Below are 104,806 nucleotides of genomic sequence, written 5' to 3' on the forward strand. Positions count from 1 at the left end.
TATGAACTGCCTACTATATTTGTCTGTTTGTCTTCATGAGAAATTCAGTTCTTCTGCCTTTTTTTTTTTTTTTAGGTAAAGGTACAAAGAGCTTAAAAAAAAAGGTATAGCGTGGAACAAATACTTATAATTGACTCTATTCTGTGTGTCTTTCACCTGGTTAAATTTCCTTAGCATTGGCTAATACGCATTATTCTGCCCACTTTCCTCTAAAATTTAAATAAATTGAGTGAGTGCTTATTACTCCTTGGTTCATTATCACCCAGGCTCAGCATGATCAAGTCACAAGAGATGGGCAGGATAGGCTAGAAAAGAAGATACACACAAAAAAAGAAATTACAATGTTTCCATAAATGCCTTAAAAATGCTCTTTGGAACACATAGAAATAAATTGTGTTACAAAGAATATTTTGCTTCCCAACCTGTGGATATTGCATTAAGCTCCTACTTTGTTTCCAAGTCTATTTATAGTTCCTAGATTATGTGAAATCCTTATGAAATTGTTTAGTACCCATGGTTACCAAACACATTTCATAAAGTAACACAATTCTAATGCTGTGATATATCAGCAAGTTTTTTCCTCTTTTCCTAGCAGTAGGTTTCTGGTACAAATTCTCAGAAGTATAGATAATAAAATCCAAAAATATTTCCTGCATTTGCAGTAAGCTGTGTTTAACATTACCATTTCTGCATGGCTTTACTCTCAGCATGGTATTGAGGCACTTCAGAAGCATAAATGGTCTTGGCCTGCCTTGTGTTCCAATGAAATTTGTCAGTCTTTAGGACATGCCATTTCTGAAGAGAAGACAGCTGAAAAGCCTTCAATCCTAAATCTAAACAGCACCTAAGCCACATAAAACTCCCTTTTTACTGTCCTTTTCTGTTGCAAATGTAAACGGACAGCAGCAAGTGTTGCAGCTGTAGTAGTTGTAGTGTTAGAGGTCCTGTGATATTTTCTTACTGTGGTAGGATTCACACGTTTTTTAATGTTTTGTTCTTTTCATCTGATGATTCAGGAAACGTGTGAAATTGAGGCATGGATGCTGTGTCTTACAGGTTCTCTGTGATACAAATACAGGACTATTCACCAGAGACTTTCACAGCTATGCATGATACCCTGTGAAGGGAAGAAAACTGGCATAATTGACACAATACAGTGAAACTAAGGCTATTTCTCACTCCTGCTATTTTTTTTCTCCTTTTTAATGCATTAAGCCATTCTTTGCTCTTAGTTTTGTCCCTTTCCCATTTTGCCACCTCTGATATGTATCTCACATACAAGAATTGTGTGATGCCAATGAGCTATAACAGGAAAAAAATTGTATTTATAAACTGTCTTATTTACTCCTTTGCTGGTTTCTTCTAATGATCCCCTCATAGCCCTATGTATATATGTAACTAAATCAAGTAGCAAAAGCCAATATGACACCCATATGTGCCAGTAATTAGCAGGTACAGGCTGATTGCCATCAGAAGCGAGTAATGTTTTGGCACTAATGGGCCATTACAGTGAGAGGGCACGATAATCTCAGCACTTCTTTTCCACAGTAATGTCATCCTGGGCATTTTCTGCTCTTCTCACTGATGTCAGCTTGAAATACAATCGCAGCTAAGTCAGGTAATCCGCCTGATTGAAATCTGCTCACTAAGGAAAAACTGTTGGGAAAAGAAAGCATTTGGAGTAGTTTTAGTATTTCAGAAGTATGTTCAAATCATTTAAGGCTTGTATAGTTTTTCACTCCAGTCATGCTACTTGTTTGTTAAATAAAAGCTTACAGGGATCCATTCAATTCACAGGAGAGCTACAAAACTCTGATGTGTGAATCCATTCCTGTGAACCATTTATTATATTGTTGCAATTCATCTCCCCCTTCAGATCTGTGTGTTAGCTGATCAACACAATAATCGAAAACATATGTGAAATGCCGATTGCTCAAAATAGATTTTGGAAGGGGGGGAGGTAAATAGTTCTCATGGAGCTTTATTTCTAGAACATAGATTCCAGTTGCATTTTCTCATTTTCATAAGCAGTACACAGGGATTGGTAGGTGCTGTGTTTTTATTTTTCAGTGGATAAAAAAATTCTGTTCAGTTCTGTGCTGCCATTATTAGGGACTGGGAGGCTGAAGTTAAGTAGAGAGAGGATCATTGCTACTTCTGGCCCTGGCCTGGCTGTTTTCACAGCCTGTTAGATGCTGAGCCTCACCTGCAGCAGCAGCAGCTCCTCCTCCACCTTGCAGCCTGGAGTTTGGACCCAGGAGAGTTATTTTGTAAGGGCTTGTGCAGTGTGCCTTCCCATCAGGGGTGACTAAACAAACACCCACGATGGGAGTTGCTTAGGAAGGCAGAGACTATTTGTTCATGTCCTGCAAAATACATTATACCTGGGTTAAAGAGAATTTTCCCTACATTTTTTAGCCTGCCCCTGAAGCTTAAACAAACTTGGCATAGCTACAGCATGGAAAGTCTGCCTGTGGGAGGAAGATATCAGATATCTTGAGATACAGGATGCCAACAGCTGTGAACCTCACTCTTCATTTTATATCTGCCTTGGGAGCAGGCCGTGCAAGAAGACCAAAGCTGGCAGTGTGGAATGACTAAGCAGAAAGCAGGCAGCTGCTCAGAAAGTCAAAGTGGGGATGTCCAAATCACTGTGTGGTTGCACTGCATTCCTCACCCAGCCATGGAGCAGCTCTAATGTGAGAAACCTACAGCTGTGTTTGAGGAATTAGCACCCACTAAGCCGGGCAAAGGAGCTGTGGCCAGGGTGTGGTGGGCTGGTGGAGGCAGGAGGGGCTGGCTCCCTCCCCTCTTCCCCAGCTGCAATTGCTCTTTGCTACCTCCTCATTAAGACCTATTTCCTCATGAACTCCAAGTTATCCAAAACTGGAATGTGTTTGTGCAAATGCTTAGGATCTGTAAACCCAGGGCTGTGCTAAGGTGACAGCATTTGTGATCTGAGCCTCACAATTCTGTAGACAATCTGATCTCAGCATCTGCTGTGTGAGATAATTGGTGTGTCTTGGCTGTGTGTCTGGTGTTAGGCTGAGCAGAAAGATGAACACACTGTGCAGGTTAAGGTTAAGCCAAGAACAACATTTCCGTGAATATCGCTGGAAGTGAGTTTGTTCACAGCATGATCTTGCAAATGGGAAGCCTCCCCATGAATCATTTGCTCTCTTTCTTCCAGCTATTCTAAAGTTCCATGTAGCTTTGTTTCTTTTGTGATTGATGAGGAAAAAATGTCTATCACTGTGTTTACAGTCTCTATACACTATTCTAAATGTCACCGTCATCTGAGCCATGTGAGATCCCCCCCATTGTGCACCTACATGGCCAGACTCTCTCAACAAGCATTATTGCATCTGTTTGCCTCAAATGTGGCACTACAGCAAGTGTGACTAAACCTATGCCTACAATCACAGAGCAGCAGAAGAAACAGCGGGACAAACAGATCCTGAAGAAAACAGATCATTCATTGGAAGAGAAGTGAATGATGCCCACTTTGAACATGAGATATTTTATTTATAGTGATTTATGATTTAAAATCCATGTGCTTTCAGCATTACTTGCAAGTGAAAATAATAGTCATTGATATTAAAGACCTATCTGTGGACTCTCAGTTGTGCTATAATAACAGCAGGAGTGTCTATGTTCACGTGCAAAAGTGACCACGGGAAACCTTTCTTTAATTGTAGGAGCTTTTTAATGTCACTTCCTCTTTCGTGAATTGTGGCTGACCATGTCCAGATACTCATGGAGGCCAGTGCACTTTCAAGTAATCTTCCAGAATTTTGAAGCCAAACATATTGGAGTCTCAGTTGACTTCCTTTTGCCTTGGCACGAACACTGAGATAACTGTCATTGGAACTGAACATTTTAGTTTCAGATTTCCCTGTTCTACGAAAGGAAGAACACCTGTCTTACTGTGATCCTAGCAATTCTTAAAATCATTCTAGAGACACTTGTGCTTGGATGCAATTTCTACTATGATAACTGAGGTTTCATGAATTACTTGCAAACCTCTCTGAAGCTGTTGAATCTCTTTATTTTCTGTAGTGATTATTCTTCCTCCCTCTTTCTCTTCTCTTTCTCTTTTTTTTTTTCCCTGCCAAAGGGAAGTTCATTTTAAAGTCACATTTTCCAGCCATTTGTTGGGGAGGATGAATCCTAAAATACTAACTAGTTTAAACTCCTTTTTACAGGGCTCACTGCAAAGCCCATGTACAGCAAAGGATACTTGGCATCAGCTCTAACAGATTTCCGCTTGAGAAAACATTGTATTTTCCAGTAAAATGCTGTATCTCTGTCCTCTTTTTTTTCCCCCTCACTCTTCAGTCTCTCAATTTATTTTATTTTTTTAATTTTTTTTTTAATCTGGATGCTCTTTGGTTCACTTTTCTCCCTATTTTATTTTCTTCTTCGTGGGATTTGATCCCAGTAGAGCTGGGGTTCAAGCTGATATTTTAGGAGCAGAATATGACTGAAGTTCTCATTAACTAAAGTAAGTATATTCATCTCTTATTAAATATTCCCATACTCAAAGCGAAAATCTTAGTTTCACTTTAGATGTTGTTTACACTTATGTAACTTAATTGTTAAAGAAGAAGACAAAGACCTAGAAACTTGCTTTTTTCATACTTCACAGTATGAACAGCAGTTTCACACTGCAAATCATACTGCATAATACTACTGTTTCACACTATAAATCTGTAAACCATAAATTATAAATAGAGCCTATAGCTACATGTCTTGAGTGCCATGATCACATTTTTTAAAGTTTTTCCTATAGCAGTTTAAGACTTCTTCTAGAGTTTCTCCTACTGGTACTGCAGTAGGAGAAACTGTGGTGACACAGGTAGGTAGATGACTCCCTTCCTTCTGATGTGAAGCAGTGAGGTGCCACAGCTCAGTGGCCGAAAGCAGAGCTGTACAAGTGGGCCGTGCTCACAGGAGGTGTAACAATTGTCTGTGGGTGCTGATTTTGGCCTGGCCCACTGGCCTTTCAGGGCTCACTCAGTTATTTAATTTCTGCCTTCTGCAGGATTTTCAGTTAAAGGACTGTGCAGGCCATTCCACTACAAGGGTAAAGTGCTGACCACTTCAATGAAGCCTTGCAGCCTCTATGTGTGGCAGAGCATGATCTCTTCAGTATCATCAGCAAACTATGTGAGCTGCTCCCAGAGCAGATTTCATTTGCTTTCCAGCCATGAAAATGAAAGGTTGGTGGTAGTACACGAGAACTATGAAAAAGTACCAACAATGTAGGTGCATTGCAACAAAACCTGACCAAACAGACAGGGTTTTATCTCAAGTCTGATGGCACTGTTAATTTCTTCTTATCTGGCAGAATACACTCAGGATGCGTCTTGTTATATCTCTTACTAATTTTTAACCACTTCTAATTAAGGTTAGATTGGATTGTCATTGATATAAATAAATCAAACTCACTGTCCCAGGGAATATAGCGAAGATGCCAAAATTTCTTTGGACTAGAATTCATACTGGGACAGTTGCACAAAGTAATGGTAATGGATTATGACTAAGAGCAATTTACAGAAAGTTGCCTATATCATGTATGTCTTATATGAAATCGCTAGGTGAAATTAAGCTTACTTTGAAATAAGGAGCAGGTTTTCTTTTGGCTTTAATGGCAGAGCATTTCACCCATTATATTCTACAGCTTTTGAAATCAAAAGGGAAGACAAAGAATACAAAGCGGTTCTTATTTTTTTTTTAAACTGTCCCTCAGAAATCATTGACAAGCAGATTTCTCTTGGAAGGATGGCGGATGCAGGTGCACCACAGGTTTGTGCTTCAGTCTTTAGTGCTCTCTGGGAATACTGGTTTCATTTTCCTTTTCTCTGAGTTAATTTCTTTTTCTGTAAATGTCTTCTTTTCTTTTCAAAGCTTGTTGCAGTAAGGCTTCACTTTAATTATAGTGATCTATGATATAGCTTCTAATGAGTCTGAATGGCAGCAACTTCCCAAACACAGACGCTGCCTGCAAAAAGCCAGGCAAGTGTAAAACAGGTCCCTCTTTAAGACTTCAGGAGATTATATGCTGTTTTAGAAGCCCACTGTGCAATTACTTCACTTTCATCGTCACAGATGGCCACTGAAATCATTCTGTCTGATAGTGTTTGATGAAGCATTTAACATTTTGAATCACAGTGGACTAATACAATTCAGAATGAATCTTGAATATTTTAACTGGATTAAATGTCTGAGAATATTTTTGTCTCAATGTGCCATGCTTTTCTACTTCAAGAAAATCTCAAGCACTTTAAAGCCATAGTATTGAAAATGCTATTTGCTGCTGAAGATGCTATAGAATTATGAAAAGAATCCCACCTTTCCTTGGTGACTCTGGCTGTTCCTTTCTCATCATAAAGTATGTATTAGCTCTTTCAGGCAGCTGAACAGTCCCGTTGTCCTGGGCACAGAAAAGCATAAAATCACTGGCAATCACTTTGCCATTGTGTTTGGAGATTAAAGGACAGGACCTGACAAATGAGGCAGACCTTGAATCAGAAGAAGTAGCATCAGATAATGCAGCTAAACAGTATGTCTAGCACAGATTAGCTCGCAATGAATTCTTGGCCAGTCATTCCTCTGGCAACCTATTTGCCAAAGAAAGGTCTTGATTTATCTTTCAGATAGTATTGATTTTTATTTCTAATTCTGGATATTATTTTGTATTCAGTTTTAATTAAGATTTGTGATGGTCTTGTAAGCTCCCAGGAATGCTCAAAGAGCATATACAGTGCTCATAATCCAGAAAATTACCTGTGTGCTTATTCCTGTGGTTGTTCTTCTTACTCCAATCCTGCTACCTGAATAACCTCATCCTGGCAGCACATATTTGTATCAGTATCAGTTTTCTAATGTTAAAAGCAGTGCACAAAGATTTATGGGAAGGTCTTGGGATGACTCAACTCTTGGCTGCTGTCTCTGTAGCAGAAGGCTGTGGTTTCCATTTCCACCTCATGTACTAGGCTCATACCCAATGCTTGGCACTGCCTTTTGGTGATAGGGGGTGTTTCACGGAGGAAGATGTCATCCTGAACATGACATGATGAACTCAGAGCTATTGTTTCTCCATCTGGAAATGAAACCCCCAAGGAATACTTCAGACAGCTTACCTTAGGACACAGCCAAACGTTCCCAAAATCATTGCTGTGGCAATGCGTATGTGAGATGTTCAGCACATGACAACCACGTTTCTGCCTGAAGAGTTTTTGTCTGTATTGTTTTCATCAGTGTACAGCATCTGTTGTGGGATTTGTAAAAAACACAGATTTCTCTTAGCAGAGCAGACATTTTTCTTCTGTGCAAGCGGCAGGAGCTGTAGCAAGTCAGCTTTGCTGCTGCCTCTTCTTCCCACCTCTGGAGAGGTATATCCTTCCTGTTGCTGCAAGGGAGAAAATCAGTTGTAGAAGTCAGTGTGTGGCACCACTGGAGCATTTAAATGCGTCTGCCAAGGGAAATACTGCAGCTGATTCCATATTTTTCAGTGATAGGGAGACAGAAATTCTTTAATTATGGTGCATGATAGAGGTTGTTACAAGGGGCCAATATTGACAGCTTATAGTAAAGGAGCATGATGTACCTAGGGAAAACAGAAGACTTTTGGCTCATTATGATATTCTGCTTTTAATCTGAATTTAAAAAAAAAAAATCTCTTTCTGTTATCTGTGTCTGTCCATCTAACTCCATTACCCCAGCCTTTCTGCACTTCTCTGTAATCTTGTTACAGATTTCTGCTCGTTTCCTTCCTCCCCTTGTCAGAGAAGGAAAGAAGAAAAGGAAGAAGGAAAGAAATAAACCTTTCAAGTACTTTCTCCTTTTTCCTTTGGTTTGAAAAACATGGAAAATGCTTGTATGAGAACAGCCAAGGACCAGACTTCAGCCCTGTGTTTTCATTCTTTTCCGGGGAACACGGTGATGGTTATGAACTGATCTAGTCGCAGCCCATTAACAATCTTGTTCTCATACAGAGAGCTGATAGCAGATTTCAGACAGATTTGGGGTTAGATATACACAAAGAAAATGCTTTTGTTTGTTCTATTCTCTTTAGGCTGCATGCCACACTCTGAAGCACCAGCCTTGCCGATATCAGTGGTGAATTTGCCTCCCTTCACCACAAGTCTAATCTTAAAGACCAATTAAAAATGCAGTCTTGATGCTGATCATGCCATAATCAAACCTCTCCTGATGGGAGAGAGTTTTTAAAGTCCTTGCCAGGAGTTCCAGAGACAAACGGGACTCTCAGCCTTCGCTGCTTCTAGATAGTTGTTTATTAAGTCTTATCAGAGAAACAGAGTCACTAGTGTGATCCAGACATAGCACAGAGCAGGGAATGCAGGAGAAAGCAGAATTATCAAGATTACATGACCTTCTTAAAGGTAAATCAACCAGTGGTTAATAAAAATGTACATTATTTTTACTTTTCTACCAATTATTTAGTAACACAGCCAGGAACTGAGGAATTCTTTGTCCAGTCATCCCAAACTACTTTTACCGCAGAATATAGAGTAGTAGTAGAAGAAGAAGAAGAAGAAGAAGAAGGTTTGGAGAACACCAACAATCCTCCATTTTGATGGGTTTTGTTTTTATCTATTTACTACATTAACAAACCCAAAACCTCTACATTTTTCACCCTGTGACAATCTTACATAGTAGTCTATCACCTAATTTGCACCAGTGTCGTTTCTAGTTCTTCTCTAAGAGTAGGCAGTTTTTTCCACAGACAGAGGTCAAAAGCTGTGTTGTTCAGGGGGGTAAAAACCCTTCAAAACAGGCAGAGAAATATTCTCTGCACTCTGGGTTCCCACACAGTCTGAATGTATATAATGATGTCCTATTATCCCTAGGCAGGGGTTGCCAGGATCCTACCAAGGATACCATCATGTTCTAAAGCCCTGATACTCATCACTCACCTTGGAGAGCTGAATATTCCTCTCTGTCTGAGCTCAGAAATGACTCTTGATGTAATTTGGTGGAAAAACAGTTCTGAAAAGTATTTACAAGTAAGAATAAATATATTGCTTCGTACCATGACAAATATCTTGCATCTTTACAGGTGGTATGGATGTGAAAGTAAATTGGTTTGAAATCCTCATGACACAAAACTAAGTTGAGAACACTAAATTAAATTTTTCTTCCAGTCCACAGAAATAAGAGAGCATGCAACAGAGTCTGATATGTGAACAAAGTTGCCTATAAAATAGACTCCTCTCAGGGAATTTAAGTAGTTTTCTTCTTTAAGAAAAATATGGCAGTTAGATGCTCTGCCAAACTTTTAGTGGCTGAAAACTCCAAGATCTTTACAGAAATCTGGAAAGGAGCCATTTTGGAACATGACTTTTATCAATAGGGATTAGATAGAATGATCAAAACAAATTTAAAGTTTTAATAAACAAACAAGTTTCCATCTTCATTGCTTAGATTCCTATTTCCCTCTTACATAGGTAGTACTAAATTGCAGGTAGCAGGTGGGATTCTTGTTCTTCATTGGACTTTAATATCACTTCACATATATTTAAAATTTATAACAGGTCTCATGAATTCAAATGAGATGCCACAGTCCACAGATAAAACTGCAATAACAGTTATGCAGATTTTAGAAAATAGCCAACTCCAGGTGTTGGCTCATGAATATTTATACACATCAGTCATCAAGGAAGCAAAATACAATTTGGACCTGATCCTGTTCCCAATAAAATGGATAAAAACCACCCAATACTAGAAACAATCCTTTAAAAGAAATCTGACAAAAAAAACAATTTTTCCCCATCTCCATGTGTATCCCCAAAAATGGGGTGGGGTCAAGGGATCAGAAAAAGAAAAACATGTTTTTGCTTTTTTTATTTATTGAGATGGTACTTATTTTTCCTCAGTTTGGAATATATTCTTATCTAAATGCATGTAAGCAAAGCTATTTTTCACATACAAATTTTTTAAATTGTGTCACAATGTTTGAACTTAAGCATATATTCTTTGCATGATGGATTTCACGAATAAAAGTAATCTCTGTGACACCTATGAAAGGAAATACATAAAAACAATTTAAAGTCAGTAAAGATTTTATTTTAGTTTTATATAGCTGGAATACAGCCAAATGGATTTTTCTCACTTAAAAAAACCCCATTAATTCAAACTGGGAAAGTTTCTATTCCAAAAAATGGTATTTGGAGTGTTGAAGGGAAGCGGAAAAAAAGTCTCTAACTGAAATGAGATAGATACAAATACCTGGTAAAGTATGAGCTCTAGGTCAGATTCTGACTTTATTTGCACCTTTGTACATACTAGGATATTTCCATTCAGTTACATTGTTAAAGATTTATTTCATGGCACTGAGACCAGGATCATTCACATGAATGCCTGACAAAGCTGAAGAGACAGTTTGACAGACCAGGAAAATAGGACCAAACCCAGGCTTTATACAGAACTTACATTTTCACTCTTTCCTCAGTTCTACATTTGTGTCCTGAAAACAAAATTCCATGAACAAGGAAGACAGTCAAAAGGGAACAGAAAATGCTTGTGGCAATATAAATAATGTAAACAAAGGTTCAGGAAACATGATCAATTGTTTAGAAAGACTCAAATCTGTTCTTTTTTTTTCTAGTGACCATGGATGACAGGGGAAGTCGTGTGTTCTATTTCTTTTCCCAGTAGTCTGTCATTGTCCTGCATTGGCAGGTAAGGTTTTACCTCATGATAATCAGTCTGGGAGGTCTTCTCTGCGTTCCAAGCTAAAGACTGGTACTGACTTGCAAGATACTGTAAACAAGTGCAGTAGCCAGCAAAATCAAAAAATAGTAGCTTCTCATCTGTTTGTTTCAACATGACAGTTCTCTGGCAGTGGAGAACAAAAAAAAATTGATTACATGAGGTGAGAGGACCGGAGCTATGCACTCAGAATTTTGTATGTGTTCAGTAGCCTTTAGCATTCTAACTTGTGTCAACTTCCAAAACTGGCTACAGTTCCAGGAGCAATATTACTTGAATAAAACACATAAATATAGGAAAATTTTTTTGCAAATATGGCAGAAGTGATACCTCAGTTCACAGTGGCTTGTTTTGAGCACTTACTATATGAGAGTTTTTTAGTAGCCTTTATGTATTTGTGATGAAGACTTTGAATCCCAGAAGATTTACGGAAAACACTTAAGGATGTTATTCCATTAGTGTTCCATTTAAAATATTTCACACTTAATTAGGCAAGAGAAACAATATATGACTTTAGAGTTTAAATTTTAAGCTGGGTATAGTCACGGTGAAAAACTAATGCTTTGATGGAAAAAGAATTATCTTGGGAATTATTTGTAATATGCAATAGGGCCAAAAAATAATTGTTAAAGTTCTGGTTTAAAGGAAATACAAGAGGACATAAATAAAAATTCTTTCATATGGAGGATTGAACAAGAATGATAAGTAGGCTGCCCATCTGGATATCTTGTAGGCAATTCTGCATTCTCTTTCATTTATTTTCATTAGATATATTTTTAGCACAGAATGCAGTTCTTTTGCTGAGCATAGTGTTGCACGGGTAGGGGGAAATGTCCAGGTGACACATGACAATGTCATTACTTTATTCTGGGCAACTGTGTAAGGAAGGGCAGCCAGTTTTCCTCACATGGTGTCCAGACTGAAAATCAGGTACAGGCAACTTGACATCGATCCCACACTTGAGAAGGGATTGATATCAGCTGGAACAAGTGGCATAGAGGAGTAGAAGATGGCTGCTTGCAACTGCTTGCAACTTAAGAGCATGACGGGGGCCTCGTCTGTCTTTGGATATCAAGGTAAAACCAGGCAGTGTCAAACACCATGGGGTGTCTTTACATCACCAGGGAATGTGCTTTGTATCTGCTTAGTCACTGTAACTGCTAACACGAGTTTGCAATATCTAGGGAAACAGCTCAGTGCATATTAATTTCTTGGAATCACCCAAATTAAAGCAGAAAGTACAATCAGCTTTCTATGGACTCAAGCAATTAAGACAAATTTAAATAGATTAAATACGTCTGTCTGTGCTTAAGCAGAACAGGGATTAGGACTTAAATGTAACAGCATAACCCTTGTTCAGCTGTATGTCAGGCACAGCTTGGAGCTCTGTGCTGCATAAAGATTAAAATTCATGCAGAAGTATTGCTAAGAGAGGAAAGACATTTTAATTCTTATCGTCTAATTAATTAACAACTAAATATGACATAAAGACAGCATAAGAGAAGGAAAGGGTGTGAGCCATTTGATACCCCCGCACTTTGCTGCTATAACAGCGTCATCTTCATTTACAGTTTCATGACTCTGCACTGCTTGAGTTTAAAATTCACAGTGCACAAGGCTTGTAATGGAACCTAGTGAAATTCGGTTCCCAAAATGAAGTGGGGATGACAGAATGTGTGCCACGTTCAGATTAGAGACTCAGACGTAAAACAGTCCTTCAGAGAGACCACAATGTTCTGTGTGAAAATCTATTTGAAAGGTACCAGCAGTACATTTCATCAAAACAGTGGTGCTGGAGACTGCTCTGTGCTCCAGACACAGGACACAGGTGTACTAATGAAGACAAGCTTTGTACTGTCCCCAGCAATGTGCTTTAACTCTGACACGGAACTGTCACAAGTGGATCTGCAATAAATTTCTTTGCAGCAGCAGCATAATTGTGTTTGAGGGAACATCGGTCAGGGCAGGACGGCAGTGTGGGTGTTTCATGAGTTTAATCTGTATTGTTGAGGTTAGAAAGCACTGCATAATTTGGAGCCAAGAAATCTAAGTATTAGTAAGCTGAGGGAGAAATCCCAATTTTTTCTGACTGTTACTAAAACCTGGCAGCGTCTAAGTTGCCAGCAGGAATGATATTATATATAACATATATATAACCACTCATGGCAGGGAAGCAGGTCGCACACAGACAATTAATCCCTTCTCAACCCCGTTGCTGCTGGCCCAGACTGGTGTGCACCGCTGGTTTCTCCCTCCGGTTTCTCCCGCTGCTCGGCACAGCGGCTCTTCCAGCCGGGAACGGCTCCAGCATCGCTCCCGCAGGGCAGCGGCATCGCCTAGCCTCCCAAAGAACAGCCTGCGGGAACCATCGGGGCGCAGTTTCCTGCTCCGGGAGCTGCCTGCGGTGGCCGAGGCGATGGGCGGCAGGAGCCGGGTGCGGAACCGCGGGGCTGCCGCTCCCCCTCGCGGCCGCAGCCCCGCCTGCTCCGCTGCCCTGCGGGAGCCGCTCCCCGGGGACGCCCAGCGCTCGGGCTCCGGCCGCCTCCTTCTCCGCAGTGACCAGCACGGGTGTTTTCAGCTTCTCTCCCAGCCCGCTTTTCCCCGGTCCTGCCTGATGGCAGCAGCAGGAGGCCCGGAGAAAATCAAGCCGGTGTTTTGCAGACCCGAATGCAGGAATTCGCCCTTGCGTGCTGAATAAACACTCTGAAGAGCTTAATTACCGCCCGGTCACGTTCAAGGGATGCTTCAGCCCAGATCAACTGTACTTCCCTTTCCTCCTCATCTTCCACCACTGCAGACTCGTCTGCTGAGTGTTTTGATGGCATTGATCTGTTTTGCTCACACCTGTGTTAATCTGTTCCTCCAGCACCTTAGCAGGCATACAGAAGCGATTTCAGACCATTACCATGTTGGATTGTGGAAGCATAAAAACTGCAGCGAATCCAAGAGCATTGTGAGAAGTGTGGTAGAGAAGTTTGTTGTCAAAATTTTAATCTGATAAAGGAGATGTTACTTTGTACATTGTTTAAATATGTATTTAAATTCAAAGGGCAACTAGATATTCTTGGGAAAAACAAACCAAAAACAGTTCATAAACTAGCATATCAGAAATTCATGTTAATTTAGTAGGCATTCCTGTCTGTACTTCTGGTTCTCAAGGGGAAACTATGACATAATTTGATTGAAAGGGGGAAAAGTGACAGATACAGAACTTTTTTGTTTTATATTAAAGGCCGGGCATTAAAAGCATCCCAGGAAAGCATGGCATCCTGCAAAAGCCTATGGGAAGGCAAAGGGGGGAAAGTTACAGAAAAATATGGGCAATACCCCAAGAGAATGTATATGAAGAAATAGCAGAATATAAGGGAAAGTCAAACAAAAACACACACAAAAAAATTTAGGTGTTTTAAATTACTGTCAGCAACTGGTCTTTAGGATACTCCATATGTAGAAATTTTAAGTTTTCCATATTTATCTGACTATTTATCCAGTTTCAACATGAACCTTAGTTACTACTTGCAAAATGACTTTTCTATCAATATAATAACTTACATTTGTTTTATGGATTTAATTTTCTCCTTTTCTTTCCACAGTGACTTGAAGCTAGTGCTCTAAATATCCTTGGCTCCAAAGTACAGAGAGCTATCTTGATATTTCTTCTGCCTATGATCATCTCTGCATACTAGTTAGAAGCACTGTAAAGACAAGTTTTATAGGAAAATCTTATATTAGATGAGGAAGAAGCCACAAAACCTCTGCCAGGCTGTGAATGTCTCCTTCTAGAGGTGATCAGGAGTTCTGATGAAGTTGATGGAGGTGATTCTAGGTGAGCAGATGAGAGATTCCTCCTGAGCCAAAACAGATCCTCTCTCACTTTCACCACTCTGGTTTTCTGTCTACAGCACATGAATGTATGCTTGAACACATATGTTGTACTGAACACAAATGAAGGGAGAAATATTTTCCATAGAATTCTGGTAATTGTCTATAGAAGCAAGAAAATGAAGGGATTTTGGATGAATGTCGTACTGTACTACTACTCCGTTGTTTTTACTGGAATATTTTTATTCCTTGGTTGTGCTTGAAACTTTACAGAGTGTTCATGGTGAAAAATCAAGAATGATTAAGAGAACAGATCAAAGCAAGCATATTTTTTCAGGAGTGAAGTCATCCACAGTCCTTTGATAGAGTTTGTTAGTACATGTGTATGTGCAATTTTGGATGCCATGGCATTCAGATATTCTTCCCTTCAGTTTTATGAGTTTTCAGCTTATGAGTTTTTCGGTTTAATTAATGGCTTTTATTAAATACAATACACTAAGTAATAGATTACGTCTTTGTTCTCTAGATGGCTAGAATAATGCCTAAAATTTAGCAGCAGTATAATTTCCTTCCCTACCTATCTCAAGTTCAATTCAAATTCTATTTTTGAGATATGTAACAATTTATGGTAATTGCATTATAGTAATTTAAACTGTAATTGCTTTAATCTCATGTGATCTAGATGCATCTAAGAAAGATAGTTTGAGTTACAAATTTTGGTTTTTGATATTGAAAATAATGGAAACTAAACTGTAAAAGTTTTTTTCATACTACTTTTATGGCTAGCTAATGCTCTCTGTTAGATTGGTATTATTTGAACTGTGCTTAGAATTTTATAAACTACCACTTAATATATAATTAACACAGGTATTTTTCTGAGTCCTCATAGTCATAGAAACTTGTGTTTAGGTTTTTATTTTGTCTGATAATAAAAAAAAGGGAGGGAAATATTGGGCTAAAGCCTGTATTTGTGATGAGAGATAGCTAATGTTTTCATCAACTTTATTTTCTGCTCCATAATTTCAGGTAAAAGACACATCTAGAAACTCCTGATAACCTCACAAATTTGTGGCTTTAGAAATGCTCAAGAACCAGGGAAAGTTACATGCTTTTATTGTGGAGACTACAGCTTCCTAACAGCTATCTCATTCCAAACCAAGACTGGGAGGAGAACATAGAAAACAAAGAACCAGTTAAAAACTGAACATGTTATTTTTGTGTTAAAACAAACACAGAGTATTGAAAAATGATTAAGGGAATTGCAATGAGAAGGGTGAGTATTTTAGCCTTTTTGGCTTCTGCTAACTTGCATGGTCCCCTGGTAGGACTTGACACAGAGTATGAGAAATACATGAGAGGTCTCCACAAACAGTTCAGTCTCCAGCATGTATCTCAGTATGGACACTGGCTGCATTTTAGTGAGCATAATTATTTTTCAGCCAGAAAATTCTGCATAGCAATAGCGTCATAGCAGATCTGTTGGGTTTGGGTTTCACTGAATGAATAAAAAGAATTGTTTTCTGTAATTGGTTTCCCTATCCAGCAGGTTGGTTGGTTTGTGTCGGTTTTTAACAAACGTCATTCTGATCCATTTGTGTCTCCTTACATTCGAGCAGCTGGAGCACTGATGTAGGGATACATCAGGCACATTTTGGGTTCTCTCTGTAGCACTCATGCAGTTGTTACTGCTGGGTGGTCACTGGTCTTCCTCGGGGCATTTGGAGGCTGCAGCAGAGCTGTGAAGAGAGTCAGGACTCCAGCCAGGAGCTTTCTGCTGTGCTCAGGGAGGAGTGAGGGTGTTGGTATCCCATATTCCATTAGTATTAAGATGAAGTGAGCAGGCAGCATTGCTTTAAACACAAAATGTGCTCTCTTGCCTGCCCTGGCTGCCTTTCTGAATTCCCCCTGATGTTTGACCAAATTATTTGGATCCATTCACCCTCCTACACTGATATGTTCCCCTAAGATTTCTACTGTTTCATGAAGCATGTAACTATGACAGTTGAACTTCAGAGCAGTATGGGAGTTTATAGAAAATTAATCAAAGGAGTATTTTTGTTTTGTGTTTAGAAAATTGTTAAAATTTTTAAAATAATACCATGAGCTTCTGGCCATAAGTCACCATTTTTTTAGTGCCTAAGAGGGAAAATAATGAATTGATTTGTATACATAAAGGAAATATTAGTGTGTTGAAGTATATCCTGCATGATGTACGTAGCTAGATATATGGCCAATGAGCTACTTATTTTAGATAAGTATTGCATATATTTTATGCTAATTATTTGCACAGAGATTAATTCTATCAGAGGCTAATTAACTAATATCTTCAAATAACTTGGGCTCAGCATTCCTAATATCACTATATTTGGTTTCATGTCAAGAGATTGATTGTTATGCTTTTTTATGAAGAAAAAATACCAGAAAAACAAATCCTACATAATGTAGTCACAGATGCTGAGGTCAAACACCTGCAGTATGACAGACAAAGGAAGAGATCTGATATCTTTCTAATAAAGAGATAACTGTCTTGTTTCCTTCCAAGGTAGATCATTTATTCATGACACAAAATTTAGGGAGTCCAGTAGTGATTGTTTCTTTTCTTAGTCAGTCAAGAACAAAATCAGTGGGTTTAACCATATTATTTTTTTATGCAAAATGGCAACAGATATTGTAACAAATATTCCAGCATTGCATAGTTTTGTACCAAAGCCCAAACAATTTTGAACTGTTTTACAGATTAGTTTGTAATATGTTCTTTCTTTCACTGGAGGGGTCAGAGGGCTCAGGATGACCAAGTGTCATCTGGGGCAGCTCATTGAAAAATGAAAGAAAATGATGAGATTTTAACTTAATAGTCTCAAATAATTGTGGTGTCCACCACAATAAGGCAGTTCCTGCCTTCTGATTCTATTGAAAAGAAGAACTGTACTTGAGAAGGTTTGTAATACCTCATGGCTCCCCTGCTGAGGATGACCCCAGCTGATGCATAGCATGCAGTTTTAGGAGAGAGCTGACTGCGAAACGTTCGAGTAGCCTTGTACAGACAGCTGCCACAGCTTTGCCTGTGCAAAGGGACAAAAGAATAAAGGTTCCTTCATTCATATGCCTTATAATCTTGGTGTATAAATATAGCTGTAGCATATGTGTGTCTTTTCATTATCACCACTCACTTATGCCATTGCTACCTATTATGTGGTGAGGTTTTTATCCTCTATAAGCCTTCTATTCTCTCTGTGACTTTGCAAATGTACTTCACAATGCTTTGAAGATTAATCCTATAATTAAAGGACATAGTTAAATAATGAAATTCTGGCTTGCTTATACATGTACGATCTTCAACCATTAAATTGCATCTAAAATCATATTTGAATTAAAGAGACAAAGTGCCAGCAAGTATTTTCAAAAGAAGGATTTACAGCTGCTGATTCAGGTAAACATGAATGTCGTATATTATGCTTTGTCTGGAATACACTTCATTTAAGGCGTAATGTTTAATTCATCTCTACTATTTTTGTATGGCAATAGAAACACCTCTCCTCATTATTAAACAGAAAAGGCTTCATTTTCCCAGTACATCAGGGTAAGAAACCACCATTGATTGAAGAGGCAGTGATATGTGCTGAATCAAAATCTAAATATCCTACAGCAAAAATTACTCCAATCCCTATTTGATGCATTGTCTATAGACAAGCCAGTCATAAGATCATTCAGGTCCTGTTTCTTCAGTTCCCAATTTGCTCTGATACCTGCCTTTATTTGAGGAAGCTGTCCCACATCTCCTGCCATAACAAAGTCATCCTGCTGGCTGAGCAATAATAGACTAAACAATCCAGCCTGCTGCCAGAATTCAGCAAGGCACAGATGGAAGTTACAGTCATCAGATGTTTGAGCAGCAGAATACCCTGCTTGTCCTCATTTGTATTGAAGTGTTTCACCTGGGGGATTACTTTATCCACTTGATCTTTCAGTTTTGGCTTGAAATGGAACCCTGGTGATGACTTTTTATAGTTAATGGTCCATCTAGGTTTGCTAGGACTTTCCTTAATTTGCAGCCATGGGAAAAAGAAATGATGTGTTAAGCTCAAAATATTAATTCTGTCCTTTTTTTTTTTTAAGATAAAAGGATTTATCTGATAGAGTTCTATAGGAGTACTGAGTGAAATAGTGTCTATCTTGTGAGTAAAACCCTGAGGGTAGAATGGACTGAATCACAACAAATGTTTCACTGACTACCAAAATACCTGCAGGAAGCATGACCTTGTTGAGTAACTGAGCAGTACATGTACTTTTGATTAAAGTCAGCAATATCACATGCATTACTTAGAAATGGTTGAAAAAAAGTACTGTAATGTACCAACTCTGCACAAGTTGTATAGGGTAAGGAGGAATTTTGGGCAAATGCAGGGGAGGGAAAAGAAACAGTGGAAAGAGTTTGACGGAAAGGGTTCTACTGAGTCTGAGGCCTTGATTGGAGAGGAGGGGATCAAGAGAGAGTTTATAAGCTGTGGCAGGTAAAGCTGGTCAATGACCCAAGGAATATGGGCCCTGCCCAAAAGGTCTTGGCCTCAATACAGCTCAGAGAGCCAACATTGCTGAGCTATTTCAGTCATATAAACTGTCCTGCACAGATCTCTCTCTCTTTCTTTCTCATTCTCTGCCTGGAAGAAGAAGCACTATTTTAGTTGCCCTATGTGATCTTTTGCTTTTGTCAATCGCTGCTGTAAGGTAGAATAAAGAATTGAGAAGCAGTGTCCTTTCTATGGAACAGAAAGCAACAATCTTGTAATCTCCATTTGATATCTGTTGGTAACTGGAAATAGAAATTGGGTGGTCTTTCTCTTCGAGTTTAGGGAAAGGTGCTGGACTGCCAAGATTTACTCTTGGTACTAGAGTTTGTTCTCCTGGGTTTCTTCTGAAAAATTCCTGTTACTGTAAACTCAGCTTTCCCACTTCCTAATTACTACACTTAGTAAGGTCAGGTTGTAGCCTGGTTTGTTACATGGAAAGCTATATATTTAAGATTTCTTAAAGGCTGTCAGAGGCTGAGAAGTATAGAAACAGTTCCAGTGGAAAACATTTGACAAGAACAGTGTTAAAGTCTGTTCTTAAGGGTCAGCCGTTGTGATAACCTAGGGTAATGAGATTTTGTCAAAGCATAAGCCTTCTAGCAACTTACTTATTGTCTACATGCATTTATGTGTATTAATATACATGCATATATATCCATAATTTTTCTTTTTTTAATCTTTGTGCATCTTTAGAACAGGGTGTGAAAGGAAGGAGGGGGGACAGGCAGGGGATCGCCCTCTTCAATCCCAGTGTAGTCCATGTTTTATTCAGAAAGGGTATTAACAAAAGAGCTAATTTAAATGAGAGTAGCAAACCCACACCAATTGAAGTACATTGTACTGAGGACAATTTTTAGGAGAATCTGTGACCTTTGTAAATAATTGTTCTTCATTGCTGAAAAGCCAGATGACATACAGAACAACCTGCCGCACATGAAGCAGCAATCAATGCAGGGTGCTTTTTCCTTCTTTCCTGGGTCAACACTAAACTTTCCATTATTTTTGGTCTCTTTTGTGGTCATAACTTCAAGTATAGCAGGTACCATTCCTGCCTACTGTAACCTGGCACAGCTAAGACACCGAAGCTCCTGTTAATTCACCCATAGTGTACGTGTACACATGCCTGTGTATCAATGAAGAGCCTGATTCTAAGGCAAGGGGTTATTTTGAGGATCTTTCAATACAAAATTTGAAAATTACTTGTCTTTTATCTCTCAATTAAGTTTTTTAAAGATGAAGCAGTACATAACTTGCCCAAGTCTTGTTTCTTAAAACATTTGCATTTTAGATATGAGCCATGGAGCTCTTTTTATGCAGCCATTGCAGTATGTGCTCATACCTTGTTTTGAACACTAGCACTGGTTTTTAATTCTTCTCCTTTCCCATATTTGTGCTATTAAAACAGAAAACTTGAGGCATAAATGACTGTTAGAGCTGGTACAAAATTATTTATGGGATAAGTATGCATTTGTGACTGCCAAGCATAAATATTGCAGAAATCTTGGTTTTAAAGCATGTGCATGAGGCTACAAACACAGCAATTCATTTTCTTAAAAATAACTGCCTACCTAAAGATTGTGGTTGTACAAATAGCTCTGTACCATGGAAATGACAGGACAGGAGTAGGATGTTCCAGTGTTTAAAATGTGCCCTACATATTATAAATTATTTAGGGGGCAAATTCAACAAAGTGGCTCTTTGTACAGACATGAAACAACAAAGTTCAAATCTGAGGAAGTGTTCAAACATTTAGAATTTAACAGGACCTGTCTGAAAGACCAAAGGAATAAAAGCCGTATGAGTGCTGGAAATTCTGTTTGTATGTGTGCAAATAATTCCTGGTGTAGATGTTCAGCTTCCCCTTAGGCGTTTTGAAACATGTATGTGCCTTATGTTGCATCAGGACACCCTGGTTGCAAGCAGCAGCTGAATGATACTGCTGCCACCAGTTTCACATCCTCCTGTCCTCATGCAGTCCCTAAAGGATAACTGCCAGCCCTAATCCTGCTCAGACTTTCAGCCAGCCCAGTGTTTGTGTATTAATGAAGACGTGGGATGGGTCGCTTTAAAGGAGAAATGATATATTTGAATATGCAATTATTTATTTTATATTTATTCATGGCTCTAACTTCTTAAGTTGATCCCAAGGATTGCTATTTAAATTATGTAGTGCTATAAACCTGTTTAAATATTTTGCTCAAGAATACATAAATAGTAAAATACATTGCTGGCATATTCTGATTTCATCATCATAAACACTCTTCTTGGTGTCAGGAAATTATTAGTAGATTTTTATTTGAGAACTGTTTCTGGCTAATGTAAAGCTGGCTGCCTGAGTTTTAATGTCTTGTAACCTGCTAAAAAACTCAAGTAAGCACTAGACTTCAACCATGTCATCATGGTGGTGTTGTAGCTGCTTAGAGGCCAAAGTACGTTTCTTTAAACTAGAGTCTCCTCAGTGTTTCTTTAATGTCAGTGACTTCACACATGGCATAACAGAGGTCGTAAATCTAGAGCCACTTTTATTAGACTGTTAGCCTACTCTTGCAAGGTCTTCGAACAGGTTAAAGCAGAACTAGAAACTCTCCAGGTTTCCCTGAAAATACTATCCCTGATGAGAAGATGATTTTAAACCTAAATCAGATATGAGAGTAATATAAGGAAAAAATAGGAGGTTAAGATCTAATCTACACCTAGTTCTAACAAACGTGTTAAAAATAAATTCAGGCTTGTCATTTCTGTCAGATTTTAGAAGGTAGAAACTATTGTGTTTAGAATCTCTGTAACCAGATATATGAAGGCAACCTGTAAAGCACTATCTCCCCTGAGGCCACAGGAATGACTTGGGGTCAATATTCTACTCTGATAAACATGTAGGAGAAGACCTGATTTTTAGGTGCCTGAGTAGTTCTGGCTTCATATACTGCCAAGATTTTTATTCCTTTTAAACTGGGTTAAGAAAAATCAGCTTCTCTGTCATTTTTCAAAACCTTTATGTTAGGCCTCATAGTTACTGAAACTGAGTTAGTAACTTGGCACACCCTGCTTTTATTAATCAGGGCTCAAGGACTAAATCATTGCAATTTAGACATATGTGGAAATAGTCAGAAGACACACCTGAAATCCTCTAATGAGTAGTTGTCGTAGACAGCCTTATAAAGCCCTAATAATATTTTGATTATTCAGCTCTGATGTTTCTGAGTACTGGGCTATCAATTAGTGAAATCATAAAACCTGATATTTTGATCAGGGAAAAATCGTGTATGAAACTGAAAAGAAGCATCATCAGTTCCTTCACTACTCTGCTGTAGGTAGTGATATCTCTGTTGAATGTCTTCCACAGAAGCCCATAATTAAATATTTGCTTTATACAAAGATGATAAAATGACAACGGAGAGTGGGTAAAAAATGCTGGGAATTCCAGAAGGGATCTGAAGACCATGAACTTGAGGAGAATATATTGCAGAAGAAAAATCTTTTCTGTTTGCATTTCAGATTTTGTATTTAGTGCTAAGTACAGCATCACTCAAATTGACTCTGACAGAGGCATGAGCCAGAGTTCCTCTATTCCATAGAAATATTTTCCTTGCTTTCATTATACTTTTGATTCCCCCCAAATGTAGAATGTCTGTGGGCAGAACTTTCAGAAGCGTTGTTGCTGGTATTATCTAATACTCTGGAAGCCTGATTATGACATACATTTGGTCTCTGTTACACCATGAATTAGGCATATCAGTTAATTAGTTATCAGCTGCTGTTTTTGCTTTGGACAATGTGTTTATTTACCATGAAAAAAAAATTAGATTATTTGTTTAGAATAATTAGTTAAATGTACCTAGAATAAAGTGGCATGTGGGAGGAATTTGAGATCATTCTACTAACTGCTTAGTGGCTAATGGGAGGTTGAACTCCAAAATTATTTCTGCTTGACACTTCTGCAAAGCAACAAAAATCATGGAGTAAATAACTGACTGCACTCTCTGCCTCTGATTTTCGTTTTGTCTTTTTTCAATGGAGCTGCATTCAAAAAAAGGTTTGGTTTTTCTTAAATTCAGAATCTGTATTTATATAGATAAAATTCTGATGATGTATCTAGTGTAATAATGTTAAATTTGACGTAATAGGTGGCACCCATTAAGTGTATCTGAAATAACCCATATTTCTGGTCTCCTGATTTACAGAGGATATGTTAATGTTCACCATCTTATTATTGAGAGTTTAAAATTCTTTTCTTGACATACATTGGAGTCATTCACACAAAACAGCTTACCTGTGCATGTCTACCTCTTTTCACAGTCAGGAAAATGGATTTGTATTTGAGAGATCCAGTCTGTATGGTTTTTGGCTGCTAATTACAAAATCAGAAGCTTTGAAATTGGATTTTAGTGCAGTTCTGTTTGAACAAACTTGCTGAATCCAGAGCAACTGTGAGCTCAGATGCAACTGGGCATTACCTATAGCTAACAAGTAAAACAGCAAAAAGGGCTATCGAGACAGGATTATAAGGGCTGAATTTTGCTTTCACTGGAGCTTTAATGGCTTAGCAGAAACACCCCCAAAATTATCAGTTAAAGCCCTCATCAGAAGCTCATCACTCAATGAATAAAGGCTTCCAAGCATGTTGGACATCTGCCCCATCTCTGAAGTTCTCCTATTTTCAGGGGACTTCACAGACCCTTAGCTCTGAGCAAGGGGAAAAGCACCTGGGAGTACTTTCAGGCCAAGGCTCTCAGTGTCATGTGCTGGAGCCTTAGTTTACCACTGTGGGTTCCTGCATTTTAGTCAATTTTTACAATTAAAGTTTGTTTTAATGGCCTCTTTCTTAAGGGGTTTATTTAAGAGCTGCCCAGGAGCATTCATTTTATGTATTAAAAAGCAGGCATTCAAAATAAGAAGTGATGATCAACCCCCTTTGATTTAATATAGTTACCTTATGGAGCATGAGCAGCTAAAGAGAGCCATCAGCTCTTACAGTAATTAGGTCATTAACCCCGTGCAGGCCAGACTGAGCAGTGCTGCTGCACCCAGTGCTGAGCACTTCAGTCCCAGGAACCAGTGACAGCCTCAGCACTGCAAACACGTACCAGGCTGTGTTCCTGCTCAGAATGCAGAGCCAGGCTAAGACAGCAGAAAAACAAAGGAAATGGGCGTCAAAATGGATACAGGTACAATAAAGAGGCTTTCCTACAATTTGTCTCACTGGCAGCTGCATTCAACTATTCTTCATGGAAATTATGTTTAGTACAGTCCTCACCCTTCCAAACATGCATAGAAGGTTTGTGAGCACAGCCAATCTGAAGGTTTATAAAATCTTCTGATTTCATCCGATTCTGTGGTAAAAGACTAGATGAACATGAAGTCAGCATGTAAAATGAGAATGGAATATTCCACAGGTAATTATTATTCTATGGTTCTTTCAGTTCTAGGTTACCATGTTTAAGCATGCTCTGGTCCGGTAGAGAATTAAATCTGTTGCTAGTGTTGTTGTTTCAGAAAGTTTTTCATGAGTCCTTCATACCTTTTTCTAAGGCAAACATGGTGCTGTCTGATATATACCCCAGTTCAATATTTTACACTGAAGTGGGAAGTGTCTATAAGCATGTAAATTCTTTTTTTTTCCTAAAATATAAGCCAGAAGGAAGTGAAAGGCATGAAAGGCCAAAATAAGGGAAATTCTATAGACTTAAGAACGGTTTTCAGTATAAATTGTAATTAACAATGAGGAGTTCATTGGCTATCTGGGCATGCTCAGCCAACACCCTTACCAAGCATGCTCAATATGACCTGCAGTTAAAGGATTTCTGCTCATGATTAAGGCAATTAAAAATGCTTGTGTCAAAACTAAAAGAAGCTAATCAGTCAATCTAAATCTTTCTGGGCCCATAAATAACATTATTCTGACTCCTGTTAAATTCTGCAGAAATCTGATATTTCTAGAGGGCTAGAAGAAAGAAATTTAACTTCAGAGAAGATCTGAAAATTTCCCACTACCAAGTTGAGCAAAAAGTAGAACTCTAATGCAAATGTATGTGTCATAAGAGATTGAGTACTCGTGAAATGAAGCTGCTTGTAAGAAAGTACTATTAAGGCATTAAACCAGTGGAAAAAAGTGTAGGAGAGGGTTACTAAGGGCTGTGAAAAGTCACATAATCCATCTCTCTGCCTGAAGAAAGGCTAGAAGAATAGTGCCTTTAAAGCAAACCTTGAGGCACTGTGCTTTACAGCTCCACTGAAGCTAGTTAGGCAGAAAAATTTAAACCCTTCTGATTCAAGCAAGCAAGACTTGCCACCCCTTCCTCAGCTTTTTGACATGGATGGGGGCACATCTGTTCCTCCATGCTGGCAGGCAGCTGAAGAGGGCCAGGGAAAGATGAGGGAGACACAATATCTGGTCACAGACAAGTAGCCTCGTGCATCACCACTGTAGCTTCAGTGGGAGAAGAGGAGGCAAATTTGCCCTTCTACCTCGCAAATCAGTCACTGCATTAGCCCCTTACAAAAGTCTTTCATAATTATATATCCTACCTCTGTTTATCTATGGCTTTGTATTAGTACTTGTGGTTTCCTTGTAAGCCTGGGGAGGATGGAAAAAATGCCTCTCAAATATGCCATATTTGCACCCAATTCTTAATCCTCTCAAGAGAGGTATTTGAGTAATACGTTTTTTTGTCTTTCTTTCCCTATTTTCCTCTTTAGAAAAGTCACTGCCAAAAATATCTAGTGCCATGGTATGAAAAGAAAAGGGAAAAGGTGCAAATGTTTGCACTTTGCAGAATTCCTGAGAACAGCAGAGATGGTAAGGAGGATAAAAAAGGCAGACCAAGATGAAATGGCAGCTATTTTCCAGTCAGAGGAGCCTCCAAGCTTAGCTAGTAATAGAGACTAAAGTCAAGACAGGCTTCTAATAAGGCTGGTATTAACTCACCTTAATTATACCTTACTGAAATGCTACTTCATCATGCTGGCACAGCTATAAATAGAATATCATCACGTCACATTTTCCAATATACTCAATGGATTCTGAAATAAGGTAGTAAAATCTGTGATTCCAAACAATGACAGATAGCAGCTGCTATTTGCCACAGAAACCCCTCTTAATAAATGCAGTATTAGGGGTTGATTTTATTTCAGAAGAGAGACTTAATTTTCTTCTGAAATGATAATTTATATATTTCCAGCATATGTAGGTCAGTGCAGTTGTTTGGTGCATGTGGAAAATTGACTTCTGTGTACATTATCCTGTGATGAAAGAAGAAATTGACTTCATAGCACTGAAGTCTTTTTACTATTTTACCTCCTTCCATCAGGCAACTTTCCAAAATCTGCCTGGGCAAACTGCACAGAAAGCAATGCCTTGTTTGTGCTTAAATAATTTTACTGAGGCCAAAAGAAAGGCTTAAAGGGCCACTCAGCAATCATAGGAATTTATTCAAGCAGGATCTAAATGCAAATGTCTGAACTTCTTGAATATATTCAGTTCTGGAACTCCAGTTAAGATCCATAGGTATCAAATATTATACTTTGCATTTGTAGTAAAAGACCAGGGTTTCCTTTTACTAGTTACAATCTGTGTCTAGGGGTTTTAAGAGGAAGCTGCAAATGTTTGCAAAGTTTTCAGACTAATTATTTGCTTCATTTGCACTGTTTCTCTTCAGCTTCTCTGATTCAACGCATTGGGTCATGAAGTGTTGAGGTTCTTCTTAGAAAACATGGACTGTGTGGAGCAAAACTGACAGCAGTCAAAAGCATTAGAAGAGCTGGGTGGCAGGGTTCAACCTTTTCTTAAAGAAAGCAAAAGGCCCATAAAAAGAGTAGACAGACAAGGGAAATTAAACAAATATGTTATACAAGCAGGGAAGAAAGGCCCACTTTTTCCTTCCGGATTGAGATAAGGTCCTTGTTTAGACAGGAGGAACTGGTGTAGCATAGGTAGAGCAGCTTCTGTTAGATGCTTCCCTCATGCAGTTACCTTTTGAAAGCTGAATCAGATTGACCTTGGGTTTGCAGGTGATTTGGACAGTTTTTATTTTGCCCTTAGCTGAGGGATACAGCCAAGTTGTTGCATGCCTGGTGGTGACTGCTGATGGCATAAACAACAAAAAATTAATGTGTACAAGAAATGCAATATTTCTCCAAGAACAAAATAACATTTCCCAGAGTTACTGCACTTTTCTCAGAGATCTGACAGAAGTAATTCTTCAGGGTCTTAGTACCACCAGTGCTGAGGCAAAGGCCATCTCTTGGGGTATCTGGTTCTAGGACCCATTTGATCCTGAACCTCCTAGATCTTTCAGAGAGCTACAGAGCTGGAAACCCATTTATAAACCCTTCATTTGGAATAGCAGTACTCAGCTGCACTGATATCAAAGTAAATTGGCAAATTAGCCATGCGTTTGTATGCCGTGTTCTCACACATGGGTCACTTAGGGAAATAAGGTGGCCTTGCTCAGCAGGCTCCCAGAAGGTGCCACTCTGCTCTGCTGCACTGAAAGTAATTTAAATGTATTGTGATTCTGGGTCCTCCTCATTCCCCTGTTCCCAAAAGGCAGGAGTGCTAGTGGAAAATTATTAAAACCTGATATGTTTGAAGGTGACTTGAGATATCAAAAGCACTTTGTTGCCAAGCTGCTGGGCTGCTTGCTTCTCCAAGGAAGACAGCAGAGAGTAGTGCTATAGAATAAATAGCAGCTGAGCATAACCATCACCTGAAATAGATTATATACAGGCAGGAAAAATGCTGAAGCATAGAGGTCATAAAATCCTAACATGCAAATTGAGATCAATAGAAATAGATAGAGCGGTAAAGAGAGAACAGTGGACAAAGGTGTAAGTGAAAACACGGACACTGTTAGTAATTTCTGACTCTAATCTACCTGTCCCTGGGTTGTCACTGGTATAAATGTGCACACTGTTTCATTTATTGTCAATATATCATGGGTAACATTTTCTATTATATTGCATAAACGATGTCCTCATTATGGCTGCACTGCATCTCAGTAACGAATTCACTACTTTAGCATTCCTGCTTGGGTTTCACATTGATGTTTGTCAGCTACATGAGTCTCCCTTCATTCACTTTGTCATCAGTGAAAATTAACTTTCCTGTGTGCTACTCTTACCACTTTTAGACAAACAGAAACTGTGTTTGGTGACTCACTAAAAGGAAAGGAACATTCCTTCTTACTGTAAGGTGATATTAGTGACAATAAATCCTCCCATGACCTCAGTTAGCTGTCATTTGCTAAGCAATTGCCATATGTCTGAAGAGCTGTGATGTAGCCTATGGTTATCTAAAATAAGCTTAGAAAAGTTTGTATGAAAATGATCACTGTTTTTTAGGTCTTCTCTTGTGTGTGTGAAAGCTGTTGGGGATTTATTCCATATTTTTCAGAATACTATTTAAGCTAAAAAAACAAGGTTTCATAAAAAAAAAGTGGTAGGCTTTCAAAAATTCTGAAAACTCACAGCTTTCATTGATGTAATTGAAAACTTTGGGGCACCAAACTTTACAAAAATATGAGAACTGTGTTTGAGTTGTAGCACTAAGGTGCTGCAGAAACTTAGTTATTGCCCAGCTACTGGAGCAATTCCTGACAGAAGCAGTCTGTGCCAGAAGATCCTGTTCTGTTATACACTTCAGCTGGTGTTGTAGATTGTATTTAAACCAGTGGTCGTTTAAAAATTATTCAGACTGTCCAAAAGAAGTGATTCACAGAGTCACAGTCATTCTTAGTGCACTGGAACTGCAAAGACCCTGTCAGATGGGATGTGACTGAGAGGTATTGGACACTCCCAGAGTGCTGTCAGGACACATTAACAAACCCATTTTTGCATTTCTGTCATCATATCAAGATATCTTTGGCTCGCTCTCTTTGGAAAGATCTAGTGTTTCAAAATCCTGGGTCTGGAAAATCCTCATGACTTTCAAATTTTTGACAGCTACCTTTTAAGAGCAGCTAGGATTCGTTCCCTAAATATTTTTCAGATATCAAGACACATTTTGTGGAAAGTTACTGTAGAAATACAATGGCTTTGATTTCTGAGAAGCAGTGCTATCAAGGTAAATGACAACAGCTAGCTGTTTGCTTCCATAAATTAGCCAAACTAGTGGGCAGGGGGTTAAAACCAAACAAATTTTCAAAGATTTTGGTTTAGTCCATAATGTGAGGAAATTGTGTATTAGTTATAAAAGGCAAAACTTCATCTCTGTTGTCCTTGTGTTCCAGAGGAGGCACTGGGGAGAAACAGCTTATTGTTGTCCATCCACTGTGTAACAGCCTATACATTGCAAGGAGGCAACAAAGGCTTGGAGCATTTCTCTAAGAGAGGTCAGTCTGCTCAGCACCCTCTGCCCCATGACTAAGCTGGGAAACTACTCCAAAACTATTCAGAACATTAAAAGTGGTTTTGAAATAAAGAGGATGAGTAAGTGAAGACAGAATAGGAAGTTATTTGTACCACTCATGCTTTTGGCTGAAGTGAATACAAGAGGACTGATAGATATTAGTGGAAAGTAGGTGATAGGACCTACTCTGCTTGAGTAATTTTAAGTAATTAATTTGTTTGTAAATATTAGACGTTCAATTTTTTTTTTCTAGTTTAGTTCAGCATTATCCCTGATATATGTTGAATTCACAGTCTAAAAACTCAAAGGAAAGTTTTGCGGTGTCTCAACTCTTGGTCAAGCAGCCTGTGTACTTTTATCAAATTCAGATTTAAAAGACAACTATTTGCAGAAGCCAGACTAGTTCTTTCATCTATTTGGGTAATAATTTTGGAGGGTAATAATTGGAGAAGGTGTTAATTTGTAGACATTCCCCATTATCTCCAACTGTGCAAAAGCATCTGGTTTAATAAGGCTTCTATATAATATGAGAATTTACAGAATAATAATATCAGTATTGCTTTAGCATAATTCACTTGTTTAGTTCAGAGTTAGTACAGAGAAGTATGGAGTTACTGCAGATAATGTGAGTCAAGCCACCCCTCATAGTGTTCTGTAGCAAGCACTGGTACAGCAATTCAAACTGCAGATGTACCACACTGTACTGCAGTGCCTCTCAGCCTGAAATGTTCACTGATGAATTCAGTGTCCAAAGGAGTGCAGCAATAGACAGTGAGAGTGTATTAGCAGAGGTGAAAAGTTGCATGTCCCCTTCTCTTTATTTGTTTACCAAAAATTCAAAACTGTTGATCCCAGAGAAGAAACGTAGCTGTTTAGCATGAGCATTCAGTTGCCTCGTGTTGCTGTTGAACCCCAAATACTTTAAGAACACTTCAGAAGCAGTGGTTTCTCCTTTTGTTTACCTCACACCAGTCCTGCTTAGTAAGAGCTTGATCTGATCCAAGCTCTCTGTCTCCATCACAGCATTCCAAGCCTCAGCTCTTAATGGATATGCTCGTTAATGTATATGCTAAAGGAAGCATATGGCTTTGCAAATCAGGGAAGATTTTATTTAGTAATAGAGTTTTATTTAGATTGCTCATTAATTCTTTAAATCAGCTTTTGGTTACAAGTATTTGCTTAAGTTTATGCAACATAAACTGCATACAACTACAACTCAAATTATTTCTTATGAATAATGTATTTGAACAAATATAGGCCTTTAATGTGTTTGCAGATCATTTGTAGTCAGCTCATAATTTTTATGTCTGAGCTCATTTTTTCAAGTTATTTACTCGTTTAGGTTAGAAGTGGGATTTTATATGTCTCCAAGTGTTTACTATGTAATTTTCAAGGTGTATGATTTACTGCTTGAGGTGCTTTTTTCCATCTCCTTGAAAATCTCTGGGAGTCCACCTACCTAATAGCATCCTGAAACATTTATTGTGTTTGAGTTTACTGTGCAGGTAATGGAAAGAGAAGCATAAACTGATGAAAAACATTTCTCTGCTTCTTGTGCAATTATTGAATTCATGCAATGGTTGTGCTATCATCTAATAAACTCTTTTGCATTCCTCCTATATGAAAATGTATGTGTCCAAATATTCATAGCTAAATAGAATCATCGTATGCATGGATTAGCATAATTCAGATTAAAGCAGTAGAATAAACCTTGAGAAATATTTCAAGAGGAAATAATTTTGTTACCAAGTCATGTTTTCTGAAACAGAAATGTTTCTTTCAGATCAGTTTCTGAGCACCTGCTGGAAGTGCTGCTGTTTCTGGACCCCAGTGTCCTGGTGTAGCCCTGCTCAGCCTCCCACTGGCCCTTCAGAGCTGGCATGGATTCAGGTACTTCTCATTTCTTTTAACTGATCCATTCCAAATCGTGGTAGCTTAAGTTTCTGCTCACCACTCAACCCCTTGCTGGTCATTCAGTCACCCAGAGACTCCAGTCACACTTGTGCTTTGAAAGGGACAGCTCAGGGATGACAAGCCCATGAAAATGAAATGGCTTTTTTCTGTGTCATTGTTTTCCTGGGTGACAGGATTTCCACAGCAGCTCTGTGGCCAAAGGGCTGCTTGTCCTCCCTGAGAGGGAGATTTGCCATCCCTGCAGCCCTTTCCTAGCAGGAGAGCCCCTGGCTGTGCCCAAGTGAGGCTCACCCTCTTGAAGACTTCAGACACTTTCAGATGTTGCAGCAAACTGCTCAAGCCTCTCAGAGCTGGCAGTGTAAGGGAAGAGGGAACAGCATGCTCTGGCTGGGAAGTGACACTTACACCTGGTGTGTGTGTGTGTGCAAATGGTGCTGGGGCAGAGGCATTTCTACATTTGTCCATTTGAGTCCACGAGTGCCAGTCAAATACCTTAGAGCAGGAGCAGCAATGAGCAGAGCATGTGCTTTGTCCCAAAGGGAGGACAACTTGCAGTGAGAGCACTTTAGCAGAAAGAGCAATCATGGCATAACAGGCAGTCAGGGATTGCTGAACACAGGCACACTGTCTGAGGCCAAGGACAGCCCCTTGAGCTCCTGGTTATGAGCCTTGGGCTTCGTTTGGGGTCAGGTCTGGCCTGTGCACTAACAAGTGCAGCACAGTCTTTCTGCTAGCCCTGATAAGCACCTGTGCCACACTCCACATAAGATATAAAATCAGAAGCTATACAGGCCTTCAGATCTTTCACAGTCTTCTAAAAATCTACTTACACAAAAATGTCCTTTGTCATTTTTTATCTGTGCTCTGTTTAGTACTTTTATGACTGTGCTGATATATTCTGCTGTGATTTTTCCAGTGCAATTTTCCTCCCTGGTAGAGAGTTAAGACAGTTCCTAACATGACTAGCTAAAAAAAAAAAAGAAAAGAAAAAACAATGGTGTTTGGAAGGATGCTGTCTATTAATATGCCTTGTAATTAGTATGCCTTGTAATTAGTGTGTCCTGGATCTGTGTCCAAGAGGCAGAATTCCATAACCATTCAAATAACCTCTTTGACTGGTGAGAGTTTCCTGTCAAGGCAAGGGATGGGGGGAAACCAAATGCTGGGGGGTTTCCCATTCTATTCCTTAGCCACTCAGGTCTCTCAGAAAAAATGACTCACGGATCAGTTTCCTCAGATCAGTGACCATTGTCCTCTGCCAGGAGACTTAGTTGCCAGGACAACTGTTGCCAAGACATGCTGGTTTTCCTAGGGAACAATTTCAGCGTGTTATTTCTGTACAGCAAATCATCTCCCATGTCTATTGTTATACCCACGTGAGAAGCCATCAGAGTTCTAGCTCCATGTGGAAATTGGGAAATGGTATGAAGGGAAAACAAGTCCAGTTACCAAAGGGGAATTTGTAGTCCTAGAGGGATCTGCTCAAACTTTATGGTCTGTCAGACTGTCCATGTGCTCTGCAAACAGAGGTCCCAAAGCCCAGAGCTGGGAGCCTCTTCAAGCCATGAGATCAAAATGAATTCCCAAGTTTACAATACTTTAAAAAAATATTTCGTTGGAAATGGGATAAGGTCCTCGGGGATATTCTGCACTGTAATAAATAGCTATATAGGCTCTTATGATTGAGTACAGTGGCTGTGATCAGCCATTGCATGTGCTGGAAGCAACAGGTTCCACCACCTCACCCACCCTGGGAAATGTTTTTTGGAATGATTAACATGTCCTCAAAAGACAATTCTGTTCCCTTTGAAACTGCTTGTGAGTTTTATATCACCTGAAAGATTGCCTTAGCTTCACTTTTTTAGTGGTATAATGTTAATGGCATATACACAGCAATAAAGAATCTTCCTTGTTACAGATGCTTTTAAAGTTTATCATTCAAAACTTTACCACTCCTGTACTAGTTTCCAATTATTTTTTTTTTTGCATCAAATTCTTTTTGTTCAAGAGGAAAATGGTTTTGATTATTCTATTCTATTAGATGAAATTCAACTGAATGGCTGTAAGCTAGTTAAATGGATAAACTCCCCTCTTGAGAAATATAAGGAAATTTAACACTATTCTTGTCCACCAGAGGTCACTTACAGGCCACTTTATTTATTGGTGGCTGTGCTTCCACTTGCCTAGTTAGCCTCTGTTGTTTCCCCTATGGAGTACTTTTGGATCAGCTGTTGAAATGCAGGTCCTGAAGACCCTGCTAATGACTTTGAATCTTTTCTAGAATCATTAATTTCAAGAAGCAGAAAGGAAAACTCCTGCTGAAATAATAAAAATCATTAAGAACTATAGGGACTTTATTGATCCCATAACCTCGGTGGGTAATCTCAGTATCTACACCATGCTTCACAAGTTTTGCTGTGCACATTAAAGGATCTTGAGTGTGAGCCGACTCTACCCTCTATTACTAAATCTACAGGGGATTCTTATCTGGATTCTTATCTGCTCAGTCTTTACAAAGCCTTTCTCAATGTGCCCTTAAGCTGAGAAGCAAAATGTGTTTACAGCTTCTGATAGTTAAACTGTATGTGGATGTCAGCTCTTGCATGCTAGTGGAGGCTTCCGCTTCATAAATTTTTGCTGTAAAATGATGGAAACCTCTGAGAAATCTTTATGTGACAGATCAGTTGTCAAATGTGAACAACTCATCCAACTTCGGTAAAAGCTGCCATTCTGCATCTTTTGTTGCAGCTAGAGGGAAGAGCTGGAAATCAGAGATGGTGTTTCATGAGCCCTTAAGCATCAAGACAGCCTCATCATGGCCTCTGTTTGAAGAAGTCTCAACAGAAAAGAACACCCTTCCCCTTATATCTCATTTACAGTAGATGAAGGAGAAGCAAAGGAAAAGAGAGAGAATATTCCTGTTCGTCCAAGTTGAATGAAGGACAGAAATTCCCCAACAGTGTATAGACCCCTTTAGCCCAGTAATTAGATAACGTGCTCTGAGCTTTGTATGAATGGCATTTATTTTTGTTTTGCTACTGTTTGATGGCAAGACTTAACCACTTCTTGCCCAGAGCAATATAGTGCTGAACAGTTCAGCATCGTATACCTACATCAGCATCAACATATTTTTGTATGATTCAGTTGAGTAAATACCAAGGTGTAAACTCAGGTTTTATTATGGAGCACAGTAATTTATCTTTGTATGTGGGTGTAGTGGAGCAGACAAAAACCTGCAATATTCTGTCTCTCTAGCTCCCTAATTCTTTTGATACGGGGGTAAGATCATAGATATTCTCAAGTATAAAGATATGAATATGCAAAGATTTTACACTGTGCTTAGTTTTCTGGTTGCACTAAGCAATGCATTCTTTGCAGGAGTCAGCCAGAAAGCTGGGTGAAAAGTGGCCTGGTGCTGGATAAAACCTTTTATGGAGTGAGTGATGTCCCATACAGATACATTACAAATGTATAAGGTAAAATCCTTTAAAGCTCCATGAAGTCAAAGAGAGAAGTTGTTTGACTTTATAGTCAAACTTCTACAATGTAAGTAAAATAGAATAGCTGACTGGAAAAAGAACAGCATCTTGATGTTATTTATCTTCTTTCAGAATCTCATGCTTTTAAAGCTTGCATCTCTTTTGCCTCAGATAACAGAAAATTCAGTCAGCAAACTTTACGAAGAGGAGGAGTAGCTCAGTACAGGTGTTCTTAATAGTCAGTGTTCTGAGTGAGGAATCCTGTGTGAAACTTTGAATCTCAAACATAGCTTCCTCTGAATTAAGCAGGTTGTTTGGGGTTTTTGGTCTAGTCTGCTTCAGAACTGTCTCACTTTCTTAACAGCTTCTGTAAAGACTATGCTCAGCCTTGCAAACTGTGTTATTCCCGTGGCATTATTCCTAGTGAGTCCTACTACAGAAACTCCCTACTCTCTCACAAGCAGTTGATGCTTTTACCTTGCTCTTAATATACCAAGCAGTCACAGGACACTCAAAGATTTTATCATGAATGAGGGCTGACTATTTCTATAAGATAGAAAACAAAACAGAAAGCAAGTGTTCATGTGCACAGTCCCTTTGGGGGGCTGACAAGTCAAAAGAAATAGACAGAGAGCTTCAGCTCTGCTCCATCCTTCTTATTGTGCAGAAGCACAGATGCATGGTAGGATGCACAGGCAAGGGATAAATCTCTACTAATTCAGAAGAAAATGATCCTGCACGGGACAGCTTCCATTTTGTATTTTTCTAAGAGCTCTAATTATGCTCCCTGTATGAGCACCTATTAAGAATCGTGTTTCATAATGCTTGCTCTGAGTTTTTTCTGAAACAGGGTTATTCCTAGAGTTTTGTTCTTCAAAAGTCTTTAAACCTGTCTGTAATTGTCTCAATGAAAAGTCTGAAACACTTTGTGAACTCCTGGTTTCAGAATAAAAGCACTCTGATGGTCTGACATCAAAGTGAATCAGTGAGGTAGCTGTGCATTTCTATCCAGTGCTTTAGCCATATATTCTTTTGCAAGTGTCTAGAAGCTGTCACCCTGTTATGTTGTGATGAAAATAATTGGATATAGTTCCCACTTCTGTTATTCCCATATGATATTGCTGCTGGTGAAGAATACTCAAAACTGATGGCTCCAAAGGAGAGTCTGAAACTTCAAAAGCCAAGTTTTCTCCTGTGCTGAGCTGCTTCCATCTCCAAGGAAATCTGCAGAGTTTCACTATATATTAAAGAATATGCAGACACAAGGCCACTCCACCCAAGGAATGGTATGCAGAAAGAAGGTACATTCAAGGATCTAAATAGTGAGGAACTCTGTATGCAAACTTGGAATCAGAACCAAATAATTCTGGAGGAAGAGAAGGCTGCATAGAGATAAGCAGATAGAAAAAGAAATTACAAACCCAGTGAAGAAAAACATGTAAGTGTTTGTGAATACTAAGATATCTGCCCTTATGATTTATATTTGTCACTTAATGCAGAAATTTACAATAGTCCTGTCAGTTTTGTACATTATATAAACATGCTGGGTTTGACAGAGTTGAGTAAAATTTCTGCTGTGTGGAAGAACTATGTTTCAGCAAGATGGTGTCTTGACCTAATGAGAGCCTAGGGGTGGGGAAATTGCTGACAATCCTGTCTGCTTCATACTTCTGCTTTTGGAGGCAAGCAGCCTCCAGGGAAGTTCAAAAGTCGTACAACAAACCAGACATTTTTGTGGGTTACAAGGTTACAAGTTGGGTGCCGCGTGTTGACAGCACATGGATCTCACGTCTGCTTCCTGGCCAAAACAGCAAAGGTCAGCATGGAAATTTCAGCTTCTTATTAAAAAAATCCAACAGATCTCTAGTTCCAAATCTCTTTTTAATGATGTTGGCTCTACAATGTTTTTATCAAATCATGTCTGATAAGTAGCACTGCCCTGAGCTGATGTGTTCATTATATTTTTAAAGACACTAAATTTGTCCTAGCTCTTGAATAGGAAAGATACAAGGCAACCTGACAGCCTATAACTTCTCTCTCTGAAGCCACCAGAACAGAGAATAGTAGCCCCAGAAATGGGATCCTGGACAAAATCCCTCCTGACACTGCTGCAGGGATGGAGAACTTTGATTTTTAAAGCGGGAAACATCTAACAGACCTTACTCTTGGTAAGGAAATTTTGTGCAAGCAAAATTGCTGAAACATCTCTTCCTCAGGATTAAATTTTATGCTATTGATTTTGCAGAGCTACTTAGCACACACTGTTCTGGCTCCTGTACTTTCCATGTCCACACAATGGTAGCATGGCCAGCTGGACAGTGCCAACTCTGACACAGGAAAGGCACTCACTGCAGTTAAGCAAGCCTCAAACAGACTTCCCTCTCCTAGGTTATCAAAAAATGCATCCACTGACTGAATAAAGGGGAAAAACCTTACAGTCAAAACTCGGTGCCTGCAGTTGTGCTGATTCTTTAGTTGTTCATTTGTACTGTAACACAGCCAGCGTCTGCCCAAGGCTAGGCAAAGAGCAAAGCGCTCACTCCTGATTGTCGTATGCAGCCCCTGCAAATAGGGGTGGGAATACTGAGGTAGGCAATCATTAGGATTGTGCAAGATGGAGATAAGGCAGTGAGCAACCTCTTCCCAAAACAGAGCACAAAATAACAGCTTTTAGTAGAAATGTGGAGGATATACCTTTTTCTTTCGGCAGGCTTGTCCTCATGCTAAAAATTCAGCAGGATTCTGTTTCACTTCTTCTCTCCAGCATTCTGTCGTGCTGACTGCCAGGCTTGTAAAAGTGTTGGTAAATAATGAGTTCCTTTGCTGGGTAAGTGTTTGAGTGTACTGAGGCCATGCAGCCTTTGCAGGTTGATGCAGACATGATGGTTAGAAGGGACTTTTGTAGGCTGCCCCCAGCAAGCTGACGAGGGGGACTGTCAGGAGGAGATAATCCCACAGTCTAACAGCATTCTGTCCCTGCCTAGTTGGTGTGTAAACACAGGTTTCCTACTACTTAACTTCCACAGGGCTGTCAGGTTCTCAGCTTTTGGGCTGATGACCAAGAGCTGTGATCTCCAAGACTAGATCTGGAAAAAGGACTTCCTGCTGTCCCTTCCAGGTTCCCTTCTCTGCCATTACCTGAATTGGCTTAAAGCATATTTTAAAGAGAAAAAAATAATTACCTGAGACCTCTGTCTTCAAAAAGGAACTCCCAAACCAGTTACCTTCAAAATATACATTTCTGGGCATCTTTTAAAGCCCAATTCTGATCTCTGCTGAGATTATCTCTGTATAAGTCTTAGGACCTGAAGACTGTGATTAAATCCACACAATAGGATTCTCCACATGGAATTCTCTATCCTTCTATAAATATAAGCATGGATTCCAAAACCGGTTTTTTTCTTTTTCAGCTCCCTAAGATTTATTCAGTTTTTGTGAGAAATTTGGTGCGTTTTGCTTTTTTTTTTATCTAAACCATTGTTGGAGCTGATTGTCATTGATTGCTTTGGAAAATGATTTAATTGCTAGGAAACCCTGCCACCATTTTGCCAAAGCATAAACAGGCCCTTGGGCTCTTCTAGAATAAAAGGTTAGAGCAGTCATCCTGGAAAACTATGCAGGCAAATAGATTTTAGCTCTTGTCAGGCAAAACCAACAGAGATCTGTGTGAGGTCGAATCTCTGTAGGGAGTGGACTTATCTGAAGGCTTACATTTTGTTTTATTGCACCATTATTTTTAGCTTTCTCTTGTTACCTTCAAGGGAGACACCAGCAATGTCAACTTCCCCAGTGTTGGATAGTTCACATAGTATAGAAAATCAGCAGAAGGAAATCCTTACAGAGCAGTTAGGAACTGTCTGGAGCCCATGAAATTGGATAAGAAATATACACCAGGATTCAAGTTTGTTGTACAAGTTGGCTAAATACCTTCCTTATTTTATTTTAGTGTGTGCCATTTCTCCAGACTTTGATGAGAGCCTAATGGAGGAAGCACAAAGAAGTATATAGAAAAATGGTGCTCCTTAACCTCTGCTTTTTATCCTAATTATAATGTTCTTACAGTAATATTCTGGTGATTATACTCTATATTGTACTTTATCAGATGAAACCTGACAGGGGAAGCTGCTCTCTGTGGGAAATATTTTCTGAAGCTTAAAATAAAGAGAAATAATTGAAGTGAGTAGCAGAATTCATGCTGGATTTGATTTTTCTCTTGTTACCCAAATCTGTCAATGAAATGGTGCTTCCCTAGGCTTCTTTTTTTGACTGGTAGAACTGGGAGAAATTAAGATTACTTGACTTTAGTATGTGGCTTATTTACTATAAAAGTTTGCTAGCTCACGTTTGTGGTAGTTTAATTTGGGGTTTTTTTCAGTTAAACACAGAGTGCATGGGGTATGATTGCCTTACATTTGACCCTCATACTGAAAACAAGGGCAATCACTGTGGTGCAGCTTGTCAGAGCTTTACCTTATGATGTTACTATCTGCTACTGCTGTTCTGCTCAGAGAGGGCAGCAAAGGATTGTAGATCTTTTGGAATACAAAAGGAGTTCAGCTCTGAGATGTAATCCTGAGGAGAAATGTATCTTTTTAATATACAGGATCTGAAAGGAGAAATAGGAGAAGCATTCAGATCATTGCTGCTTAAACACACTTCACATTTTGTCCTTTTAGCTGTGGGTGTTTGCAGGTAGTGGAGATTCTAAGAAAAGCACTTAATCACTTTGAGCTTAGCAATTGCAGCAACCCTGATTGCTGTGAAAAGAAGAGTCCCAGCAGAAACACAAGGAGCTGTTGAGGATTCATCCTCAACTGGAATATTGTATGACTCATTTGGCATGAAGATAAATGCTGTAATTTTAGACATACAATGAACAAAACACTGTAATTAATTTGTAGCACAGTGAGATTAATGACTGTTGTGATACGAGATATTTTCATTAGACCTCAAGACTTTCAGACTCTTATAAGCTTGGTTGTTTCTTTTCAGGTTTCAATATGTACAGATACAATCAGGGGCTGTATGACACGGTTCCTACACTATCCCTTTTGCCTGAAGACAGGAGTGTATTTCCCAGGTAACCCCTCAAAATAGTGTAAATGGAGAAATTTATGAAATGGCTCTGTTTGATTTGTCACAGAACTGTAGATTTAACAATGATTCTTTTTCATCCTTTCAATGCCTGGGCTTTCACTGCTAACAGTAAGAATTTCAGGTAACACAGAAAAACCTGAAAAGAAAATTTTTTCCTGCCTGGAAGTTCAGTGCAGTGGTCCTGCAGTCAGTGTCCTACTAGCCAGAGATGGTCCCAAAGGTGCAAAGGGAGAACAGGTACAGAGCTATGAGCATTTAGCAATACTGTAATTTTGACACTCCTTACCATCCCTTTACTCTTGTTTCATGCCTCCTTCAATCTTTCATTTTGTCTTTTCACTCCTGTCCTTCTCTTCTGCCCCATTAGCCTTTTGTAGGCTCTGCACAATTTCAGGAAGCTGAAGATGCTTTCTGCATTTATTATGCTACTCTAGACACTTGGCTTTTAATAAATAAAAAAATAATATTGTACATTTTCACAGCAGCCCATAAAATAGAGATGTAACGAGATTTTAATCTGATTGCATCATTTGTACTCTGAATCACTTCCTATTATATCCTTCTAAATTATTACTGCCTTTTGTTTCCAGGGGCCAACTCTCAAAACCAGAAATCATGGTTGCTAGAGTTGCCTACTAATCTGATGGTTATAGCTTGATTGCTTCATACACTCTATGCCCCAACAGCAGAATTCCCCCAAGGTAGGATTTGTTAGGTAACTTTTTTCATGCACTGCTGCAAACAGCAAATAGACCCACAAATGCTTTCTGTCATGTGATAGAACCAAGTCACCTTCTCTCCTAAGTTGTTAAATCAGTTTCTGTCCAAATTCTTAATAAGTACACATGAAACTGTATATTTTCTTACCATATCCTGTCTGTATTATCATGTATATACCACCCACCCTGGAATTAGATACTTGCTTTTCAATCACAAAGAAAGTCTCAACATTATCACTTTAGATGAACTACAACATCAAATTTCAGTGCCATATATTGATATTCTGCATAGACATTTTCTGGTCCACATACTCCTCAGTGTGCCCTCTGCAATTCCATGGTTGAAATAAGTAAAGCCAGCAGTATCTTTCAACAAACTGCTTCAGAGAGGAATCCTCAATGTTGCAATTTAGCTCATTTTCCAAATCATATACTGTGATGAGTGATTGGAATACAGCTGAACCAGACTGGCTTTCTGGTTTGAGAGAATGTGTACCTCTGCAACAACATGAGGGCATTATTTCACTGGATTTTCAGTGCAATAAGTAGGTGTAGTAAAGGCTTTTCCATCAAAGTAATGCATTTCCAAGCAGATGAAGCTTTCTACAGGAATAATTCAATTTTCCTGAGATGTATTTATTTTCCTGAGGGTGGGCAGGGGGAAGAGGAAAGGGGAAGGAGTCAGCATTTGGTGCTCTCTTAAAGCACTAAGAAAACATAGTGGGAGAAAAAATTAGGAAACATTTGAACAATTTTAAGTTAAACCCTAGGTGAAGAATTGACAGGCCTATAAAGTTTTCCTGGAAAAGTTGGACCTTCAGAAATAAAAGGAATTTTAGAACCACAAGGAGAGAGAGGAATAAAAGTAGAATATAAAGTAAGAAAGTAAGAAATAAATTTCTCATGTTTCTATAATGTGATTTTCAACCTTTTAGCATATTCTCCAAAAAATATTTGTGTTAGTGACTAGTATTTCTATAGCATCATTTGAGGAAAGGTGTGATTTCCAGAAGCATGAGGAGCAGAAAAATAAACCATCTATTTTATAGGAGACGAGTTGCCCAGCAGAACTGAAGGAAGAAAGTGTCTGGAATGAGTCACTAGCTTGTTGTTTCCTGTGAGTGAAATACCAAGCTCTCTATCTTATGTTATAAACAGCATTTTTTATTTTTTGCCTGTTCACGTGGCTTTTGCTCCAACTTTAATTCATTTGAAAATGCTCACATGTGTGTTTTGCCTCTGAGAATTGGGCTTTTCCCTCTGACCGGAAGATGACTCTGGCAGCCCTGAGAATTCAAAGCCTATCAAAGTGTTCACTTGGGTCAGAGATAAGGCACTCCCAGTTGGACAAATTCCCTAAACAAATCTGCAGTGTGGCCTGTGATTTCTGCTCTGGAAACCAAATATCTCTTTCATGGGGCATCAGATTTCTGGAAAGCTGAGCATGTTGGAAACAGGTGTTGTGTGGTCGTTTTAATATAAATTATTAAATAACAGCCTTGACTTCCACTTATAGTAACTGATGACTTGCAGAGACAAGTAACTGCTTTGGAAACAAAAGCACAGGTTTTGGAGGCTGAATGAAATAGACCCAGAAAAGGTAAGGTCCAATCATTTGTATGTTTACTTTTTGGCCTGGTAAAATGATGGATGCGGTTGTGCTGGAGAAGGGGTGAAAAAGAGTAGGTTGAAACAAATATTGCGAATTTCTCTCCTGTTGCTAATGGATAATGGTCAATATTTAAATGATTTCTCACTGAATACAACCTTCCTGACCTGACCTGTCAAACTTAAAGGACTGCTTTGCCAACTTACAGGGCAGGGGATGTTACATGGACTGTAGGATCAGCCACTGTTCTCCAGGTACTTGTGCTTTAAGCATTGCATTGATATTTCCAGGTGTCTGTTTTGTTTGACTTCTACAGAATTCTGCCCTACTACTTCCAAAATGCCTGTTTATAGTTGGTATCAGCTGCTTCTGAAGTACAATAAATAACTAAAGCATAATCAATATCTTGTATAATACAATTAAAGTTCCCATTTGTTTCTAGCTTTGAATTTAAAGAACATCAGGAGTATTGCTAAAAACCATATTTGTCTCATCTGGAAAAGAAGGAAAATCCCTTTGGGCAAAACTGGAAGCACACTTGCCTTTCCTAGGAATGAGGCTGAGAACACAGCTTTACAAGGCTTTTTAACACCTTCAAAACAGGCTTCTGTGGGGATATCTGGAGAACAAACTGGAGGCACGTTCATGTATCTGAATGAAAGGACTGTAGTTTAGAAGAACTGAAATGATGGAGAACCAAATAATCTAAAAAATTAAGATTGTGCAGTAATACAAGACTCTGGGGAAATTTAATGTTATTAATTGTTTGTGAATTGTTGAGTCAATGAATCTAGGAAAACCCAAAGTTTTTGCTCCCAGTTATGTGGTCGATACAGCAGTTTGTTCCCTTAAAAGTGGCCTGGAATAACCAGAAACACGGTGTATTTATAATTGTTCTCTCTTTGACCTTCAGTTTTGAATCTCCTAGTAAAATACAGATTTCTTTTGTTCAATCATTATGAATTAAAATGTGTTTATTGTAGTGGTATCAGGGTAATAAGTTATGGCATGCTCAGCAGGTTGGTGATTCTTTCTGCCTGAGTTCCTCACAAATGCAGTGTGAGGGAAGCATTTTTTACTAATCTTGAAACTAATGAAAAATATTTCTCTATTCCCTCTTTGAGGTGAGCTGTAAACTTGGAGAGATTACTCTCCAAATGCTGTTTCAGATTCATTCTTTTATGATGTAAATAATGCACAGCGCATACAGTCCTGTGTTTCTTCAGTATTTAGTGATGCCTTTGCTCCTGGGGCACTTTTATTCTAGTTCTAAAATTGACAGATAATGATCACTTAGAGCCTAGAGTGGTATTTATCATCTGAATACAGAAGTCCACTGCAGTAGCTACTGGCATGGAAATAATTTCTTTTTTGAAGTTTCAGCTATTTTCATGCTGTTCTTCCCATGCGATGGGAAAATGAATTGTGCTGTAGCTACAAAGAGGAATAAAACAGTAAACCAGTCAGCCAAGTTGCTTTGTGTGCAGTAGAAAATCACAAGAGTACAAGGTGATGTTTTTTGGCAATCTGTAGGCATCAACTGAGGTACAGGAGATATAAATTAAGATTTAGATGCAGTGGAAAGCAGAAAATTTTTTGTCTTAAATTAAGTATAAAAGCCTGCCAGTGAAATGTTCTCCAAGTGGAATTTAGCTCATGCAGAAAAAAGCAAAAGGCCTTATTTATGTGATAGGTCCTTAATGCCAGAGAAGTGGTCCTACAGGCTTTTGTGATTTTCTTGATGGGAACTTCTTTCAACTCAAGTGAACTACAAAAACAGAATTACAGACTGTATTAACTAGGAATGGGTGAATATCATGACAACAAAGCCCAATACTACAAGTCTAGCAATTAAGAAAAATGTTTCCATTGAAGGCTTTAAGTGTTTAACTGTGGAGGAATAGATTTTCAATTTGTCTTCCACTTAGTTTAAGACTAAGCTAAGTGCCTCTACAGAGAGAAGGATTGTGTCTACACTGGCAAGTTATGGACCCATGGGAGCATAGGAATGTATCTGTACAGAGGAGTATTTGATGCCCCACTCTTCTGGTTTATAGCTGTTATTTTCACTGCCTAATTTTCTGTCTACCTTTATAAGTAATGACATTTCTTTTCTCTGCACTAGGTTATACAGGTACAGCAAAAAAGCAATTACTGGAATTGGTAAAGGATATGAATTTTCCAGATTATGATTTAGCTGCTGATCTGCTTCATGTCCTCCTTGTGATTACTGGCAAAGTATCTTTGCAGTTCTCAAGTGAACTGCATTCCTTTTCTGCATTAATTGGTGTCCTGAAGCTATGAAAGCATTTTAAAAATTTTGCCTGGAAGTTTTTAATCAATATTTACTATCTAAAAGCACAGGAAATGATGTAATATTTATAAGATGTATTTGAGTTTAGGGATCAGAGATAATTCAGTCTCCCATGCATTCATTTGGAATGATTATGTAAGTCTATTTTGAGACTGTACCCAGAAACCACTGTGAAATGTTTCGATACCATTTCATTTGGAGCTGGACTAGGAGCAGTGAAGTGTTTTGCCCCCAGTGCATTGGCCAGTAGGTTACAGTGACTAAACTACTGATTTGAAAAAAAAACCCTGGAGTAGTATTTTGGAGATATGAATGGTTGTTTTATTTCAACTGGTTTTTTTAGAAATACTATTCCTAATTGCCATATCAGTCACTTTCTCAAGAGTTCAGTTCTGAAGTGTAATTTAGACTGATTTTTACATTCTTTTTCCTGGCAAATCTCCAGTAGAGTTGAGAAATTTATGAAGCTTCTTGTACCCCTAAGTTAATGTTTATTTTCAGAGAGAACTGTGCTTCATTCAAATGGTATCCATACAAACCACAAAATGGTTTGCAGGTAAGTGCAAAAGTATTCTTATGCTAAACACCTTGGAAGTTCACAAAAGCAGAGTGGGAAAACATTCCTATTGTACGCTCAGTTTCAAACAGTCCAAAGTTATCAGATAATTAAATTTTTAACCAGGCTGTGTACAGGAAAGGTGTATTTGGCCCCAACAAGGATTGTGGCTATAGAAAACCTGAGGTGCACTTCTGGAATCTTCTTGAAATAAACTCCCATTCCTTAAGCCTTTAGGTTTCATTCTGGTGTCACTTCTCATTTCCAGTATTTCGTGTCATGTAGGTTTACCCTGGTGTAAACCATCTCAAGGGAAAAGCTCCCCTCAATGTGACACTTCCTGGGCAGAAGGGAAGCTGGCAGCTTCCCTTCCTTTTGAGAAAACCAAACTCTGCTCTTTATGACGCTGGTGGAAACCCATCTCTGCTGGAGTTGCCCTAGAAATGCAGCTGTGCAAGTGAAAGTGTAGCTCTGTTAGTCTGGGCTTACCTGGTAAACTGTCCTGTCCTGAACCAGTGCTCAGAGGAGCAGAGTACTGCTGCTGGAATCTGAGACCTTGGAAGGCCATTGTGTAGGAGCAGGCTGATCTCAGGCTGGACCAAAGTCCACAGGGTTGGAACCACACCTAGAAACAGAAAATGAGCTCTTACTAAGTCATATTACTTGAAACTTTTAAATTCAGCAAGGTGATATCATATGTACCCTAAGTTTTGACCTTTCTCAAAACCGATGTTAGGGACACCTTTTCTTTCTTGAGGGACACCTTTCTTCAGTAGGTGTTAAAGAGTCAGTTTGAAATTGTGTTCTGTTGTCTTCTAAGAGGCTTAAATCGGCATCCCTGACAACCACTTAATTTTGCATTAATTATAAACTAATCTGTACTAATCTGTACTTGCTGTTCTATCCCTGATTAGAGCCAACTCATATAGTACTCATATGACCTCCACAGAGCTTCTAAGTAATTCAGGATGAAAGCAGCATTTTTTAATCAGCTGCTGGGTTTATCTTTCTAAAACACAGTTTCAGGTTAAGTAGGCTCAGGAAGAGCTATCCTGTTGCATGTGAAAAAAACACAATCTCTGAAAAGCTCTTTTCCTTCTCTTTAGTTTTCAAGTGGCAATTTTTGGTGGAAACTACAAGGTGCAAACAGGAAGCCATTCAGTCAGTAGCAACTCGTACGTACTGCTTTATTTTTTACTTATAACACATAAATATGGGGAAATGGGTGGTTAACTTATGCTTAGAGCAGAGAATTGTGTTCTTTGCTGTGGCTCATTTCCTGTTGTGAGGGCATCAAACCCTTGGGTTAAACATGCAGAGGAGAAGCTTTATGCAGTGTGACTTCAGCACTACCGAATGGCTTCATTCTGTGGCTTAGCACCTGGGGGACATAAGGAGTGAAAAATCATTCCTGGGTCACAGTTTGGCCAAAAATGCTCAGGGGAATAAATAATGCAGGACTGCCTGGAAACCTAGGCACAGTCTTGTGTCTCTTTTAAGCTCTCTGCCAAACCTCTCAGCACTAGCAGCATGACTGGATACTCTGTGTTCTCTCTAGCAGGAATGACTTTTTCCTGAGGCACCTGCAGTTAAAATATCTTTTTATGGCCTGTGACTCTGGTGAAGATTCAGACATCAGTAGCTTGAGCTGTTTAGATCAGTGCTTCAGGGTAGACAATTGTAAGAGCTTTTTCCTGGCTTTCTGGTTTATGACTTCAGCTAGTGGAACAGTTTGTCCCTCAGAGCTGAGCTTGTGAATTAATGCTGCAAGAAGCTTCTGACAGCTTTGTAGTGGGAGGAAGACTCTACAGTGTCTAACTGGTTGGCATCCTCTTCCAGGGTGTTTAAATTCAGATCAAATTTCAAGTAGCTGGACTAAATACACAGAATGTGAGAGCAGCAGTTGACCCACGTTTAGGTGTCTGATTCCAGAGTCTGAGATTGCTACGTTGGGCGCCATGCAAACACACCTGCACCAGCTCAGCAATACAGCAGCCTGAATTTCAGTGTTTCATTGCATCTTTCCTTGTCAGGCTTTCTGGGCTTACTTGGGAGGGCCCTGAACAGAATATCTCCCCCTTCTTCCCACCTGCACTGTTCTGCTACAACACTTGGACACTTCTGCCTTGTGCTTCAGCTATGTACAAAAAAAGGTTCTATGCAAATTTCCATCCTGCTCCAAGAATTATACCCAAGCACATTTATGATTCAAAGTTTTCTTTTGATGTAAGAGAAGCTAAAACACACAAGCTGCTTTAGCTGAGGTGGACACAGCATTTGACCAAATTTAGTTGGACATCCTGAAACCTCTTAAGCAAAATCATAATGCATATATTAGTTACTATCTTGATTATCTCCTATCTTGCGCTTTATGTATCCAGTGACACCTCTGTAAAGGTGTCCCACTCTGAAGTGGTTTGATCAGTACCACATTGCCTATAGATCACACTGAAGTGGTTTGATCAGTACCACAATGCCTACTGATCACAGCCTTTTAACTTCTCTATCCCCTTACACCCTCTCCATCCTGCCTAAGCAACTACATGTATTAACAGAAGCAGGGTAAAGACAGGAGGAAGTGCTGTACTTTTTAAATCCTTTTACATCTTTACCTTTTTATTCTAGAGCTGAAGCTAAAATGAAAAAAAAGGGGGAATTTATGGAACTTCCTAAGCCTGCTAAGTAGATCTTTTATTTATGCATCAAAAACTAGTGGAGCAAATATTATCTTGAAGCCTCTGATTGTCCTGTATGGGCTGTTATTTTCTAGTACATGGTATTTTGCCTCAAGCTGCAATTGCCACCCTCTGGAGAATCTCATCTTTCATTTTCATGAGTGAAGTGCACTTCTAGCTTTTGTGACTAATGGTGAAAAAAGTTAAGAGCCTTTCAATTGAAAAGTTCTACAAGCAAAGTGAAAATGTTCGTTTCTTTATAACACCATGTTTTAAATTCTGTCTTAAAGCAGAACCTGTATTTTTAATAAGTGGGGATTAAGTGTTGGCAACAATATGGTAGGACTGGATGGCAAGAAAAGCAGTTATCTCATCACACAATAGCAGTTGCAAAAGCTATTCAAGAAATATTTCAAATGTGCTTAAATGTATTATATATCACTTCACTGGAAACTGTATATTACACTCTGTCTCAAGCTACTGAGAGCTCTCCAGTGGTTTCTAGTGCTGCAGTCCTGAGGTTTGCTTTTTGTCAAATACTCTCAGAATAGTTCTGGATTCAGTCTTTATTCTGGCCAGCTGTGGGAGTTGTTGAAAAGTATAATTGTTTACATCATTTATCTCTGTAACAGTCACAAAGCATGTTCCTCAGGAAGGGTAAAAAGATGTAAAAGATGGCAGTTATTAAACAGTTGGGTCCCATTTGTGTGGGAAAATAGATGCTAGAGAAATATAATGTACTACTGGCATGGTAGCACTGGTACCAAAACATTTCGCAGCACAGTTGTTCTCCAGGTTTTTAAATCTAAATTTTATAAGTTAATACTTAAATTCCACTTCAGCTTTAGAGGATTGTCCATGGGACCAATGGAAATGGCCTGACCTTATGGAAGAGGCACTCCATCGTACCAGTAGGCTGGGCTGTGCACAGGCCTGAACGCAGGCACAGCTGGGGAAAACCTGTGCTGCACGTATTTTCTAGCTTGGATCCCTGAGATGCTCTGGTAAGGCAGACAAACAATGAGACTACTTGAAAAATAAGCATATTTGAAGTGTTCTTGTGTAGACTCCCACTCCTGAGAAACAAGCCTATTCCAGTCTGCCTAGAATGATTCCTCAAATCCAAGCAGAGTGCCAAAACTAATTTATAAATAAATATAATAAATATTATTTCATTATACTACAAAAGATATATTTTATACTAGAATAGGTAGCTGAAATGATTATTAATAATTGCGTAGAGTTTCTCTTGTCTTACTAACAAAAATAGTGTTTAATCTTCAAAACTACATATAAAGCTACTATAAAGGGTGTAAGGGGTGACCCCCATGGAATAACAAAATGATATTTTATTAGTTAAGTAATTGACATTCATGGTTATTACATTTCTCAGAGTTATTAAACATTCTCTTTGATTTGTCATTCAAGTTAAGTCTGCTGTGTTTCAATAACCTACTAAAAAATTTCAGTTTGAATCATTTTGGCCTCAAGCAACATTCAAGATCTTCCCATCTCTTGAGAGAGAATCTGTGTGTGTAGAACTCTGCTCATTCCCATTTGTTTTATCTCTATTTCTTTCAGTCTTCATCTGTTCCTTGTTTTTATCTATTAGATGAACTTCAATGGGCTTTAAACAGAGCTTTTCTTGTTTACCCTTGCAGGAATCTTCCAAGAATATTTCTGCACTGAAGCCTCTGCAATGACTTCACCTTACGTGGTTTCAAGTCAGCTCAGATGTATCAATAAAAGGTAAGGAGATTAATCTGCTTCCTTGTGCACTTAGAGATTTTCCTTTGCATGTCAGCACTTCATCTCAGTATGGCTCAGTGCAGCACCACTGGCTTCTGTCTAAGCCCCCAGCCCTGAGGACTGAGCTACTCCTCTGGGGTTTCAGCACAGAACCACCACGTTGAATTGCAGGAGCTGGGTGGATGCAGTGCTGGGCCTCAACAACCCATCAGGTGCTCAGGATCTCTGCTTTTCAGGGCACTGAAATGATGAAGTGCTTTACTAGTGGTCTGCTATAAAGGGTTCCTCTGCTTTTGCACGAATTAAAATCTAAAAATGTGCCATTGCAAAAGAAGCAGACTCTGTATGTTAAGCTCTACGTGCTTCCAACAACACAATCAGCTAAAACATAGAGTATTTTGTGTTCAGTCTCCTGAAAAATTCTGTGGAAAATTGGAATTCTGTAATACCTGTTATCTTAACTTTCAGCTCATAATAGCAATAAAAACCATGATAGGTGTTGTTTCCTGGGAATTCATTAGCAGTTGTGTCCCTTCAGTAAAATACAAAGGAGCTTCATTTCACTGTGACCATCAGACCTAAACAGCAGCTTGATGAGTTTATTATTTTCTTCTGCTACTCTGTATTTTCTGCCATGTGTTTTCAACAACAAGTTTCTCCTAAGGACTTTGAATTTCAATTGCAAATAAAAGATTGACAATGCTTTTCGATACATATGTTCTAACACCTATCAATGAGACATTATGCAGCCATTTCCCAGCAATAACAACATAATAAGAGCTTGGCAGGATTTTTTTTCTATCAGCAGGCTAGATTATTTTAAATCGATAAAAAGAGCCAGGTGGCTATTTATAAGGGCAAGATATGAATTGCAAGCATACGTTTCCAAGGCGATGTTGGCCAGTGGCTGCTCAAGCATAAATTGCTTCCTATTATGACTTTGGATAGGAGGTACATGGTCCTGCTCATCTCTATGGGAACACAAAGTGGCAGGACACCTCCAGCACTGCTCTTTGCACTGTTTCCAGTAAAAGAAGGCAATACTTGCTCCACTGTGACACACCTAATTGACACTGCAGTGAGTAATTTCGTCATGTTGTTGAACAAGGATTAGGAATCATGTCCCATCCTGTTATTTAGTATTCCCCTAAAAGGGCTACTTGGGGCAGAAGATGCAAGGAGGAATTAGAGTTGGTAATGTGGCCTGCAGGATACAAAGGTGAATTGATCTGAGGAAAAAACCAGGACTCCTCAATGCTTCTAGGAATACCATCTCTCTAAACTTTAGTTATTCTAGCTCTGAAATGGGTAAGAAACAGACTTGAAGACATTACAAGGTTGTGAATTTAGAATGAAATATTTCTGGTTTCTGTTTGTTTATAAAAGGACAAGACAGAAGCTGATTATAGAGTGGCTTAATTTTTACTAAACCTGGATAAAGAATATGGGAGGGAAGAAGGGGAAGAGTGCTTTTCCTGCCCAAAGAAAGGAAGAAGGCTGAGTCTCAAAATCTGTTTTTGTCAAAGCAAGAAATGCTTGATGATGCCTTTGTTTTAATATGCTCTGGTTGATTTTCTTTTTTTTTTTTTTTTCTAGGCATAGAAATAATGGTTCAGTCAAAATGACTTGTCTAACAACTTGCCTACCATTTTCACAAAACCCAAGAGGCCACTTAGCTGATGTCTGTAGCTTAAATCAATTATTTCAAGTATAGGAGAAAGAAGGAATGGAATACAATCTAAAAGCAAAGGCCAAGTAGTTCTGTTAACATCAGTTTAAGTTGTAGGATTTTTGGTAGGAGAGAACCATGCCTGGTTTTTTAAAGAAAGCTCTGAAAATCTGGTCATCTCTTTTCTTCACAGCATGGTTTGAATTGCTTCTCCTAGAATAGAAAATAGATTGATAGATTAAAAGGGGTGTGGGGTCTGCTTGAAGCCTTTCTTTTTTTTCATAAGCTTATGCTTTCTGTACTTTGCAAGAACAAGACTATGCAAGGGCTGTTCAGTTCAGTCTGGTGAAGCCTGCTTTTCAAAATCCAATACTCCAAGCTCTGTTCCCCATCTCTGCTGTCTTCCTTTTGGAAACTCAGGATCTATATTCATTATTCCTCCTTTTTCTCCATCCATCTGTGTACACTTAAACCTAGAAATCTCCTCCCTGGGATCCACTTCCCAAAAGAACAGTGCATTATTAAGCTGACAGCATTTGTCTGATGCCATGTTTTCTCATAAATATCAATAAGTCTCATCAGCAATTGCATTCTTTCTGTAAGATGCTTATCCTCAAGTTAAAGTCTAGGACACACATGCAGAATTTTCTCTCAGTATTAGCAGCATGGTAAAGTGCCACACTCGCTACATTTTTTCCTCCCATTCCTGCATCCGTGCACTGTAAATAAGCATACAAACTATTTTATCAGTGTTTCTTTCTTCTTTTCCAAAGGTGGGGGACTGTTGAACTTGACATATTCTTGTTTGGTTTTTTGTCAATAATTAAATTGCAGGTGGGAAGGAAGTAGCACTTCACCTACTGGATTTTTTCATGACCTAAGAGGTGACATATGTTTAGTGCCCTGTATTTCTGATGAGATTTTAAGCTGATGCCAATGAGCACTCTTAAAACTAATTATAGACACTTAACTCTGTATGATTTAAATCTCAGGAAATAGATACAGTGGAAATACTAGACAAATATAAAAAATGACTGTTGTTTTGAAAGAGGTAAACATGGAGAATTGACCACACCCGCTTACCACACAGATGCTGTGCCAAGGACACACACAGAGAGTCTCTATCAGGAACTCGCAGCACAGTGACACATTTAAGATTATGGTCTCACAAATTGCTAAAATAAACTAGCAAGGCTGTGCAGCACCATTTTATGTGAAAAAGCACGGTGCAACTTTATGCAGATCAGGATATGGTAAGTTATCATAATCGGTTAGTTATCAGCTCCCCTCAAAACAGCAAAATGTGTTTGCCTTGTGTTCTGAAAATGAGAGGCTTGAAGGCTGTATAAAATTAGTTCTGGTTTTGAAACCCCCTTGCCAGTTAGTTTTTTGAAGGTAGCATGCAGAGCTGCTATATAAAGAAGCAGTCTTTTTGGGTACATGACATCTTGAAAATCAGAGTCCTTTTTTCCCCCCCAAGTTCTCCTTTGCTGATAGTTGAGCAGGCCATTGCAGGGTTTGGGTTTAATTCACTGGCAGCACAGCATATTTCATATTATTATGGCTCTTCTTAATGATAGAAAGAGGTATGCAGTACCTGGGGTCCACTGAAACCATTGAAGTTCCCTGGCTGAGTTTTGTGGGTGTTTCCCAGCTAAAGGCCTTCAGCCATTACCACACAGGTTTACCTGCAAAATTGTGGATTCCCATCCATGTAGCTATTCTACAGGGATGCTAGGTTGCAGAAAAAATATTTACTTTCTTTCTTCATTGTTTGAGTATGTTTGTTTTCTCTCATTCTCTACTGCGTAACTAAGGAAAGTATATCTAATGACTAAGTAATCTCTCACATTGGATTATGCTTTAGACTTCTTATCAGATTCCATTGTGTAAGTAAAATCTGGCTCATGGGAGAACAACTGTTGTCAAATGTATCTTTCTTCAAAAGTTTTGGTAAAATAATTGATAAGGTTTTCCTAGATCATAAGCCATGTTTTGCTCATGCCACACTTTCCTGAATGGACAGAAATAACAGCTGGTGGGGCTTTGCTGATCTCCATGTTTAATGTTTTCAATTCTTTATTTAGTTGTTTTATAATATAAACTGTCTTAGGTGGAAGAAACAGAACAAATCTTCAGAGACCTATCACGTTCATGTATTAAAGTTGCTTGTATATTCAGTGATGCAGCAGAAACCCTTACAACTGTTGCAGAGTTGCCTAGAAATTGGATTGCTATGAGGTTGTGTCCTGGTAACATGCCCAAAGACTTGGGCACCTAGTAGTTTAACATATTGCTTCTCAAAATATGGATCCATTAAGTTCCATCTTATCCTGGAACTGAAGAAATTTCCTATGTACCCCAGAGGTCTGCTGCCATCCAGAAACAGAATTACCCTTGTCTTTCAGTGTGCTGAACTGTCTGGTATCTGTGCTATTCTGCAACAGGAATTGGAACAAAATATTTTATCTGTTGAGTACTGTCTAATCCACATCTTATGCACTCAACACCATTTTTTTTTGCACCTACCTCATCTGGACTACAGGGAGAAATAGTTTCCATTGGTGGGGTGAGAGGTTTTGTAAAATGAGTCACCTGCATTCAAAGCTCTGGTAGAGGAAGGACTTGAAGCTAGATTGTCTATAATGTAAATTTGTGAGTGTTAATTGATCATTTGCTGAAAAGGATGCCTGATATGTCTCAGTTTGCTATTTGTGGGGTGTTTTGAGCTGATGAACAGGCCATGCTGGGCACTTTTAACTACAGGACAAGGCTCAGAGTTGTGAATGGAAGTGGATTTAAGTGCCTACACTACTTCTAAGGGGAATCCTAAGTGTATCTTCTCCTTTGCTATTTTATCTTAGCTAGGTCAGCCAGTTGATATTAAACATCTCCCTAACTACTGAACAGGGAGCCTAAAGATGTTAGCTTGAAGCTGTGAATCCTGCTGGAATTATTCAGAAAGAATAACACTATAGTTAGGGATTACGACAAAACAGTTTTTGTAAAATGCAAATGAAAAATAGAAAACATCCTATCCTTAAGAGACCCCAGTATAAATTGACAGAATGCAAAAAAGCTGTAAAGCTGAGGTATTTCTTCTATCTCTTAGTTAAGGAATTGATGTGTTGGCTTGCTGAGGTTTATAAAACAAACCCCATCTAGGATCAAACACTCTAGAAGGCATCTGAACCAGAAGTTAAAAGACCCCGATATTTATTTCTGGGAAACCAGAGGAGCAAAACCTCTGGTTGCTTTTTTTTTCTTGAAAATTATATCCATTTGAGAATTTTGTGCATGTATGCAGATTTTTTCCAAGATCCATCTCTGACCAAGAGAGGATCAGCTGTACCCTACATGCAAGAGAGACCAGAAGCTCCTGGAAACACTGAGTATCCTAGCACATAGCCAGAAAATTATATTAAGGTAAGGTGAGTACATCAGATACAGAGAGGGGAGGTAAATTTTAGAATTCTGATTACTGGTTCAGACTATCTGGAAGGTACCAAGCTTCCCTAAGGTTTACCATGAGAGTATCTTTCCTTTTACAAGAGCCTCTGGTGGTCATCTGCCATTTTTTTGCTTTTGTAAAACCAGCAATTTTTAAAAGTGGCCTAGAATTGCCGAAAGTTACTTTACATTTTTTTATATATTTTGTGTCTACAGATGTGGGGTTATCTGTTAGTTCTAGGTTGTATTTTCTACAACTTTGGCTTTCTGATGAGAAAAAGAAATTTCTCAACCCTTAAAACTGAACTCAGTATTTGCATAACAAGTATGTGAGCAAAACTAAAAAAGCTCATTCGTGGCCTCAGTATGCAGTCTCCACTTCAGCCATATCGTTTAACAAACATGACACTATATAAAGGGGATTTGTGTGAACTGGTTTTTCATTGCACTTTGAAGCAGAAGGGTAAGTTGAATTTCCTTTTAATAAATCACAAGGAATTTCAGCTAGAAGGCAAACCCGTTCCTTTTCATTTCTGTGGTCATATTTACATTCTAAAATTAAATTTCCCTTTATTAGTAATTTTTTTACTTTGCTTATACTAGCAATTTTAGTAGATAAGGAGATGCCTGAAGGACACTAGATAGTAATGACTGATGAAGGTCATTAAAACTGGATTAAAACTGAAGAGCTGTGTTTTTTCCATTTTGCTATATAACTGATCAAGAGTCTGACTCTGCATCATAATCCAATTATGAGCTGGATGCAGTAGTCCATTCAAATGTAATTCCCTGAATGATCATCACCAGGCAAAGGGTACATGTTGTAATTGCATTTCCTTATCTCAAGGATGTAAGTATTCCTAGCCACCTAAGATAGGTTTCTGTTAGGGTCTTTAATAATCTGCTCTCTCTGAGTCACTGGCCAGCATTTTCAGAGGCATCTGCTGACCTTCAATAGAGAAAAGGATAAACAACTGGAGACGCTTCAGATTCAACAAACAAAGCTCAGCAGCACCTTTAACGCTGCACATGTGTTCTCAGGTGGATTTGATTTTACACTCTTTAAAGTGGAAATTCTAGACCATGTGGAATAGATACTGCTATTAATTACACAGATTCCATATGCTGCAAATTTATGATGTAATTGAATATTCTTATATTCAAGGGTACGTCCCATTGGATTGACTTTGATGAGACATTCCCCTAGAAAAACAAGCTGGTGTTGATGCAGATAAAGAATCATCTCAAAAGTCTTCTAAAACAAAGTCAATCTGGAAGAAATAAACAATGTTTTTTTCTTTTAAAAGCTCACCCCATTTAATGAATGGCACTAAACTTGTATTTTGATTCTGAGTGGCATATATACTTTGCAACAAATACCTTGTTATAGCTGATGAACCTAGGTGTTAATAATCTTACAGCATTCAAGCCAACCAAGTTTTTATTTTAAATTTTAAGTGGAGTTAGATTTAGAAAATACTATGTATAAATGCTGATTTTTTTTTTTTTTAAAGATGGAAATTTTTTAAGAGAGAGCAGTCCAGGATCCTCTCTAATTTGTGCCAATAGAAAATTGAAGTAATGGATATTGAGTTATTTGTTCTGTATGAGTCAACACATGAGAAATGGATACCCATTCTGGCATCTTAAACCTTTCTTTATATCTCCTGTTCGTTTAACTGAAGGATGTCAATAACTGGGTGTCTCCATGCCATAGTATTTCATAGTCCTTCAGGTTTAACAGCTGCACAGCACACCCACTTGCTCTGCTGTAAACCCACGATGTGTAGTTTTAAAGTGCTTTTTAGTCTTGCTATCTCAGCACTAAGATTATAACCCTACTTATTGTTTTAGCTGTAAGGATAAAATAAGATGAATAAGCTTATTACCAACCAGCAAAATTGCATTTTCTACAAGATTAACTCCGACATTTTCAAGCTTGTGGAATTTTGTTCAAAACAGGATAGGAATGTCAATTGAGCTATAAAGTTTTTCCCACGTGTAAAACAGTATCAGTTTATGCCAAATAAATGTGCTTAGATAGTGTTGTGCTTTGACAAGCTCCAAAACATTACAACTACCACTATAACAGATTTGCCTTTCAGGTTAATATCATCTGCATCATTGAGTAATTATAGTCCTTGCAGGCAACTAATGCCTTAAGTGTGATCAGTTACAGTTGAGCCTATCATTTCTCAAGGATTAATCCAACAAACAGTCAGTGACAGTGAAAGGGATAATTTATCTTCACTACTCCCCAACGTGTGGCTATCATCCTGGAATAAGCATATCAAGTTTTATCAGTCAAGAAAGAGTTTTGTGTATAAATTACACAATGGTTGCAAAATAAATCTGGGAAATCTCTTACATCCAAACTCTAGACTTTATTTAAACAAGGAAATAATGTAAATTTCAAGAAGGCATGAAGTGGGGGAGAGCGTGCAACTGTATAAATAATGCCAACAATTTCTTACAGAATCACTGCCTGACAAATGTGTGGGTTTTTTTCAGCTGGCCTGAGAAATCATGTTGTCTTACTCATCCTACATACTCATAGCACTGGCTGCTTTGTTAGTGACCTGCCATGCATTGAGTAAATGTCCAGGAATGTCTGGGCTGCCTGGTATCCCTGGAAGAGACGGGCTGAAAGGTAAGCCAACTTGCCTTTTTTGCAACAGATCCTTGTTACAAAGGCTGCATGACTAGAAACAGACAGCACAGAAGGACACGTGCTCTCAAGGGAGCAGCTGTGTTAAGCAGAGGGAGGAAAACACAACGGCGGAAATGGACAGTTTAATTTTTTTTTCTAAAAAAACAGTCTCCTCTCTCTTTGGGGGGAAGAGGGGAATTGAACAGGTTATCAACACACTAACATGTAAATATTATATATTTATATAAGTATAATTGGGTCTTTGTAGTGCTTTTCCATTGACTTACCAAGGGAATAGCTTGGGAATACCAAGGGAATTGCTTCTGTCACAGCAGAAGTTTTTTCTTAAAGTATGAAGATAATGTTATTTCAATACAACGCTAAAGCACTATCAAAATTATTCCCAGACTCCCTTCATTAGGTCAAATATGGGTTTTTTTAATGGATTGTGAAGTGCAGTAAGTATTGCAGTGTTGTAGCTTGGGAATGCAGCAACATTCTGTGCTTCTACATTGCTGATTGTTTCAGCTGTGAATAGTGGATCGTGATCATGGGAGTACATTAGTGACTCTATTCTACATGTGGGACCTCTGGTACCTATGGAAAGTGGCATGAAAAAAGAATCTACCTTTAGAGTGGATGCCCATCTTTAGCAACCAGTGCTGCATGGACTCTCTTTCACACAGTCTATTCAGAAACCTCCCTCTACCACTGTTTATGGCTCCCATTAAAGTAAGATAAACATAAAGCATACACCCGGCACATTAAAAAGAAAATCGTATGGTGCCGTAGGAACTTTTTCCTCATCAAAGTATCCCTTGTGCCTGTTCACTACCAAGTAGTAGAATGAAACTAATTCTCTTTGGCAAAGCCAGTGTCACAGATATAAATAACAAAAGGCTTCAAACCTGTAAAGTTTCAGTCTCTTCTCTGCAGAGGAGAATTATCAGCATTTCAGAGGATTGGAGGTTTTTGGTAGTTTGCTTTAATATAGATTAACAACAATGTGAAAACATACTGGAAAAATTTTTATTTTACACTTGCTGATGTTAAAAATACATTTTCAAGTTAGTTCTGGAAAATGGTTTTGTCCAGGGGATTGTTCCTATCAGCAGAGCCTAGTTTTGCTTGATTGTATAACTTTTATTTTTATCTGCACAGGTCTACCTGATTCTCTGGACGCCGAACGCCCCAATGCTTCAGTAAATTTGAAACACCGACTTTTCCGACTTGAGGCTGGTAATTCTTCCCCTTGTTACTTTTTCAGCTCATAGTCAATTTTAAGTGCAATAGGCAAAGTTAGTTACAGAATCACAACTTGCAGGAAAGAAACTGCATTTGAAAATGATACTACATCCCCAAACCCCATTTTCTCATTCAAAGCAGGGGAAGGGCTCATGGGAACTCAGTTTTTACCACATTGCACTTTCATCTATCAGCAGTCAAATGTTAAAGGTGATGAATTGTTTTGTGCTGAAAAGGGATTTACATAACAATTTATCATTTCCCTGTTTCCCTTGCTCAAATCTGAAGCAAACTGATCTTCTTTAGAAAGTACACAAAGTATAACAGGGCTGATATTTAGCAGCTGTTGGTGGGACATCCTTGTCTTGGAGACAAGGACAGGGGGTCACAGGCAGCAAAATAATATATTTCGTGAACAACTAGTGTGTAAATAAACAACAATGGGTAAAATTAAAGCTCTTTACTCCTCTTCATCCTTTGCTCTCAATTTTTCCCTCTGTTCCTCTTAATAGTTTTAGTATTCTCTTGATTTCTCTCTTTGCTTTTACATCAGTAGGCTATAGAAAATTTACAAAGCTAACTCTTTTCATGTTTCAGTGCTTGCTTTGAATGGGAAAATAAGAAAAGTAGGAGAGAAAATGCTTGCCAGCAATGGGAAGAAAGTTGACTTTGCATCAGCACTACAGTCCTGTGAAGAGGTTGGAGGAACTCTTGCAGCTCCCAAGAATGAGGAGGAGAATATAGCTATTATGGACATTGTGAAACAGTATAACCAATATGCTTACTTGGGCATTAGGAAGGGGGAGACTTCAGGTCCATTTAAGTATATAAATGGCATGCCTCTGAATTATAGCAACTGGCACCAACATGAGCCTGATGGCAAAGGGAAAGAGAAATGTGTGGAGATGTACACTGATGGGACCTGGAATGACAAAAAATGCAACATGTATCGTCTCACAATCTGCGAATTTTAAAGAATGGCCTTTCAGCCACCTCAGAGCATGGAGATAATGAAATATTCTGTGCTTCAGGTTGATTAAATTTGCAATTTTTCTGTATTCTAAGATAGAAAATGAATCATGATTTTTTTTATCCTTAGGAAAATGCCAAATATGCTAGGTGATTAAAGTGATTACTGTGTGCCTGAACTGATGTGTTTGTCTCTTTTGGAGGGTTGGAAATACCCCAGAATTCTTTTTCCATGTCAGCCTGTCTCCATACTGTGTGAAGGTTAGAGGAAAATTCTGAGGTTTGACTTTGGATATTGAAAATGCTGAAGTTAAAATTTGCCCATGGCTTCATAGTTGGAAGCATTTTGAAGTACCTAATAGTTCCTGCCTTAAAAGAGATGCACAGATGTTGACTTCACTGGAGCAATTATGGTTTCATGTTTTGGACAGGGCTTTCAATTACAGAGCCTGTATTGTGTCACATTGAACTACCCACTGATTCATCAGCATCCACATTTAACTTTTGTTTTATAAAAATATTAATACTACCAATTACAGTTATTTTTTCTAGTTTCAGAAGCTACTCTCTATAAAACACAGCGAGAAATATTGCACTAGATTCCAGCAGACAGAGATGTGTATAAAATGCTAAAGATTGCATTTTGTTGCTAAAACAGCACCTTGCCTCAGAAAACCATGAGATTGCAGTGTTAGAAGGCCACCTGTCTTTTCCCAAAACACTAAGCAAAGCACATAATATTTTGGGAAGCCTGCTAAGAGTGGCACTTCAATCAATTCAAACACAAACGTGTCTGCTGAGGTTATACCAAGTAGCAGCACAGACAGACCTCAACTCAAATCCAGTAGGACCAAGAAGCACCTTTTCACAAAATATTTTCACTGCTTCTCCGTTCGGGCAGCTGGTGAGCAGGGGCAGCTGAGCAGAGTACCATGAGCAGCAAATTCCCACATTCTTACCTTGCAGTGAGGAAGTCCTGGGCTCATCCATTGTCATTTTCACACTATGTAAGGGAAAAAAAAAAAAAAAAAAAAGATAGCCTTAGCTTTAAAATACATGCATTAAACACATCCTCCTTCCCCACAGGAGCCCCTGGGAAGCTGGGCAGTGAAGTTCCCAAGCCTTCCCTGAGGAAAAGAGATGGGATCTATTCCCATTCAATTCAAGCCCTGCAAATAGGAAAGGTTCAGCCTCTTGCACACTTTTGGCAAGGGGTGATTCCCCTCCAGGTTGCATGCAGCAACCATCAGAGAGCAGACAGGGATTTGGAAATGGAAAAAGTACACCAGGACCACATTGGACAGATTTCAAAGTGTGAACCTGCTTTCCAAAGAGGCTTGTTTTGACTCCTATGACCATTACACCATTTTAGCTAAAAGTTTCAAATGGGAAGGGAATAGAGCCATGGATTCTGACTTGAAGGTTACACTGAGAAATAGTAAGGCTAAATTAATGCCTTTTTGTTTTCCCAGGCTTAGCTCTGACCAGCCACACTAAATCTGCTAGAAAGAGTTGAAAGTTTGCTTGAAACTACCTCTTAAATTTTAATTATTAGAATTTTAGTAAGTAAACTTCATTAGCAATTTTTTTAGTCTTTTAACCATGCAGATTCCTTATTAGAACAAAGGGACTACTCTTCACAAAGAGGCATCGTGTTACAGAAAAAGCCTCCCCCAAAAAAATCCCTACCAACATCCTCTTTTGCTCTCTAAATTGAAAAAGCACATTCATTTACACAGATCTCCAACTAGTTTTGGGGTATCCTATTCCTTTAGCTAATGAAAAATTTATTTCTACCACATTGGGATTTACAAAATGACTATAGACATCTCTCGTTAAGATCCTTCATGAGTAAATATTGCCAATGTTTTAACACAATATAGCATCTATATCTAAACAGATCTAGACTTCAAGACGCCCAGGTGCTTTTTATCCAGTTAAGAAAAATAAGGTTTTTGTTTTCCAATCACAAGCTAGTATTTATTACATCAAAAAGGAAAACATTTAGCCTTGGTCTGAGAGGCCAATTTCTTTCAGCTTTAGCCATTATTATAGAAAAAAAGGAGAAAAAACCAACTCAAACTCATACATGCTGCTGAAAAATAAAAGTTCCTCAGACCCAGTCAGAGAACTTCTAGGCAGTACTTTTCCCTTTGTGGTTCACACTTGATCTGTAGTGTTGCTTGATTATTCTTTGCAGTTCCACAAAGTATCCAGAAATTGTTATTTTTTATTTCTATACGGCTTTTTTTTGCGTTTTGGTGTTATACCCTCAAATACTATTAGAAACAACAGCATTTCAGTCAATTTTTTGGGAAATATCTGAATTCTCCATTTATATATTAATGAATTTTTTTAATGGACAGAGACACTGGGAACATGAAAAAACAAAATAAATTGTTTCTGTGTTCTGCTATGATACTATAAATAATTTTGATAAGATCTTTCCTTAAAAGTGCAAAGAGCAACACTAATTCCTGATGTATAACAACCAGACCAGGAAAAATCCAAGTTAGTCCTTTTTTTCTTAATTTAATGAATTATAATTTAATTAATAACAATTTGCTAAAGAAGTGCAACATAAAGGTAAGATCTTTAAATCAGAAAATTAGTCGCTCCCCCAATGCTGTAGAAGTTAAGAATTAGGATCCTAGTACAACTAAAAACATGGCAAAACTTCCAAGCCTTTTGAGGCAAATTGACCATGTCTCACATAAGAGAAATTGAATACAGTTATTACAGAATGTTTAACAGTAAGACTTTGGCCATAAAAATCATGGATATTTATTTCATAAAGAATTGTCTCTGGTATAGAGTGATATCTTCTTTTAAAATGGTATAATTTAATTAATTTTTGCAGTTTAGAATAGTATTATCAATTTTGAGCACTCAAAAACCTCACACCAGCCCCCAGCAATCCCTACCACACATGAAGAAATTGACCTTCAATTCCAGAAAATACAAATTTTTCTGTGGATTCCTGAATTTTGTAGAAATTTGATTTAAAAAACCACCAAGGCCCATGGTTCTCAATAAAACTGAGTTCAAATTCAACCTTTTGTGAACCTAAGTGGCAGGATGTGACACAGGCTGCCAGGGCTACCTTATCTTGTATAAATTGTGAGCTGTACCTCAGAGTATCAGATTGCAAGGGATTTTTCATTACCAGAAGTTGAAACATACTGTTGTAAAGTCCTATTAGCCCACAGTTACACAAACATACCTGATTTTAAAACACAGTAGATACGGGATTCTTGAAAATTAGAGTAGCACCTTCTTAAAAAATGGTAAGAGGACTAGGATTGTTTTTTTAAGCCCCTCCTAGGAAACCAGGGTTTGGCAGAATTTTCCTCCAGGGTGACAATCCAGGTTTGATGCCAGGTGAAATCTGGAATGAAGCTTTCACCCATCTCTGCCCTTGTGGCTCAGGAGCTGAACAGCACTGCAGAGCAAGGAGGCTTGAGGAGGCTAAATGTGGTAGTACTGGTTATGATGGTAAAGACTTCAGTGAATTTATCCTCCTTCTGCACATAATGGAGAACACCTGCAGACTATATGGAATAATAGTTCATCTGGGTCATAAAAAGAGATTTTGGGTTTTTTTTCCCTTGGAATACTGTTTTGCTGTTAACAATTATTGAAGAGATGAAATATTGTCTTGCTTTCTATTTTCTATACAGCTTCTGTGTTTTTTCTCAGCTGAGCTGACCAAGTGACAGAGATATCTAGAAATGTCCACCTGGATCCTTCACATGTAACTTATGTCGGTGGGGCAAGATGGCAGCAGCATTTATGTGCACAGATCACAGGTAAAATGAAGACTTCCTGCTCTAAAATGCTGCTCATAATTTAATTTAAAAAATGTGTATTGAAGTCTGCCATCCCAGGTGTCCACATCTCCCTGAATTGCTTCCTGTCTTTAATGCTCAGCAAAAATAGCCTCAGCCCTCCTCTGAGAAATGGGACCTCATGTCTCCCCATAATCTGTGCTCTTTCTGCTATTCCCAGGCACAATGGAGTTGCTGGAGACAGTCTGATAATTATTTGGAAGAGAAAAGGGAATGCAGAAAGCACAGGACAAGGTGGAAACAAGGTAGAGTGAAAAAAAAAGCAGAACAGAACAAAATCAATGTAAATAGAAAATATAGATGGGGTTGGGGGCATTTAAATACAAACAGAGAATAAGAAAACAATTTTTAAGGTTGTCTGAAGTGTAAATAGCACTATAGAAGGAAAAAACCTAACTTTCAGGAGATTAAGTATACCAAAGAAAGACTATCAAACAGGCTTATGGAAGGAGCACACCCCATTCAACTATTACACCACATCTGTACAGCTAAGAAAGCTAATGCAGCTAAGAAAGCAGCATTAACCAACCTTTGTCCTTAGCAGGTTTTGCATTTACCTATGTACACTGCACAACACAACCTACTCACAATATATTTAATTTGCTTCACTGCCACTGAAACTATGAAAGCTCTTGCTGATAGATGTGGAAACAGAAGAAAAGTTACCTCAATACTCAGAAATAGTTTGTTCTTTGTCAGATCAGTGCCCTTGAATCTTGCAAGACCTCTGTGATATGTGGTTCAAGGAAAGATCAGAAAATAGTTTACAAGCTATGGTAGTTATATAGAATATTCTATTAGGCAATCATAAACAAGCTTATTAGAATTGAAGATGTATTTAAATATCTATTTAACTTGCTCCATCTTATTAATATGCTGATGAAAATCAAGACAAGAAAGGTTTGCAGTTTATCAAATCTACATCAGTTTTTCCTAGGAGTCTATCACAAGAAAACTTCTGTCTCCCTCCTGGTTTCCCAGGCCCTGAGTCAGCATGTGAAACCCACAACTGCATGCCAAACCTCCTCCTCTTGTCACACTTGCCTAACTTGTGGTTTCTTCCAGGTGCAGTTAAATGCTAAAGTTGTTCTCACCATGGATGCAAAGGCCCAGGGTCTGCCCGTGACCTTTTCTAGGGCTCATCTAGAACCCAGGTAATGGCTTGTCTCATGTTCTCTGTTTGATTATGGTGGGGCTTTTTTTCCCAAAAATAACAACTAAAAATCCTCTGCCAGAAGAATGTTGAAAGCATTAAGTCAACCACTCAAAAGCTAGGAAACTTGAAATTTTACCAGAAACTTTAACCAAAGGTTACTATTGCAATTTTAAAACAGCCCTCTTCTGTCAAGGTGAATACAACTGGGTGCTGCCTATTTATTTTTCACAGGGCTGGTGCACTCAAGGGCACTCAAACAGTGCTGCAGATTAATCTGGCATCTGTGGGCACACCACCAAGGACAAAGGTGTTGAGGCATAGATCAGTTGTTGAGGTGAGTATGGAAGTGCAGGGCCCAGGTGCAGAGGGCCTGTGGAGGTGATCTAGGCTTGCTTAGGTCCTGTAGCATGTTAGACTAATATGGATACTGCTAACATTCTCCATCTCGTTTCAAAGCCTTGCTACAACATCAGGATGCTATCCTGACACCACAAGCATGATGCAGCCACATCTGACTTGTTTGAACTGGAACACAGACTCAAACACCTTTCCTCAAAGTCTTCACTGAATAGAGCCAGCTCTCAGCTGAGAACAGCTGTAAAATGCTTGGCAAGGCCATCTCCATTTCAGTGGTGCTCCTCATCTTGGGCCTCTGTACTTACAGGACTGGCATAAAGCAGCTTTTCCCTTCACTGAAAGATCATTGCTCTGTCAGAGAAAACTTTTATGATATGTAAACTTCCCCTGGAGTATTCTGTAAGTTATTTAAGCATGTGTCTCTCTAGCTGTCTCCTCTACATGTGCTGCAGATGTACCATTATCTTTTGGCCTTGCTGCTACAATTATCAGATTCTGTTTAATTATAAGACATTATCACTGGTAAGTCCTCAGTCTGTAACAAAAATGATGGCCGTGTTCCTGGCACATATTATATTTCAGGTGAACTTGTTTTGGCTTAACTTCTGTGACATTTGCACAGCCATTCTGTGGAAACCTTAGGTATTTCAAATATGAATTGAGAAACTTGTTCTGTTCCAGGTTGGTATTTTAAAACGTGTGAAAGTGTTCCTACAAATTAAAAAAGTACCTTCAAATATTTCCCTCATGTTTTAAGTATGTTTGCCTCTTGAAGAAAACAATCCCCCTATCATTCCAGTAAAAGTTCATTAAACTTCCATTCATATGCAAAATTCAAATCATATGACGTGTTCGTTGTGCTTTCATGGGTAAGGAGATGAATCTCAAGTTACATGCCCTATAAATTGGACCATTTAATGAGTCATTCTTAATTCACACTGGAGCTGCTAGGTAAGTTGACCATCTTTAGATAGGTTGTTGCTTAAACTATGTTAAATCTATTAAACGGTATCACAAAACTTTCCAATTTTGATGTGTGTGTATCAACACTTTTATTAACAATTTCACCTCTTTTTATAGACTGTATCACCTGAGGTGAAGAGATGCTAAAACATGGATGCTGCAATAGAAGAATAAGTTTTAGCAATTGTTTTGCTCTTAAACTGAATGACAAAGACAGCATGTCCCACTGTCTTAAACATTCTCTCGCTAAAGCAGCCATGTGACTACTGCTCTCCTGTAAAATTAAACTATAACTTTTTGCATGGGGAAAAATGGCATGTAATGGTATATGATGTGGAGAAGAGCTTTGAAGGGGATGGTTTGGGTTTTTGCTCTGTAGACTTTTGTAGGCTTAGCAGACTGTCTTTTGGAAAAACATTTTAATTGTTTGAAATAAGATAACTTTGGAACTACGTGGATTTGCACTGCAGACAAAGGTTACCATATATAAGACTTCACACCCAGAAAAATTCTAAAACATTCTTTCTTTTTTTAAATGCAGGACTCTACACTGGAGAGTAAACCAGTCTGGTTTACCTTTAAATGATGCTGTCTCCACAGCTGCACAAAATCTTAGCAGTAGCTTTTTTCCTGCTCCCATTCTGTGCTCAAGGTAAACCTGCAGGGCTTCTTTCACGGTTCCCTTTCAAGCCTTTTTTCGGAGGTGGGCTTGATGAAGGACAGATACCAGGTACATTAAGTTATCTCCATTTTTGCCTGTTGTGCTCTATTTTTATCCTTTGTAAACTCAGTGCTATCTACCATAATCTGATGCGTGATCTACTTGAAATAAAATAATCAGAACTTTATTAATTCTTTATATGAAGTAAGATGCTTAAATCTCTATTTAATGCTGCAGTGGTTCAATTCACAGAGAAAAGTTTAGATTTTTCCATAGAACAAGAAACTTGTGGCTGAGTGCTAGGTTGGAGCTGTAAGCAAGTGCTTGAACAGCCTCAAGGATTCTGTTGAGGATTTAGTCTCTGCACACAGTTAAAAATCAACTAAACCTACTGCATGAGTGCCAGTGTTTTGCCTGGACTGGTTCAGTCACTTAGAGAGAAAACTAACTGTTTGCCAGTTCCAGTTTTCCATAAACATCCCTGATCTGCAGGTGATACCCAGGAACTTATCCCCTATCCTTACAAAGATCAATGTGTGAAGACACCCCTGTTTAAAACACAGCAGTAAACTAAAACATGTCAAGCAAATATTTTTAAAGTTCCTATTAATTTCCTATGATGAGCTCTGCTTTATTTGGAAGCCAAGACTGGAACTGTAATGCAAAGTGCGTAATAGCTGGTTTTATTCACAGATTTCACACCTCCGGCTGCTACTGAAAACGGGGACATCATCCATCAGTTAGAATATCGGATTTCCAGACTGGAAGGAGGTATTTTATCTGCCTTTATTTTCTGCTGCAGCTGGGTTAGTGGGGATAGACTAGATGGGCAAAAATGGCTTCTTAGGGAAAAAAGGCAGAATTTTCTTCAGTCTTTGTTGCATTCCTTTTTATATCGTCTTCACTGGTATATCATTGAGTGAAAACTTTCAAATGGGGGAGGTGGGAATTAGATTTTCATAACTACCAGGAGACACCTGGGTAACAGCTCTGAGGTATGAGTGCAAGCAAGGCAGGAATGTATCAGGTTAAAGGCCCTGCTCCATGCACACCTTGTGCCCCAACAGACAAGCTGAGCATTAAAAACATACTATGACAATCAGATCAAATCTAAGATCCCACTCCCTCAAGAACACTGGTATACTGCAAACCACCTCAGGGTCTTACAGTCTCAAAGAAAATCACACACTTTTTCCAAATGTAGAATTCATCATTTCCTTCCCTCCTTCTCCAGCCTCTTTTGTGATTCTCCTGTTTCATTGTCTGTGTATTTATGTGTTTCTTCCCTTTTTCCCTCTCCCCTCATTTTCAAATTTCTTCTGGCTTTTGGAGGTTGTAGTTTTTCCTCCTTTTTTAAAATCTTTGATTTCAAGTTCTCCTTCCTTTACCTTTTTCTGGGTTTAAATTAAAGTTATGGAGCAAACTAGTGGGAGTTAGAATTGGCAGCAAAGTGAGCACAAAACAATGCACAAATGTTTAACAGCTTTTCCCTTGTCTTGCAGTCCTGCTCTTGAATAAGATGATAACAGAGTTTCGAGGAAAAATATTTGCTACCAATGGGAAAAGAGCTGATTTTGATGCTACAGTGGAAAAATGTAGAGAGGCTGGAGGCTCTATTGCCACTCCAAGGAACCCTGGCGAGAATGATGCCATTCTCTACTTCGTGAAATATTTTAACACCTACGCCTACCTGGGGATAAAACAATCTCTTATTCCAGGCAAATTCCAGCTCCTGAATGGTACTCCACTGAGCTATACTAACTGGTATTCAAATGAACCCTCTGGCCAAGGGGAGGAGGAATGTGTGGAGATGTACACCGATGGCACTTGGAATGACAAAAGGTGCAACAACAATCGTCTTATTGTCTGCCAGTTTTAGTGCTTCCCTTGCTGCTCTCTGGAATGTGCTTCCCTATCACTTGTCTCTTCACTTGTAGCTAGTGAACTTAGATAATGCAGCATGAAAAAATAAAATCCACTCTTCCCCAGTACGATTTTTCTTCTATCCAAATGCCAGCCATAAAGAGGAAACTGTATAATGAAAGCAGTGCCCATTTTGTCTGTTTTGTTACCCACTGAGTGTCTTAATACTACTGCCTATGGCAGTATTCCTACTGCTGATTTATCACAAGACCAAAAATTAGAGTTCTTGGCCGCATATCTAAAGTGATTTGCACCCACAAGGTCTTCCAGTACCCCCTTACCCACGAGCCTCTAAGTTGTATTTTGATCCCTTTCTGAAAGTTTCTCTCACCAAAACTCCCCATACAGACACTCTGCTGTTGCTCAGCCCATGTTGCTTTGGCCACCCTCACCCCCAACAGGTGTCCTGAAAGAAGACATGAGCAGTGCTGCTGGGATGACACAGAGCCACCTCCCTTACAGCTCCCACTGGAAAACTTCAGACTCAGCAGGTCTTTAACCTTCATGTGCCTCAAAAGTGGTGACCAGAAGCCACCTGTTAGCAATTCCTAATCCCTTTCCTGACTCCAAGAGGTAGCAGCACAGGAAGACCAAGGTCCCCTGTCACAGGGGATGTGTGTGGAAGAAAACACACAGGAGCCAACAGGAGTTACTGTGCCTCTGTGGTTTGGGGAAGATCAGCAGAGCCCTGACAAGGCCAATTTTTTTAAGCTATATCGTCATGAGATTCAGATACAACTAATTTTGGGCACCACAGAGGGGCTTGTCAGACCCTCACTGGGATTCCCACAGGGCTAAGCTTGGTAGATGCCAAGTGACTTGTACTCAGCACTCATTGCAGAAGCTGCTCAGTCTTCACTACCCAGCTTAAGATAAAGGATTAAGAGAAATCCTTCTCAACTTTCTTGCTTGAGTCTGTTCACCTACTGAAGGTGAGAATTCCCCAGGTTTGGATTCACAGTTGTGCAGTATAGCTGCACACTCAGAGATACCCGATCTGGTTTCTTCCTTTCTCTGGGTCAGTGGACTTCAATATAGCTTAGGTAATGAAGGCTCTTCATCAGCTCTGTGACATGGTGCAAAGGCAGGTTGAGCATCTGGGGATGCCTCCACAAAGTCAAATGTCTATCAGTCACACTCATTCACACTTTGTTAGTCCCAGCTTGGTCACAGAAACCTGAGCAAGGACACATCCAGCTCTAGAGCCGGATCAGCTCCTCACACCTTCTGTGCGACAGAGAGACAGAACAGACAAAGTATGAACTTAACTGGGGAAGGAAGGTGTGCTCATAGCTGGGGTGAACCCAGGGGCCAGCAAAGGGGCTGCTTGGAACCTTATAGCTGTGCAAATCTCTGTAATTCCAGAGCAGCAACTTGCCAGGCACAACATTCCTGCACTGGCTTAAATTCAGTTACAGGATTATTTTGAGACATGGTCTCACCAGCTGCTCTGTGACAAGGAATGGGTCCTCCTGGCCTCTTTTCAGCCCCCTGCTTGATGTCAGGGCCTGTGAATCATTATTGCTGTTTTTCTCTGAAAACTAAGCAGTCTGCCTTTTAGGTATTAGGAAAATTAATGCAACAGATCTAGTGTCAAACCAAGACACCTTTGCGCATGCAGGTGGTCTACCTCCACAGGTAGACTCGATTATTCACTCCAGCAATATTCAAATCCTTCATCACAACACATACTAAATAGGAAACCCTGTTTCTATACAGCCATCTCAACATATGTAAAGATAAAACTTTTGTGAGCAAAGTTTATCCATGTGTCTGTTTGGCACGTGAGGAAATCTACAAGCTGTTAAGTAACACCTTATTTCTGGACAGCACACCCCAAATATAAATTACTGAATCCCATATCTTGTAAGGTCTAGACAGACTGCTCTGTTAACCCAGTTGAAAAAGGTATGTAGAGGGGAAATGAGGACTCAGGAGTCCTTATGGCACTGTTTCACTTTCAAACTATTCTTACTCACATTTTGCAGCTCACCAGTATCTGCCTGCACCGATCAGCTCACCCGCTCAGTCTTCAGCCTTGCGTGACTCCTGTTGTGAAATTAACTCTGCCACGAGCACAAGGAAACAGGATCACAAGCATCATCTCATATAGTAGTTTTCCACTCGTTATATTCCAAGGAAGTTTAAGAAATTTACAATGATTAACATCAGCCTGAAAATGAAGTTGGACACACAACCCACCACCACCAAATATTTAAAGCCATGGTAAGCTTTTTATTTTATCCTGCTTAACTCCAGGGGGTTACAGAGTTATCTCAAAATTAAAGCTATTTACAGGTGTGTGAAAGAAAGCAGCTACTTTCAGTGTTAGTCTAATGAATATGTGAACTTATTTTAAAAGTGTCATCCACCCTACCCTAACTTTAAATACTAGTTGTACCTTTAAAATCTGCCACTATTTGCAATGTATTTACTAGTACTTGTGGATATTCTGGACCACCCAGCCTGCTGACAAGCCAAACTGTGTGATGTTCCGTTTTCAGTCAATGGTGTGCACTTCCCACACTCAGTTGTGGGAATAATTGTACCACCACCAAGATTAAGTTAAAATTGTATTAATCTGAAGAGTTAGTAAAAGAACAGGATAAACACGTTTCTTGGAAAGCGACTTAACGAGGAATTTGATTTTAGCCAGATGAAATATTAGTGTCAAATATCAAGAGAGATGGAAGTCACTTGTCAGGTTTTGGGGGAAAAAGTGTTATTGATTCTGCCTTGTATAGTGGAAAAAAATTATTCCACCCACTCACCAAGAATTGTTCAGAAAATTGTTTTTAATTCTATAAAAATATTCATCATGTGAAAAATTATTCTCAACAGCTGTTATTTTCTGTGAAAATACCCTAGTTCATATTTTCTCTGCTTTGTAAGAAACTGAAAAACCTATCAATGGTTGTGTGGCTTTGAGGTCTAAAGAGACATCCTTGCAATCTGAAGCTCTACACTCCTTTGGATGTATCCATTCCAGCACAGATTTCATTGCTCTCACAACTGGGTTTTTAAGGCAGGCTGCAGTTCAGCCTTCACATCTTCTCTTGTCAAGAGACAAGGACCAGATGCAGCAGTGTGTTCAGGCAGGATGGCCACTTCTCAGGGACTCTGCAATACCACCTCCACAGCAGCGTGGAGAGGAGCCAGAGCTGGCTTAGCAAAGCCTCTGAAGAGGTCTCCATGTGCTCTTTGTGTAACAGATACTGCAGCAGCCTAAGTGTAGCTGTGATTTTTCAAGTATTTAAATAAAGCTAAGCTGTTAAGTAGCACTGGGTTGTTGAATGTACATAGGTGGAAGCGAGCTGTGTGTATGAACCCCTTGGAGCTGCAATAAACTTAGGGCCATCAGCCTTCATACTCTGAAGGCTGCACGTGCTGCTCATAATAATCAGTCAGGATGAGTTAGTTAATCAGATTACTCGCTTCTGAGTAAATAAGATGATTTACAAGGAAAGCCCAAGTGGCTTTCTGGTGACAAACGGGCCCTCATTTTTCACTGTGCGTGGCTGTCTCCTAAAGCAGGCTGTGCATGTGCAGAGCCAGCTCTTGTTTTGCTGATCCCGAACAAACTGCAGTCAAGGTAGAGCAGCTCCTTCGGGAAGGCTTGTGCCGCTTTAAGAGCACCAGGTGGGAGGCGGTAGAGGCACCACTGCGCAAACAAGTGCCCGAGCACCCTGCTGCACTCACCTGAGCCTCACACAGCCCAGGGGACCCTGCCCTGTCCTCCCGCAGGTGGAGCGGCTGCTCTGGCACTCACTGCTGCTGCCTGGCAGCGCAGCATGGGCACCCAAACAAAGCTGCTCCAGCTCACGGGCAACACTTGCGAGATGCCTCAAGGACACTGAGGAGGTAAGAGTGGACAGAAAAGATCTGAATATCTACTTTCAGTTAGTCAGGTTGAGAAAGGTGAAAAAATTCAACACAAATTCAACTGCTTCCATGCTTTTCTACAGAAGTGAGGGGATAACTAAATTATTTCTAATTTGGGTGAAAGGTTGTCAGCGGGGAAGATATGAAGAATATAGGGCTCCTATTCATATAATTAATTTTAAGTGCAAAGTAGTTCGCTAAATGGTTAAAATTATGTCTGTAAGTGGACTGCATACACCTCCAGCTTGTGTAAGTGCATTCCAAAGTGTTTAAAGTCTAAATATTTCAGAACAGGAAATGTCTGTGACTCAGATAGAGGTACCTCCTCACTGCTACACATTCAAGAATCAGAAATCTAACAGACGTATGTCACAATGTGTTATCTATGAGAGCAAATAAAGCCATCTTATTAGACAAAATACAAAAAAAATCTGAATTTATACGTCCAGAAAAGGGAGATTTGTGCATACTTTTAATAGCAGCTGGGAAACTCCTCTTGCATTTTTAACTTTTATTGTAATCACCTGATCCCTTTGGAAGTGAGGTGAAACTAAAGGCATGATCATCTTAATCACAGTTTGCTATACTAGTCTTGCATATCAAATATTCTCTGTCTGCATCATAATTTTTGTTTTAAAAATTTCCCCCAGGTGTCATATATTTAATTTCTGCACCCAAATTTCACAATGTTTAAGATATTTTAAGCCAAATTTTTATCCTGTAGTGACTTTACTCACAGAAAGATAAATATGCACAGATTTGACTTAAAAATAACCAGACTAAACTGCTTCATGCCTTATAAAGGCTGAAATCCTTTAAAAAATGAATACTGAAATAATTGTGATTAGCACTTTAGTCATTTGCTACTTGTAGAGGGAGATATTTACAACAAACAAATTCAGTGAAATTTCTGTTAACATTTTAATGATTCTGAGAGTTGTCATACACTCTTGGTTTGAAAGGTTTGGCCCTCCAGAGACAAAAGCAGCATTATTAGATGCTTCTAAGGTCTTTCATAGTTGAAAGGCAGCCTTTTCTCCAAGGTACCAAACTCATTAATTTGATTTCTGGTTCTTACAGGAGTTTGAAATGCCACTTTTAACTTGCAGTGTAGTTATCTCCTGATCATCACCCTCTTTTCAAGTCCATCACTGTGCCAGACATCCAGGTCTGAGAACTTTTCCCATTCCTAACATCTGCTACCTCAGTTTGTAAAACACAGTGATGGAAGGGGCAGAGGAATGAATTCACCTTCCCACAGCTGCACAGGGTTACAAGGCACACTAAGGACTCTGCAGCAGCAGTGCCTTCTTCAGAAAGCCCGTCATGGGTAATGATCTTGGAGTGTTAACAGGGAGCTGGCAGTTAAGTTAGAGACCAAGTACACAGTAACACTTGTTTTCCCCACTTGAAGGGTAAATATTTGTATCACTGACTGAGTAGAAAATGCAGCAGAACAAGTTCATTGTTGTTGTTGTTGGCTTACCCCTTTCAGCCTGTTCTTCCATTAAAATAAGTATGTGCCTGGGAGAAGAGAGGTCACACCTCTGCAGCATGGGAAGTGCTCCACAGCTCCAGTTGTGCTAAAGCAACTGGGAGCCCATCTTTGTATCTGACTGAGCAGCTCTCAGGTGGAGATAACAAAACCCCTCCCCACGTAAAGAGCTATAAGCCCTGTTTGTGGAAGATATTGGAAATTCAGTATGGTTCAGGTGGTTTTATCCGATATAATTAATAGCAGAATTTAGTGGAATTGCTGACCTACTAAAATATCAAAAATTGTATAAAGATATCACTAACAATCAGTCTTTAATATTTCAGACATATGCTTTTGTTTTGTACTATTGATTGTGTTTTTTCATCCCATCTGACTGTATTCATTTCCATCAAACTAGGGACTGAGCACTGTCACTTGATTTCACAAAGGCAAGTCTTTGATTGACATTAAGTGCTGTAGCTACTAATCAGAATATCTTGCTACAAACAAAAGAAAATAAAACCATTCACTGATATAAAACAGGCCTTGCAGACTTCAATCCATTCTGCCTTTTGGTGGCTGTGTTTACAAATTCACTAGACTCTCAAAGTTTTAAAACTTGTTTTTCTGTTCCTATAGTTTAGCCAGTAGTACTAGATCTGTGACTTTCCCAAGCACAGAATAAAAATTATTACACAGTAGCCAAGGAATCTGCAGTTAAGAGGCCCATAAATTATATAAACAGGTGCCAGTTCAGATACCAGTTCATCTTTTAAACCTATGCAATACATTTTAAAAAAAACACAACTGAGAGCAAGCTACAGACTGGGAGGCCACCGCCTCCCACAAGCATCTTGCTCAGGGGAGCTTCTCAAGTTACGATAACTGAAGTTACTCTAGGCTTCAGAGGGCTGTCTTGAACCTTCACACTATTTCTGTAGACTGCAAATAAGCCTTTTTTTTCCCTAACAGGATTGCTACCTTCAGCATTTGTCCTCATTGGACATGGATGAATTGCAATTTCCCCCTCTTAGCTATGATAGTGGGACAAATACACCTGGGGGTTTTGTGAGGCTTTCCCTACTGTTAGCTCCCTAAAATCAAGATATTCATGTGTAATTTGGAGGGGGGCAGGGGAAGCAAGGTTAACAGAGAAAAATAACTGACTTTTCAGTCTATGTTCATTGCAGCTAGCAAAGATTACATTCAATACAGCAGGCAGGAAATGCATTCTTCAGTAGTTTCAGATGGTGGGAAGGACTGGGATGGATTCCTTGCAGGGCAGAGGCCCCAAGGCCTCTGTCTCATCTGTATCCTGCCCACCTACTCCACTGCAAGACAGCAACCCATGACACAGAGTAAATCACTCTCTCCCTATACGTAGTTTTGCTTTTTTTCCTAATAATCAAAAGGTAAGGCTTCAAATCAAATGGTTCAACAGTATTTTCTGACTTTTCTATATTGCAGCAGGCTGTAAGCCAGCACACAGTACATCAGCTAAAAACACTACAGAGTAAGTCTTTTGTTTCCTGCTTGTGCCATGAGCTTAAATTATTGCAACTCAAAAGTGAATCTTTGCTAAGATTAGGGGAGCAGTGAAGCAAACCACATTCTAAGAGGCATTTTTACAGGGCCTACTTTAGATTGTATTAAATATATGACACTAGTGAAGAATAGCAGCTTTGTTTCTAGAATTATATAATAAGTTTATACTTGTTTTCTCTGCAAGATTTAAGGATAGAATTGTGGTTTTACTAAGCAAATATTCTGTCCACTGTGCTAAGATTAAGCTGCCTTTAGCATCCAGAATGGTCTTTCATCAACTACAGTGTAGAAAAACCTCCCATTTTAATTTGTATAGCCTTCAGGCAAATCTTAAATGAAACACTGGAAATTGGAGGTACAACCACAAATCACACCTCTAAGATGCCTCTTTCTTCTCCCCTCCCCAAATGTCTTCTTTATTGTATACTTCTCTAAAGAAGTCATTTATTGTATTTCATTCGTTGTGTTCAGCTCAAATCCTTGCAGATGCCTTTATTCATCTACCCATTTGTTAAACTTAGGGATAGATCTAGAACATCCTTCAGTATAAAATATTTTGTAGTTTAGAGACCAGATTTGACATGCTTACACATTCACTGATGAGGGTTTTAGTTGAGATAAAGAACTCTCAAAGCTCCAGAGACAGTGTGTATTTATTCTGAAAGACTTTGTATTTCCAGAGCTGTGTTTTGGTTGACCATTTTGATTCATTCATACTCTCCCATAATCAAATACTGTCCCTGTGAGAAATACCCCATTAATAGAACAGTCCCCAAGACCCTTTTATAGCTGTGCTGAAGGGAACAGGCTGTCTGAGGCAGGTCTGCAACATGCAGAAGGGCTCTGAGTCATGGCCTGAGGCCTCTGCTGATTGCACAGCGCCACAACTTCACTTGGCAGTGCTCTCTTTGGGATGAGTTCTGCTGTCATGAATGTACCTTATTTCTGATTATCTCACTAAAAATTATGTCCTATAGTATTACTGACTTATGACACAACCCCCTTGTCGCACAGGCATGTTACAAAGAGCTGTTGTATTCAGCCCCCCAAAGACCAAAGCACACTGCATATTGTGCCCTAGGGCTGTGCAGCACTCACTCAGGCTGAGAAAAACCTTGGGACTTGAGAACACAAGTGCAGGAAAAGCATTGATTAGGTTAACAAAGAACAAATACATGCTTTGGAGACTTTATATAACACTTAGTATCACTTCCTAGCCACCAGCATCTTTTCTAGCTAAAGCCAATGCAGCAAACAGCTCCTAAAGGTGAGCAAGGTCTTTGGCAAAGGAGCCACTGCTCTTTACAGCCTTGAACTACACATCCTCAACTCCTCAGAGCTGTCTCCACACTATCACAGACCTTCCCATCACTTCCCAATTGCTTCTGCAACATCATCCTCACCGAGGGCCAAGGAAGACAAACCCAGCAGTGCTTCCCCCATAGACCCATGTAGGGGTGTTTTTTCCAACCCTTGTTCCACTGCCCGTGGTACAATTGTCAGGACAGCAATTCCTTATCCAAGCATAGCCATATGTTGTGTCACCCCCACCAAGGGGTGAAGGAGAGGGATGCCTGTCTGTGTGCACAAACAGACCTCACCTTCCCCGCCTCAAACCACAGCATTTGCTTTCTCAGCACAGGATAAGAACAGAGCTTTCCTTCACTCTCAGCAACCAGCGTGTCCTGGGATCTTTATTTCTTACACAACATGGTATACAGCCCAGCTGAAAATCACAGGAAGTTTTTGTGCAAATTTAACTGGTGTGACCTTTCCTCACAGCCAGAGTTTAAGGAAAGGGGCAATGCTCTGCTCTCACCCTCACCAGCCCTGGCTGCTGGCAGAACAGGGAAGGCTCTCACTGGATTTTTTTTTTTTTTTTTTTTCCCTAGAGCCAAACACTAGTGAGGAATCAATAGAGCAGAGAATGGGGACAGGGATTTCCCATGAAAACTATGACTTTTTAAAAAAGGATATTGCAACAAACTGAGACAGGAACAAGGAAGGGAATAAAATAGCAAGAAGATTTGAAACAAACGCTGGAAAATGAAGCAAAAAGTAGCAACAGCAAGAGCTTAACAGAAGATGCCTGGCAGACAAAAAGGCAGGAAAAGCAAGTCAGAAACTAAGATATTTAAAAGAGTTAACTGATAAAGACATTCAAATTAGCAGGGAGGAGGCCCACCTGTGACATTCCCTCTGCAGCATCTGTAGGCAGCAGTGAAGCAACTCAAGAAAGCTCCCTGAGCAAAAAAGTCCCTCTCCCACAGCCTCTCCAGGTTAAAAACAGCCTCACACCTATATTCACCACCAGTCAGTGGGAAGAGAAGAACAATACCAAGGGGTGCCATAGGAGCAGTCAGAATATCACACAGCCTGACGGGCTCCACAGCACAGCCCCCGTTAGCAGGTCAGAGCAGATAAACACACACAAAATCAAGCAGCTGTTTTGTAGTTTGGGTGAAAACAGACACAGAGCACAGCCCACTTCAAGGAATGGACCTGGTGGGCAGCACATCTGTCACAGGGATGTGGCTTCACCAGTAAGGAGGCAGCAAATGTGAGCGCACTCCAGGGCCCGAGCTAGGGCAGCTCCACCTGCATCCTCTGTACTTTTCCAGTGCTTGTAAGATTTGAGATTAATCTAACTAGAAAATGCCACAGCAGCCAAGCAGAGCTCTATTAGGATTCTGCTAATGGATAGGGAGGCTTCATTAAAGGGTATCATGGCCTAAATCCTCCAAGATTTTTTGCCAGCTATATAGTGAACCTCCTCACAATCCACAGCAAAAAAAAAAAAAAAGAGCTAATGGCAATTTTAACACTGCAGTATACACAATTGCTGGAAATTATTCAAATTTTCTACTCTCCCTAAACATACATATTCTATCAACCCATGTTTCCATCTTCACCTGTACATAAAGACCAGGATTTAGTAACAAAAACACAGTAAACCACACACTCGGACAAACCTGAGACCTCCTCCAGTGAGTTGTAGGCCCAATTCCCACACCGTAGGCAGCACTGCAACCCCTCAGGAGACCTCCTGACTACCGATATGAACAGTTGTGGAGAAAAAAAACCTCTTCTGCCTCTAGCATCTCCTTTTATTCACCCACTGTACAGCTTCCAGGTGTGTGGGTCCTGGAAGAGGACTTGCAGTCCTTATGACTTTCAGGTGTGTGGGTCCTGTGGCAGGGATTGCACTGAACACTGCATTCCCTAGGACACACCTGTTAACACTTAACAAAATCAACATGATTTAACTCCTTTCTAAGCACCCTGCTCTTTCTAAAGCTTTATCCATGGAAAAAGATAAAATATGCATTCTGATGGCAGTTCAATTTCCAGTTCTCCTTTCCATCATATTCTTGTATTTTCAGGCTTAGCTTTGATACATGTCAGTGTAGCAATCGTTTTGTGTAATGATGCTCTAAGTGGGAGAGGAGGGCCTTAAAAATCAAAATTTTAAAGCAAAAGGCATACCCAAGGGTCAGGAACAATGCTTCAGAGCAGACACCAGCATCAGCAACTACAGCTGAGCCAAAGGGGAAAAGCAGATTGATGCTCCATGGAAGCTCCTGAGGAGACAGAGGGAGACAAAGCAGGAGCTCTTCTGGGGTCTGCAGCCCAGGGAATGGGTTTGTTCTCCAGGCTGAGAAAAGAATAGGCCAAAGAGGCTGACACCCCTCTGCTGGCTAAAAACAAACACATCTATTCAGACATAATTCCTATGTACAAGTAAATACCGCAGCATGTTTTTTGCTTCACAGCTTCAGACTCTTGACATGGAGGAAATCATGGTGGAAACAGTCCTGGCCCCATGGGAAATCCTGCTGGTCATTTTTGCTGCAGTGCTGGTAATGAGTTTCCTGATGCTGCTGCCGCCCGCTGCGGTGGTGATCTGGAGAATGAAGCGTGTGCCGCAGATCTCGCTGCACGGCTCGGTGTGAGCCAGCCCTGCTGCACCACCAGTGCTCTGGGAGGATGGCTCACATTGATGGCATCTCTCAGGATCACTCTCACCACCTGTGATCCACCCAAAAGCACTGGGTTTACCAGTCTAATTCTACTAAGTTCCTGTGAAAAGAGGATGAGTGTGATTTTGTCGTCATGAACTGCAGTTCTCGGCACTTTGCCTTCCATTTTTTGGCCAGGTTGTAATTACTGTTGTTGGCTCAGTTCCTAGACTGAGTTCTTCTCTTGTGTTATAATGGAATGAAAGAGAAGCAAGGATAACGCAGCATTGTATTCCCTTAACTAATATCAGGAAATCCTCCCTCTCTACTGTTACACTGTAAATATTACCAAGCCTTTAGCTGACTGACAGTTATGCAGGTGGACTTATCAAAAGCATGCAGGATACTCTGGAGAGGCAGTAGTTTAGTCTGGTTGTATAGCAAAACCTAAAAATAGAATAAATATCAGAGAATGGTACCATAAATAAGCCTCCTCTGCCTCTGTTGCCTGATCTGAAAACTTAATGCCTTAAAATGTTCTTCAGTTCTTTCCTCCAATATGGATTAATTTCTTTCCTTCTATATGAGTTTTAATCTCTCCTCAACCCCCTAGTGCCAGAACACAAAGCCCCTCCATCCCAGGGCTAGAGCAGGAGCACAAGGGATAGTCCAATGCTCAGACAGGCCCAGCCAGACAGCAACAAGAAGTTAATGCAAACACACAGCAGCCATTTACCTGAATTAAATTATGCAAATGTACTCTGAGAAATAGCACAATTAAATTTACTTTAGTTTTTAACTGTGTCATATGGGCTTATTGAGTCAACTTCCCTTTCTCATATATAAATAATAATTTAGGTGGTGGGAATAGAACAAAACTGCTTCTCTGCAAGTTTTTGAAAAACACCCAAGCAACCCAATCTCCAGCTTAATATCAGGTTCATGACAGGTGATAGTTAAAGATTTCCAGCCTGATTCTTCCACATTGTGTGGCACTCACCATGAGGATTTCTGATCTACAGATTAAACAGTTCCTTGTACTTTACAAGAGCAATGGCTTGATTTCCTCATGAAATACAATTATGAGTGACTTTTCTTTTGTTGGTTGGTTTGGAAAGTCACTAGATTAGATTAACACAATTGAGAGAAAAAATGGGGTTTAGCACCAGCAGAAAAATTATGCTGGAAAGTCCTCCAGATATTTCATCTGAGCATCAGTTGATAATGAATTGGCTGGAAAGACTCAAACACATTATAATTTCATTTGATTGAGATCATTTGTTTGCCATGAATAAATAAATAAGTTAATAAAAGAACAGTGATTCAAAACTCAGTGTTTTTCTATAAGACTACAGCACTTTTGTCTCCAACACAATGACTTAAGTTATTGCCACGTGGTTAATAAAGAGGCAAGGCAGCCAACTCATCCCTTTTCTGGTGTAATTGTCTGTTCCCCTCATTGTCATATGACTGTCTGCTTCTGGGCCCTAAAGCAACTGGGGTTATTTATGGGGGTTTTTACTTGCAATGACTGGATTCTGAACCTGAAATATAAGTATGTAAATAGATATATTTGAATAATTTATCTGATTAACAATGCAAAGGTCAATTATACATCATGTGCCACAAAACTATGCAGTCTGTGCCTGAGAGCCCTGCAGAAATAGGGAAAAGGTAAAAAAGGGAAAGGAAAAACAAAGAGATGAATTGTCTGTCTTCAGATCTACAGCTTCACTGTTTGCTCAACAGAAGAAAATTAAAATATTACCCCAAGCACAGATTCCACTGAAAACCAAGCAAGCAGTAACTAAGTTTCTTGTTTATATTTCATAATAATTCACATGCTCATTGTTTGATAGCTACAGCTCCACAAATAAGCTGGATCACCAGTGTTAAGCCATCTTTGATCTTCACTTTCACTTAGTGCCAGGTGGACAATGGACAGGCTTTCTGCTGCTGTTCTAAGCCCCAGTCAAGCAAGCAAGTGAATAAATTATACCCCTACAGCCAGGAATTGTTGTAACGTATATGGCTTTAATGGTCATCAGAGCAACAACAGGGATTAACTGGCAACTGTACAAGCAAGTAGAAATATGGCCCTTTCTCAGTAGAGATGACCCCTGACACGGGACAGTTTCTGATAACAATTAGTGTTGTCACTATCTTCAGAGATCCTGAAGAAGTTAAGCCAATAGGAAGGCATCCATTAAAACTTTAGTTCTTATTTAATTCCAGCTAGACAAATTTAAGCTATAAAAGTGATCTTCTTTCTTTGAAACCCTTCTGCCATGAGATGTGTGATAAGATTTGGCCCATATATCCGTACCTCAAAGCTAAGGTCATGATAATGATCTCTTGTCCTTTGACTAAATAAAAGCTGTGTGTTTACACGTGTTAGCAATGATTTCACTGCTCTGCTTCTGTCGTCCAACTGCAGTCAGCTGGCTGGGCTGTGCCCAGGCTGTTTGGTGCTAGTAGCCACAGATGATGCAATCAGCCCCCTCATCCCTGCTGGAGCCGTCGATGCCTTGCTCCTCAAGCTCTTTGAGGAAGATGTTCAGCTGCTCTGCCTGAGCTTCAGGGAAGGCAAGTGTGTGCACACACGTGCTGTTGCTGGGGGAATAGGCAGATTTAGCTCCACTGATGGCCGTCTCAGAGGCTGGAAAAGATCAGAGACAACAAAAAATAAATAAAGCAGTTGACTTATTTACTTATCTTTGTCCTGATCTTTAAACAAGTGCTAGCATTCCCGTTTTCTGGACTAAAGTCTCCAACTTGGAATACAAGTGCCGAGATGATTGCTTGCTTTTGGTAAGCCTTGGAAACAACTGATCTAGCAACTAGGCACTGTCAACAGTAAAATATTTTCCATTAAGCATAGAAGAGGTAAGGTGGCCCTTCTGTGTATCTATATGCACATTTGTTTTTAAATTAAGGCAGTAACAACAGAGTCATACAGCCTGCTTTGGTCACAGATTGAGCAATGGATACAATGGGAGCAGTCTTACAGTCCATGGGCTGCCATGCAGGTGGCAGCATTGCTGGCTGGGGGCCAGCTGCTGGGCTTTATTATGTGCACATGCAGGTGTTGGCCAATTTTGCAGAGATTCTTCAAGTATTGTTGCAAGATAAACAGTTTTATGTCCTACTGCTCTCCGTCCAGTGGGTCACACAACACTTGTGAAGGACAGGGTTTGTTTCAACGTGCCAATGTACTGTTTTTTTAAAACATCTTCCCACAAACATTTGCATACATATCATATTTGGTACCCCAAGATGAAACAGCAGTGCTCAGGCCTTCATGAGAGTATTAAAGCTCATGTGTGTTCTCACTCATCAGTTTGCCAGCCCAGCACTGGCTCTCACAGTATCACACATGACAAAGTTGTCACACATGTCAAGAAAAGAGGAACTTTTCTTTCCTCCTATTTTTTTGAACAAAAGAGAGGGAGCCCCACGTCCTCATGAACAGATATGTCTGAGAAGTACTCACGGCTGCAAACAGCCAGTTCCTTTCCCCCGACAAGTTGTGTGGTCCAGGAAAACCCAGTGGCATTGCCACACACTTCATACAGCCTGCTGCGTCTGAGGAACTGGAAGTCATAACCCTTGGGAAGCAATGGTGGGGAGAAAATAAACAAACATTGTCTTAGGGTACATCATGGTAACTTCAAGGGGAAGAAACATTCAGCCAGGGCAGGTAAATACAAACAGTACAACCTCTCCCAGCCCTGAGGGATATAAAAAACCTATAGCAAGCAAAGTTAGGCTTTACCCAATAAGGGGTTGTAATTTAAGGAATAGCTGCAGCAATATAGCAGCAGTGAGGCAGGAATGTTACCTTGTTGCACATGGGTTTACAGTACTGAGCATTGTCAATGGTCACACACACCAGTCCCCCGTTTCTTGGGGCCACTGGGCGTGGGCACGGAGGTAGCTGCTTGCAAACTTTTGGGCGGATAAAAAAAAAAAAGAGAGCAAGAAAACGATGGATTAGAGTGAAAGTGGGTATAAAAGTCTCCCCAAGCAAAGTCATTAACCCCTCACCACTAGCTGGCTTCGTGTAAGCAAGCATTTTTGCTTGTTTAAAATCTTTTTCTCCAATTTTTTTGCCTGTGCTGCTGCTCAGCACTGGTGCCTGGGCTGCAGGGACAGCAGGACTCTCCTGTTTGTGCTGTTGTGCCTCCCCAGTCCCTGCTGACCGAGTGCTTTCTATTACTGAGATGTCTTTTATCTTATGCCACTCCTCTCCCGCCCCCAAAGAAATGCAGACACTTGGTTCACTCCGTAGGTAGAAAAAATTTCCTTAGTGCTTCTCCACTGCTGCTTTGTCCAACACCCAGCAAAGGTGAGAGTTGGTTCAGGAGGGGCCTCACATTGCTCTTGAACAGGGCGCAGCAGATCGAGTGCTTCTTGCAGTGTCCACACCAGGGAATTGATTGAAGCTTTTTCACCCTTGGCAATCATTTCAGGCAAGCATTTTGAATATTTCTATGGAGTGAGGGGAGAAAAAGTCTAAGCTGAAAAGGAAAGACTTTGGAGCCTTAGAATTAAACTATCTGTGAACATCCATAAATAAAGAAGCTCATGCATTCTTGGGTAGCTATTGTTATTTATCTAGCCATACTGCTTATGTTCAAGCCCCTTTATATACCTGGAGCACAGCAAAACCGGAAAATATATCTACAAGGACAGTTTTTAGACTAGCAGTAGCAAAGCTGTGGTAAGTCAGGTGACGCTAATGTTGTTCTGTTCTTGTGTGTGGCTCCCCTCCCCAGCATGTACTTTGTACATGGCCAAAGCAATACACGAGTTGTGCTTGCCCAGCCAGTGCAGGCAGATGGGGCAGGGGCCCACCAGCACAGGGGGTGGGTGCAGAACAGACCCTGGGTCAGCCAACCTCTTACCTCAAGACTCTCGTTCACATCATTTATGGTTGCAGTTTTGCATTCACTTAGGCTGGCAAAAGCTCTGTTTTCAGTAAAATCTAAAAGAAAAGCAGAAGCAGGAACTTAGCTAGGTCACAGTCCCTCCTGGCACATGAACAAACCCCAAATACCATGAAATAGCACATGTTTAAAGGAACTGTGCTTCTATCCCGCAGTCCTAGTACTAGATTGTATACCTGAGGTGATCAGGGCTCAAATGTGAATAATCTGTACAAATATTGATTGATTTGAAACAGCAATCTGAGCACCTATTTGGGGCCACTCGGGGTTGGGTTCCCAAGCAGGCCCTTCATTTCTCTAAGACAACCCTATTTAAATAATTGTTAGTCATATTCAAGAATATCTTACCTGCAAGAAGAACTGCTAAACTTAGAACAAACTGTGTTTTCCAGGGCAGGCAGGAGCTGAACATTTCTTTCTGCAGGAGACCAAGGGCTAATTGCTTGTTGCTTGTGGTGCCTGAGAGCAAAAGCACTGCAGTCAGGCACAGAGCTGTGTGCCTGTGGGTCACTGGTTGTTTACAGAGTGCCTCACTCCACAGCAGTGCTGTGACTGGGACTAGGGGGAGGCACACATTGCCCCACTTTCTGGGAAGCCCAAGGAGAGCTTGCCAGAATAGTTACAGGAAGGGCAAGGGCATGTTCTCGTTAGGGCACTGAGGCGGACTGGCTCTGCTGCTGCCAGCTCCACCGGGAAATTGCCAGATTAACTGGTTTACTGTAAACACGTTTAGTGTGTGCACATTCCTGCATGCTCTCTTGCCACCTTCCCATCTGTCTGTGCTTGTCTCTCTCTCACACACACATATATCTACTTTCATAAAGAATATATAATAATGCCTTAACCTGTATGTCGTGCTCCAAGAGAAAGCTCAGAATATCAAATGCTGACTGATTTGAACCAAGGGGATATGGTCTGCATCCTGTAGCATCCAAAGTTTAGCTACTTTCATCTTTTCTTTTTAATGGAGCCATGAAGCTCATGTGCTTAAATCCATTTATAGGAAGAGCTGAATAGGTAGAAAAATTGCCACAAAAGTTCAGCCATTTCTACCCTGCACATCTATTAGTAGATTAATCCAATTATCTAGCTAACATGCTAGGGGTGTGCCTGACCCCTATGCAGGGTTCAGAGTCACAGCCTTTCACCTGAAAGACTGTCACACATCTCCAGACAATGCCAAGCCTCAGGCCAGCCTCCCCTGCCCACCAACCAGCTGGAAACACACACACATCCCTCCTCTCCAACAAACCTTTAATGGTTTAATGGTTAATACAGTTGTTATTGTCACCACCTGAGCTGAACTGTTCCTTTTGTCTGCAGGTGTTTCTGTTTGTTGAGACATGGGCTTTCTGCTTCCATGTTATGTTACGAAACACATTTATTTATAAGGCTCCTTCTCTGGTTTCTTATTATTTGTTTTTCATTCACTTGCTTCTGCTGGTTGGAGTGTAATACACTATGAACTGGAGCTCCTGAAGAAGTTAAGCCAAAAGAAAGGCACCCAGGGCATTGACAAAGAAATGTCTTCTCGTGCTATGTCAGGGACATCTTGACAAATAGGTATGTGTAGGACTGTAATGCTTCCACGAAGCACTTCTGTGTCAGCATGAATGACCTCCTTATTAGCAAAATGCCTTTGTATACATTACTGAGAGGTAAAAGACCATTTGCAAAACAAGTCTTTAATAACAAAGGTCAAGGTTAGTGTTTCCAGGCAGACCAATAGGACCTGGCTCCAAAGAGTTTATGTTTCTGATGCTGACACACACATATTCCATATTCCTTGAAAGAGAAGCAATATGCTGCTAGGAAAATGGGAAATCTTTGCCAACTCATTCTTTAAGATGCAGGTGCTCTTGAAGATATTTTCCAACCAAAATGTACCCAGGTGGGTACCCAGTGAGGCCCACTGATTAACGTGGTAAGTCCTTGGGAGATCAGGAGCTACCCATAAACCTGTTTATCTCAATTTACACAGAACATAGAGCACATTAGCATAATTAATAAAGTGGAGAGACCTCTGGCTTGACTAGATAGAAGTTGTGTTTATGACACACTTGAAAGCAATAAATGGCAGCTTTTCCTTTAATGTTCATCACAGGCACTCTCTTTCCACCACCACACCTATTCAGGAGGCACTGTACGAAGACATTTATTTAGGAGTTAAACACGGGGTGGCAGTACTTCTCCAGAGTAGATTTATCAGAATGCTGGCTAACCCACAAAGCATCAAGTCCCTCTTGGGGGCCATACACAGGCAACCCTCGCACTGCAGGATTAAGTTGTTGCCAACTGACAAACAAAACTGATCACAGAAGATAAACGTGGTCTCACACCCTCCCAATTTAAACAAACCTGTTCCTAACCCACAGGCATTTGGAAAGAGTAGTTTGCCACTGTCTGGGACAATACATGGGCGCAGACAGAGACGTCCTTGTCCCGCCCACCCGCAGCAGCATCCCGAGCTGTGTGGAGGAGAGGCGGGCGCTGGCTCCAGCAGGAATAACGGGATGCTGGTCCCACCCCTGGAGCCGAGTGCTGGCGCAGCCCCGCTCCACAGCTGGGCACACTTTCTGAGCCAGGGCAAGCTCTCCGGGGGGAAGGCACTGGGCCAGATGTAACCTCGTGCTGTGTGCATTTGGTGAAGTTTTGCACGTATTTCTCTGAGCTATATTTTATTCCCAAATTCTATCCAACACAGAAAGCCATGCAATAAACCCAATATTTGAGGGCAAAAATAATGAAAAAATACTGTATAGCACAAACCTAAGAGTTACAAATAAAAATCTAATACTTTTTCACTGTGTTTCCATTAATCACGAGGACTAAAGAGTGATCATACACGTATTAACAGGGAAATTCATATAACAATTCCAAAATCTAACAAAATTCAATTATGTTGGTAAACTAAATTACTACAAGAGTAGAAGCAGCTGAATTGAGATGGACCATCATACAGCAACATTAAAAAAAACATGGAAAAAAAGACACATTTACATACATGGTAGGAAAAAGCTTTTTATTCTAAGATTGTTGTTTCATAGGAGAGCACTTATGTTTCAAAAATGCAGGTAATTGAAACACGACAGTAACAGCACATATGCAGTGAAGGTGATTTAAATATTACATATATGTTAGCATATTTTATAAAAGAGGCCAAGATACATTTATGTGATATTCAGCCACCTCCCATCAAAGCAGCCCCCAGCTGTATGCAATGCTAACTCCAGTAAGGAAATTGGACCCCAGAATTTCCCATTGTCTAATTAGAAGCAACAGATCTGCTGATCTTTAGTCAGAGCTGGGAAAGTCGTCTTCACCTTTGCCCATCAAAGGTTTGAGGTTCAGCTATTGGTTTGAGTACCTGAGTCACACTTCGTCTATATCGAAAGAACCAACAGAGCAGCAGTTAAAAGTAAACTGTATTTCGTTGTCTTATGCTGATTAAAAAAACAGACTCTGTCCATTATATCTTAGATAATGAAAGACACTGAGGGTTAAAAAAAAATCAATTTCCAAGAAAATAATCTTTTCTTTCTTTCCATTCAAAATCTAAAATTCCTTTTGTTGAATATAAAGCTGTCAAATTTGATTTTCAGAAGCATCCTTGTCATTAGTGGTCTTCCTTTCTGTTTTTAAAAGGTGACATGTCATTAATGTCAAAACACGAGTTTTTTAGGCACTTCCCATGAGAATTCCTCTCTTCCAAAGTGACCATAACACGCAGTCTTCTGGTAAATGGGCTTTTTCAGATCCAAATCCCTGTGTGTATAATGAAAAGAAGCAAAAAATTTTCATATTATGATACTTCATGATAACTACTATTAAATCCTGATGTTGTATCCATCCCACATCCTTAGACAAGCATGCATTTTCTGGAGATGCAAGCATACCACTGAACATGTTCAATGGAGACAAAGTGACAAGACTGCTTACATGTCTGTAATGTACTTTAGGGCTATAGGAAACGGCCTTATTACTGAGAATTACTAATTGTCATGGAAAAGATGAAATAACCTCCAATTCCTTTTGTAAACCAAAAGATACCTTTTTCTCAGAGTAAAGTAACTTTAAGTTCTTGGAATACAAAAGTTGTTTTATTTGACTTCCATACACTATAGAAAGCCAAACCTTCAGTAACAGCTGAAGATTTTGCAAGAAATCATTTCTTGGATGTGACTACTGGGATATTTTCCTCTCTGTGTGTTTCTTTACCTGACAATGACTCCAGGCCGAAGATCAAAGTTTTTGTGCACAATGTCCAGCAGCTCTTTCTCTGTTTTTTGGGAAGTTCCATAAGTGAACAGTGAAATAGACAGTGGATGAGCAACCCCAATGGCATAAGAAACCTGTGGGAAAAAAGGCACTTTAGTCAGCTGACAAACACAGCACCAGTTGCAGCAGAAGAAAGCATTCATTTATGAAACATCTTATGAAAACTAAAGCCTCTCCTTCACTTCTCATATTTGCACAATCTGTATTTGTAGAAAAAAGAAGAGAAAACTTTGAAAATGCTGAGGCCTCTGCATTTACCCAGTCACCCCATGCTCAGTCACCCCACGCTCATTTCCACGACAGTAAGTGTCAGAGGGTTGAGGGCAAAATGTCCAGGAAAATGACCAATAAAATGAAAGCTAAATGAAAAGTTCCAGTTTCAGGAAGCCAACAGACTATTAGTGACATTACAGGGGTCTTAAACCAAGCACATCAAGTCTTCCTTTCTTCAAAAAACCATCACCGAGACCACTTCTACTACAGTGTTTGGTATGATGGGTAGTTGAGGAAAATCTGAAAAAGGAAAATCTTTTTGAGAAAAGCAACATCCTTAGCAAGCCATACCTGAACCAGAACACGGCGACAGAGCCCAGCCTTCACCAGAGACTTGGCCACCCAGCGGGCTGCGTACGCAGCCGACCTGTCCACCTTGGTGTAGTCTTTGCCAGAGAAGGCCCCGCCGCCGTGCGCTCCCCAGCCACCGTAGGTGTCGACGATGATCTTCCTCCCAGTGACACCAGCATCACCCTGACCCAGTGACAGAAGTTGTCCATTACACATCCATTTCATCATCAGTCTCAAACAAGGCTGTGCATTCCTTCAGAAGACTGCAGCAATGGGTAAGTTCACCACACAGGGGTAGCTGAAGGAATGAACTTGTCTCACCAAGGTACAACAGTGGCTGTAATTGTTCTTTAAAGCCAGATTCTCAACACAAGCCATGCACAAATTTATTTGGTCAATCAAGCAAACCCGTTTACACCCCGGTAGCTAGAGCATGCACTGCCTGTTAAAAAAAAAAAATCCCTGGCAATATGGAAACTTTGGTTTAGAAAGGACCTACTAGATATCCAAACCAATTACAGAATATTGCTAAAAAGCTATGTGCCATATAAGAACCATTGAGAGATTTCACACTGTTTAAAATATGAAAAAAACCCAACCCAGGCTTTCATATCTTTTAGTCAAAATCACAAATTGCGTGAATATTAAATAGTAGATTCTTTATTTACAGTCAAAGGTATGTCAGTGGTACCGTACACATCATTACATGGACACTGGCACCCAGCACTTCCAGTGCAGTATCAGAGAGTGTCATGTATGTACTAAAAACCACATTTCCAACCCCAAAATATTTATAGTCTAACTTAAAGGGTACACAACAGGTATGGAGTACTTGGCAGTTATAGGTAATTGAGAAAGGATTACTTCCTTCTCAGAACAGATATTTATAGATGAATATTCTGAAATATTAGGTAAGGAAGTACAGATAACATTCTGGTTGTCTACAGCTCTCCTGACTGCTCCTCACAAATACTTAATATTTTCATTTGATTGGGGTTAGCTGATCAGCACCGAACTAATTGTCTGATCCCTGCAATTTACTAAATCCTTAAGCTTTCTGGTGTGAATGGAAATATGTTCAAATTTTAAATTCCGCTGCCACCTGTGCAGGCAGATTTGAAATTCTTTGCCTCAGAACATCATGTCACTAAAATTCAACTGCTGGAATGTTTGCACGGCAAACAAAAGTGCAGAGTCAAAGCTTTTCTTAGAAAGACTGTGCATATACACAGAAGTAAACCTTCGGCACTGTTTGTTCCATTCTGCTAAGGAAGAAGTGAGACATAAATCTGAATTTTAAATAGCTGAACCTGTCTTAAAGGAACCTGTCCTAGGGTTTTTCTGCTTGACTCAAACATTAATTTTTCATGGTGCAGACAGTTGCAATGAGAACACCTTGTGCACCACCATGACTTGGCTGCAGAACTCAGAGGAGGAGGAATACATGGATATGTGAAAGGCAAGAGAAACACTCCTTGTTTCAAAGGTGCTGAACAGGTACAAATGCACTTATAAAGCACATGGAAGTCATCATTGTGATGAGCTGTAATGTCTGTCCTCATCTCACCAGCAGGTATTGCTGGTAGGAAAATGATGACAGCAGCAAACCTACTCATTTTGCCATAGCCAGAATTCAAGGTCCCACCACATTCAAAAACATAAGGTGAAAATCCCAAGTGAAATACACATATCTTCCTTAGATGAACTGAGCTGGAGGTAAAACAGCCTCCTGTAGCTAGCTGTGTTAAAAATAAAACTGAGAAACACTCTTCTGAAAAATAAGCAGAAAGCTAAAGCTGTTAAAGTCAAGAAGAGAAATAGTTATTTTCTGGTTGCCGCATTGCCATTGTAAATTGCACAAGTGATGATAGCAGTTGGAAGGTCATGGACACATAGGTAGATTGGCCCATACTGAGTAAACCTAGCCCAGGTTTAAAAAGCTTAAACGGATGCTGTGACTTGCCTCGGTTTGTGTGTGCAAACATATGCAACAGAGCTCCAGCACAAGAGTAGAAAGGGTAGTCCTGGTTGGCTTATCACGTGTAACTGTAGTACATTTTCAAATGGATGCAGTTCTGAAAGATTTACATTTTTAATGGTGCAGTTCACTGAACACATAAAAATTTTCCTGCCTTCTTTTGTATGCTATGATTGCTGCCTTGGTTCATTCATGCTAAGTTACAGCTCAGGTTGAATTCTCCTTTTGTGCGTAGTCTAGGATGTCAATGATACACAAAATTGCAGTGATACAACCCATTCAACTGCATAAAAATACATTTTTTGTAGAATTATTAATTATAATGATGAATCTCAACACCTTCCTAGTTGTTACACGGCATTAATGTAAAAAAGACAGAGTGCCTTAGATATAATTCTAGAAAATTCCAGTAAGTGAATGAATTTGAAAAACAAAGGGAAAATACTGTCTACTTGGATTTGTTGTGAAATTGAACCTAATTTCAGGAAGGAGTTTTGAAATTTTGTTGTGATAGTTCTGAAGGTATCTGAAGACTAAAACATTGGTAATAGTAAATTTGTTTTCAAAAACTAGATCTCAGAGCTTCTGATCCTACAGAGAGTGGAAGTTCTGCCTGACCTCTGTGACTGCAGGATGACTGGGACTGACTTTCAGGACCAATGAACACCTTCAGCTCTTAGTGGTGTCAGGCAGAACAGTGAGAGCTATGCAGATCTGAAAACCAGGTTTACTGTCAGAGAAGTGAAGCTTCTCTTGTCCATCTCTCTGTAAGAAGTGCTTCCCATGAGAAAGGACTGTAGGTCTCACTCAGTGCTGGTCCCCAGAGGGTTTGAGGAGACCCAGAATCAAGCTGCACACTCTACATGCAATGGAAGATCGCATGTAGACTTGCCTGCCTGGTCACAAGTACCGTATCACCGTGCCCTCAAAGGTTAGTTTGGCATAGGACACATGAAACCCTGGGCCCTTCTCCCACATCCAGCTGCAGGAAAAATCTTCCACTGGGCAGCTTGCTCCTTACACCCTGGGACAGAGATGCCAAAACCTGAGCATTGAAGACACACACATAGTGAAAGACAAGCTCGTAAGACCACCAAAACAATACAGCACAAACCTGAGGCCCTCCAATGACAAAACGTCCACTGGGCTGAAGGTGATAGACAGTTTTGTCATCCAGGTATTTTGCAGGGACAACAACTTGGATCACACGTTCCTTCAGGGTCCTGCGCATGTTATCCAGAGAAATGCTCTCATCGTGCTGCACAGAGATCACAATGGTGTGAACACGCACTGGGATCACTGCTCCGTTCTTCTGCATGTACTGAACCGTCACCTGAGGCACACGGGGACAATGGGGAGAAAACAACAAAGTTGCTATAAAATACATTACTGGTATTCATCAAATGCCACATAGGCTATTCCAAAAGCAAAACTGTAGCAAAATGTCAGTGCTGACATTAGAGGGATCACTGCTCGCACTGATGCCAGGGTATGAGAAATGAAGCTTATTTTCGCACTGCATTTTTGCTATGCTAAAGACAAAAAATTAAAAAAAAAAATAGAAAAAACACAACTGAATGTGGGCAACCTGATTCTCTATGAAATCATCCAAAATATGTCTTTCAGGTGGGATTTCCTTCAAAACTCCCAAGCCTCAGAAATTTATGTTCTCATTGCATCTTGAAAATGTCAGCCTGAACCACTAAATACAAATAAACCCTTCGGATGCCCTGTCACTTTTCCAATGAGCACACACCACTTAGTTCTGAAGGGTTAAATGTCTCTTCACTGGGAGGTGGTGAAGTGCTCTGATGCAAGTTAACCATTTTCCAACAGTCAAGGAGACAGGTCACAAGCAGTGGAAAAGCTTTATCTGCTACTTGTAGGTTATCCTGATAGGCTGAAACACATCAACTGATATCTTCAAAAATACTCAATATTTCTGGAAAGAAAAGGTGTTGGTTTTCAACTCTCTGGACAATCCCTTGCAGTATTTACCTGTGTCTTAGAGTCAGGCCTCAGCCAAGGGAGTTCTCCGCTACGCCTCAGCTCTGCTAACCTGGCGTTCAATTTATGAGCAAGAATAATTGTTAGGGGCATGCATTCTTCTGTCTCATCTGTTGCATAACCAAACATCAAACCCTGCAGGAGGAGAGAACATACTTCAATCACTGTTAAAGGCAGCACAACCAAAGGTAATGAGATTTCATCTGAAGAAAAGAGTCAGCAGTATCCTCGGGTTTACTTTCTACTGTTTTACATCACAGTGCAAGGATCCAAAACTCAGATCAGGCTCCAACATGTCACAGTGTAATGAGAAACAAACCATGTTCCTAGAATTTTTTCACTAGCCTGAAGGCTTACATGTTGAGCTGGAAACCTGGACAAAAATGAAGACATTTCTGTGTAAAAACCAGATTCTTTCACAGAAAATAAAAAAAAATCTGCCAGAGAAAACATTTCAGGACTATTCTGTCATAAGAAAGATGGTTTTTTTAGCCTGGAAACGTTCCAGAGGCTTTTATGTATGAATATAGGCACACTTACACTGCAGCTCACATCTGAAATTTCAGTGGAACGGGATGTGAGCACTCCATGAAGGACATACCCTTCAACAGTTTAAGGCACCTGCCTCAAATTTTTCAATGCCACATGCTTAGAATCACAGCTTCTACTGTTATCTATTATATTTGTATTTATATTGTTATATATGACTTTCATAATTCATTCATGTTCCCTGCATCAGATTATCGTTTGCTAAATAGAGTTAGCAGCATTTTCTTTCTTCTCATCCAGTGTATGTTGTGGGAAAAAAAAAAGAAAAAAAGACAGGAAGGTACTTTGATCAAATGGAAAGTGAGGCCATCAAAGAGCCAAAAAAGAGTCAGATCTCTTTTCATCTTATGTATTATTATGCCCCCCTGACAGCAGAAAAGCATTTTAATTTAGCCCTCAAGGGATTTTTTGAAAAATATTAGCTTGTCTCCTGGACTCTGATATCTGCACTTATAGTTCTCAACAGCAGTGCTGTAAACTAGATATTACTTTTAATGATAACTAGTAAATGTTAAATTCACTCATAAGGCATCAATCACATTATGGAGTTTTTATGTTCGTATCTTTCTCTTGGGAACACACCATAAATGTCTACATGTGTTCTTTAGCTCAGAGAAATGCAGTTTGGACAGCCTTAATTACATGGAACACCTATTACAAGAGCTGCCTCCGGGAATAAGTGAGAATTAAAAGTACTCTGGTATTTATTGTACTCATGCTGAGGGCAGATGAAACATCACCTAATTTTTTGCTGTACAAAATCTCAACAGCTCTGTGAATGTGAAAAGATCCTTTGTTTATTCCGTGTTACACGGCAAGTCTGGCTGCAAGATGAATGGTCTGATGAACCTAAAGCTACACAATGAAACCATGAAATATGTAAGCAAAAAACCTTTGCTAAGTTCTAAAGGGAACCTTCTCAGCTGCTACAAACTGCCAGAGCTCTCCTGATTTGCCTGAGTGCTAAAACAACACCAGGCAAAAGTCTGCCCTCAAAGAACCTCTAACCGTTTTAGTAAAATTATGGGTTTTATACTGGGGTAAAGAGAAGTGTGGAAATTATTTTGATGCGGGTTTTGACATACAAAATAGGGCATAAGATGGAGTGAACTTTTTCCATTAAAACAGCTTTGGTTTTTTAGATGTGATGCTATGTCTACCTGATCTCCAGCACCAACATCCTCTTCATTCCTGTGTAGATGAACACCTTGGGCAATATCAGGTGACTGCTGTTCCAGTGCCACTAAAACATTACAAGTCTTGTAGTCAAAGCCTATTTGGAAAAAAGAATAGCAGTGATTAGCTTTTTCTGTCACAATTAAGGAAAGTAACATGGAACCATAGGACAAAATTTTTATTCTGAAGGATACCACATTCAGAACTCAAAACCTAACTGCTATTTTCAGTAAAATTTTTGTCAATACCACCCTTGAAACCTTTTTTTGGGGTGGCATGGGATATATAGTGTTGCCTTTCTTGCTTGTTACTGCTTATTTTTTCTTGCACTCTCTCCCTGTGCCAAGCCAATTCAGATTATGAATTGTCAACTGCAGAATAGTCAAAAAGGTAAATAATGAACCTCTCCCAAATGAATAGTAATAAAGTCCTCTACATAAATTCCCAGAAGCTGAGATTTTCAGCAACTGAAGACTCTGCTCTCTGATACTTTATTTGTAATACATGCAAAGCAGTGTCCGTACTTGAATATCTCATGGGACTTTGCATGAACCACAAACAGAAAAATACCAGATTCAGGTCTCACAACAAATCTGGAAATGGGAATTTATATGACTTTCAAAGACCAAAAATAAGGTTTTAAAAAGAAATTGAAGGACTTACAGAAGCTTGTGGCAAAATTTCCCACCTGTTCCTAGGCATATTAATAATAACTTGCTTCTCTCCAAATCCAACCTTTCCTAGAACTGTAGCTACTGACAGCTGCTGACCAAACTCATGTTCAGCCAGTACAACATATATACACGTCCATATGCATATGATCCACTTGAATGCTCTTCACCCTCTTTTCAGTAGAGAAGAAAATTATATTTCTGTATGTAATTGCTTTGTTTAGGGTTTTTTTAACTTCTAGAAATTGTTTTTTACTGCATCACTGACTCTCCCCTCATCACTGTCGGCAGTACGGATGAAAAGAGATTTATGACCTACTAGATTTGCCTGTGTTTTCTGAAAGCACTGCTGTTGCATGATGGTGGAGGCAACCTGCAGCTGAGCTGCTGTAATATTCTCCCACCACAATCTCCTGCAAATTCAATTGCAATTGAAAGACTGCAGTAAACAACTTGTAAATCAAAAACTCTTAATAAAAGATAAGCTTCACTGTAACAGAATATTTTGAATATTTCTACTGTATAAACAGATACATGGAAATGAGAAAGTGAAATGTGTCTGGTACTCAGAGCATTTTTTCTTTTTTATCATTTGCACATCTCACAACCTAGGTCTGGACCACACACTGTTCAGTGTAAAAGGAGTTATTCACAGCTAACAGAGCACCCGGCAGTGACAACCACCTTTACACCTGGGAACTCCAGATGCTACTGCAGTACAAAAATACAAAGGTACAATGAAATGAACTAGGTTTGTTCTCTCTCTTTCACACCAAGATGCAACAATCAGCTTGCCAATGAAAAACCAAGAGTCAAGTTCTTGCAAGTTTGGAGGAGTGGTAGGTTCTATGGTTCAAGTTGAAGTTAATTATTGTAGCCTAATACCACAGTTCAAAGTATACTCTGCCTACTCCCAATTCAGTTTTAACTAACAAAAGGTTTTTACTTACTGGGGTAAAGGCAGAAAGTGTATCATGTAGCACCATGTAAGCAGCTTTCACACAGCACATTCAGTTTGTATCAGGCTTGCTAAAGCCCCTGTGTGGGACTGGTGACAGACCTGTTCTGCAGTTGCCTATTGCTCGCTCTTCCATGATTTCATGAGTTTTTCCACCAACCTTTAGCTGAATCATCATAGCCAATATGTCTAATTGCATCTCGGACAACTCGCTGATAATCCACAATAGCACGAGAAGTGATCTCCCCACAGAGCAACACCATTCCTGTCTTACATACTGTCTCTGAAAAGAGAGATGAAAGCAGGATTACAATAGCAGAATAAGCCAGCCCACTAAGACAAATACCTGTGTTTGTGATGATGCTGATTTTGAGAGACCTATTGGGTGTATACAGTGTAAATCCTTTCTATCCATATTTTTAGCATTACAATTCCATCTATAACAAATTCTTTTCGTATCCACTATCTGTCTGAAAGCAAGGAAAAAACTAGTGTGTCCAATTTACAAATGGGAAAGTCAAAACACTGAGCATGATTCAGTGATATGCAAATCTGTTTCTTCCAGGACAATTCAGTCCACACACGAAATCAATGGCTCTACACTTCTACAGCCTGTTTAGGCTTCAGTCTTTACAAAAACTTTTACTGTTTCTTCTCATCTCTCCTTCTCTTGAAGATTGAAATTATTATGCCATTTTTTTGAGATTGAAATGAGCTAGGTCTTTGCAAACATCCTAAAAGAAGAATGAGACTGTGTGATGACTTAAAGCAAAGAATCAAACAACTTACCACAAGCAACCTTGGCATTTGGGTCCTGTTTGAGATGGGCGTCTAGTACAGCATCACTGATTTGATCACAGATTTTATCTGCAAGACATCAAAGCTATGATTCAAAACCGCAGCATTCAATACAAAACATGGACTGTTTCCATCACTTTCAGTAGGTATTTCAGAAAGGAATTATTTTATTGCTTATTACTGGCATGTCTAGGGTAGCTAAATAGAAAGACATATTAAACATCTTTCCAGCAAACTCAGTAGGCACAGATTACTTACTGGTGTAAACTTACTAACTACAACTTTACCTGTAGTTTTCTATACTTAGGTGTGAAACAAGAGTGTAATGCACAGAATAACCTGGGAGGTTAAGAGGTTTTACTCCCAGCCTTCTCCTTCTCTAGCACCACCAGCACTGCAAACCAGTGGTGTTCTAATGGAATGGTGATGTTCCACCACCAACTTCCATGGCCCCAACAGAGAGTTACAATGTACCTTACCAACACTGGTGGTAAGGCCTGAGAAAGTGCTTAGATTAATAGCTCAGTGGAGGGCTGGGTTTTGGGTTGCTTTTTGTCACTGATTCCTACCATCCAGCAATGTCACCTCCTAATAATCCCTGCAATCCAGCTAAGGCAGCGCAGGAAGTACACACACAGAAGAAGCAAGAAGGGGTTACCAACTGACGTTTGCTTGAGGTAAATCTTTAGTTACATGCCAAATACAAAGGTTTCAGCTCAAGTTTGTCATAATAATCTTTTATCTTTTTCTTTCTTTCTTTTCTAATCTTTAAAACAAATACTGAATCTTAATCAAATAGTCTAGCTAATCTAATGGACACAAAACAGCAGCACCCATAGCAAAGTCTTCCACATGAAAATGGTAAATTTTCTTATATAATTTAATTTTATTGTTTGTAAAAAAATGGTCTAGTACTGCTTTTAGATTTTGACACAACAAGCTGTGTGGCAAAATAAATTAATCTCCTGCCTTGCCGTGTGCAACACAATCTGTTGGAAAGCAATGTTTTGTAAGAGTCTGCCATTAGAGACTTTTAATACACTCAAGCTCAAGTAAAAATAAATTCTCAGTTGTTTTCATTTAGCTAATCAAAGGGACAAATCAAAGAGTGGAGAACTAATGTGATTCTGACACTCTTATCTCCCATATTCACTCCCATCTCACCCCTTCAACACAAAAAGAATGAACACAAAAGACAATTAGCAAATGTAGGCTGCATTGGAACTTTCAGCCTTGCAAGAACTGTACATGGATTACTAAATTTGGGACAATTATTACCAAACAGGAATCAGACACCATTTTTGCAATTTAATTAGATGTCCAACTGAACCTTGTTTAGCAAACCTGGGTACAAAGGTGGTAGGAGTGATTAAAATGTATCTCTGCTTGCTCTCTTCAAAGTTTTCATTTTTGTAAGGAGTAAGAACAAATGCAAAAAATACTGGTGGCAACATGAAATTTTGATTACCTGAATGAGACAACAGAGCAGCTGGGGTTAGAATGGATTTTAGTGCAGGTCCCATACCCAGCAGCAAACTCTAGTGACTGGGACTGTTTTGTAATCTGTCTTTCACTGCCCAGAATTTCTATGAACAACCCTTATTGCTGTCCTTGCTCCACATGAAGCATGTCTCACCTGCATTAGATGCCACTGCCCCACATGTCTAAGTTCCCTGGATGGCACACACAGGGATATTATACGCATTCCTTCCAAAACACTCAAGAAGGGTGTTAAGAAGCTGTGGGAAGGTTTAGGACAGAGTGAGAAAAATGCCCTAAATCAGAAAAGTCTATTTTACAGGATGAAATCAATCAAACTCAATCTAGTTCTGAAAGGCTGAAGGAAAGGCAACCTACCAGAGGAAACCCCTGTAGGCACCGTGATTGCAGTGCCTAAGAACCTAAAAACACTGTGCTGAGAGAAAAGGGTTTTTTTTTTTCTGATGGGAAATAATGTAACTACAGTTGATAAATGAAAGTTAAAAAGAGACAGATAAAGATTCAAAAAGGAAAATCTGAAAAGGGTGAGAGCCATGGAAATCATTCATCTAGAGGCACACAGGATTCCTTGTCCCTTCAAACTTCTACATGAAAATTGACTATCTTTTTAAAAGGTATGAATGCAATTCAACTGCCATTTACTAGCTTGTTTGAAGAATTCTTGCATGAAATATTATTGCCTATGTCTGAAGGTCAGACCAGATTATGTTTTGGGGATCCCTTCTGATCTTTAAAATCTACGCGAGACTCTAATAAATTAAAACAATAGATTAGAATAATTTAATCTACTATACTTGGAGCATACATTAAAATAGTCTGAGGCAAATCAGTTTGATAATTCATGTCATATCTGATTGTTGGTGCAACAACCAGCAGTTCTAGTGCAACTAGTTCCAAATCCAGATAGAAATATCTATCAAGACTGGAAAGAGAAATCCAGCTGGATGATTGGCTGATTAATGCATTAAATTAAAGGCATGTCTATTAGTAAAGGTCTCTGGTGTAAAATAAAACCAGGCATTCTATTTTTAGCAATGCTTAGCAGGCTTTGTGCACCCTTCATTCTGTTATTTAAATTTCTCATCTCAACTGTCCCATTTCTCTTATTATCTGCTAAGTGTGAGAGGTTAAGTTTGTCCATTATTTTCTTCCTTTTTATTTTCCTTTCTTTTTTGGAAACAGGGAAAGCATAATGGAACACCTCTGGTGAGACATTATAATCTTAAAAAAAACATTAATAGGTCAGAATTCAGTTCATGCATACCTTCATGTACTGAATTACTAACCAATGGAATGAATATTGCAAAAATGGTATTAAAATGACTGAGCAGGAAAGTATTAGACAGCCATGAGTCTTTTCATGAAATCCAATCATCCCATAGGCCCAGCCTTATGGCAGAAATGCCAATTAGCCAGGAAACAGCTCTTGCTAACTATAAAATGAGTCTAGGGAGGCTGATGATAAACCCTACTCAAAACCCCAGCTGTAACACTGGGAAGTAAAGGAGGTGTTCAACAACAAAAGTGATCTCAAATAATTAGAAGAAGCTTCACAGTTTTCCAGATAGTTAGACCTAAGTTTGTTATGTGAATCTAGAGTATGTAAGAGCCTAGCAAAAGTTCTCAGAGACTTCACAGGAATTCATATTCACAGACTCACCACACACAGAAAAAAAATATGCACAGCAGTAAAAACTGAAAATTTAATTCGAAAAAGCTCCACAAAGCACACAAAGAGGTACAGCCACACTTCTGGTTTTGATGGTGTAGTAAATGTAATAAACATTGAACATTTGAAATGGCAAGGTTGGTTTTCTTCAAAAACTGTGATCATCAAAATTAAATTCAGCATTTTTAATTATATATTATTTATATCAACAGAAAAAAAATTAAACTAGACTGTGAATTTTTATATTCAAAATATGAGAAACTGAGCAATTCTCAGTTTTCTGGTAAAAAAAAATTAAAACAGGGAAGAAATGCAGATACCTATCATAAGCATTCATCAAAAAATAAGCTTTCTAACAAGAGTTTCACTGGAAAGACTTCAAAGGCTTCAGACTACAGCACTGAATTGTGCTGTACATTCTTCCTATTTAAAAGAACTCTTGAGGAGCTCTAGTTAATAACTGCAGTGGTGCCGCAAAATCAGCAGTGTTCAAATGTCTTGTACATCTGTTCTCCTTGTTCAATGGACAGTTTACTGAAGTATTATGCATATCATTTAGTCTATATAATCTTAGATATAAGATACACAAGCATCAGCTTGCCGGACAGATCTGAATTTTCTGGTTTTTTTTTTTTTCTCCCTGTGAATATCTACAAGACAAAAATATGCTTTCTATACGGTTGAAAATATGAGGGTGCTTTTAGAAGATGTTTGTTCCTATATTTTTAAAGAGATTCCTTGACACTTTCTGGAAATCTGAATGGCAGTCAGTTTGCAGCCAATTCCACCTGAAGCCACACCAGACAAGGGAAGGAATTACTCCTTGGTGGTTTGACATCTGTAAGACATTGTGGGGCAGAGAAACACATGATGCATTTCAAAGCACCATGAAACCTGTGCAGCATGACAGACACTACTGGACTAAGGAAAATGGAGCAGCTACCAAGAAAAAAAGTTCTCTTTATAGTGCTACTGTCTGTGTGCTTTTATTAGTACATTGAAAGGAAGAAGTCATGTGGAAGTCTTCAGAGAGTTTGGAATTTACACCACTAAATGACTAAATGATTAAAGACCTGAAAGGAATTCCCAAATGTTATGCCCAAGGGATTTTGAAGAATCTGGAGTAAGAAGATGGCATAAACAGTCTGCTATAATGTCTTTGGGGAGCATAGGCAATACCTGTGTGTTAATTATTGACAGCTATTACTTGCTGGAATGGAATCTGGTCTTCTCAGTGACACCCAGCTCTAGGCATTGCACAGATATAAGGTAGTTCTCAGTACACTCAAATAAATAAGCATATAATTTCTCCTGCTTTGTGCATTAAGAAGGTCTCCATTAAAGCATTCAATACTCAGCTAATATAATCAGAACAATTCAAATTTCCACCAGACAAAGATCTGGTTCAGGATCTTTACTTCACATAATGCCCTCGAGCAAAATTATAGTATCACATACGGAAGAGAAATAATCAAGAACAAGCAAATTATCCATTTTGTATAAACAGAGGAAATCAAAACTCACAATAAAATTCTATTGCTACAGATAACATCAGAAGCCCAACTACAGCCTCAGGCACTGGCCCCCATTTTAAGAAATAGCCAAGATTTTCCTGGGTGATAAAATCCTAATGGCATGTCTATACACCTCTTGTGCAAAACCACAGAGGGGAAAAGGGAGTTTAGCCAGGATGTAGGAGTGACCAATTTGCTGTCAGGAGCCAGAGCTATCACTGAGATGATTAAGATACATTGCTGGTGCTCAGGAACAAGAATTTGGAGGACAACCCAGAGTTACTTACTGCTAGCCTGTCCTCCTTTGATCTGGAAAATCTCTATCTTCCCTTTGCCATAGGCATTTGAGTTGTCAGTACCCTATGTTAAGATCTAGGCTGTTTAAGAAAGTATAAGCACCACAGCCTTGAAAACATCCAGGTAAATTTCAGTTTTCCACTCACTCTGAAATAAACCTCCCAGGCTGGTACTTAGCATCTCATAGTACCCAGACACCGAGCAACCTCTGCCAGGCAAGAGAAGCTGCAGATCCACCCAAGTGGTAACTGTGTTTCTTAAGGGCCTGCTTAATATTTCAGCACAGGAGAAAAATATTCATGGGGCTTAAAAGAAAGCTACTGAGGGCCACTAGAGGGTTTGGAAATAAAGAAGGGAATGTGAATAAGAACTAAAAAATTGGCCAAATTCTAAAGCAAGAAACAGTAAAAAGAGAGAACTGGTAAAGAAAAGAAACCAAGGGATAAAGTTAAATCTGGGGACTCAGTTGAACTCTCTCTGCTCTGAGATGTCCCTATTATTGCCCCAAGATGATTAAAAAATAATGATTAGAGTAGCATAAATTGTGACCAGTTGTCTTTGGAAATAACATCATCCATGTAAAACTACCACACTGTTATTATGTTATTTTTCCCATGAAACTACGTAGCACTACAGACACTGGGTGTAATTATATATAAATTCAACACAGGACACATGTTCCAAGGACAAATTCTGGTTGTCATTTTCTGACTGTGTTACATCAGAAAGAACCCCAACTGGTTTAACCTGATGTAGTTGCCCTCACATTGATGGAGATGTACTCAATTGCATCAGCCATGGATGTGATCTGCACTAATAAGTTAATATAGAAGAGTATTGGAACTGTAGAAGAACTCATTGCTGACGTTTTTATCCTCTGCTATAAAATCATTCCACCCATTTATGATTTACTCACATAACATGAATACAGACCTGAAAAGCCTTATTACAGCAAAAAGTGCAGGCCACCAAATCTGCTTCTAAAACAAATACACTTTTCAGGACATCAAACAGCCCATTGTCCCCTGGCCTCATTTGAGGGAACAGTTGCTGTTGACATAAGGTATATGTTTATGGTGGATGGATATTTGTTTTCAATAACATTGAACTAATCTCTGCTGACCATACATAAAGTTTAGCAAATAACTGTCCACTATTTGCTTCAGCAATTCCATATATTGCATCAGATGATGGAAAGGGGCGGGAGGTAGGGGGCAAACCGGTGCCTTTGCCATCTACAGCTGCTGGGACCACTAAAAAAAGGCTCTGAAACAGGCTACTTAGGGATATTCCTGTCATGGGTGACAGTCTTAGAGCACTCCATATGTGCAGGACAGTTTCACAAGGCCCATAAAGATATGGAACTTGAGAAGCAAGCTATGCATTCTTATCCATATGCGAAACTTGAGTCTGCCAGAGATAGTGTCTCCATAGGAATACTGAAAGAAATTTAGATGAAGAAGAAGGAGCAGCAACCATAAACCTCACTGCTTTCCTCAGTTGGACACAGACTCTGCAAAAGCACATGAACTCTTGTTGAGTTACTCTTGTAACTCTAGTTATAGCAGTTTTATAGCCTGTATGGACAAAAGTCCAGTAGAAATAAAGTAGAAAAAGCACCCTGTTACAAATAATTTCTCTAGTAAGATTAACAGCAGGTGAATGCTTCTTTAGGCTTTTAAAACACCTCAAATGAAAATACTATACTTTTTACACTTTTACCAGAGCTGCCTTCTTACCTGGATGTCCTTCTCCCACAGACTCCGAGGTGAACATGAAAGCACCTTCATCATCCAGCGTGTAATCACATAAACCATCCACCGGCCCATTCATGGTTGTGATGCTTTTCCTGGTGGATTATTATAAACAGTGGTTGAAGAGCTCTACCTTTGGTGCCCTCTGTTTAAGAAGGCTCTTTATCAGCAGGACTACTGCTGTCTTCACTTATTATCTCTTCGGCTAACTTGAATTTCAGTGTGTGAAAGCGGCATGTGCTCGCATCCGTGCCTGCAAGCAAAGAGTATGCATGTGCCTGGAGTCTGTATCCCTACCTAGCCTGATCTGTCAGTCCCTGAGCTGCTCCTATATATGGAAAAGTGAAAGTGCCCAGATAATCATGTGAGGAAAATGGAAGAGCCCATTTCTTGGCAGGGGAGTTAGTTAACTTTAGGATACTTCACTAATTAACTCAGTTCTTGGAAACACTCTGGATCCAACCTGTGCAAGATTGGTTATCTTAGCAGCTCCACTGAGCACGAAGTAAAGCAGGAGTGCTAGTGACAGCTCAGGTCAGCTGCTTTTCTCTTTGTCTCTCCCCTAATTCTCGGATCTATGGTGTACTTCCAACTCTGTGTTGTGGTTTTACAGGGATAGATACAAAATGTGTAAACGCATGTCTTTCCTAAGGAAACACTGGAAGAAGTTTGCATCATATGTATATGATGCATATATATGCTGCATATATATATGATCGTATATACGATGCATATGCATCATATAACCATATTTTCCTTTTACTTTTTCATCTCTAAAGAAGTAGAGTTCCCTGGTGAGTTTTTTT

The 104,806-nt window shown here is 39.5% G+C and overlaps 4 protein-coding genes and 1 long non-coding RNA gene across 7 annotated transcripts; 3 read left to right on the forward strand and 2 right to left on the reverse strand.

The window, feature by feature from the left end:
• The first annotated feature begins 10,618 nt into the window (after window positions 1-10,618).
• On the forward strand, window positions 10,619-59,746 carry SFTPD (surfactant protein D). Of its 3 annotated transcripts, XM_032116930.1 has the most exons (14): window positions 10,619-10,707; window positions 14,331-14,563; window positions 31,256-31,362; window positions 34,135-36,681; window positions 36,911-37,033; window positions 38,968-39,041; window positions 39,858-39,945; window positions 40,072-40,199; window positions 42,198-42,544; window positions 45,106-45,160; window positions 49,497-49,584; window positions 57,215-57,353; window positions 58,515-58,592; window positions 59,196-59,746. In XM_032116930.1, exons 12-14 carry the CDS (start codon window positions 57,230-57,232, stop codon window positions 59,570-59,572), a joined length of 579 nt encoding a protein of 192 aa, XP_031972821.1. In that variant the 5' UTR covers window positions 10,619-10,707; window positions 14,331-14,563; window positions 31,256-31,362; window positions 34,135-36,681; window positions 36,911-37,033; window positions 38,968-39,041; window positions 39,858-39,945; window positions 40,072-40,199; window positions 42,198-42,544; window positions 45,106-45,160; window positions 49,497-49,584; window positions 57,215-57,229; the 3' UTR covers window positions 59,573-59,746. The 3 variants fall into 3 exon arrangements, with proteins under 3 accessions (XP_031972821.1, XP_031972822.1, XP_031972823.1); XM_032116931.1 differs by lacking the exons at window positions 10,619-10,707; window positions 14,331-14,563; window positions 31,256-31,362; ... (4 more) ...; window positions 40,072-40,199; window positions 45,106-45,160 and having other exon boundaries at window positions 41,579-42,281; XM_032116932.1 differs by lacking the exons at window positions 10,619-10,707; window positions 14,331-14,563; window positions 31,256-31,362; ... (6 more) ...; window positions 45,106-45,160; window positions 49,497-49,584 and adding an exon at window positions 50,576-50,662.
• A 6,545-nt stretch (window positions 59,747-66,291) lies between these two features.
• On the forward strand, window positions 66,292-68,596 carry LOC116447648 (pulmonary surfactant-associated protein A-like). Its single transcript, XM_032117029.1, has 3 exons — window positions 66,292-66,621; window positions 67,246-67,323; window positions 68,055-68,596. Exons 1-3 carry the CDS (start codon window positions 66,474-66,476, stop codon window positions 68,429-68,431), a joined length of 603 nt encoding a protein of 200 aa, XP_031972920.1. The 5' UTR covers window positions 66,292-66,473; the 3' UTR covers window positions 68,432-68,596.
• Window positions 68,597-71,361: 2,765 nt separating this feature from the next.
• LOC116447528 lies at window positions 71,362-79,823 on the forward strand. Its single transcript, XR_004241589.1, has 2 exons — window positions 71,362-72,336; window positions 79,153-79,823. It is a non-coding gene; the product is annotated as an uncharacterized LOC116447528 (long non-coding RNA).
• Window positions 79,824-81,136: 1,313 nt separating this feature from the next.
• On the reverse strand, window positions 81,137-84,892 carry LOC116447527. The gene is made up of 6 exons (XM_032116796.1): window positions 84,636-84,892; window positions 84,246-84,325; window positions 83,715-83,829; window positions 83,180-83,286; window positions 82,832-82,946; window positions 81,137-81,997 (listed from the first exon to the last, which is right to left on the reverse strand). The coding sequence occupies exons 1-6, from the start codon at window positions 84,697-84,699 to the stop codon at window positions 81,810-81,812; spliced, it is 669 nt and encodes a 222-aa protein (XP_031972687.1). The 5' UTR covers window positions 84,700-84,892; the 3' UTR covers window positions 81,137-81,809.
• Window positions 84,893-87,288: 2,396 nt separating this feature from the next.
• On the reverse strand, window positions 87,289-104,321 carry MAT1A (methionine adenosyltransferase 1A). The gene is made up of 9 exons (XM_032115811.1): window positions 103,986-104,321; window positions 97,258-97,335; window positions 96,629-96,751; window positions 94,824-94,936; window positions 93,106-93,249; window positions 92,222-92,440; window positions 89,130-89,312; window positions 88,506-88,639; window positions 87,289-88,052 (listed from the first exon to the last, which is right to left on the reverse strand). Exons 1-9 carry the CDS (start codon window positions 104,077-104,079, stop codon window positions 87,950-87,952), a joined length of 1,191 nt encoding a protein of 396 aa, XP_031971702.1. The 5' UTR covers window positions 104,080-104,321; the 3' UTR covers window positions 87,289-87,949.
• Window positions 104,322-104,806: the final 485 nt, after the last annotated feature.

The sequence above is a fragment of the Corvus moneduloides genome, chromosome 8 (assembly GCF_009650955.1).
Source record: "Corvus moneduloides isolate bCorMon1 chromosome 8, bCorMon1.pri, whole genome shotgun sequence".
In the NCBI taxonomy this organism is placed as follows: Eukaryota; Metazoa; Chordata; class Aves; order Passeriformes; family Corvidae; genus Corvus; species Corvus moneduloides.

Excerpts from the sequence above, each read along its gene's own strand:
- SFTPD (XM_032116930.1), top strand. The coding sequence starts at position 57,230 with ATGTTGTCTTACTCATCCTACATACTCATAGCACTGGCTGCTTTGTTA. Across the intron at positions 57,354-58,514 it reads TGGAAGAGACGGGCTGAAAG|GTCTACCTGATTCTCTGGAC; the intron begins GTAAGCCAACTT and ends TTATCTGCACAG. Across the intron at positions 58,593-59,195 it reads ACTTTTCCGACTTGAGGCTG|TGCTTGCTTTGAATGGGAAA; the intron begins GTAATTCTTCCC and ends TTCATGTTTCAG.
- LOC116447648 (XM_032117029.1), top strand. The coding sequence starts at position 66,474 with ATGATGCTGTCTCCACAGCTGCACAAAATCTTAGCAGTAGCTTTTTTC. Across the intron at positions 66,622-67,245 it reads TGATGAAGGACAGATACCAG|ATTTCACACCTCCGGCTGCT; the intron begins GTACATTAAGTT and ends TTTTATTCACAG. Across the intron at positions 67,324-68,054 it reads GATTTCCAGACTGGAAGGAG|TCCTGCTCTTGAATAAGATG; the intron begins GTATTTTATCTG and ends CTTGTCTTGCAG.
- LOC116447527 (XM_032116796.1), bottom strand. The coding sequence starts at position 84,699 with ATGTTCAGCTCCTGCCTGCCCTGGAAAACACAGTTTGTTCTAAGTTTA. Across the intron at positions 84,326-84,635 it reads TTTAGCAGTTCTTCTTGCAG|ATTTTACTGAAAACAGAGCT; the intron begins GTAAGATATTCT and ends CTTTTCTTTTAG. Across the intron at positions 82,947-83,179 it reads GTAAACCCATGTGCAACAAG|GGTTATGACTTCCAGTTCCT; the intron begins GTAACATTCCTG and ends TTGCTTCCCAAG.
- MAT1A (XM_032115811.1), bottom strand. The coding sequence starts at position 104,079 with ATGAATGGGCCGGTGGATGGTTTATGTGATTACACGCTGGATGATGAA. Across the intron at positions 96,752-97,257 it reads AAATGCCAAGGTTGCTTGTG|AGACAGTATGTAAGACAGGA; the intron begins GTAAGTTGTTTG and ends CTCTCTTTTCAG. Across the intron at positions 89,313-92,221 it reads TTGTCATTGGAGGGCCTCAG|GGTGATGCTGGTGTCACTGG; the intron begins GTTTGTGCTGTA and ends TCACTGGGTCAG.